This window comes from Arvicanthis niloticus, chromosome 8 (genome assembly GCF_011762505.2).
Source record: "Arvicanthis niloticus isolate mArvNil1 chromosome 8, mArvNil1.pat.X, whole genome shotgun sequence".
Classification (NCBI taxonomy): Eukaryota; Metazoa; Chordata; class Mammalia; order Rodentia; family Muridae; genus Arvicanthis; species Arvicanthis niloticus.
In genome coordinates this window covers 50,972,895-51,117,073 of record NC_047665.1, presented here as the reverse complement: position 1 = coordinate 51,117,073, position 144,179 = coordinate 50,972,895, and the positions used below count along the sequence as shown (strand labels likewise).

The 144,179-nt window shown below is 40.4% G+C and overlaps 3 protein-coding genes, 1 long non-coding RNA gene and 1 pseudogene across 10 annotated transcripts in view; 4 read left to right on the top strand and 1 right to left on the bottom strand.

Moving 5' to 3' along the window:
- Adarb2 (adenosine deaminase RNA specific B2 (inactive)) overlaps nt 1–5,659 on the top strand; it is a 531,305-nt gene extending 525,646 nt beyond the window's left edge. Inside the window, exon 10 of one of the 2 annotated variants that reach the window (XM_076939389.1) lies at nt 1–5,659. This exon is cut by the window's left edge and continues 276 nt beyond it. The gene's annotated coding sequence lies outside the window, so the exon portion shown is untranslated. The other variant, XM_076939390.1, reaches the window with a different exon arrangement.
- A 9,800-nt stretch (nt 5,660–15,459) lies between these two features.
- LOC117714355 (small nuclear ribonucleoprotein G pseudogene) lies at nt 15,460–15,690 on the top strand (annotated as a pseudogene).
- A 21,014-nt stretch (nt 15,691–36,704) lies between these two features.
- Wdr37 (WD repeat domain 37) lies at nt 36,705–100,150 on the bottom strand. Of its 6 annotated transcripts, none has more exons than XM_076939387.1 (15): nt 100,134–100,150; nt 99,839–99,919; nt 89,854–90,031; nt 85,336–85,432; nt 82,723–82,818; nt 82,184–82,248; nt 78,323–78,458; nt 76,583–76,654; nt 73,856–73,900; nt 72,012–72,088; nt 66,299–66,539; nt 64,798–64,939; nt 47,708–47,842; nt 47,165–47,279; nt 36,705–39,569 (listed from the first exon to the last, which is right to left on the bottom strand). In XM_076939387.1, exons 3-15 carry the CDS (start codon nt 89,989–89,991, stop codon nt 39,438–39,440), a joined length of 1,491 nt encoding a protein of 496 aa, XP_076795502.1. In that variant the 5' UTR covers nt 89,992–90,031; nt 99,839–99,919; nt 100,134–100,150; the 3' UTR covers nt 36,705–39,437. The 6 variants fall into 6 exon arrangements, with proteins under 6 accessions (XP_076795502.1, XP_076795500.1, XP_076795501.1 ...); XM_076939385.1 differs by having other exon boundaries at nt 100,010–100,138; XM_076939386.1 differs by lacking the exon at nt 100,134–100,150 and adding an exon at nt 100,018–100,090.
- Nucleotides 99,451–100,355, top strand: LOC143443347 (uncharacterized). Its single transcript, XR_013112250.1, has 2 exons — nt 99,451–99,652; nt 100,245–100,355. It is a non-coding gene; the product is annotated as an uncharacterized LOC143443347 (long non-coding RNA).
- A 9,678-nt stretch (nt 100,356–110,033) lies between these two features.
- On the top strand, nt 110,034–121,092 carry LOC117713504 (isopentenyl-diphosphate Delta-isomerase 1). The gene is made up of 5 exons (XM_034509708.2): nt 110,034–110,417; nt 111,181–111,353; nt 112,008–112,100; nt 112,450–112,580; nt 119,055–121,092. Exons 1-5 carry the CDS (start codon nt 110,281–110,283, stop codon nt 119,370–119,372), a joined length of 852 nt encoding a protein of 283 aa, XP_034365599.1. The 5' UTR covers nt 110,034–110,280; the 3' UTR covers nt 119,373–121,092.
- Nucleotides 121,093–144,179: the final 23,087 nt, after the last annotated feature.

Sequence of the window (144,179 nt, the reverse complement as noted above, 5' to 3'; positions counted from 1 at the left end):
CCTTCATTGTTTAGGAACACACAGCTCCATGTGTGGATGAGAGACTAGATTTGAGTTTGGGTCGTACTGCTTCTCCCTGGGTTGTTAGTTCACAGAACCCTGTTCACCATAGCTAGAGGTAGAAGCATTATCGTACCAGCCCCATCCCTTACAGGGTATCAAAACGAAATTATCTGTTCAGGCAAGAGGAGCCCAGAGGCAAGGCTGAAAACTGGTACTAACGTGTAGCTTCGTGCACCTTCCTTTGGGCTTTCCTCCCCTTCCAAGGGCATCTCTAGTGGTGTGATTGAGTCTCACCAGCACAAGTTTATGTGACACCTCAAGATAAGCCACAGGTGAACAGGAAAGCCATGGGCTCCCCAACTCCAAAGAGCCCAACAGGAATGCTATATTATTGTTCTCATTCATTCAGACCTTTCCAAGTTCTTTCAAGAAGGACTTGAGATAGACACTGTTGAAGAGAAGATAAAGTGAAAGCTATGCTTACAACACAAAAGGATAGCTACCCAAGACAGGCAAGAGTCATGATCTAAGAGCTAAGAAAGCAGTTCTTAAACTAGCCAATGATAGAATGTTGCAAATAAACTCAAGCCTATCCACTTGATGACAACCTCTCCATTGCTTTTCACAGATAATGACAGCCATGGAAATGAGAACTGTAGGGTGTTTACCACTACCTAAGAATCTCTCTACTAGGTCTGAGTAATTAAACTGAGTCTTAGATCAAATTCTAAATTTTAAGTGAATTTTTATTAGAAAGAAAGCATACACACACACCATTCAATGTAATCTTTAGGTTTGAGGAGCTACATGCTCTCTATCATTTTAGGTTTCTTGATCACCATGTTGCATGAATAAAATAATAATAACAACAAAAATAATGATGACTTATTATATAGCTGCCAAAATTAAAGGGACAGAATCATTCCACTTTTAGAACAGGCATCAGAGTTCATGGGTAGACAGATTTCTTTCATATTTAGCCTACATCATCATCCTTTAGAGGAAAAAAATACAGGCAAGAGGAGGCATGTTGCTAACCAATGTTTCTTGACCTAATTGTTTTTAAACACTTGAAGCACATTTGTAACATTCATCAAGCTAGTTAACATGTGTCTAATCTTTTCTACTTAAAAAAAAAAAACCCATCTGACATGCTAGAGAGATGGCTCGGCAGTTAAGAGCATTTGCTGCTTCTATAGAGGACTCTGGGTGAGTTCCCAGCTTCCGCATGACAACCATCCATAACTGCAGCCCCAGTGGTTCCAAACATCCATGCAGTACACCTATATAAATGTGGGTAAATCATCATAGACTTAAAGTTAAAGTAAATAAATCCTTTTAAATCCCATATGAGATGCATTATGGATTTCTGTTTCGGTTTTTGTTTGTTTGTTTGTTTGTTTGTTTGTTTGTTTTTAAAGTATAGGATATATTTCTAGAACATGGGATTCTTGATTAGAATTCCAGCTCATCAGTCCCAAATAAAATTCAACATCATGATGCTTTTATTTTATCTTATATTGCAGATATTGTAAGAATTGTAGCTATCTGATACAACAAAAAGAAGAGCGGAGATATTAATTCCTTGGATTTAATAAGAGATCACGTCACTAGAATCCTTTGAGAAAAGAATATGAGCACCATTGTAGGAATGTTTTCGAGATAAACTTTCAAAGACATGCAAATGTTTCTGCAAATAAGTGATTCATATCAGTGGTTCATAAATACTGAGGAAAGTGGAAAGTTAACTCAGAGTAAAGGCTAAGATCAAAAGGCCGACTTACAGTGCTCTCTGATAGCTTGATATATCATTAGAAGGAAGCTTAGAAACCCATGAAACCTTGAGAGCCAAATGTGGCTTAGCTGTAATCCCTCAACCGTTAGGCACAGTTGCTTCCTAGCTGAACTCTAGGACCTACCCTCAGATCATTTTATTCTGAGCTGTTGAATGGAGAACACACAGCACTTCAGAGCAGTGAGCTTCAGTGTTGTTGGCTATTTAAAAAAAAAAAATGGCATTAAATCTGGGATCTCAAACAAGATGGAAAGAGGCAGAATGGGGCACCTTTCAAATATCCTCTGTGAATACCACCACTTTGGCCTATGCAAGAGACAGAGAAAGCAGTGGCTACCCAGCACCATCGTGTGCTAGGTTTATGACTCATGGTGTCTAAAGTACTGTTTTTCCAGAAACAACCCAAACTTTCCTAAAGATGATTTTCTCCTTCTGAAAGGAGGATTCATTCCACCCCTGAGAACTAGCATAGAGATTTGCTTATTTATTTTAATTATTGTATATGTGTGTGATTGTGTGTGGGTATGTGCATGTGTGTGCAGGTGCCTGCAGGAAGCTGGAGAGGGTGCAGGAGGCTGAAGAGGGTGTCAGGACTGCTGGAGTGAGGGTCACAGGCAGTTGTGAGACACCCTGCATGGGTGCTGGGAAGCAAACATGGGTCCTCGGGAAGATGCTTTTAACCACTGAGTTAACTCTCCAGCCCTGAGAATCACTTGTTAGCTCAACAGGATAGTCCTACATAGGAGAGCTGGGGGACCCAGATTTGTTTATAGTGGTAAAAGAATTTTTTAATGCTACATGCGCAATTTTAAGAAACTACAGCTTTTCCAAAGAGACATTGTGGAAAATACTTTTCATTAATAATTGACTATCTTGCAAGATCCTTGTCAGAGTGAGTGTGAAATAAAGAAGGAGATGGGAGGAAGGAGGCAGAGGGGTGCCTGGATCTCTTCAATGAGAAGAGACTTACTGAAATTATCCAAAATGAACCCTGCCATGTGCTTAGAAGCAGAGGTCAGAAAAAGATAATCTTCAAGAAACAGGAAAACACAAAGAGGTATTAAGAAAGAAGAATGAAAGATCTGGGTACATTTATTATCTAAAGCAGAGAGGAAGCCACATCAGGATTGCACACCTACACCATATTGGGCCTTATATGTGCTGCCCCTGATCTGCAGAAACACAACCCACTCCAGAAGTAGCCAGTCTCCAAATCTGGTGTAGCATGTGGTGTACATGGAATAATACATGGGACATAGCATCTAGTATACGTGGAATAAACCCTGAAAGAGCCAGTAGCAAAGCTTATGGGTTTTTCTTACCTCTGTATCCAATACTGCTTTAGGCTGCCCCTCATTTTAACTACTGAGCTAGTGTCATGGGAGTGCCTCAGAGACAGCCCACCTGAAGTCTCTACAGGAGTGAAACATAAATAGGTGATATTTATCTATTAGTCACCCTGAAAACAAATGCAGCCAAACAAATCCAAAAGAATGTGGTTAGACTATAAAGAGGACATGCAGGCATTTTAGCCACCTAGGCTGTTTCTTATCTATCTGATTTATCTCCAAACCGTCCCCTCTTTGATCTTTACACCCTTTGTTTTTAAATTCTCTGTCTTCTGTATCTACATCCATTGAGCCTCACTCCTAAAGTCCAAATAGAAGTCAGCATTATCCTTATCTGTCTTCAAAACACATGTCGATTTCCTAGTGGGGAGATAAGCACATTAAGGTTTCCTGCCTGGTTCTCAGTCAAAACGCCGGTATCTGATCACTTGTGAGCCCTCCCATAGGAGCTAGTCCCATGGTAAAGGCCACAAGGACACATAAGCACAGCTCATTCACCTGCAGCAAAAGATTTCACAATAATGTGTAATATCGAGTTATTGAATTCAGGATTTCTTTGGATTGGGGGGTTGCCAAGGAGAAGATTTGCAAGTCTCTAACAGTTGTTTCCTTTTGATTTCTGTGCTCTTCTTGGAACCTGTATATATCTATCACGCTGTTATTGATTTTGTGATGTCTTGTCTCTCACAGATGTCAGGCTAAGTTGCTTTTCCAAAAGATGCATAGCTCATATTTTTTCCACATAATTTCCCTCTCACAAGACAGTTCTTATCAATAAATTTAAATGCTTTTTGTATAGTGTTTACCATATTTGATGAGCCATAAATAGTAAATACATAGTATACCAATGCCCAGAATAGAATAGTTAACAGTATTTTGATGAAATACTATTTTTAGACTATAAATTTGAAGATGAGTCTATAGTATCTTGTTTAAGAAAATTTAAAAAGACAATTGAAATTTAAATATAGTAGACATTTTTTTATTTAGGGAAACTTCTATGATCACTTTTAAGAAGCCATTCTAATAAAATGACCTAATTGGCCCAAAAGATAATAACTATCATTTTCTAATAGCAACCAGAGGAAATTTAGAAAAATGTCTTTCTTTTTATGTGCTACCATTTGACTGCTGTGACCACTGCTTCCCACCGAAGTCTCAGCATTCAGCAAAACCTGTTTCTCCATCACTCTTATCTAGGACCGTTTTCAGAACCTACAATCTCGTATAGGACTAAGAAATCCACTATGCTGAACATTTCTAAAACTATCCCAGCTCTGGATGTTTACAGCGTTCATGAAGAAGTGGCGAACTCAAAGTGCTGCCACAGGAAAGGCTATAGCACCAAAAACGAACCCTTAGCTGGGTGCGGGGTGGGGGAGTGATAGGGGGTAGGGGAACCCTAGAGGGCAGACTGTGGTATTCTATGGAGAGCTTTTAGCGGATTGAAACCCTGGGCGCTGTCCGTGGTTCTGACTAGTAGTTAATCACGGAAACGATTATTTCTGGGAACGCTAAGTAAGGTATCCGTGGCTCTTGTTAAACTTCTTCCTCAAAGTGTGAAGGTGATGAGTGATATGGGGAAATAAGGAAACAGACACAAAATAACATAGGTAGAGGCCACCAAAGAGAAGCCATAGAGAGCAGAGCATTGTTCCATACAGTTCCTCCCACTTCACGTCTGGGAAACCAGAAAATGACTTCGCTCATTCCCCTGGCAATTCTACTCCTTTAGATTCACTTCTCCCTTCCCATCACCACCTTCCTGTTCTCTGTGCTTCCCTCCTGCTAAAAGTCTGCTCTGTTTGTTCTGTTCCCCTGGCATACCTGAGAGAAGTGAAGCACCAGGGAGACTGATGCTCACGGTCGGGAAGCTCCCTGTGTGCTCACGTGACAGCGTGAGTTACAGGGATTTACAGCGATCCTTCTGGACTCCCAGAGCATGTCCATTTCATCTGACCTCTAACCAAAAGAATTGCAGATGGCCAGCCACATCGTAAGAAATTTAAACCAAACAATAGCACCCTTGCAGGGAAATGTACAGTATCAAAACCTGGAGAAAATACCATCTTATTTCCCAACTCGTCATTTTTTAAAAGGTTGGAGAGATGATACACCCTTTTAAAGATAAAATAAAAATTATCCAGATTCTAGTGCCTCTTTCACATGGGCACCTGATTTCTATCACCCAGAAGTCTGTGAATTAATTTAAAGAAATCTTTCCCAGCAGTGCCCAGCTAATTTTCAGCACTTTTTAAGTAAAATGAACGTTAAAAAAAAAGTCATTCTTAGTTGAAGGTATGTACATAAAAAAGCATGATTGAATGGCAATATTGTATCAATGGATGTATATTTGTAATATTTGTAAAATAAAAAATCCGAAACCTTACATGAATTTACACATGTTAATTTGCCTCTTCTAAGTTCTGTAAATTGCACTTTGGTGATACCTGATAAGTGAATGTTTCTCTTAAGTGAATAAAAATATCAAGTAAAGTTGTTCTTTCCTGGATTGTCTGGCCTTTTTCATCAAGCAATGTATTGGGGAACACCTGAAACACTGTGATATACGGGGCTTAGGTAAAGCCTCAGGCGGGCCCACCTTCCTCAGAGAAATAGAATATTTGTCTCTAAAACCTTTTTTCTCCAATAATAATCATGTCAGTTATCAGAATATCCCAGAGTAACAGTCTCTAGCCCAGATGTTGCCCTTTTATAATGTATGTAATCAAATTAGTAAAACTATCATGGACCTAGGAATAAAACTACCTGTCTTCAAGCCTTGAGTGACTTCATGTGTAACTTCGAACCTCGGTTTTCTCACTGTTGAGTGTTGGAGACAAGAGATATCTACAATTTCACAGGATTTCCCGGGGGATTCAAGGAAATCACAGTGTTACAATGCTTTAAAATGCTAACACATTGTAAAGATAAGGCAATGGCCGACAATTGTCCTGTTGAACACTGATCCTAACAGATACTGGGGCATATGATAAGCCTAAAGCTTCACCAGGGGATGGTTACAGCCTCAAGTCTAACTCTTCGTGGACTGAACACTCTAGAGTTCAGTCTAAAATTACCCCAATAGCATATATTACTTCTTTCCAGAGACATAAGCTTGGGCACAAGTATATTCATAAAGGGACATTTGCTAATGAAAGGTCTTTGGGTTTTTTTTTTTCTCCCATTACCATAGGAACAGACAAAAACTAAAAAAATATGTTGAACAGGGGTCCTCTATGCTAACATTTGATATACTGAGTAATATCTTTTGTTTCAACGTGTTCTTATCCTACAATGTATCTGAAACTCTACTACACATGCACTTCAATCCAGAATAAGAGCTTCTTCCTTTTTTTTTTTTCAGGCTATATTTAGTTTGCTTTAGCAAGAGTGTTGCTCAGGTCAGGTGAGAGTGTGTGATATGTCAGGCAGATGGGGGAAGTGTGTGATATGTCAGGCAGACTGTGAGAAAATCAGCTTCCTCCAGACTTGTGTGTGTGTGTGTGTGTGTGTGTGTGTGTGTGTGTGTGTGAATATGCATGTACATATTGGTTTTCGAATGAATATGGGCACAAAACACTCAGGTGCAAACACATGTGCATGGCTGATGGCAGATGTCGGTCGTCTTTGAACATGAAACACTTTGTTTATTGAAGCACTGAATCTGGAGCCCACCTATTTACCTCGTGTAGGTAGACAAATTGCCACAGAAATCTCTTGCTTCACCTCCTGAGGGCTGAAATTCCAAGTGAACCACCACACTTACCTGGCTTTTATCTGGGTGCTGGTGATCCAGACTCAAGTGTTCATACTTGCACAGCAAACACTTTATCCATGAAGTTATCTCCCCAGCCCCAAGAATCTCAGTTTTTTAAGTCTGATAGTTACCCCTCGTGGAGATAATAATAAGAGGATAAGATTGCTAGTAGGAAATAAAGGATACCATCTTAGGGCTAGGGATAGTTCCATAGTAGCGCTCTTGCCCAGCATGTATGGGGCCTTGGGCTTAATGTACAATACAAAAAAATCTGGGCTACAGGGAATCTGATGCCCCCTGCTGGCCTCTGAGGGCACAAAGGATGAATGTGGTGCATGTATGGGTAAAACCCTGTTCTCAGATAATAAAATAAAATAAAATAATAAACACTGGTTTAGTTGGTTTTTTTTTTTTTAAAAAAAAAAAAAAAAAGGCTAGGCATGATGGCTCATGCCTATAATCCAATACTAAAGAAGCTGAGGCAGGAGAATTGTCGTCAATTTTAGGGCAACCTAGGCGTAATCAATCACAGAGCTTAACACACCCACAGCTAAAAAAAAAAAAAAAAAAAAAAAAAAAAAAAAGTTTGAAAATGAAAATGTAGCCGAGAGGTGCTCGAGACAGCTCTCAGGTACATCTGAAGTCACCCTACTAGCATTACTAAGTTTCAAGACCTTGAGCATCAGCTGTTAACAGGAATTGCCTCTTGTGTGCAGGAGAGAACAGTCTCTGAGCTAATTTATATCATCTCCCAGAAGTGGCTTTCAGCACTGCTTTACCCATTGCTTGATGCCGCTCACAGCAGAACCCCCTCTTAGGGGGAGAAATGTTCTACCATGCTTGAAAATGAGTGGCCAGGGTCTTGGTAACCCCTTTAAACTTAATGGTTCTACGTACATGCCCACAGCATTCCTCAAGCGAGTCAGACCCGTGCCTGCCCTAGCCTGGAGCAGAGACATCTTTCTGGTGGCATTTTTCTTTCTTGTTGAGATTTTTTTTTTTTTTTTTTTGAGCACGGAACATGAAGTTTATGATATATTGTCTTAGTAAAAGGTTTCAGCTCTGCGTCTGTTCCCAAGGAAAGGAACTTAGAATCTACTCCAACTCTTAAAATGTGATCAGTACACATGAAGGGTGAAGGACAGAATGGCCACGGCTGTGGGTGTTAAGCTCCATGATTGATCACACCCTGGTCTACTTTGGAGCTATTAAATCAAGTTCCTTCAGTCGAGTTTCACATGATGACAGAAATACACTCTTTCCAGTGAGGTTCAGAAAGCCACCCTCCTTAAAGGGCCAGCTTCACAGAAAAGACACACGGAAGATGAAGTAACAAGGAGTGGGGTTGCAGTTCAGTTGGCAGGATCCTTGCCTAGCATGAATGAAACTCTAGGTCAGATCCCCAATACCATATAAACTGGTATGGCGGTGCATGCAAACCTGTAAGAACTTAAGAAGTAGAATCATTTGGAAGATCAGAAGTGCATTGTCACTCTTGGCTATAGACTGAATTTGAGGCCAGCCTTGGCCAGAGACCTTGTCTCAACAAGAAAGATAAAGTGTGACTAGAGCCCAAAGATGATCATGATGATGATACTGATACCAATAGCAGTGGCCAAGTTCTGAATGTGACTCAAAGCAGTCACACTCAGCACCCTGCTCTTTCATTAAAAATTGCTTGACTAAACCTAAAATTGAACTCAGAAAGAACTTCAGAGGTATGTTTGTGTGCTTGTGCACATGTTTTTATGTGCACATGCATGTATGTGTGCATGCATGTAGAAGTCAGAAATCAACCTTAAGTGTCATTTTATTTTCAGTAACTGTATACCTAGTTTCTGAGATAGAGTCTCCCTCTAATCTGGAACTCTCCAAGAAAGCTAGCCTGACTGGCCAGTGAGCCCGGTAATATATGTTTGTAATGTCCCAGGGCTAAGATTATAAGCATATGCTACAAATACCTGGCTTCTGTTGTTATTGGTGCTAGGGAATGAACTACCCCAGGCCCTAACACTGGTGTTTTTAAACACAGCCTGCTTACTTGCTCAGAACTCAGGTTAGCTTCACAATTTTGACAAATACCTGGCCCTCATTTTTTTAAAAAAAGGTTTCATGAACTCTTCAACAAGAACTAAGTTTGCTCCTGTGAGAAAGTGGGCTCAGGTGAAAGAGTGGAAATATGACATCCTTCCGAACCAGAAAATGGATTTCTAGTCCCAGCTGGGTCATTGGTCATCTCTCTGACTGTCAAGCTGCTTTTCTCTGTTAGGGAATACCGCTGCATTTAGCAGTTAGCTCAGGGGAGTGACTTGCCTTTATAAACAACAGCACTTAAACATATCATAATATTAATGACAAGAGCATATCAGTCCCCAAGAGGCAGGAAGTATTGGAGAACAGAACAGGGAATTTAACTCACAGAAGGTAATGAGCTCTCTTATAAAAATAACAGGGTGATGCAGTTTTTAGAGTCTAAGAGAATAAAAAAAAAAACATGTCAGAAAAAAATGATTGGTTAGGATATAGCTCAGTGGCAGAACAATTTCCTAGCATGCATAAGAAAAATGGACAATCATGTAAAATTAATTCTTAAAGACAAAAGTACAGAGACTTAAAGAGCACCTACTGATAACTAAGAGAAGGTGTGTTAGTGTTAAGGCAAAGATGCCATTAGACATTCTGACTTTGTGAAGCAAGGTGAGATTATGAGACCATGGAGACAGTAAATATAAGTGGTTCCTTAAGAGACTTCACTGGAACAAAAGCAAGGTAGAGCAGTGGAACAGAGGAGTCTGGTCAGAGGCGTGAGCATTCAACATTTAGAGTGCTCAGTGTCAAGTGGGCATGCTCAGAAAAAAAAATTTTTTTTGAATCTTCCAGAGACAATCAGGACCATCCAGAGACCAGTACAGGAAAGGGAAATCTAGACTGACCTTGGACATATGACCTTGTTCCCACTGCTACCCTAGACCAACTCATCTTAGGCACAAACCAGACATAGTTGGAAAATCTTACGGGAGGAAAATCTGGGCCAGTGTGGAAACCCTACCAAGACCCAGATTTGAGGCTTGTGGCTTTGTTCCAATTCTTTACTAAGATACCCTCAGTGCTTCGCATGCAGCTTGTACTTAATAACTGTGTGCAAATAAGCAAATGTATGTGCATTTCTACTGATGACGATGCAGTGGGCAGCATAGAAGCAAGACTTGAGCAAAGCCAGGTCAATCTTGTCAGGCAGTCAGTACAAATGCAAGGATCACTACCTTACCATCTTAACTTCTCTAAGTTGGAGAGCACTCCAAGACTCAACACTGAGCAAACCTAAAAGTGTTTCTACCATCTTCCCTTTTGAAACCACGGCCTTAAACTGGAAGTGCACAGAAATGCACTCCTACTGTGCATGTTCTATAATGTGCCTGACCCTGTCACATGTACCAAGTGGAGAGGAAGAGATGCACCTATGGGACACACCCGGGCTCCCAAGTGAAATCCTCACGCTTCCTTTGTTCAAGAAAGTCATTCTTTGGAAGCAGCTCCCATGTTTTACTTACTTGCTGGAGGTATTGAATCTTTCTCCTCTTTGGGGCTTCCTGGATGTCCTCATTTAGATTTTGTGCTCCTCACCATGCAAACCTACTGAATCTGGTTCCATTGCCTTCCCCATTGTCAGGGGAGACCATAATCTAAGACTGGCACAGAAAACAAGAGGTTGCCCTTCTTGCCTTCGGAGAGTATAATTCTTGCTTACAATCTCCCCATTGGATCAAGCTGAAGCTCAATTTACTCCCTGACAATCTTCTCACTACCTTTGTTTTGAACGCATGTCCTCTCAGGAAAGTCCACACGTCCAGTTTTATCTCCAGCGCTGTTTCCAGCATCAGCCAGATGGGGAATTCTCCCCCTGTATAGAAAAGTGTTCAGAAGCTTGGCATCCACAGTGAACTGTGGCTCTTTATAAGGAATCTTTTGCTGCATTTGAAAAGGGAAATATTTCTTCCTGCTCTTGACATTTGTTATTCATTTTGGTCCTCAGGATAGCAAGAGTCATGGATCGGTCACTTTTGTTGAGGTCCTGGCATATGTAAGCACGTCTGGTGAGTTATAGAGTTTCTGAGAATCTGTTTTCAAAATAGACCAATGAGAGTTCTTGGCCAATACTTATGCTAAACTCAAGTCTATGGGGTGGAGTGAATTCACTTCAGACATGAGATCAGCCACTCATGGTCTGTCCTAAGCCTTCATCATTGGGAAGTCATGAAACAGATGAAGAAAGCAAAAGGGGATGGGCTGTAATTGGTTTTTTGTTTGTTTGTTTGTTTGTTTGTTTTTCAGTTAAAATGAGTCTGCACAACATATGACTAAAAGGCAATGAGGCTTTATGCTCATGTGACTAAATATAGAATGGAGGAAAGACATGCCTTCACTTCTACATGAACTCAAGAGGATCTAGAGAGTATGGGGAGCCCAGATCTAAGGCACCTCCAAATGACAGGAGTGCCCGCACACACACTAATATGGCTCCTAAGGAGCCCTCAGACAATTTCTCAAGCAGGTAGCCTGGAATATTTTTGTAAATATTTAATTGACATGAAAACCTTGCCCCACCTTAGAATATGAGTTGCAGCTCCCAAATTAGCATGTATGACAAGAATCTAGAAACCAAGCTCACCTTCGCTGGAGGCCACTCTAGCCTCCTGCTCAGGAAATGTGCCCACTGCCATTCCTCAGCCTTCCTGGTCCCCATCCTCCTTGTCCTCACAGGCCCTGAGCTCAGCATTCTTCCTGGCTGGAGTTTCTCTTTGAAGGAAATCAGTCTAACTCCTTACTGCATAAATTTAACCCAGCTATTAAGCCTCTTTGCATAAATATCAAAGACTGATGTCTTGAAATTTTCTGTTCCCTGGGAAGAACTATTTGCATTTCAAAAGAACCAGTACTACCCTGAAAGATCACTTGTGAAGACAGGGGCTACTCTATGGATGGCATGGTCTATTATTAAATTCAGATCATCATGTCCATTCATCGGGGGGGGGGGGGGGGGCGTAAGAAAAGTCCCTAGACCGAGATCCACTCTGCAGCTTTCCCCTTAAGTGAGTTTTGTACGTAGTCAGGCTGCAGAACACTCTTCGTTGCTCTTCTTGCCCCATGTCAGATGTTTGTGTGAGTTGTTTTCTTACAGTGAGCAGAAGATAATTTCACAAAGGCTGCTGATATCAAAAAGACCTCTGTCCCCTGTGCTTTCAGCAAGCTTCCTTCCTTACTCTCTGAACCTCCAACTCTTCACTTGTTAATAGAATGATAACACATGCATTGAAGGAGCATCATAAAGACTGAGCAAAATGAGGTTCTAGAAGACAAAAGTAAGCATAAGTGACTAACAGTAATGGTGGAGTTAGTCAAGCAGATGCTTGCCCCCACTTCCTACTCTCCTGAATGATCCCCATTTTTCCACCATGACTGGAACATCATCTGGTTGTTGGCAAAGATGACTCAAGGTAGTCACCATAGTAACCCTTATCTCTCCCAAACTCTTTAAAAAGTAAATATTTATTGAGCCTTACTGTGAACAAATCACAAGACTAAGTCCTTGGGGAAAAAAAATAGCTATCCTGGTTAGCTTTAACTGTTAGCCTGACCTGGAGTTATCTGGGAAGAGAATATCAATTGAGGAATTACCTAGATCATGTTATCCTGTGGGCATGTTTGTAGTGGATTACCTTAATTGTTAGATGATGTAAGAGTGACCAAATTACTTTTGGCAGCACCATTCCCTAGGCAGGTAGTCCAGACTGCCTAAAAGAACAAATTTGGGGGGGGGGGGGGGGCTGAAGAAATAGCTTAGCGGTTAAGAGCACTAGCTGTTCTTCTAGAGAACCTGGCTTCAATTTCCCAGCACCTACATGGCAGTTCATAGCCACCTATAAATCAGTCCCAGAGGATAGGACACCCTCTGTGGCCTCCTCGGGCATCAGACACAGACATGGTACAGAGACATACTTGAAGGCACAACACCAATATACATAAATATTTTGTAATTTAAAAAAATCAGAAAATTTGCTAACCTGCCTGACGCCTGCCTGCAAGCAAGAATACACCGTCCATGATTCCTACCACACTCCTTTAGCTGTGGAGTGAGTTTCTTGGTCAGAAGTAATGCTGTGTGAAATAGCAAATAGGCGTGTCTTTGAGTTCCTGCCTTGACTTCCCTTAATGTTGGACCTGAAATCGTGAGCCAAATAAACCTTTCCCTCCCTCGTGTTGCTTCAGGCCATAATGTTTTATCAAAGCCAAAAAGAAAGTGAAGCTAAAGCAGGAACTTCCTGATATCTGGTATCAAGAAGTTGACAGATCTGTTGATTAAACAGAACTTGAAAGCATAAAGAAATTGAATAGTGAATACAGCATTGAAGTCACATGAAAAGCCGTAATAGCTCAGTGATAATGTGGAAAGTGTAGCAAATGGGAATAAAAGAAAATCATCAGAGCATTTCAGGCAAGAACAGATTGGAGCAGTGAGTGGCAGGTGATATTTGAGAAAAATAAGGAGATAAAGGTATGGGAAGGAAATCGAAGTCGGAGTCACGGAAACTGATGCAGGAGAAAATAAAAAGCAGTGGTTTTATTTTTAATTAGCATACGAAGTAATGGGTTTCATTTGTTATGGCAAGAAGAAAGAACTGAGAAGCGCGGGGTCTCAGCATGACTACATGAAGCATATACAATAGCACTCAAAACCCAAATTCTTGGCATCTGTGAGTTGTCATTGTGAATGAATGTTCTTGGAACAAAGCCGCACCTTCCACGGAACTGTCCACAAAGCTTAACTGATTAGAACTTCAGCGATCATGGAGACACTGCAATATTGCAAGTTCAACACTCTTAATAGCTATTCCTTGGCTACTTCTTGTCTAACCTAACAGCCTAGTCACTAAGAGGTAAAAAAAAAATCTCTTGGAATATATTAACAGCTTTCGCCAACAAAGGGCCAAGAGTATCTTGAGACAGCATCTGAGGCCAGAAACTACCCTGCTTTGCTTTAGCCTCCACCAATGCATTTGAGAGGTGTCTTGATTTATGACTCTTTGTTCTGTCACTCATTAGACTCTTAACACCCTGGAACACAGAACTTGAGGTAACCTAAAACTGTGTCCCCAGGCCATGGTCACTGATGAGAGAATAGCTTATCCTTTATTATAAATATAAATTATCCCTTTGAGGTGAGATATTGACAGTGCAGTTTGTTTTGTTGTTTTGTTATTGGTGTTGTCATTTAAGAGAGAATAATCAAGAAAATGTTTCACCAGCCTGTTAACTGGCCCATTATTATTAGACATCAAGAGAAAACTGTACATTGTGTCCAGGTTCATGTTATTCACACTTTGTCTAGACTGTGTGCCAAAACAGCATCCCTTAGTCCTTGGGATACATTAACATGTTGTCCAAAACTAAGAGCATTGCTAGAGGACCTATATGTACCAGAAAATTTTATGATAGCTGGGAAGTGGCGGCCTAGGCCTTTAATCCCATCACTCAGGAGGCAGAGACAGGCAGATCTTGTGTTCGAGGCCAGCCTGGTCCACAGAGTGAGTTCCAGGACACAGAGAAACCCTATCTTGAAAAACGAAAACAAACAAACATACAAAACTTGCTTATAGTTGGAATCTCGTAAAGAATCACAGAGGCGATTCTATATGGGTGGGGTTTGGTGTTCTTCACAATAGCAAAGAAGCTGAGCCAGTGCAGAAGGATGGGAGTGGAGCCGTAGTGTACATGTGAGGAAGAGAACAAGGATAAAGTGCACGTGACTCGGAGACGTGGGGCAGAAATTATGAGGAGCAAGAGAGTCCACGTGAGAGCAGGGGGATGATGCGGCAGAATCAGGAAGGAGGGTCAAACAAACAAACAGAGCACTGTGATGGCCCAGTCATCGATGGTAACATTAGTGGTAACTAATGAAGTTTAGTGACTATAAAGTTTAAAGTACAAGGTTCTGACACCACATAACCCATCCAGAGCAGACCGGTCTGCATTCGCTAAGAAATCCAAGCCAGTTCCAGCAGCAGCAGTGCCTGCTGATCTGCAGCTGGCTTGGAGAGGGTGCACTTCCCTCCATCCCAAGAAGCTTGTCTTTGTCACCAATGGATTTTTATTGGTCACTGGAGAAGAGGGCAAAGAAAACAGCTCTGAATACGAGTTCCTGTGTCACGGAGTCCACAGAGCTAATGGGCAAGGCTGCCGGTCCGAAGCGTCACTTTAAAGACACAGCCTCTCCCTTTGAGAAATGAGAGATTTCAGTATACTTGGGCAAAGAAAGGGTAAGGAAAATGTAGTTCATATAGACAGTGGACTTTTATTCACTCACCAAGACACTGGCAGGAACGCTCATAAATACTGAAGAGCATTACATTAAGTAAAACTATGTTAAGTAAAAAGTCAGGCTCACCGGAAGGCTATTGACTCGCCCAGGGGAAATCAGCGCCAAGCCTGCCTCTCGTGCATTTTTGAGGCCACTCACTCCTTCGCCTTTGTGGGGAGCCCGACGTGGAGTCGCCATGAGCAAAGCGCACCCTTCCAAACTGAAGAAGTTTATGGACAAGAAGTTATCATTGAAGTTAAACAGTGGCAGGCATGTCCAAGGAATACTGTGGGGCTTTGATCCCTTTATGAACCTTGTGATTGATGAGTGTGTGGAGATGGGAACCAGAGGGCAGCAGAAGAACATCAGCACGGTAGTCATCCGAGGAAACAGCATCACCCTGTTAGAAGCCTTGGAAAGAGTCTAGCCAGTGTTCAGCAGGGTGTCTACACCCCTCCCCAAAGACCTGTTTGGTTGTGATGTAGAATTAGGTCATGTGCATTTTCATAAGAAACTTTTTGCTAAATAAACTTTTGTGATACTCGGGAAAAAAAGTCAGGCTCAGGAAAACAAATATTACTGTTTTCTTTGGTGTGTGGAATCTAGATTTAAATGCGTGTGTGGGCAAACGTAAAAGCAGAGAGGGAGCTATGGTTGAGAATGGAGGTAAAGATGTTGTTGGAAATTAGATTTGGGGGAAATAAAGGGTAATAGAATACACAAAACATAGAATCAAGTGCATGAACACACCCGTGTACTGGAAGAGGTTGTGCTTTGTCACCGCACAGAAGCTTCAGGGCTTGGGATCCATGCACACCTCAACCCATGAACCTCTTATCTGGCTCTCCACTGTCATTGTCATAATAAGCCAGCAAGCTTAAACGCTTCCTTAAACCCTGTGGATCTTCCTACCAAATAAACCCAATATTTCCAGGTAGATAGTTTCACAACTAAATTAAATAGCACCCTGTGGGTGACCGCTGGAGAGATGGTATGGGGGAGGGGGGGTGGACATACACCTGACCATGATGCTGAGCTGTGAAAGTGTGAAGGAAACTGTTCTTCTTGACAGTGTGGTCTCATACTGTGTGCTTATACACACAGAGAGAAATATGCATGCATATTTCTTTGTTCTGGCCACCTAAATGCCCAGGAAATAATAGTCCCCCTCCCCTCTGCAGCAATGAGAATGACAAATCCCTGAATCTTGGTTCCTATACATCATTCAGCAGGAAAATGTCATTGCCTGGTGGTTCTGTGGAGACTTGGGTCATTCTTGGTCAGGGATGAGAAAAGTGCACTATGAGCCTCAAATATCTTGTACCAAAATGTAATGGTGTCAAAAGAAGAAAGCATACATGCACCGTAGTGAGGTAGAGTCCAGGAACAGAGAAGTCAACTTGAAAGATATCCTTCCAGTAGCCAAGCATAGAACAGCTTTAGATGCACAGAAAAGGGTGTGGTTCTGGGTCATAGCACTAAATAATACAAGTGCACATAGAAACTGGTTATTTAAGCAAAGTGTGAAGGGCTGGTGAGACTGTTCTTCCAGAGGACCTGAATTTGATTCTAGACCTGCCACATCAGGCAGGTCATAACCACCTATAACTCCAGGCCCTGGAGGATTGTACACCTCTGGCCTCTGCTGGTACCTGCACACACTTACATATACCCACACATAGACATAATCTTAACTTATAAGAATAAAAATTTTAAATTATTCAGAAAATACAAATGAATACCGTGAAAAGACTAATTTTCCTCATAAAGGATTCCCAATAAAATAAGGAGGTGCCCTTCTCCTTTAGAAAGTAGAGATTAACTCACCCACAATCCTAATTCTAAGGATGGGCTAGGTCGAAGAGTTGTTTCCAAAAACAGATGAGGGGAACCTAGTTATAGAGGTGGAACCTAGTTACCGTTTTTAAAATATTTATTTATATACTGTAGAAAAACGTATGCTTATTGAGGGATTAAGTCTGTTCTATCCTTCCACTATGTGGGTTCTGGGAAGGAATGTGGGTCAGCAGGTACGGTAACAAACATCTTTACCATCTGAGCATCTTCCGGGTCAAAAACCTAGTAACCTTACAGTGGAGAGACATAGAGTTAGAAACTCATCAACTAAGGCTGACTCTGCCACTGGCAAGTCACACTGATATATCATGAACATGAAGCATTCTTTCTTCAAATAAATCCCAACACCCTAGTCTAAATGTGATACAAACAATATAGAACCCCAAAGTAATTGGCTTTACCTCAAAAAACCACCATTCTTCAAACTATCAAGGTCAGAGAAATAGGACCAAGCTAGTGTCGGAGGCAACCTGGACACTTTTGGACACATAACAGTGAAGTGCAGTCTGGGGGTCTTGGATGGAACCCTGGGACAGAAAAATATAAGTGGAAAACTCTGAAAGGCAAAATGAAGCCTGAGGCGCTTAGTCTGCTCCTGCGCTGTTGGCAGTCTGTTGGTGTTGATGAGTCTTCTCTGGTTACTAAAAGATGTGGATACCACCAGAAGGGTATACACAGAATTCTCTCTGTGTGCTGTATTTCCAAGTCTTCCATAAGTCTAAAATTACTCCAGCATATATAACTTAAGGAAAAGGAAAACAAGCCCTCAGAAAATTTACCTATTAGAATCAATTTTTAAAAATTAATTGCTTTTCCTTTTGGGGGCACCATATAGAAATACTTTTCGATTTTTTTTAAAGATCATGTGGGTGGTTGTGTCGGGGGCGGGGGCGGGTAATCATATGAGCAAAATGTCTGAAGAGGCCAGAAGAGGGCTCCAGATCCTGTGGAGACAGAGACAGGAGATTGTGGTGAGCCACTTAAAATGAGTGCTGGGAACCCAGCCGGGATCCTCTACAGCCGTCTATATGTAGTTCCAGTTCCAGAGGGTCGAGCGCCCTCTTCTGGCTTCCATAGCCACTGATGGGCACAGTACACAGACATGCATGCCAATAAAAACAGCCATACGCAAAAAATAAAAATATATTTTTTTATTTTAATGTTTAAAAGCTATCTCATAAGGTATTGGAGTGATAAATACTTTTAAGATTAGTAGAAAACTACATAGTTCTTGGACTAGGGAAGGATTTTATAGATAAGATATAAAAAAAAATAAAACCTTGTAAAGGAAAAACTTGGTAAACGTGATAGATTAAAACTTTTAAATCCCTAGAATGGAAGATATGGACAACCTACACAGTTGTCAAAATATCAGTTAATTATTCAAGAAGAAAACTCCAACCTCAGCAAAAAATGAAACAGTTAGACACTATCCCTAGCAGGGAAGATAAGCCCAACCTCTGTGGTGACAGAAATGCAAATTACAAGCCACAAGTAAATCTAATTACACGATAACCAGGCTAATACACAATTTAAACATTTGAAAATGCCAGGCACTGATGAAACGTCAAATATGAGATCGTTTTCACATATGGCTGGTGGACTACAAGTGGGTGAACAATTCCACGTAATTCCTAGTACCAAATGAAAAGCAAGAGTTCCTACTGATAACATACATATAAAGATGGCAGTAGCGGTTTACCAAGCTCTCGTGGTTGGCCCCATATCCATGTACATATGGGAAGGCCAAATTAGACTTAAGGAAGGAGGAGGAGAAGGAGGGTGGGGAGAAGGAGAAAAAGGAGGAGGAGGGAGAAGGGAGGGGAGGGGAGGGGAGGGGAGGGGAGAGGAGGGGAGGGGAGGGGAGGGAGAAGGGAGGGGAGGGAGAAGGGAAAAGGAGGGGAGGAATGAGAAGGGGAAGGGAGGGAAGGAGAAGGGAAGGGGAGGAGGAGGGGAGGAGGGGAGAATTGAAAAAATAGAAAGGCGAGGGGAAGAAGGGGAAGGAGAAAAAGAAGGAAACAAAAAGGAGGGAGAGAGAAGTCGGCCTTTGCACTGCAGCATGAAGTACAGAAGCGGAAGTGAAGGATGATGTAGAAGAAGCTGGGGATGAGATGGGGCAGATGCAATTGCATTTCATTATATACATGCAAAAATTCTCACAGAAGGAAAAAAAAAGAAAAAAACTAAGGCCGGCAAGATGTCTCCATCATGACCCCAGAGCAACAGGACTTCTTTAGTGTTCCTGTCCATCCACCAGGGACCACGGGTTCATGGTTTGGCGATGCTGGTCCCTATACCCGGCACAGAATCCCTCCAGTGTGACATACAAAATCACCACGCACCACTCCACAGCTGACTCCGCACTGAGTCATTTTTCAAAATAAAGCAAAGTGTCAGGCAGGTTTCCGAAATTCCCTCGCAGGCCTGGCAAGCGATGGCCCCAGGGATTCCTGAAGGTGTGGGGAGGAGGCCAGAGTCGGGGATGTGGACAAGCAGAGCCAGGACGTTCTGAAGGTTGAAATTAATCACCAGATGGCCTCAGAAGCTCATTTTCCGCACACCACCAACAGGAGTGGAATTTCTCATGCAATCTCAGGAAGCAAAAACAGATGAACACTTGAAGTAGCTCGAGGGTTTAACAGCATTAAGCACCTCTGATACTGGAGGTCCTGTGCTTGCTTCCGGGAGGTAGAGACGAAGAACAAGGAAGGTTACCTTTGGGTAGCACGGTGTTCTGCTGCAGAGTCTCACTGTGTATCTCAGCTTTCCTGGAACTTTCTCCCTCCTCCACCTCCTCAGGCCTTGAATTGCAGACATGTGCCATGCAGCCCAACTGAAGACATGTTTAAAGCCCTATTTCCAGTGTCCTCTGGCTACTGTGGGGGAAGCCACGGAAGACCCAAAGTTGGAGGGTCTGCACATCTTAAGCTCCAGCTTCTTCCCATCTCTCTTTTTCCACTGAGGCCCACTGCGGCAGCCTTGTAAAGATGCAGCCTCTGTGCACCAAGTTCCCTATGGGATGTGTTCACGCTACTCACCCTTAAGAGATAAGAGAGGGAAATCAGCAAGATGACACTCAGGATCTCTGCATACGGCTTAGGAGTTGCTCACTTAGATGTCTGTATTGACAGATAACAGGTTTTTTTTTCCTCCAGAAGGCATCCCATATGGAGGCTCAGAAAATGGCGCTCTCCCCCTTGCAGTAAGAGAGTGCACATGCACACATGCATAAGCTAACACACACGCTTTGTTAAACTTTTCTCAGCCAGCTTTGGAGAGAACATCTTTCCTCCATTACCCTCCTTAGGACAGATAGCCATTACACATCACATCCTAAAAATAATCTTCTATTTATTAAGAGAAACCATCGCATGCAGTAGCAAGAGTGCTAGCCGGGCTCAGAAACAAAAAACATGCCACTTTTTTTTTTTTTTTTTTTTTTTTTTTTTTTTTTTTTTTTTTTATGATGAATTTGTTCTGTGCTTCTAAACACGATGTGAAAAAAGTTAATGAGTGAGGTCCAGGTAAGCCTGAGGGGCTTCTCTAAATCAGTGCATCAAAAGTCCTAGCACATTCCCAACAGCTTTAAGAGCGGTTGTTGATGGGCATATTTCAAAGCAAACAACGCCGCTGCTCTGACAAGCCAATTATATTACCTTACAGTGCCTACAGGCACATAAATTATACAATAACATATTGTGGCCTACTCCTAAGAAAGCAAGCGGGTGGCTCTCCGACAGACCTGGCAGCATGTCTGCCCTCTGGTGGCCTCTCAGGGAAATACTCTGTCCCAACTGCACCAAGCCCAGGGAGCTTATGGAAAGCAAATATGTGAGCTCAGAGCCTCAGTACAGCGATTTGCATGCAGAGATGATGTCAAGGGTGAACCTGACCTCAGAGTCCATATGTGTGTGGGTTTAGGTACCTTTTAAAATGTGTTTTAATTATTTTACTATTTCGTGCTTATAGATTTTTCTCCTGCGTGTGTACTTCATGTGTGCCTGGCATCCTCAGAAGTCAGAAAAGGGTGTTGGATCCTCTGGAACTGGAGTTGTGGATGTTTGCGAGTCATTGTGTGGGTTCTAGGAACTGAACCTAGGTCTTCTGGAAGAGCAACAATTGCTCTTAATTGTAGAGCCGACCCTCCCGCCCCAAACAATCAGAATCCTAGGCTTTTGTTCTAACTTGTTGAGGTCCACACTCTGCCTCAACACTTTTCCTCAACGCTTTGGGGCTAAGTGCTCTGGTCAAGAGAGAGAGTGGGGCTCTTGGGGCAAGAGACGCAAAGAATGGAGACAAGACAGGGTGTGATTCAGTCTCTGTTCTATTTTCTCAAGTCTCTCTTTTTGAAGGGAATTCTGAGGTATTTATATACACAAGCAGGAGAACACAGGTGAAAACATTTTACCACGTGCACCATACAGCTGAGGTCACTAAACAGCAAAACAAGTATGTGGGATAAACAAGATATTTATCAGAGTGTGCTTCAGCTGTTATAGGCTTTTGACAACCAAGTCTTTCATCAGGGTATATGGTTCCAGATGGCTGCAAAGTTGATCTAGCCGCTTTCTGCTTAAGTCAGCCCCCAACACTAACTGATGTTAGCCAGAAGTCAGAAAAAATGGTGAAGTCTCTCAGTCTCTCTCTTACAACCCTCATTGTGAGTTCTGCCAGACCATCTCCAAAAGTGGTAGACAATTTCAAATCTTCTGAAGTGGCCCAAACAAATCTACTGAGAGCTTGCCTTTCTGTATACCCAGCTGGTACTCATTCAACAGTTATCAGAAAAGCCTGCAAAGAACCCAGAGCTTGGGCCAGGAACCGTTAGAAATGCTGGTAGAGGCTGGAGAGGAAGTTCAATTGACAAAGTGCTGTAGCATAAGGACCTCAGCTCAGTGTCCAGAAGATGTAATGGTACACACTCACAATCCTAGTGCTGGTGAGGCAGACAGATCCCTGGGGCCCACTGGTCAGCCAATGCAGCCTACTTGTCAAGCTCTAAGCTAGCAAGAGTTCTTGTTTCAAAAATAAGGTGGATGACACCTGAGGAGTGACACACAGCATTGACCTCTGGCCTCCATACATGAGGTATACATTTCTCACACATACATACACATATACGCACACACACATACACGTGCATGCAGACATACACACATATACATATATGCATACATACATGCACACACATATACACATGCATATATGCATACATACATATACACACATACACACATGCATACAGACATACACACATGCATACAGACATATACACATACATAAATGCATACATACATGCATGCATACATACCCACACATACACATATACATACATGCATGCATACATACATGCACACATACACATTTACATAATGCATGCATACATACATGCACACATACACACACACATTAACATGTGCATGAGATTGTGAGAACAAAGTGTAATCTAACTCCTACTTTCACTGGAAATCTTCAAATATGGACCACAGCCAAGACTACTTTTTACTCCTGACATGTATGCATATTCACAAATCAAAGTAATTTCCCATTCCCCAAACAAGCAGGAAGAAAGCAAATAATACAAAATGCTGTGTCTTCCATGAGCATTTCTGGCTGAGTTTGACCTATATTTTATGGAGGTTGACCTTGAATGCCAGGAAGATGTTCCATAAAGCCTAAGGTTTTGTTCTCCCCATTGCACGAACGAAGCCACACACTGCTTTACCTATGGCAATATTATACTAGTTATTCGTATGATTTTAGGAAATATATCAAATTTATTTACTGGGATTCATGCTGTAATACTAACTAGTATTAGGCTCACCATGACTCTCAGAGAGGTGAGGTTGGCTCAGCATTACACTCTGCCTTCCCAAGTAGCAGACAGAGTCCCTTCACAACATTTCCCATCAGCATAAAGCTATGTGTTCCAAGTTAGGAGAAATTAGATTCGGACCGGTAGGGAACTTTTGATTCATCCACTGCCAGAGCCAATGGTCTGAAGCTTCTAAATAAGGTGAACATTCATTTGCTCATGGGGACAATTTTAGCTTTCCAATGAAGAAACTTGGAGGGCTTAAATCTCTGTGCATGTGCGTGTGCGTGTGCGTGAAACACGTGCACAAAATGCCGACAATATAGATATGGCGTGGCCTCAAAAGCTATAATTTGGAAAGTGAGTTTGTCGCAGTGGGGGAAAAATAACTGTCTTCCTTACAAGACCTGAAAGTTCTGGAAGAGAGAAACCCTCCTATGTGGCTCACTGTGGCACAGCATGGAGTAGCCCAACAGCTGAAGGCTCTTTGTAGATTGGAAAATTCCCCCTTTCTGTGTGAACGGATGAACGTGTTGAGGCCATGACCTGGCTGGTGGGTTTGTTCTACTAACAGTTATGAACATTACGAGGCTTTCCGTGTTTTTTAATATTTGTTCACTTACTTATCGCGTAGCGTATGTGCGTGGACTTGCATGTGACACAGCTGATATGCACGGCACAGGACACCTTTCAGGAATCGGTTCTCTCCGTCCACCATGTGGGTCCTGTTGACTGAACTTGGGCCATCAGGCTTGATGACAAGTGTCTGTCTGTACACACCAAACCATCCATCTCACCAGCCCAGCAGCGTTGCACTTTTGATCAAGCTCTCTAGGGGTTCTTCATGGAATGCAATCTTTGTTTACAAATGTTACTTTGGAAACTCAGGAAAGACCATCATAAACCTCTACATTATGTTTAAAGGGGTAGCAAGGAACAATGACAGACTACTGGAACATTTCCCTTTTATTTCTTTTTTCATTTCTTCTTATTTTAAAAAAGCGTCTTCATTCCATTCACGTATATAAAATGCATTTCTGCGGTTTCATCCCACTGTCCCTCTCACCCCTCCTCCTCCCTGGAGGAAGAGCTCTGGATCTTGGTGGAAGGTGAATAAGTCTCTCTGCCACGAGTGACACTGTAAAACGCTTGCGCTTCTACAAGAGACTGCCGCAGGTCATGCTGGGAGAACTGTCATTCTTGGGGATGGTGACTTCCCACTCTGTTGCCTTTAGGCTGGAGCTGTCCCAATCCAGAAGATTATCAGAATATGGTTGACGCTTTTTCCATTTAAATTCTCAGATTTAATAAACCTGCAACTGAGGGATCTGGCCGACTCATTCAGGTACCCAATAAACAATCAGTACTTGTAGAAGGCCTGGGAAAGTCCTAGATCTGTCTTGCAATAGCTACAAACCGCAGCGCCCCATCCCTTGAAGATGTTGCTGTTTTCACACAGCCAACTCCCACCCTCCAGTGAGGTCCCACATTAAATCAAGAATTCAGATGACACTATTTTTAAGACATTCACTTCTTCTTTTGCTTTATGAGATGTTTGGGCAGGAGGGTACAATGGTTACTCGTCATTGTCAACTTAACTAGATTGACTTACCTGAGAAAGGAGACTTGAGGCACATCTATGAGGTATTTCCATAGATGTTTAACTGAGGTGGACCATCCATGGACAGGGATCCTGAACTGAATAAATGGAGGGCGTGGATACTAAAGCAAGCTAAGCAAAAGAATCTGTCTTCTCCCCTCTCAAACAAACACCACCTAGGGGTGTCTTCCCCTAAGCTCAGCCACAAATGCACACGAAGTCCATACAGCTGTGTAAAACACACAAGTTCTACATCAGAACCTGACCAGGTTATTATCCACATGCTGCTGCTTTTGTAGGCATACAAAATCCAGGTGTCCAGGGGTCATGGAGGCTTCGTCATGGTATGAGAAAGCCACTGGGCCAGCGTTCTATGGCAGGGTTGGAGCAGGGTTGGAGGCTTTGCAGTCGGGCCCACAGAGATCAGGGAATAAAACTGTGAAAGTGAAGCAGCAGTTGCATTTAAAACCCCGGGCTTATGGAGAGTGTTTTCAGAGAAGTTCTATGAGATGTGCCTTAAATGTTGGTGGCCACATGCTGGGGCTCCAGATTAAATTTTTTAAAAGTTTAAAAAGAGAAGATGAGCTGAACACAAGCACTCATCTCTCCCTTATTCTTGAGTGAATGTGCAGTGAGGTCTCACCCGCCTGCTGCCACGGTGACAGCTGCCCTTACAGCCACACCCCAGACTGTGGGGTAAAATAATCCCTTTCTTCACGTTGCATTTCAAGTCAGGAATTTTCCTATAGCAATGAGAAAAGTCACTAATAAAAAAGAACTAAGGTCCATATTTAGTCAGTGTGGCTGTATGCCACACAGGGTACACCTCTCCTTCTAGTCATCATAAACAAAACAGAATACATCCTCTAAAAGGGTACGGTGTATCTTATTTTTAAAAATCAGGTCAATTTATGATTCCGAAAAAAACTACTTATTGAACTGTAATGGTTTGTACATGCTTGGTCCAAGGAGTGGCACTATTTGGAGGTGTGGCCTTGTGGGAGGAAGTGTGTCACTATGGGCATGGGCTTTAAGACCCTCATCCTAACCATGTGAGCTCCAGTCTTCTCCTAGCAGCCTTCAGATGAAGATGTAGAGCTCTCAGCTCCTCCAGCTCCATGCCTGCCCAGATGCTGCCATGTTCCCACCTTAATGATAATGGACTGAACCTTTGAACTTGTAAGCCACAATTAAATGTTGTCCTTATAAGAGCTGCCTTGGTCATGGTGTCTGTTCACAGCAATAAAACCCTAACTTACATGAACCAATTCAAATTCTAACCTTCTTTTGTTTTTCCTAAATCTCCTGAACTGGACATCAAAACTGTCATATGCGATGAATACGATTCAGTTCTTTGAAGTATCTGATGCTCTCAAGAAGACTCCCACTGCCCACTGCCTCTCATGAGGATGTCTTCTTACATGATGTATTTCAGCATTCTTCACTCACAGTCTCCATCAGCTAAGCTAATCCCCCACCTCCCCCTCCCTCCCTCCTCTCTGTTGTGACCTCTAGCCCTAAGGTTATATAGTAATATATGCTCATGTGTGTCCATTGTAGAGTGTGAATGTATATGCATCTGTCTTCAGCACTGTTCTATGGTTGTGAAGAGACACCGTGACCGCAGCAACTCTTATAAAGGAAAGCATTTAACTGGGGCTTGCTTTCAGTTTCAGAGGTTTAGTCCATTATCTCCATGGCAGGGAGCACACAGGTCGACATGGTGCTGGAGAAGCAGCTGAGAGCTCTAAATCTGGATCCACAGACAGCAGGAAGAGAAAGATACTAGGTCTAGCTTAGGCTTTTAAAACTTCAAAGCCCATGTCAGTGACACACTTCTTCCAACAACACCACACCTCCTAATCCTTCTCAAGTAGTGCCTCTCCCTGCTGACTCAGCATTCAAATGTATTCTCCTGTGGGGCCATTTGTATTCAAACCACCACATCTGCCTACATAAGGATGCCGTGAGCCTGTATAGGCATGTTTGTGCAGTGAGTACATGCTTATGTTGGTCTGAGCATGTGCATACTTGTGTAGTAGATATATGTGTGAATGTGTGCGAAAAAGAGGAGAGGAGAGGAGGAAAGGAAGAGGAGAAAGGAAGGGAGGGAGAGAAGAAAGGGAGGAGAAGAGGAGGGAGAGGGAGAGATTGAGAGAGGATATATATATGTGTATATATATGTATATATATATATACACATATGTATATATATATATATATATATATATATATATATAGAGAGAGAGAGAGAGAGAGAGAGAGAGAGAGAGAGAGAGAGATCCAAATAGAATTGAGGACCCAAGAGAGTCAAACAACAATGAAAGAGAACCTGAAGACAAAGCTGACCACTGCCTCTGGGCATCCTCTGCAGCACTGCTTACCAGCTCCAGACCCAGACCAAGCCTCCTGTGTCACAAGGGCTCTTGAGACCAGTTAAAATGTCCCTGCTGTCAGTTAGGATCAATGGCTTCAGAAGGGCAGAGATGGTAGAAAATATTCCCTTTTCCCTTATTTCTCTCTCTTCCGCAAAGAGGCTGCCAGAGCCCCTCTGTCTCACAATAGATTGGGGTGTGTTTTTTTTCCCTACCAGGCACTGATTTGCAGACAGGACTAATGTGCAGATTAAAACTGGACACTGCTGAGTAAAGCAATTTCCACCCCATGACATTTGAAAACACTGATAACTGCCATAGAAACCCACTCTGTGTGCATCAGCTTCCTTCAGCCGTGATTATGGTGGCCAAGAGGTTAAGACAGTGTTTGTGCCAAGCCAGGCAGAAATGTGGCTGGGATACTTAAGAGGAATTTGATGCTCTTTAAATTAGGGTCATATTGATGGTATTTATTTACTTATTTGTTGACTTATGTGGGAGTCCTAGGAGTTGAATTTGGGGTTTTATGCATGCTCAGCATGGACCCTACCACTAAGCTACACCCGCCCCCAGCCCCAAGAACGCAAAATACTTAATTGCAAAGGCTGCTTGATAGAAATGCAGACTTTTCACTGTAGAAATCTTTCTGTTTCTCTGTGGCCTTGAGATTTTTGAGAATGAAACTCTGTGGAAACACTTCTCCTGCCATAATATTTGTCATCAAGGGCATAAAAAAGCCTCCAACGCAAAGTCTACCAGATGTACGCAACCTGCTCACATCAAAAAATGACAATGTCATCAACAAAGTCTGTGCCGATGAACTGAGCCATTGAGTCACATCAAAAAGTACATTTACTCAAAAGGTCACAATGTTTTACGTAAGTTTATAATTTTGTCCTGAGCTGTGTTCATCATTATCTCGACCACATACAGACTACGGATGATGAGTTGACATGTCTGACAATGTAGAAGCTGTCTCTGGAGATACCATCTAGGACATGATTGGCACTGGCTTGATGGACATTCACAATCCTTCAAGAGCCAGGTGGTTAATGTCACTGAGCAAAGTAGCATAGAGTTGCTCAGGTGCCCTAGATCACACCTCAGCCATGCAGACAGATGCCTGTCTTTCAGCCCCAGCTAAATGAAAAGTGAAAATTCTGGCTGCATTTTGTCTGGTTGCAATATTTTCGGGGGGGGGGGGGAAATCAAGTTGTAATTTGCATAAATAATGCTTCTAATTTGGTAGTGCTTGCATCGGTCGTTTCTTTCTGCTAGCCCAGTTGTCTTCCTCCATGTGTTCCTGGCCTAGAAGATGGTACCACTCATATTCAGGATGCATCCTCTCCTCTTAACCAATCATCTCTGGAAATGCCTTCACAGATACAACCAGAGGTGCTTCATTGACTTTCCAGAAGCTTCTAGATTCAGTGAATCTGATAACCAACAACACAACCACAGTAGCCATTAAAGAATTTGAGCAATCTTAAGTGAACACTGGAGCCGCATGAGCCAGAAGAGACAGTGTGTAAAGCACACTGACGGGTTATATCAGTTACTTGTCTCGCTGCTGTGACAAAGTAAGTGCCTGACAAGAAGCCATTTAAGAAAGTAAGAGTCTATTCTGGCTTACAGTTCAAGAGGATAGGGAAAGAAAATGGAGCCAGGGTATAAAATCTCAAGGCTCACACCCAGAGATCCTCTTACCCTAGCAGGGCCCCACCCCTTCCACAGTGCCACCAGCTGGGAACTGAGTGTTCAAACCCACAAGCCTCTCAGGGGCCTTTCACATTCAAATCGCAGTATCAGCACCTTCTAAAAATTCTGCAATGAGCAAGTCATACAAAAGGCTCAATGTGTACTGCTCTTCCCAAAGGACCCAAGTATAGTTCATGCGTCTGCTTCCCAGCATCTCTCCTTACAAATAACTCTGTTTATGAATGGTGCTGCTTCCTTATTCACGGTTAACATGTCTAGAGATGGTTAAGTCTGTTTCTGACAAAATTGACATGGGAGCATCATAAAAAAAGCACATTGCTGATGATACTATGTGGCACATGATATCGGCAGGGAAAGAGAGATGTGAATGGGAATATGGGTTTGATAAGAGTTTTGCGCCCAGAATACAAAGACTATCCGGACATCCACAAGAATCCTATGCTATCCACAGCTACTGGTGGCGTCATGAGCATCGTTTGCATTCCTTCCTACAGAATCAGCCCTGTGCATATCCCGAACAGAGACAGATTTCAGCTCTTTTCGGGCTCTGATGTTTACAATTCTTTTAAATTCAGTTTTACATTTTAAAAATATACATCCATTCTTCAGAAAGTGACTATCTGATGATGTTTCATACAGACAAAATTTTTGAGAAAATACTATTTGGTTTAAGTAAACACAACCATAACGACTACCTTTGTCAACTTGGCACAATCTAGAATCACCTGGGAAATGTCTCTCAACAAGGGATTATCTGCATCATGTTGGCCTATGGGTAAATCTGTAAGAGGTTGGTTGTCATGAGTAAATTATTGGTGATGGCACAGCCCACTGTGGGCAGCACCATTCCTTAGGCAGAAGGTCTAGAGTTGTGCAAAAGTAGAGAACTCCAGCACAGCTGACCAAGGTAAATGAGCATGTATACGTTCATTTCTCTCTGCTCTCAATTGTGGACGTGATATGATTAGCTGTTTGAAGTTCCTGGATATAATCTAGAAATGAAACTCAGAAGTTACTTTCTATGAGGGTTTTTTTTTTTTTATCACAACAATGAAAGTAGATTACCCACCTTTGGGTAGTGTGTAGTGTGTGTATGTATGTGTGTGTGTGTATGTACTTTTATTCAAATGTTTTTGCTTTACAATAAAAGGAATAATAACACAAAATAAAAATCATATAATATCAGTATTAAAAGATTCTCATGAACATCAAGATTTTCATTATGTATCCCAAGCTGGCTTCAAATTCATAATCCTTCTGTCCTGGCTTTCTAAGTTGTTAACGTTACATGTGTGTGTCAAACCCTGCATGGTTTAATTCATCTATTACAAATACAAAAATGGTCCAATTTCTAACTAACCTTGCAAAACTAGTTCAATAGCACAAAAGGTAAAGGTTTTTATATGCCTACGATTTCTCTTCGCTTTCCACAAGGAGTAGTTGGTGTAATGTGGTGAGCTTTCCAGAATCTAGAGCTAGACTGAAGAAGAGTCCTTGGCTTATCCAACTGAGCACTGACCAGTGTGTCCACATGAAAAAAACAGAGACCATAAAAGACAGAGGAACTGTTACTTAAAGATTACATGGGGTTAAGACTAATGGTTATCCCCTCCAAACAGACCAGTGGGTACTGTGTAGTATCAGAAAGATCTTTCCTCTGTTGTATAAAGTACCTAAGTGTGGGAAAAGCATTATTCTGGTCCTACCTAACACATCTTAAAAACAAGATCCAAAAACTAACAAACTAAAACAACAACAATAACAACAACAACAAAAAAAAACCCAAAGCATTTTAAAATAACCAAATGACTGGCCCAAAATATTTGTAGAAATACTAAAATAACCAGCACATTAAAAGATAAAATTTACTATCTAACATACAATCAAATCTCACCAGCTATATAAGAAATAGGAAATTAGAATTAAAATGAAAAAATTCATAAAATCTGACCTGGAGTTTCCAGCTGCTAGACTTAGCAAACATACTAAACACTATTATAACTGTTCTCCATATGTTCCACACAGTAAAGTAAAGTAGAGAGAATAGAAGATGCTAACTGGAATACCAGAGAGGACAACTTCAGTCCAACTTAAAAGACATGGGATAGAGCTGATGTTAAATACAAGGTTACAAAACACAATACACAAGCATCAGGTTTATTACAGAGACTATAATCAAAAAGACAAAAGATGACAGTTAGTAAGGGTTATGGGAAAGGGAATACTGCACACAGTTGGAGGAAGATTACTTACTTAGCATATCCACTATAGGAGAAGTACGATGACTCTTCCCCCAAATAAAATAAAACTACCAAGTGATCCAAACACCCCACCACTGGGCTCTTATCCGCAGCATAGGAAAGAGATCTGCATCCCCATGTTTAAAGCAGCACTCCTCCCAACTGCCAGGAGATTAGGTCACACTGATGAATGCTTAAAGAGACTCTGGTGTATTCACACACAGACACACACAGAGAGAGATACACACACAAACACACAGACCCAGTGGCAGACACACAGACATGCATAGTCATACACAGACACATGAATCCTTATCAGCCACTGAAAGAGATAAAATCTTGTTGTCTGCATCAATGTGAGTAGAATCCAGCGAGAAACAACAAGTGCAGAAGGTGAATAGTACACAACTTCCCCCCACATGTGGGAAATAAAAAGATTCATCCTCTAGAAGTTGAGTAGTAGAATGGCAGTGGCTAGAAGCTGGGCAGTGAAGAGGGAAGGGAGGGATGAGGAAAGCCAGTTAATGGTACTTTTATAATTAAGTAGGTTATGTCAGTTCCGCTGCAGAGCATAGTGGCTGTAGTAATCAAAATCTATATATAACTAAAAACGTGAATTACCAGCAAGAAATGTTTATAAAGATATATTTACCCAATTTGAATATTATACAATGTACCCTTGTATCTAAACATCACATGGCACTTCATATATATGTGGGGATATATTAGGATACATACATATATATATAGGGATACATACATACACACACACACACACATATATATGTGTGTGTATCCAAACATCACATGGTACTCCATGTGTGTGTGTATTATATATAGTATCAGTTTTTTTAAGATTTTTTAACAATTTACTTTATGTATATGAGTACACTGTAGCTGTCTTCAGACACCCCAGAATTGGGCATCAGATACCATTACAGATGGTTGTGAGCCACCATGCAGTTGCTGGGAATTGAACTCAGGACCTCTGGAATAGCAGTCAGTGCTCTTAACCACTGAGCCATCTCTCCAGCCCTCAATTTAAACACATATATTTTATGTGTCAATTTAAAAATCCAAAATTGGCCCAGCAAGATGGTTCAATGGTTAAAAACGCTTGCTTCCAAGTCTGACATGAGTTCTAGCTCCAGAACCCACACAGGAGAAAAGATTCTCATTAAGTTGTCTTCTGACCTCCACATACATGCCACAGAATATACACATAAAATAAATAAGGAAGGAAGGAAGGAAGGAAGGAAGGAAGAAGAGAAGAGAAGAGAAGAGAAGAGAAGAGAAGAGAAGAGAAGAGAAGAGAAGAGAAGAGAAGAGAAAAGAAAGAAGGGATCGTTTTTCAGACAGGATCTCACTATGTAGCCTTGGCTGTCCTTGAATTTGCTATGTAGACCAGGCTGGTCTCAAAAACAGAGATCCTTCTGCCTCTGCCTTCCTAATGCTGGGACCAAAGGCATGTACCATGATATACCTGGGTAAATATAAAACTTTTTTAAAGTACAGAATAAAATATTTAAGAAAAAAACAAATTAAAAATTATAAAAAAATAAAACAAGGAGAAAGGGAACTAAAAGAAAATATAAGGAGTCCATTAATTACTGGGGCCACTGAAGAACAAGGAACAGGATCAGATGAAATATTTAAAGAAATAATAGGCAAATGGAACTTTGACGACACAGGCATTTAATCCTATATTACAGCCGCAATCCTAGTATGCAAGACTATGAGCTCAGACTGAGCCCTGGGCTACACAGCAAGACAGGAGGGAAGGGAGAGAAGAGGGAGGTGGAGTTAGAGATGAAGGAGGGAGAGAAAGGGGAGCAGGGAGCGTAATGACGAGTAAATACGTACAGTAAAACTCGTCAAGTTCAACACTTTAACTATGTTCAGTGTCATGTGTCAATTACAGCACAACACAGCTGTTGAAAAACAGAGGGGAAGTGAATCTAGCTCCATCTAACAAGAATTAGTTACGGGAGAAAAATATGTTTACCAACTGTACATTTTGTTGTTCTGCAGTGCTAGGGATGAAATCCAAGCACTACACCCCTGAGCTAAACCCCAGCCCTGCTGCAAGAACATTTTAGTATTATTGGAGAATCAACTTCAGAATCCGGAAACATGAGGAAAGCATGTGTGGGGGAGAAAATGGCTCAATTCTGCAGAACATCCCCCACCTATCCCTAAGATGCTGTTTTCCCAAAACACAAACTGAAAGAATAAATACACATTTCTGCTCAACACAATTCTTGAACTGCCTCCCAGATCTGAAATGATCCTCGGTCTCAGGATAAGAGTGACATAAGAAAACTACTTTGTTGTTTTATGCTCACACCTGGTAAATGAAAGCCTTATTACATTTCCTGCTTGGACACACGGAGTTGTAAAATGTATTTGAAAACAACCCAATTCTGACACAGTATATAGCATACTGCCTTTGTACAATTTTCTTAGTGACCATTTTTTCCAAGAACACAAAATTGGCTTCATAGCCTCTTATGGAATATGTACAAACTGAATGACTGAAGATGAGATGTTCATATACAAAGAAAGAACTAATATCTGAAGTGAATAAAATGTAGTTGGACGATAAATTCAAAAGAGGCTATCAAAAAGTATCAGCATTCTCTTTGCACACATTTGAAGTAGTATACATTTTCTTTTTAATTTTAAAAATTACTCTTAACTATATATTATTATGATAGACTTAAGGAATATTACATTTGTTATGAATTATGAAAAACTGAAACACCAAGATTTGTGTTCTTACCATCCTTAGGAACGGGAGCAGCGAGATAGCTCAGCAGGTAAAAGCACCTAAAGAGTGAGCCTTGTGACCAGAGTTCAGTTCCAACAGGCTACGTAAGCATAAAGAGAAAGCCTACTCCACAAAGGCGCCCTTTGACCTCCACATGTACGCCATAGCATGTGCACACATGCACATATACTCCTTAAAACTTGTCTTTACACTAAGCATGGAACTTGCAAAGCCTGAGCTTTCCCTATTTGGTCCTCTGCCTTCCTACCCCCAACCATGCCAGCCCAGAAAATGACGGACTAAATTGCATTTTGTTCCTATGTGATGACAGATAGATGTATAATTGTGATAGATGATAGATAGATAGATAGATAGATAGATAGATAGATAGATAGATAGATAGATAGATAGATTTTATTTGGTTTGTGCCTTCCAAAAATGATTTCATCGCATCTTTTTAAAGATTTATTTATTTTTATGTATATGAGTACACTGTCTTCAGACATACCAAAGAGGGCATCAGATCCCATTACAGATGGTTGTGAGCCACCATGTGGTTGCTGAGAATTGAACTCAGGACTTTTGGAAGAACAATCAGTGCTCTTAACCACTGAGCCATATCTCCAGACCCCTCATCTTCTGTCGTTAATGGGCTATATTTTCACTCGCCATAAGGGTCCAAAGACCAAAATTGGCAAGGTAGCCATATGTGGCTCCTTGAGTTTAGATGATAATAATATTTCACCGTGTAGATTTACCATCACTTACATATGCCTGCCCCATAGACACTCCACCTTGTAACTGCTGGATTGTGGAGATAAATATTGTAGCATATGATTTTCCAAAGTCACTGCAGTATTTCCTATCCCAGCCAACAATATGTAAAAGTTCTAGTAGTCTATATTCTTAGCAGATCCTTCAACCTAACGAATGGTCTCACGCCTGTTCCCCGTCTTCATTCTTACCAGCTGCCCAGTTTCTACTTCTCCTATTGGCATATCCAAGTTTGATTTAGCATCCTACATAATACTCGTACATATGCTGACTACTGATTTTTACCTCACTTTGTTTTTACTATGTCTCACAACGAATGAAGCCCATTATTTTACTTAAAAATGACCAAAAATCCCTTTACTTTTAATGTAATTTTCTTAATCCTTTATAGCATGGTTAATAAATTTCTATTGGCTGTTCTTTTTGACAAGTTCAGTCATAAGCACACACACTAGTGTCTTTCCTTTGACTACCTTTGGTTGTTACTGATGGACTAACCACTTTCTATCATTTTAATGTGCTGTGTGTGCGTGCTTGCGTGCGTGTGTGTGTGTTTGGCCAAGAAGGCCAGAAGAGTGTATTCCATCCACTGGAGCTGGAGTTACAGTGGAGAGCTGCCCAATGTGGGTGCTGGGAACAGAATTCTAATCTTCTAAAAGAGTGGCATACACTATTAACTACTGAGCCACACTGGAGCCCACAATGTGTTTCTATTGTTATTTCTAAGTGATTCTACTTGAGAAATTTACATTTACCAATTTAAAAATACTGCTATCACTAACTCAGTGTCCCAATTAGAGAAAGTTAATAAGCCAGTAACATTAATCAGACATAACGATCTGCTGGAGCTTTTTGCTTGTTTTAAAACCATTTCCTCCCTAACTTATTTCACACTCATTCTTCACATGTATCTTCTCACCGAGTATACACTTTGAAGTACTCCATGTTGTTTTTCACTTGGATTAAAAGCAGGATCACTAATAATTCCTGGAACTTTGCAGTTTACTTAAGAGAGAAACTGGCTCAACCAATTCTCAGTCCACAAATTCAAGGGAGAATCCTGATTGGCCATAGAAAAGAAGGGATTGCTCCTACTGTGTGCCTGTGGAGGAGGCGTGGGCACAGTGCCAACACTGCAGTGACAGTGCTAAGTGGTGGTGACAAAGTATCTGTGAGTTAAGAGGTCAAAATAATTTAGCAATGCTAACTTAATGTCTCACATGACTGAAATTCCCTAATGTATTGTTTTTAAAGGGAAAATCCTTACCATCAGTATCTTAAACATCTTAGAGACCCTGACAAACGTGTTCACAAAGCTAGAACAGGCAGTTCTTCAGATACATTCTGGATTATGGCTGAAGTAATGCTTCCTTTCTGCAAGAAGTACCTGTGTTAGCCGCACACCCCCCCCCCCCAAAAAAAAAAAAAAAACACCTCAACCCCATCTCCATGAAGAAGCAATATATGGGGAATGAAATCCACACTTGGGACCAAGGCCTATGAATGAGATGGTACCTCACCCCAGGCCACCCACCTCACCCTAGGCACGGCCACACTGTGGTCAGTACCTGCATCCTGCCAAGCTCCTCTCGCCACCTCTGCATGCAACAAACTACCTACAGGACATGGTCCTACAGCTCCCTATCTACTTATAACATGTAGGCTTTGGTTAAACATCACCTTGACAAAGGTTTCCAGGCTAAATGATGTGACAGAGCTACTGAATGCCTCTCTATCTAGGCCCACAAGTCATGAGTTCCTAAAATACTGTTCTCATTTCTTTCATACAGAATGCTCAGCATGCCAAAGATCCCTGCAATCTACTGTCATTTTGACCAAAGCTGCTTAACAAAAGCTATTTTCATGAAGCTAAATTCAGACCTTCATCTTCACTATTTTCAACTGTCATGACTTCATTTTTACTTCCCTTCTACAACATGGCCCATGCTCTCTGTGCATAATGGAAATGTTCCCAGTTTTGAAAGTTTTTTTTTTTTTTTTTTTAAATCCTAAGTTATTTGCAAAAACCAAAATCTATGGATCCTATGCTATGGGAGAGTCTGGTAGACTCTCACCAGTGCTAGTCTTTCCATTACAAAATAAAAGGATAAAAAATATAACTGGGTTTTAAGTACAAGATAAAAATATTTTCAAACAGGCATTATAAACAATTCACTCAATTTCTGGACAGCTATGATATTTCTGTAACTCAACAACGTTTCACAAAGTAACACATGAGGGAAGGAGTAAGATCACAAGACCCCCAATAACATAAATCTTGATAACAGTAATTATGGAACACAGGTGTTTTAATGACCTTCTTATTTCAATGAGGACACTGAACATTTACAAACAGTTACATCAATACAGTAAAGATAACTGATTCCACAGAACACTTAGAAATGCACTTTTCCCTCAAAAAAAAAAAACAAAAAATAAAACCTTTTTTCACAGATTTAAGTAACAAATGATTTACATAGTCTTCAGATTCCCAAATATGTACAAAGCTTTTTGACTCTACAGAAATTGGTTTGCTTCGGTTATGGTGGGGGGTGGGGATATTCTATCCAACAAATCTCTTGGGAAATTTTGCATTAATGCACATTTAGTAACCACGTTATTTCCCCTCCATTATTAAATGAAATTCTGGACACTCCAGCACATTAATAGTGTTCCCAATTCCAAACACTATTTCTAATATAAGATTGCGCGTGGCTGCCAGCATGACTTATCCTCAGCCACATGCACATACATTCATGAGCTCAAGCCCATGCCAATCGTAGACTCTTAAAGATAACACTGTGGTCACAGCAGCAATGGGTTGAGAACAGATGACAAACAGCAGCTACTGTAAGTCACATCCTGCTCCTGAGCACTCTTATCGAGCACCATTAGGGTCTTCTGCCCTCGTGGAAATGAGTGGGGAGCCTCACTTCTGTGTCGGAGGCTGGTCCCTCCAGTTAGCCAAAGAAAATAAGCAGCCATTGGCAGTGAAGGTCTCTAGTCTGTATACAAGTCGATGATCACCGATAAAGACTTTTTAAAGCTCCAAAGTTGTGTCTGGTAGGTCTTATGTTTGATTCTGCTGTTTGTATCTGCATACATTTTTTTCAATGTTTCTAACTATACCTAGACTTTCAGATTAAGATGCAAAGAACATAAGAACATGGCTTGCCACCGACATGAACAACTCTGTGAATAGAGTGGAATGGAGGGGATATGGAAACCCTGTGTGGCTGTAAAGTCAAGCAGGCCACCAGGAACATCATCACACAGTACTCCACCATCAAGCAAAATACATTCAAGACATCCAGAGCTGGCTCTTAACATTTTAATCAACTACAGTGACCAGCCTGACTCAGCACTCAAATACACCATGAAGAGACTCCTCATCAGAAATGGTCACACTTTAAAAATACAACCTCTTTTTTTTTTTTTTTTTAAGTTGAAAAAACAAAATTACTCAAAGACTCTCTCTAGACGAGTCAGATACCAAAGTTGTTCCCAAGATCAGCAACTTTGGTGCCCAACTCAAAGATGCCAATAACCAAGTTCTCACTCCTGGAAAATGCCACCCAAATGTTCTATGCACATTACATATCTTACACCAAACTTCCTACCACTTACTAGTTCAGGTGCCCTCCTATGCCCCCCAAAGAGAAAGCCAGGGACTGGGAGAGGGGTGGGAAGAGAGGTAACCCTAACAGTGTATTACCTCTTCTTCCTAAATGGTCACCCTCCAAAGGGCAGTATGGAAAGGATTAATGTACGAGGAGCAGTAACTGAGATGTCTCTTTATCAAAACTGTAACTCTAAGAAACACAAACTTACAAACATCAGATGAACAGTAATCTCTAGAAGGCGAGAACAAAAGGCTCACTTGTGCAGTAGAAGGACTGGCGCTGAGAGGTTCCAAGCTGTTCAAGACAAGCACTTCTGGTTGCCTATGAACTATCTGCCATGGCTGTCACCTTCCCAGGCTACCTAGAGAGCCTTTCACCTTCAAGGTACATAGGATATGGTTGTTTTTCTTGCCTTCTACCTTGAATTCAATATTCCAGCTTTAAATCAAGTGCTTTATCCATGCAGCAGTGAGACTCCAAAGGTTTCCCGATATTTATTTTGAGGTAGTGCTCATTTATTTGCATTCTTGGCTCTCAAACACCACCAAGGAAACGAACCCATTTAGAAATATGAAAACCAAAGATGTAGAAAATAAATAATATTTTGTCTTCAGGTAGCAGGGCCTTTGTATAAAGGTCAAGTCACATTCAATGGATAAATCATTTGAAACTTCTAAAAACTGTTTATAACCACAGCTATAAATTAAAGTGCTTTGAATTCTGTTTAATGTCTAAATCAGTGATTAGAATAATCGTATTTTAAAATTTGCTTGTATGAGACCTCAAGAGATTGAAATCATTTTCTATAAAATAGCAGAAACATTTTCTTCTCAAAAGAAATTCTGCACAAACATTGCAAATCCAGGTTACTCTTACAGAACTGGAACAGAAGTAAGAGTTGAAATGGAATTACACAACAGCACATTCTACAACTTCACATAAACCAAGTATGAAATCTCTGTCAGTCCTGCCTCTTGCTAGCCAATGCAAATGAGCTGTGCAGTCTTCCCAGGACAAGGTAGTTATGTAGTTCCTCCAGACAACGTAACAGACTGTTTATGCTCACAACAGATACACAGTTCACATTTGATTCTTACACTGTAATATAATGCCCTGCTGCTCATCTGTCAGGTCAACAACTCAAAGCATTCTGTATGCTACATGGGAGGTGAGCTTCAATTCTACTGACCAGAGGATGCCAATACACACAAGACAAAAATAAAAAAACACAATCACACATCTCTCTGTACATTTCATGCAAGCTGGGCACAATGTGAAAAGAACATATACAAGGCACCCTTCCCAGGGTCAAACTCTCACTATAATGGCTGATTAATATGCAGAAGAGCCTGCATGAATCAAAAGTCCATGGCAAACTTCGAGCTACGGAACATCAGTGACTTATTTTTCTTGTAACAATGCAGGAATATTGATGTTCCACCCAATGGCTTGCCTATCGAACCCACAGGTAAACAGGTTGCATGTGGGGTGGTCTTCACTCCACGCAGAGCAGCACACCATTCGTCTGTGACCCTAGGAAGGAACACACAGAATAAAATTAATGCATTATTCCCGAAGAGAAACTGAACACTTGCACCATGCTAGCGACATTTCTTAAATGAATAATGTAATAGCAAAAACTCAACATATATGTGACTCAAGGGAACCAAAAACTACTATGCATGGCAAGAGGCTTTCAGAACCAAGCTGGCAGAGCAACGTTTACCACTGCAACAGGTGAGTGAATGGGGGAGCTCATACCAAAAGTCATGACTAGTCTTATGAGAAAATGAGTAAGCTTGCAGTCATACACAAAGATGGTCACTTTGAAATTTTTAAATGAAGAAATGAAGCAAGAAGATATATTTTCAGATGCACTAAACCAAACTCACTTAAAGACCTCAAATATCATTTAGTAAATAGTTCCAATAATAATTAAAAAAAAAAAAATATATATATATATATACACACACATATATACATACACACAAGATGAAACAAGAAATGATAGTTTGTCTAGATTCTAGAATCCTCAGGTGATTTTTATCCTCTAGATAAATCCTCATGATATTTCTAGTGAAATATCAAAATGTTAAAGGAAATTACTACAAAATAGTTTACAAAACTTACAGTGGGATACATTGTGTAGGTACAGATATTTGAGCACTTAAATAATGACCAACATTTAAAATGTCTACACACTACACATCAGGAATTACCCATAAATTAATGTAATAGCTCTAATATGCTATGGTTATTATACAATAAAGCAAAGAATTGAGTGAAACTGACAGGTATTTATCTAGTAAAAGAACTACTCAGCAAGGGAAGGACAAGATGTTCTACTGTAAAAATATTCAATATAAATAATGTTTATATATACAGGGAACTCAACCATGCTGCAAAAACTATTAAAAAACAATCCCATGTGACAGGTCAACCCTGTGTGACAGGTCAACCCTGTGTGACAGGTCAACCCCGTGTGACAGGTCAACCCTGTGTGATAGGTCAACCCCGTGTGACAGGTCAACCCCGTGTGACAGGTCAACCCTGTGTGATAGGTCAACCCTGTGTGATAGGTCAACCCTGTGTGACAGATCAACCCTGTGTGACAGGTCAACCCTGTGTGATAAGTCAACCCTGTGTGACAGGTCAACCCTGTGTGACAGGTCAACCCCGTGTGACAGGTCAACCCCATGTGACAGGTCAACCCCGTGTGACAGGTCAACCCTGTGTGACAGGTCAACCCTGTGTGATAGGTCAACACTGTGTGATAGATCAACCCTGTGTGACAGGTCAACCCTGTGTGATAGGTCAACACTGTGTGATAGATCAACCCTGTGTGACAGATCAACCCTGTGTGACAGATCAACCCCGTGTGACAGGTCAACCCTGTGTGATAGGTCTATTGTGAAGGTGTCTTTTGTTGATTCTTTGCTAAGAGTTTGGTTTTTGTTTTTTAAAGAAAAGGAAGGAATCCTATCTACATCTAGTAGTTGGCAACAAAGCCAGGCCTTGGTACAGAGTGACTGAAAGGCAAGTGTAAGGTATTTCACAGAATACTGAAAACAGGTACTGGACAAACGTGTGAAAGAAAATGGCCATTTGGCTAAGAGCTACCGAGGGAGGAGCCGAGAGTCACATTTGTTTGATAAGACTCACTAAAGAAGAAATATTCACACATCATGTGGTCATGGCACCAAGTACCCAGAGAAGGGGATGAACCACTAACAGGGAGATGAGCTACTCAACACTACTGTGGATAGTCACAACAGGCATTCTTTCATTAAAAGCCTGGGGACTCTGGCCACACAGGATTCCATATCTGCAAACACAGATCAGAAATCACTGGTCCTCAAGACCTTTTGACCCGGTAGCTCTTAACAGTCCTCATAGCTGCATCCCTGAAACACTTGGGGGTGCTACCTACACTATCCCCAAAATCAAACAGTTTAAAGTTGCTGTCCTTTTCACTGGACATGTGGCATACACACCTGTAACCTAGCTACTTTAGGGGGCTCATGGAAGAGACTGATGCCAGCCCAGGCAACTTAATATGACACTGGCTGACAGTAAAATTGAAAGAGCTGGGAGTGTGACTCAGTGGTAGAGCAAATACTTAGCAGAAGTGAGAACTCCATGTTCACTCCCTGGAGTGAAAAAAACAAGCTTTCTATACAAGCTCTGTTTTGGTTTTGTCTTTAAAACTAGTCAGGTGAAAGCAGCTAAAAGAGGATGCCAGCACTGTCCAGGTGTAAGACTATGATACTAAAATTACACTTATTTGAAGAAGTATTACAGGTCTAAAATGAAGTTATATGTTATTCATTAATCTTAAACCTATTTCACATATTGCTATAAGAATAAACCCAGGCCCCCCAAAAATCTATAATTCCAGCAAACCTGAATGTTTTACAGATAATTCTACATGGAATTTTCTACATAGAACTAGGACCACAAAGATCAACTTAGAACTCCTTACTTTTTTAAGGGAAAAAAAAAAAACCTATCAGAATAATAAAGAATAATGAAGACACACTGTCTTCAGTCTCGTCACAAAAGCATTCTTTATACAGTAATAGTAATTTTAGGACACACATGAGTAGTCCACCATGCTGAATGTATGATTAAAACTTTGGTTTGAGGCTATTTCCCACATTCTCTTCTATTGGACTTAGTATATCTAGCTTTATGTTGTGGTCCTTGATCCAAGTGCCCTTGAGCTTTGTGCAGGGTGATAAATATGGATCAGTTTGCATTCTTCTACATGCCGACCGCCAGTTAGACCAGCACCATTTGTTGGAGATGCTTTCTTTTTTCCACTGTATGGTTTTGGCTTCTTTGTCAAAGATCCAAATGTTCATAGATGTGTGGTTTTATTTCTGGATCTTCAATTCAATTGCATTGATCTACCTGTCTGTCTCTGTACCAATACCATGTGGGGTTTTTTGTGCTTGAAGTCAGGGATGGTGATTCCCCCAGAGGTTCTTTTTATTGTTAAGAATTGTTTTCGATGTCCTGGATTTTTTGGTTTTCCACATGAAAGTTGAGAATTGGTCTTTCCAAGTCTGTTAAGACTTGTATTGGAATTCTAATGGGAATTGCATTGAATCTGTAGATTGCTTTTGGTAAGATGGCCATTTTCTTTTCTTTCTTTCTTTCTTTTTTTTTTTTTTTTCTTTTATGGAGTATTTTTTCTTTTATGGAATATTTTCTTTATTTACATTTCAAATGTTTTCTCCTATCCGGGTCTCCCCTTCAGAAACCCTCTATCCCATCCCTCCTCCCTTGCCTCTATGAGGGTGCTTCCCTACCCACCTACCTACCCACTCCCACCTTCCAGCCCTGGCATTTCCCTACACTGGGGCATCAAACAACCACAAGCCCAAGGGCTGCTTCTCCCACTAATATCTAACAAGGCCATCCTCTGCCACATATGCAGCCAGAGCCATGGGTCCCTCCATGTACACTCTTTGGTTGGTGGTCCAGTCCCCAGGAGCTCAGGGGGTTATAGAAGATGGACATTTTCACTATGTTAATCCTACTGATCCATGAGCACGGGAGATCTTTCCATCTTCTGATATCTTCTTCAATTTCTTTCTACAGGGACTGGAAGTTCTTGTCATACAGGTCTTTCACTTGCTTGGAGTTACACCAGGATATTTTACATTATTTCTGGCAATTGTGAAGGGTGTTGTTTCCCTAATTTCTTTCTCAGCCCATTTATTATGTGTATAAAGGAAGGCTACTGATTTGTTTAATTTAATTTTATATCCAGCCACTTTGCTGAAGTTGTTTATCAGCTGTAGGAGTTCTCTGGAAGAATTTTGGGGGTTCCTTATGTACACTATCATATACAAATCATCTACAAATAGTGATAGTTTAACTCCTCCTTTCCAATTTGTATCCCCTTAGTCTCCTTTTGTTGTCTTATTGCTCTAGCTAGAACTTCAAGTAAAGGAAGATGTACTTGAATAGATAAGGAGAGTGGGCAGCCTTGTCTTAACCCTGATTTTAGTGGGATTACAAAAGAGCAACCTACAGATTGGGAAAAGATCTTCACTAACCTTACCTCCAATAGAGGGCCAATATCTAAAATATATAGAGAACTCAATAAGTTAAGACTCCAAAAAACCAAATAAACCAATTAAAAAATAGGGTACAGAGCTAAACAGAGACTTCCCAGGAGAGGAATCTTGAAAGGCTGGGAAGCACTTAAAGAAATGTTCAACATCCTTAAGTCATCAGGGAAATACATTAAAATGACCCTGAGATTCCACCTCACACCAGTCAGAACAGCTAAGATCAAAAACTCAAGAGACAGCATACACTGTTGAGGATGTGGAGAAAGGGAACACTGCTCCATTGCCGGTGGGATTGCAAACTGGTACAACCACTCTGGTGGTTCCTCAGAAAACTGGAAATAGTTCTACCTGAAGACCTAGCCATATCACTCCTGGGCATATACCGAAAAGATATTCTACCATACCACAAAGTTATGTGGTCCATTATTTTCATAACAGCCTTATTGAATAATAATAGCCATAACCTAAAAATAACCCAGACATCCCTCAATCAAATAATGGATACAGAAAATGTGATTCATTTATACAATGGAATACTATTCAGCTATTAAAAACGAGGACATCATGAATTTTGTAGGCAAGTGGATGGAACTAGAAAATATCATCCAGAGTGAGGTAGCCCAGACCCAAAAGGACATGCATGGCATGGTATGTACTCATTGATAAGTGGGTATTAGCTAAAAAAGTTCAGAATACTCATCATACACCCCACAGACCCTAAGAAGTTAAACAAGAAGGAAGGTCCAAGTGAGGATGCTTAAATCCCACTTAGAAGGGGGGAACAAAATAATCATGGGAGACAGAAGAAGGGAGGAACCTGGGTGGAAGAGAGGAGGGGTAGGGGAAAGGGGGATAGGATCAGGTATGGGGGAAGACAGGACAGAAGCCCAGAGCCTGACCAGGAGAATGACTAGAAATATGTGGCTGCCAGGGGTAGAGGATAAGGGGTGTGGGGAACCCCTAGAAAACCCCAGAGATCTGGGTTGTAAAAGGCTCCTAGGACCTTACCCAAAATGTCTAGCAGTGAGGAAATAGAACCTGAAGAGACCACCTCCAGTAGTGAAACAGGGCCCCCAGTGGCAGGATGGGGCCACCCACCTACCTTCAAAATATTTGAACTGTTCCTGTCAAAAAGAAATCCAGAGACAAAAATAGAACAAAGACTGAAGAAATGGCTGGCCAGTGACAGCCCAACTTAGGGTCCATCCCATAGGCGGGCACCAAACCTCAACACTATTGCTGACGCCATGTTGCAGACAGGAGCCTACCATGGCTTGTCCTCTAAGAGGCCCTACCAGCACCTGATTGAGATAGATGCAGATACTTACAGTCAAACATTGGACTGAGGTCGGGAACCCCATGGACAAGTTAGGGGAAGGACTGAAGGAACTGAAGGGGATGGCAACCCCGTAAGAAGAACAACAATGTCAACTAACCCTGGTCCCTGGGAGTTGCCAGAGACTAAGCCACCAACCAAAGAGCATACCTGGGTTGGTCTGAGGCCCCAACAAATATGTAGTAGAGGACTGTTTTGTCTGGCCTCAGTGGGAGAGGATGTGCCTAATCCTTGAGAGACTTGAAGCCCCAGGAAAGGGGAATTCCAGAGGGGGATGAGAGAGGGAGAAATACCCTCTCAGAGGCAAAGGAGAGAGGTGATGGGGTGAAGAACTCTGGGAGAGGGGGACAAAATTTGGGATATAAATAATTAAAATAATTAAATCAAAAGAGCAAAATAAAAAACAGTAAAATCTTTAGTCAGCAGGCACTTGGTGACCTTGTAGGAATGTGAAATAATTTGACTCTGCTTTGATGAGCATCTCCCTATAGTGTGCACTCAAAGAACCAAAAGATCACATTAACCTAGGCAGCGCACTGCTTGAGTGGTAACAGAGTAGTTGAGACACCACTGCTGGAAGGACTGCCATGCTTGGGAACTCGTGTGCCACTCAGAGAGAAAGGGGTGCCGTGCTGGTAGCTAATACCCCACCATGGGTACTATGTACACACTGCCTCTCCAAACTCAGAGTTTGCAGGACACACTGGTACAGAGCTGGCTTGTGAACTGTACTCTAAAGTATTACATGATGAAGTGGGAGTCAACGTGGAGGAATCAAAAGACATGCAGCCAATAGGCAGCAACAGATGAATGCTGTGGAGTACACAAGCAGTGCTCAAAGGATGGGTGTGTGTGTGTATGTGTGTGTGTGTGTGTGTGTGTGTGCAAACTGACAAGTGAGCTGGAGGGACCAGGTAACAGATCCATTAACAGACCATACTGGCTGACTCATCAGACCTTACAGTGACATTCAGGGAAGATCCAAAGGGAAAAAAAGCAGAATGACTAGTGTCCTGGCTACTTTTATGTCAACTTGACATAAAGCTTGACAAGAGTCATCTGAAAGAAGGAAACCTCAATTGAGAAAAATGTCTCTATAAGATACAGCTAATTGTCCTAATCAGTGATTGATGTGGAGTAGTCCAACATGTTTTGGGTGGTTTCATCTCTGGGCTGGTTGTCCTAGGTTCTGTAAGAAACCTGAGCTGAACAAGTCCTGAGGAGCAAGCCAGGAGGCAGCACCCCTTTATGGCCTCTACATCAGCTCCTGCCCCTAGGTTCCTGTCCTGCTTGAATTCCTGTCCTGACTTCCTTCAATGATGAACAATGATATGGAAGTATAAGCCAAATAAATACTTTCCTCCCCAAGCTGGTTTGGTCTTGGCGTTTCATCACAACAATGGTGACCCCCAACTAAGATACTGTGCTTGGGATCTCAGTTAAACAAACAGCCGAAAGAAAAGAGGGTTCATGACGACCTCTGCCTCCACTAGTTACCACCTCACATACTACAAGCTGACGCCCCAGCCCCCCAACCCACATAGTATAAGCTGACGCCCCAACCCCCAACCCACATAGTATAAGCCGAGGCCCCAGCCCCCAACCCACATAGTATAAGCTGACGCCCCAGCCCCTAACCCACATAGTATAAGCCGAGGCCCCAGCCCCCAACCCACATAGTATAAGCCAAGGCCCCAGCCCCCAACCCACATAGTATAAGCTGACGCCCCAGCCCCCCAACCCACATAGTATAAGCTGACACCCCAGCCCCCCAACCCACATAGTATAAGCTGACACCCCAGCCCCTAGCCCACACAATATAAGCTGAGGCCCCAGGCCCCACTTCACAAGAACATCAAGAAGTCAGCCAAGGGCCTGCTTTAAGGCCCCAGGGCTAGGTGTTCTTTGGATACATTCTGATTCTGCTGAACTGGAGCCATGAATGCAGGCACTATGGGGTGATCTGAACAGAACAGCCGAAAGTACTTACCAAACTCCTGTATCTCACATCTGATGGTAACAAGGAACAATTCCCTAATTTATAAGGAAAACAGAGCTTTTATTTCTGGTGATACCCCACCATAGGAAGACGTTTCTCTGGTTGGCAGTAGAGGTAGGTATCCCAATATCTCATAAAACACATGCTAAAGTTAATTTTATGTCTTCTAAATGTTTGTTGTTGCTACTAAACACACTGTAACCCATACCTGCCGGCTGCTGCGGGGAAGCCGTGCTAGTCTCACTCCCGACATATCAAACAATCGCACTTGCCGGTTATCATGGGGGAGGGCTATGATTTTTTGGCCAACACATACATTGATCCTACAAAGAAGACATAAAAACAAATTTGTATAAAACTGACTGTGTAGTATTTTGAATTTACAGAAAATAATTCACATTCAAGACAAACTAAATGAGCAAACTACAGGGGAAGTCTGCCTATGACACTGGACAAGAGATTAAGGCACAGTTAACGGCCAGATCACAAATGACCCCACACACATGTACAATATAGTCACACAGTCCAACAGCAGACAGAACCTCTCAGTAAGTTAAAGAAGCCCTAAAACATCTGGCTACCAAAGGCCTTTTCTGACTCTTGTCTTACTACACTAACATACTAAGTTTAAGTAGTTACACATACTGAAATCATATAAGAGGATTAATAAAATATATTTCCCCAGGAGGTTGAACCCTCTTCCCAAAAGCTATATGATCCAACAAGACAATAAATTACAATCAACCCTTACCTATTAATGGCAGAGTCTGTACGAATTGTCGCAATTGGAGATCTCATATTTTTTAAATCCCAGACTTTTACTGTTCGGTCATCACTGCCTGAAACGACGTTGTCTCCCACAGTGAACACGGCAGAGGTCACAGTGCTACAGATAAAGGTTAGACACACCAGTAGTTAGAGTTCAGGATGTACCAAACACCCTCCCACAGCACATGCTACACAAAGTTTTGCATCCAGAGGGAGCAAAAGAGGGCAAGGAGTTGGAGATGTGCAAGCGTACAGTGTCTTCTACTCTGCAAGCCTGTGTCTATTTCTTAAACTCTCCTTGTAAGTATGTTAAATAAAGACCCTGCTTTATGTGCCAATAGAGATGCACTCTGTCCTATCATCCTCAGACAGTACAGCAAGACATTACTAGAAAAATATAGATTAAACAACCTGTCAAATGTCTATAAATTTCAGTCTGGTGGGATGAATTAAATAAAAATCTAGTCCAACTGTAACTTCCAATTCAATTAAAACACACAAGTTATGGAAAACACTGGGTAATTCACAAGTGGCAAAGTTCAACTGACATCTTTTCCAAATCAGATACACCCATGAGATAGCTCTGTCAGTAAAATGTTTGCCACATGAGCACTAGGTCCCAAGTTCAATCTCCAGATCCCATATAAAAAGCCAGGCATGGCAGCATGTAATCCTAGGGCTGAGGGGGTAGAGACTGGAGGAGGATTCCTGAAACTTGCTAGTCACCAAGTCTTCTGAAATCTGTGAACTCCAGATTCAGTGAAAGAATTGGTCTGAAAAATTAAGGTGAAGAGCAAATGAGTGATGAAGATACTAGATGTTGACCTGCAGCCTCAAAGCATGTCAACCACATACCATCATTACCACGACCTCCACCACCAGTCATTAGGAAAGTTGTCTCGGTTAGAAGTGGCCATTGCCTACTGGGTTAACGTGTGATGCAGCCCTTCCTTTCAAGCCAAAGTCACCAACCACTTGTTGAGAAAGGACTAAAATAATAAAATGGCACCTGAAGGAGAAACACCTCAACACAATCACCTCTCTTCACTGGAAAATTCTATAAGAAACTATGATACAAGCCTACTTCCCATGAACTAAAGACTGTTAGTCCATCCTTTAAAATGTGACCTGGCACATCATGTAGGAACACTTCCAGGAATGCTACAGGTTTGACTTCATGTAGGTGAGTCTCCATTGTACCATGCATCTCTGTAGTAGGACTTTGCAGGTCTTGCCTCCTGCCTGGTACAGTATAGGCTGTGCATGTTGGTTAATGTTTTAATATCTAATCTCACCAGGATTGGTACACAAAGCACAACACTGCCTGATTCACATGCCCAAATCAGCATATCCAAAGATGCCAATGCAGGAGCCTCTCAAGACTCCATCCTCACCTCTACAGCTGTCCCCACCAATACAAAAGCCCAGGGCCATTCCTTCTAGGTGAAGGCTCACCACTCATATGTTACCCTACAAGGTGACAATCAGGTAAGCTTGGTTATGATGTCTTTTTATCCCAAGTCATTAAATTACAGACAAAATTAATGATTAAAACAAAAGCTTTGTTTCTGTATCCTAAATTTACACATTAACTGCTTGGAACTCAGCAATTCCAATTTAAATGATACTTGGTACTGTCCCACAATCTGTACTAAGATGTGATCTTATGTTCTATTTAGGTTCTTGATAGGATCTAATCAGTTACTAGGTCCAGTCTATGAAAACTCTATTAACTTGAATAGGCACAGCTAAGTTTAATTAAGCCTGAGTTCTAATGCATTAATCAAGGATTTTAACCACCACCACCAGTGTAGCTACTAAGAACCAAAAGATTTTCAACAAGTCCTTACAACACTGAGGCCCCAGAGCACAACCAGGACCAATTCTGGGTTTGTAAAACAATTTTTACATTAATACATCTTGCCTTATGCAACACAGTCTTTGCCATGGCACAGGCATCAGCAACACGATTTTGCCCATGCCAATTACTCAACTAGAACTGGCACTGGGTGGGATTACTGGCTGACAGTGGGCACGCTGGAAACTGAGAAGTACAGCAACCTTACTCCCTCCACTCCTGATACCAGTGGGTACCCCCTCCCTACATGTGACAACCAATGACTTGAAAACCACCTGTGTTAGAAACACTGCACTACATCTGGATGGGGCATAAACGACACATAATACACAGAAATATATGATACCGGGAGAATAGACATATAGACAAACCTGCAAATCATGATTGACCTCTCTGTATTATTTGATGATTGTTTTTATTTTATATGCATTGGTGTTTTGTCTGTGTGTATGTCTGTGTGAGGGTGTTGGATCTCCTAGAACTAGTATTACAGACAGCTGTGAGCTGCTGGGAACTGAAACCAGATCCCCTAGAAGAGGGGAAGAGTTGAGCCATCTCTCCAACACACATATTCTTTATTTAAATAACACTATAGGTCCCGACTTTAAATGAGGTGTAGCAAAGGTTACAGGAACATTTAAAAACCTTTTTATACTGCCAGAGATTTGAAAAGCATGAGGTAAAAATATTGACTTCTGTTTGCAGTATATTCTAGAAGGTTTTGGCCAAGTTAAATTTCAGCTAGCATCTTGCTCAATTAATACAAAGGGGAAAAGCCTCAACAAAAGATCATCTGACCCTATGTAAATGAAATGCTAGAAGACATTAGGTACTTAATAAATCACAATCCTGACAGGTATTGTAGGATATCAAAAGAAAAACCTGGCAAAGAGGCAGTAGTTTTAAAGGCACCCTTGGACCATGGGTCCCACAGGGAGGCCAGTGAACTACAACCACTCACTGGAAAAGCTTCAGACTCTGCCAAACTCCAGCAAAACTCATTTATCTTGTCGTGGAGAGCAGCCAAGCATGTACTTCCAGCTGACAGTATGGTACCTTCTCACCACACACCACTGCCTGATCTGGAACACTCTGCTCCCTCCGTGGGTCTCAATCAACGGAAATACTGTAATGCTAGCACTCCTCATTAGGACTAACAGCTGTCTTCCCAGTCACACAGAGACACAAAACTGTTTTGCATAACAATCTGCTAAAATTTCACAGCTAAGAAAAAAATATATATGCTGTAGAAATGCTGGACCATGAAATGCTGATGCAGTGTGCTTTCCTGGCATCATCTCAAAAGCTGACTACCAGGTTGCCATTCACCCCCCACCTTTTATTTTTAAATTTAAGTTCCTACAAAAGAACAATTTTATATCTGCGGAGCAGTAGATCCGGTGTTTTACAGACAGTAAGCAGTCCCTATGTAGAAACACAATTGTACAGGACACCCCTATTAGAACACAAGCTTCTGTGTTCCAGCAACACACATAATCCATCTTTCAAAAGCATGTGGTTCCCCTGTTCACTTCAGCAGATCTGAGCTGTCCTCGTTCAGCTCATGTTTAGGCAGTCAGGTTGATGAGACTTGTGGTTATAGCTTCTGACACTATTAGGAGAACAATCTCATAGCAAATTCCCTAGTCCCCGATACATTTTTTGGGAGGTTTTTGTGGATGTAGAATATATGCATATAACAATTTAAAAAAAAAAAAAAGGCATGAATTTGAAGGAGGACAAAGAATGGTACCTAAGAAGATTTGGAGGCAAAAGAAGGGTAAATGATATATTTTAATTATATTATAATCTCAAAAAATATTTTTAAAAGAAATGTACACAGAGCTAGAGAGATGGATCGGCGGTTAAAAGAACTTGTTGCTCTTCCTGAGGACACAGGTTTGATTCACAGAACACAAATGGTAGCTCACAAACATCAGTTTAAGAACACAGATCTATTTAAAATTTTTACTAAAATGTTAAAATACTAAGTTTCATATAATAAACCAGGCAGTGATGGGTACACACCTTTAATCCTAGCACTCAGGAAGCAGAGGCAGGCAGATCTATGAGTTCAAGGCCAGCCTGGTCTACAAGAGCAAGTTCCAGGACAGCCAGAGTTACACAGAGAAACTGTCTCAAAAAACCAAAAGTCTTCATACAACAATGTAATTCTTGAAATATCAAATGTCAAGGCTTACTTGCTTTCTTGAAATCTTGTCTTTCTGACTTAAAAATATTATAAGTTTAGAATATTTTAATTATATCAATAATTTTAAAGAAATTGGCAACAAATATATTGTTTAAACTTAGTGAGAAGTGACCTCCCTCAGCCAAAACAAAAACAAAAAAACAAAAAAATTCATACTATAATGGCATTCTTGCAATATCAAGGGTCACTCTGATGTTTCTTGAAATTTGGTCTTTCTGACTTAAAAATATGTATAGAGTATTTTATTTTATTCTAAAGTAGTTTACAATATTTTTAATTGTATTGATAATTTTAAAGAAAGTGGCAATAAATGTATTGTTTGAACTTAGTGAGAAGTGACCTCCCTTAGTTTTTAATTATTTAACTTTCCATTTATTTTCTGGACCCAAAATAAGTCACAAGTGGCACCACACAGTAAAGTGGTCCAGGTAGGTAGGTACTTGTGCCCAGTCCTGGGTCAGCAGTGACTGTTCCAGGGCCTGAGAACGGCCTTCATCCCCAAAACAAGGAAGCTGACCAAAATGATTCCCAACTTGAGGATGTGGTTACTTCTACCTATCCAATGCTGAATTGTGTATGCTGAAAGCAGCTAGCTACATCTTGAGCCACAAGTAGAAATAAGCTCCAGACACCATGAGAAAACCTCTCAGAGGTGGTAGAGTACAATGTGTATATCTATATGTATGCACACTATGTATGTGTAGACCATTCACTACAACTTCCCACAGACAGAAATAGATGCTACCAACAAATTGGTAAGGAACAATCAAAAGCAAGGTACACTTATTTGATTCTGCCTCTCACTGAGAAGGCTAAAGGAATAACAAGATGGTGTCAAGAAGGACCCATGGGTTCTATGCTTAAGCAAGGAAGAAAGAATGAAAATAAAACAACACTTTTAAAGGGACATTTATAAAGTTCAGAATGAAATTAGGTGTGGCAGTTCATCCCATAATTCAAAAGATGGGACAGGAGGGTTACCAAACGTTTAAAGCTAGCCTGTGCTACATAATTAAGTACAGTACTGACTGTACTTAATTATGTACTAGCAGCCTAGGCTGCTAGGCTACACACAAATAAGACTTTGTTTCAAAAGGACAAGCCCATAAATAATCTTCAGAATGGGTTATTATCAGAACTCTCTAACATATAAGAATTCTTTAAAGACAGCAAGCCAAGAAAACAGTTGAGTACTTTGCTCCAGCATGTGGAGAATTCACCCTGTCTACTTATGGTTACTGGAAGACTGACACTTGAGAGGCAAACCATTATACAAACATCAAAACCCTCCATCCTTTACAATCATAATGGTACCACCATGGGTAAAGAGCCCTAGTGTGACCATACATTAGACTGCTGGCAGAAATTTCTAGAATTGTCCTCCAACCTAGAAAAGAAATGTGTCTCCATCCAGCACCCACCATCAGATGTGGCTGCCACAGGAACAGGGAAGGGAGCTGACTGGAGCTCTACAATGGGAAAGCTCTGCCCTACTCATATTCACCAAGCTGGGGCTAACACATACTCTTAAGCTAAGGCTCAGATATCACAATGAGTGACACTTATAGACCAATCAATTTGCTAAAGATAGCCACCCTGCCAACCTTTGCATTACATAGGCCTTCAAGGGGCCCACCAGTGCTGACTGGTAGGGAACAACAGTCACAGTTTCTTCCTAAAAAGTTCCAGAGTCCAGAATACATTCAGGTAGACTCAAAGTTAGCTACAGATTATAATCTTCATGACACCTCTGTAAACGTCCTCAATATCCTATAGCCTGTCTGACTTTATTTGTGTTCCCCTGGGGAAACCACAACCTAATTCAGCAACTCTGCACATTCCACACCTGCCTCTCCAAAGAGGATGCAATGGGCGTCATGCTCCTTGACCTGTACATGCTACACCTGCAGATGTTCCATGCTACCCAGCCTCAGATGCCTACTTCTTCCCTTCACCGAGACTTCCATACCCAACTTCCAGGAAACACCAAAAGCCACAGAGACCATTCAATCACCAGATTCTGACAGGAACATAGCCATCATAATGGCTCCCTCTGCTCAGCTCTATGGCATTTCCCATACTCCCCCATCTGAAAACAAACCTTTAGATTCCTCTCCACACCTCTCCAACAAACCTCTCAGAAACCAAAAGGAACAGGTAGTCACCACCGCCAGACAAGCTGTGAGACAAGGATACAGCCCTACTGCTAGCCCTTGACAGCCATGGCGGCAGCTGGTCTAGAGCTTCACTTTCCATCTCACTACCAGTAACTATCCATTTCATACTGAAGAAATTAACTTTGTCTCATTCTTTTAAAATGGCAATTCATGCTTCCACCATTCATCAAAGATAGGTGTTTTTCCTAGTGAGATTTCACAGCTGTGTAATATGTGACATGTTTCAAATAAGCTCCTTCTTGGAAAAGATGTATACGACACAAATACAGTACCTTACTTTTTAAAAGCCTTCTCCATAGTAAATGTTACTTGAAAAAAAAATACTAACACCCTACAAGATATGGCAGCTTCCCTTCAAAATTAGGCAAATGACACTTTTATTATGAACCCAATTAAACTACTTTTTTTGACACTGTTTATACTTACTACTCTGAATACATACAAAGTTTTACCTTAGGGCCCCAACACTGCAGACACAGTGACAGCCCTTTGGAACTATGAACTAAACAGAAGAAAAGTATATCATCTTGGTCATTTTACAAAGGGAAGCAGAACCACTGTTGAAATGTCAACCCACAGTGCTAGAACAGCAGTCTGCTTGGTGCTCTCTAGACTAAGAACAGTCAGTACTCATCTATCTCAGTGCTCTCTAGACTAAGCAACAGTACTCATCTATCTCAGTGCTCTCTAGACTAAGCAACAGTACTCATCTATCTCAGTGCTCTCTAGACTAAGCAACAGTACTCATCTATCTCAGTGCTCTCTAGACTAAGCAACAGTACTCATCTATCTCAGTGCTCTCTAGACTAAGCAACAGTACTCATCTATCTCAGTGCTCTCTAGACTAAGCAACAGTACTCATCTATCTCAGTGCTCTCTAGACTAAGCAACAGTACTCATCTATCTCAGTGCTCTCTAGACTAAGCAACAGTACTCATCTATCTCAGTGCTCTCTAGACTAAGCAACAGTACTCATCTATCTCAGTGCTCTCTAGACTAAGCAACAGTACTCATCTATCTCAGTGCTCTCTAGACTAAGCAACAGTACTCATCTATCTCAGTGCTCTCTAGACTAAGCAACAGTACTCATCTATCTCAGTGCTCTCTAGACTAAGCAACAGTACTCATCTATCTCAGTGCTCTCTAGACTAAGCAACAGTACTCATCTATCTCAGTGCTCTCTAGACTAAGCAACAGTACTCATCTCAGTGCTCTCTAGACTAAGCAATAGTACTAATCTATCTCAGTGTTCTCTAGACTAAGCAGCAATATAAAACTGTATGTTCTTGGCCCATTTTTTTTTTTTAATACAAATGGAAATACCTAACATCCATTCATTCAAGTCTTTGCTTTATAGGAATGTACCTTAAGCTATTACTCAGAATTGACATATGTTGATATGCCACCTGTGGTGGTTTGAATATACTTGGCCTGGGAAGTGGCACTATTAGGAGGTGTGGTTTTATCAGGGTGGGCTTTGAGGTCCTATGCTCAAGCTCCACACAGTACAAAAGAAAACCTCTTCCTGGTTTCCTGCAGAGGCAGTCTCTCCTGATTGCCTTCAGACCAAGATACAAAACTCTCAGCTCCTTCTCCAGCACCATGTTTGCCTGGACACTGTCATACTTCCTGCTATGACGACAGTGAACTAAACCACTGAATCTGTAAGCCAGCCTCAATTAAATGGTCGCCTTTGTAAGCATTGCCTTGGTCATGGTGTCTCTTCACAGCAATGGAAACCCTAACTAAGACACTGTTTTAAAAATGTTAGGAGCAGCCACGGAAATAGATCAGTGCCAGAATGATATGAGGGTCAGAGTTTGATCACCAATGTTTTTTCACTCTGGTAGATATGTATGTATATATGTATGTATGTATGTATGTATATATGTATGTATGGACGGACATACATACATACATTTATTTATTGCTTTTAATATACGTATAAGGAACAGTAAATGGAGAAAATGAATACTGGAAAAAATATCATTAGACATTGTTTTAGACACTGTTCCATCCACTGGCACCATGACCAAAGGCAAGCATTTAATTGAGGCTGGCTTATAATTCAGAGGTTTAGTCCAGTATCAGCATGGTGGGAGCATGGCAGCAGGTAGACATGGTGCTAGAGAAGCAGCAGATAATTCCTACATCCGGATCCACTGGGAGCAAGCAGTAAGGGAGACACTGGATCTAGTCTGCACTTTTGAAACCTCAAAGCCCACCTCCAGTGACACACTTACTCTACCGTGGCCACATCTACACCTCCTAATCCTTCACAAGCTGTGCCACTCCCTAATGACTAAGCATTCAAATGTGAACCTATGGTAGCCATTCCTATCCAAATCACCACAGACATTAACATGAAAAACCTCAACTGACTTCAGAAAATCGAAAACAGAAGACAAAGCAGACATACAAAATTCAAAATGCACCAGTCCATTTAATGTGGGAACAACATAACTCATACAGAATTCCTCAAGGTATTCGTATCTCCCTTGCTTTATTCGAACATGATGTAGTAGAGGAGTGAAAGTCATTTTCAAAGTTATAGTTCTTAAGGGATTAGTAGAAAAATCACTTCTGTGGATCAGCTGGCTCCCCAAAGATGGCAGTTAAATGCTGTGTTATTCTGATCCACTACTGAGTGTCAACACCCTGCAGCTCCTGTGCAAAGCAGAGAATTTAGGCAGTAGCTGACTCAAAAAGAAAGCGCCAGCAGTTGCATGTCTGATCAGGTGACTGGCTTGTTATCCATCAGTATTGACTTTAATGCCAATATCCCTACCATCTTTCCCCTAGAAGCTGGAACCTTAGACAGTTCCTTTCATTCCAACTCTGTGGGTTCTACACAATCCAAAGTGGCTCCCACCTACAGTTGGGCCAGGTGTGGTGGCACACACCTTTAATCCCAGCACTCAGGAAGAAGGAGGTGAATCTGAGTTTGAAGGCAGCCTGGTCTACAAAGCAAGGTCCAGGACAGGTAGAGCTAAACAGAGAAACCCTGTCTTTAAAAAAAAAAAAAATTAAAATTAAAAAATTAAAAAATTAAAAAGAAAAAAAAAGCAAACAAAACTCCCACCTCTCCTTGGACAAAACTCCTATCTGTCTCAATGAGTCAGAACATTTCTAGTTGTGGTAAAAACCCTGATGGCTGTTCCTTGCACCACTTCAATGATGGCTTGCAACAAAGCTATTGATTCATCCACTTAAAACACACTTATTTCCTTTTGATACTTGCTTTTATTAGTTTCTGAACAGCCCAGCCCATTGCTTTGGTTGGTTGGAGACAGAATTTCAACGGTGCCAAAGCTGGCCTCAAACTCAACATGCTCCTGCTGTAGTTTCCCAAGTACTAAGATTACAGCATGAGTACTTTAAAAAGAGCAAAGGACGTAAGTAAATCTCCTACTTTTGAAAACTATATTCTGAATTTAAAATGCATCGCTTGGATTAACATACTACCTACTCAAACTGTAACAGATAACAGAGTAAGCCCAAGTGAGGAGCCCTTACAGTTGCTGGCCCAGACAAGCCCAGACAAGCCCATTAACCCAGAAACACTGAAGAATGGTATCCACAACACTCCAAAACAACTGTAAATCCACAGTGCCCACCCCATACCTATACAGTAACTATGTGTCTAATGTACTGGTCATTTATTCATAGTTAATAAGTCAAAAAAAAAAAAAAAAACACCCACTCCACACTTGAGCACATAGCAGTGCAGGTAGGAGCTACTTCTGCCACTGTCCACTGTGTTTCTCTGTGAGCTTGTACAACCTGGCTAAGCCGATAATCACACTGAGAAAATGGACTAAGGATGTAATGCAGTTGGAAGAGTACTTGTCAGTAGTATATACAAAGCCCTAGGTTCCATCATCAGAAACACACTGGGCATAGTAGCAAACTTAAGATCTCAGTATTCAGATGGTGGAGACAACAGGATCAGAAGTTCAAGGCCATCCTCAGCTAGTTTACAACCAGCTTAGTCCCCAAGCCAAAATAAAAAATTAAAAATCAAGGAAAACCTAAAACTGGCATTCACACCTTCCCACCAGCCTATCAGCCCTTAGCTATCTTCAGCCTTGATATATTCACTTATTCATTTTTACTGCTTGAGAATTTCATACATACAAAGAAGGTGGTTTAATTAAAAGTCTGTTCACCATTCCCTCCCCTCTAATTCTTTGCCTAACTCTTATCACCATTTCCTCCCAATTTCATGTGTGTGTTTGCTTTTAGCCCAGAGTCTAGTTGGTGCTACAAGTATATGCACAGGCTAGGACCATCGACTGGCACATGGATAGTCTCTTAAGGGCTGAATCCCTAAAGAAAACTCAGGTGTGATTTTTGAGGCCACTGTAATCTTACAGATCATTTTATTTCTCAATCATTTCTAGTGTGTGTTCTTATGAACACACTTCTGGAGTTATGCTGTCCCTAGAAAGCATTGCTCACTGGTATCTATGATTCCCAACAACTTCCTCCTCACACAGGAGAATGAGTGTAAAGGCAGTCTCCAGTAACAAAGCAGATTTTAATACAAAGTACAAATTGGCTATTGTGGTGCTCACCTGTAATCCCAGCACCTGGGAGAGAATTAGAAGTTCAGGCTTATCTTCAGCTAAGCATTCAGTTCAACACTAGCCCAAGTTAAAAATAAAGATTTTATCATAGATTTAAGTGTAGTTATTAAGGGAGAGAGAGGCTCCATGAAACTTTGTCTCAAAAAAAAATTTAAACAAATAATTAAAATAAAAAGTAAGTATCATCCTCTAAAAATCTCCATCATGAGGCAGCTTGACAGCAGAAAGTCACTCACTTCTCCCTAGATTATAACCCAGTGATTCCCACATGCTAACTCTGACAAAGAACAAAATACAGTTCTAATTAAAATCGACTGCCATCTAGGTAAAAAAATGTCATTTTCCAAATATGCCTTCAAAAAAAAAAAAAACCTCTGTTGCTATAATACTAAGCTATTTCTACACTGTTGAGTCTATCTATCTAGAATTAAGTATTTAGTAGTAACTGCCTTCCACCCACCAGATACTTGCCAATAAAGACATACAAAATTTTCATAACCTCAAAGTAATCATTATGATTTTAAGACTTTTTTGTTTTGTTAGATGCATTTCAGTTTCCTTAGAAGAAATCACCACAACTCACATTGAAAATAAAGCCACAGTTGTGTAAAAGAAAATGCCAAAAAGAAACAAAAAACCTTATGTTCTCAAATATTCATCCATGCTGAGCTAATTTCAGACTGTTCTCAATGCCAAAGTTTATTCACACTTGTAAATAAATTGTCAGTTGGGTATAAACTAGTCATTGGCCACCCACAGAGGAAGTTTAATGACCAGTGACTGCCTCAACTGTCAATTCCTTCTCATAGTAACTGAAACAAAACAAAGGGAGGGGGAGGGGGAGAGGCATGGGGACAGGGAGGGGGACAGGGAGGAGGAGGTTCAGAACTAGAGGAAACCTGATAGTGGAGAGGAAAGAAAAAATGCCAAGCACATAAACAAGACAATGGTACCAAGAGGGTGAATCTAAGACTGGAGCTGGGGCCTCAGGTTATTGATAAGTCATCAGATAGTCAGCTATTTCAAAAAACAGTAAGTGGATTTAACCTAACAACCTCCATAATTGTAAGAGACCCCAGCACGTGCATGTTTCATGCACACTCCATATAGTTCAAGATCTGGATGGAGACCACCAGCTCAAGAGGAGGGTACTGGATGAAGAGGGGAAACACTGGCTTGGGAAATACATACTTGGGCTACTAAATTACACTACCAGGTAAAAACTGCATTATTATACAAAAGTACCAATTAAAAAGAAAAGCACTGAATTTTCATGCCAGCTCTTGATACTTTAGATAGAAATGGAAAACAATCATTTCAGCCACTAGCTGAAATTCCTATATCAAATTTTTCAAAGTAATCATCTATTTTTCCAAAAGCAAGTTTTGCATTCCTGCTACTTGTAAAACAATGCTATATAGAGCACCTAAAATTATTCTTTAGACAAACTGGTATACTTAGAGCTACTAAAGACTGATCCAATAACAGATACACCCTTACATTCAATAAATAATACAATGGTAAATTTCCTATTATAATGAAGAGATACAGGGTGAAAAATCAATGCAACACATCAAAAATATGTGATAAAAGGAAAACCCTTGAACACAGCTGACAGCAAGGAGCTCTGTCTGTACCCAGCAAACATAATGACAGTACAAACCTCAAGGGACCATTTGGCTATAGTTTTTTTATCTTACAGTGAAGCATTATATCTCAAACCCTAGTTTTTCAAAAAGGCACCCAGGCCACAGAAAAGTAGAGGGATAACAGGAAGAGAAAATGAAAAGAGAAAAAAAATCCTCTCTCAATTGCTTGAGAAATTGGCTCACAAAACTGAGCTAACAATCTTGATGCTTACTATATATACCTTGCCTTAAGAAAACCCAATATATAGAAATTCAGACTAACTGAACGGTTGTTAACTGTTCACATTAAAGGCACTGGTTCTTTAACTAAAGAATTTATGTTGAATTCCCATAAATAAGAACATACCTTAAAATACAATTTTTGCATATCATGTTAATATGAAATATGCAAGAAAGGTTTCTATAGAAATACTGTCTGTTCCTAAACAAAGATTCACTACACAACCTTCTTATAGTCAACTTTTTAGAGTTACACCAATAAGAAGAGCAAACATAAGAGATGAGAATCTAAGAGAGAGAGAGAAAGAGAGAGAGAGATGAGAATCTGACTTTTGAACTTAAAGACTCCAGAAAATCATCTGTTAGTCTAGAAGACTGCACTGTGAAAAGCCCCTTACCATGTACTCATTCAGAGAATCTTCCAAAACAGAACATCCAGGAATGTTACAGTCACTGCAGAAAGACCTGCAGAGCCTCTGTGAACCCATGGAGTGATGAAGTAAGAAAGCCAGGGCTTATTTTCTTAAGTCATGTTCAGAATAGCAAACTAAATGATTAAAGAGAACACACACTGCAGACCCTGGCCATTCTTCTGCTCTTAATGAGGAGTTAAATCGAGATTGCTTTTAGTAAAAACATGCCCTTTATGGATCACAGAGGCACATCTATATGCATTTACTACCTGCTATTTGGTTATATAAGCTCAAGCTTTCAAAATCCATGACAAAGGTATAAGGCAACAGTCACTATGAAGATTCCTCAGATAAAACCACGGAAAATGTCTCATTTCCTGTTTTTCTAAATGCGAAGTGTTTCTAAAAGCTTACTGCTTACTGATCATTACTACAAATATTTTGTGTTCAATAAGGATATCTACAGCTCCATCTGCTGACCAAGTCCAAAACCGACATGAGAAAGGCCAGAGGGTACTTTTTTAACTCAGCTACTTTTTTTTTTAATTTTTCTTTTAATTTTATTTTATATATGACTGTTTTTCCTGTGTTTATGTCTGTCCATGACTTGTGTGCCTTGTACTGAGGAGGCCGGAAGAGGGCTTTGGATCCCCTAGAACTGGAGTTATAGACTGCTGTAAGCTACTATTTAGGTACTAGAAATCAAACCTGCGTCCTCTATGGAGCAGCCAATGTTCTTGACCACTGAGCCAACTACACAAACCTTAGAAGCAAAAGAATCCAGCCAACTCTTGCCAATCCAGAAAGGCCTTAAAAATTGTAAATTTATCCTCTTTGATAAAGCAAGGAAATTAGTAGCAAAGAAAATCCATTTCGGTGTTTTTTAGATATGACCAATCAAGAAACAAAAGAGAAAAAAGTAAATAATCTGGGTTAGAGTAGACTGATTAGTACATTTTACTCTCATTAAAACTTTCACTTATCCTGTGGTTACCGCCAATCTAACTACTATCGTACATCGCAGAAAAGCAGGGTGGGAGACAAAGCTAACGTGAATTAGATCCATTTACTCTAAGCCTACTCTTGGTCTCTATTTTAAAAATCAGACACACTCAGCAAATGAGAGCAGATCTTTGAGTTTGAGTTCAGACTAATCTACAAAGTGAGTTCCAGGACAGCCAGAGCTATGTAAAGAAATCTTTGTCTCAAGGTGTGCACCTGGGGTTGGGGTTGGGAAACCAACAAACCTTTGAAATAACCCTTGGTCTTTATTAAAAATAAGGACTCCTCAAGAGAAGTGCTCCTGCCCCTTGCCGGCTGTAGCATTGGGTGAGTTAGCCAAAGGCAGGGCTGGAAAGCTTGGCCTGTTTATGTGGGTGCGGGAGACCAACTCAGCTACTGCCCAGGACCAGATCCAGGGCTTTGAGTTGTCCCGCCCCAACACCTACCTCATCTATAAACAACTGAATGATGTGAAGCAGTCAGTCCTGCAGATCCAAAGTTGTAGGCTCTCCATGACACAGGGCACCAACAGGATATTTGAGAGCAGTCCTAGTGTGGACCTGACATTAGTGTAGCAGAAGCCAGAGACCTCAAACCAGACCAATGACTCATTGCAATGAACATTTGCCAGTACAGGTGTGTGGACAAAAGAGTACACTTATGGGTCATACTACAGCTTCCATGACAAGATTTCGTTTTTATGTTTTGTTTTGGGTTCTTTTTTTTTTTTTTTTTTTTTTTTTTTTTTTTTTCTTTTGGGGAGGTTGCAAGAGTGGAGGGCTAATGGAGAGACAAGAGGGATTAGGTGCATGATGAGAAACTCACAAAGAATCAATAAAAGGTTATAAATAAATAAATAAATAAATAAAGGCTCCTTAGGCCAGGTGTGGTAGCATATGATTTTTCTTTTGGGGAGGTTGCAAGAGTGGAGGGCTAATGGAGAGACAAGAGGGATTAGGTGCATGATGAGAAACTCACAAAGAATCGATAAAAGGTTATAAATAAATAAATAAATAAATAAAGGCTCCTTAGGCCAGGTGTGGTAGCATATGCCTTTAACCAATGCAGAAGGATCCCTGAGTTCTAGATTAATCTAGTCTATATAGTGAGTTCCAGGACAACAACAGCTACATTGTAAGACCTTGCCTCAAAAAGGGTGCAATTGGAGGATTATGGGGGGGGTCACAACCAGTCATGTTCATGTTCCTTATATTCCTAAAACAACTGCTATTTCATGTAATAGCAAGACCTTAAAAGCTGTAATGTACCTTTATCAGTTACCAATAATACAAATGTATTCTCCTTTCATGAAACAAAACATGTTTCAAATAACCAGTCTTTAAATACCACCACGAGGCAAGCTGAAGACACCAGGAAAGACTGACCTAAATCACTCCCTTAGAATTAAACTTCACTGGAGCCAGGCAGCCTCCTGGCTTCTCATGGCTTACTTTCTCTGGAATGAAGATGATACCTGCCAAGACCTGGCAACCTCAAATCCAACCTGTGAATTCTGACTACATCTGGCCAGGCACACCAAGGACGTACCTTTATCTGGACACAATGCTCCAGCCTACACCAGTTCCACCCAACTTCTATTCCGTCCTTGCAAGCATGGTTAAGGACAAGCTGGCCAGACTCCCTGTGACCCCCATCTGCTCTACCCTACCCCAAGTATAACTTTCTTGCTCTCTGAAAACAAAACTCTCTTCTTGGCCCAACTCAAATCTATGATAGATTTTGCTTGCTCCAGTGCAGGTTAGCAGAACCAACTGAGTGAGGTGCCAGTGCTATTTCCCAGCCTAGACCATCATCCTACCATAGGAAAAGGACAGCAATGTCTAGAGACCAGGGGACAAGTAGAAGGTTCAGCAGCACTAAGAGTCAAAATTAAAATGACAATGAAGGACAATGACAATCAAAATGACAGGCACATCCAGAAATTTGGGTTTATTCTCAAAGGGTAAGGGCTGGCCAGCGAGGGTAAGAAGATGGGCAGAATGAGAGACCTGACCCTAGCACACACTCTTGCACTAAGTTGGCACAAATCATCAATGTTAGGCTCACTTGATAAAAAGTTGCTGGAAAAAAGAAAGCCTCATATCTCAGAGTGTCACTTTGATATGAATACAAACTGGAAGACATTACTTTCCAGGAAGAGACCTACCTTAGCTGTGTCATGAGGAACTAGATAAACAATCTCCCTGTTTATTGAAAGACCAAAGAACATACGTCTGTGGAAAAATTGTGCTGAGGTGGCCTTGTGCTTAACTTGTTTGACAGAAGTGAGAGGGACACAGACTAGACTGATGATCCATGTATGTATGTGTGTGTACACAGGTATATAAACCTCCTCTCAGTGTATCCATGTCTGTGCTGGGAGCCATGAGAGGGGCTGCAAAGTAATCATAAAGGGGGTGGGAAATAGAGTGCTGGGGTATGTGTAAGAGGAAAGCACAAGGAGGCAAACTGGGAGACGCAAGGGAGCCAGATGGGGAAAGGGGAACATCTGAGAAAGTATGACACATGAGTATGACAATGCCATTATTAAACCCAATATTTTGTTTGATAATCTAAATTAACCTAATTTGCTAATCAATTAATTTTAAAGACATATTACACTAATGTGTGAGTAAGCTGTGAAGAGCTTAAACTGGGCCCCTTAACAGATAACAAGGATTATGTTCCCGGTAACCATGCCTGGGGTGTCTTGAGTCTTCCCTGAGCCATCCACCCCCAGCCCCTGCCAAATTCAATCCCATTCAATTTCCTGAAAGACCATCAGAACCTTCTTTTCATCATCTTCTAGGCCTTTGGAAACACATACCAAAATGTTTAGAGACAGAGCGATCATTATGAAAAAGATAAATTTCAAACGGTTAGAAATTAAGATTAAAGTTTCAACCTACAAACTTTTCACAGGTAGTTAAGATCTCTAAAAAACTGTAACTCACTCCGTGTGTCCTTGGAAAACATTCACGGAGTGGATGGAAGGGTCCCTGAAATCCCAGAGACGGAAAGTTGTGTCACGGGAGGAGGTCACCACGAGCCGCTGGGTGGGGTGAGTGCAACAATGGGTTAACTCCTGGTCATGCCCTATAACCAAATACAACAAAACACAAGGTCATCCTCCTGCAGACGCACAGTGAGAGTGAAGCTTTTTTAAAACACAAGAATCAAAAACATCCATCATCTTTACAGGCACCACTAATGTCAGATGGAAAAGTAAACTTTAAGAAATTACATAAGTGGTGTGGGAGGCTATCTCCTGAGATGCCTGAAGTCCCTTCAGCTATCTACATGAAAGAGTAGGGAACTAGATACATCATAATTCAATTTCTGGTCTTAACAGCTAGACAGTCAGACAAATTAACAGCTAGACAGTCAGACAAATTAACAGGCTGACTGCAACAAGAATAACTGCTAATGGTGTAATTTTATGGGCCGTTAGAACATCCTGTCTTACATCTGGGCAAAACCTGTAAATATATCTGTCTATAACTAGAATATACACTAGACCAAAGAAAATACCACATATGTAACTAAGGTTCCTAAATCAGTCAACTTTGTGTTAATCAAAAGATAGGCTGTCCTCAGTGGCCTGGTCTAAACTGCTAGAACCATTCAAAAGGCCAAAGTCTACCCAGAAGCTAGAGAACCCAGGGCAGCACAGGCATGCTCCTGCTGGCCTGGAGCATCCTGCCATGGGAAGGGGCCTTTCCTAGGACTCCTGGAAGCCCAGAATAGAACCTAACTGACCACTACAAGTAGACACCACAGCTGAAGAGCAGCCACCACAGACATACAAAGCCTGACAAGGAAACACCGAGTTAATAGACTCCTGCCTGTTATTTAAGTTTATTTAAAAGGGGCGGAGGGAGGGGGTTGTCAAAGAGAAACAGAATACCAATAAAACAATCATTCTTCAAATATAGAAATAGTACATGTTACAATTAATCTCCTGAAAGATAAAATACAGCCCCAGTTACATGGGTACAAGAGCCTGAATAGGTTTTCTCAGGAACCAGTGAACATGGAAGAACTCCAAGTCCCAGAGACCCTGCCCAAGCTGCACCTTCACTTCAATCAAGTAGACACCCACAGCTGAGGAGCAGCCACCACTGACACAGAAAGCCTAACAAGAAAACATGGAGTTAATAGACTCCTGCCTGTCATTTAAGTTTATTTGGGGGGGGGGGGGAATTGTCAAAGAGAAACAGAATACCAATACAACAATCATACTTCAAATATAGAAATAGTACATGCTACAGTTAATCTCCTGAAGGTAAAATACATTTAACTATAAAAAGTTCTATTAATCAATCAGAAAGGATCTCCAAGAATGACAACCAAAGAGCCAAGAGCTAAAGAGAGTCCTGGCCTGGAAGTAATTTATAAGCTCAGACATAAAAACAGCCCAACTAGGAAGAATTTCAGATGTTCACAGCAAGATACCTGTCAGAGAATGAACAAGTTCAGATGTCTCCACATCATACAGGTTGGCAGTTCTGTCCCATGATGCTGTCACCACTTGTTTCCCACCAACCAGCCAGTCAGCAGCAATAACCACACCCTGATGGCTTTTGAGAGATGTCAGTGGGACTCGAACAGTAGGGCAGTCACTGGACACGTCTCCATCAATGTCAGGCTCATCTTTATCAGAGCACTCTACTTCATCTTCACCAGAAATCTGTTGCTAAGGGTAAAAATCAGAAAAAAGAATTTTGTAGGAATCTTTAGTTTTTTTCTGAAAAGGCTATACCATTTATCTTTCTAGATTTAGTCACCATTAGGGTCAATGAAACATAGTATCTGATATGTAACTAATGCTTAAGGAATGCTTTCTCAATGTTAAGTCTTAGCTATACAAGTCTTAGCTATAATATCCTGAAAAAAAAATGCTAAAGCCACTATAACATCAAAAGAATTAAAATTCATTTTCATTAATCAATAAAATAGCAAATAAAGCAATTTTCAACATTTTCCATTTTTACCGCTTATTAGAAATACAGTATGAAATTTTAAAAATACATTAAAAGTCAATAATATTTCACAATACAAAATGCATTTTGATTCTCAGGAGCCTATTTAAAATACTTAAAAGACTTCTAAATTATAACTTACAATTCCATTGTTCTAACAATGAGAGGTCACTTGATTTTCCTGTATCAATTAAATCTTTTGTTAAAAACCAGATAACATAAAAATATAACAGCAGTCTATAGTCCAGCTCTTCAAGAAAATGTTTATTCGTTCAATAAATATTGATTAAGCTGTCATGCTGTTTATCCAGCAGAGAAGACAGAGGATATCTGTCATACCTAAGATGATGCTTACTCTAAATGATAAAAAGCCAGCATAAATACAACTGGCAAAGTTCCTGCCCTTACAAGAGAAAGGTACTACACACACTCACAAAACATACACACAGTATAAGAACAAATGCCATGTATGTACATACTAGCCTGAGCATGGATCTCATGAACAAAATCCACAAGGAAGTATGTCATCCGTGTCACCTGCACTCACATGGCATGGAATGCACCACATACACAATCAGGTGGAGTGAGTGCAAGGGAGAAAATAAGAAAGGGAGTGGAGAGAGGAAGAGATAGACAGCTGAAGGTCTGCTGTCTTACACAGAATTACTGAAGAAGACTAACAACAACTGAGTCCAATTATGGAGAACAAAGGCCAAAGATATGCAGATAGTGAAGGAATATCCTTCCAGGCAGAAAAACAAAATAAAGCCTTTTTTCTCTGCTACAAAACTGGACTTGCTAGTATGTGAAGGGACACAAAGACAGAGTGGGGACAATGTAGCAGGTGGTGTGGAAACCCTGGTAGGCCATGGAAAGGACTCTGCTCTATTCTGCATGTGGTGGAAAAATCATCACTTCTCAGCAGAGACATGTCACCTGAATTAAACACAGGAAAACAAGAGGAGGCTGCTATGCACTGAACTGTGTCACCCACACACTCACATGCCAAAGCCCAACTCCAAGACCTCAGAATGTGACCCTAGTAGAAAAAAAAAGGCCCGTAAGAGGTAATTAAAATTAGGCTGAGTGTAGGACCCAGTCTACCCTGACTGATGTACTGCAGTAAAAATTTACTATAGAGACACATACAAGAAAAGATCATGCGAGGGCACAGTGACAAGGTAACCACCTGCTAGGCAAGGACAGAGGTCTTAGAATAAACCAACCCTTCTGCTACCTTGCTCTTAGACTTCTAGTCTACAGACTTCGGTAACACAAATTGATGCTGAAGCCACCAGTCCTAGGAAGAACCAGGGAAAACATAACTACAGGAAAGAGAAGTCTAGATGTGGGCAGTAGTGATGAAGATGAGAAGAAGACTAATATATCCTCTCAGGAAAGCTTCGGAATGTGCCAACAGATGACCACATGGAAAACACACACACACACACACACACACACACACACACACACACACACACAGACACACAGACAGACACACTCTGAAGACAATTTAATGGTCGTCTATACTCCAAACTCCTGAGTGAATGGTGGCAGCACAGCTGAGATGAACAATAGGATAAAGCAGCAGTTAGAACCCAATACTAGATACAGGACAGGACATCCAAGCAAGATTGATTAGATGACAACTCAAGTCTAGATTTAAGAGGAAAGCCAGTATGCAAATTAAGACCCACAGCAACAGCTGGTCCTTAACACCATAAATGCTGATGAGACCAACTAGGACTAGTATAGGAAAACAACAGTTGAGCAGCATACTCACCAGTGGATAGAGCATAAGAGAACCACCCAACAAGATTTAAGGGAAGGAAGAGGCAGGATTTGAATCTCCAAAACCAGCTTCAGTGTCTGCTGGATGAGCAACCATGAAGGCAACACAGATGACTGAAGACCAGCAGAGTTGTAGGGACACTAAGCTAGACAGAGTGAACTTAGGAGGGAAAAGACACTGCTGAAGATGTTAGTGTGGGAAGGAAAATCAGTGGGGTAATAGTTCTGGGTGACCTTTGCAAGGACAAATATGTGCTGGTATTAGAACTATTCTAAGGACATAGGGAGGCAAAAACCATCAAGAAGAGGAAGTAGAACTGATGGAACAGGAAAGCACCAGACTATGCTAACACCTGCTAGACTGCAGGGTGCGTCAGAGTACTCAGGGTAGTGTAACTCTTCAAGGAAGTTACACATGAGTGACATGTGAAAGAAGGGGAGTTTGGGGAAAACAGGTACAACCTAGCAAAGCTCTAAACACAGCCGTGTTGAGGAAGGGCTAGAGTGCAGAAGTGTATAAAGACTAAGCCTAAAAAGGCTTTCAGGGAGAAACCAGAACAGACCCTCCAGTCCAAGAATGTAATAACTCATGCACTTGAGGCTGAGGCAGGCCTACGGTAAACTCAAGGCCACCCAGAGTTAAACAGTGAGGCTGTTTCAAAAGCACACAACAGAAGGACAAGCGAAGCCCTACAAAGAGAAAACTCCATCTCAAAAGCAAAAGGGAGCTACTGACATAGCAGTATATCCATTATTCTAGAAAGACGACTCCTGGTAAATTATGAAAAGGGAGCCATAGTGGGCCGCCACTAGATGAAATTCAAGTGGCTAGAAAATGGAGAGCCTGAAAAACTGTGAAAAAGTTAGTTGACAAACCGGTTCCCTTCTACATGAGATGAGAGCTTCATTCCCTGGCTGTGCTGGTCAAGAGAATAATGACTCCCAGCATATAAACATATCAAGACAGGAAGGGCTGCTACAATCGCTGGAAATGACTGTTGGGAATGCTGCAGCAACACTGGCGCTCTGAGCTGTTTCCGGATACCTTCCAGCTCTGCTGTTGATGGAACTGTTCAGAAGACTCTGGCCCTTTGTCATGAGGCTTCTCAGATCCCACACCCGCACTGGAGGAGTCTTACATCCCTATACCTGTAATGCTGCACACTTCTGGATGGCTCTGTGGACAAGGATCTCTTTGGCTAGGTACCAAACATGGCTTCAACAAAGACTATTGAATGTGACATCTGACACACTGTCTTGTCTGTCTTGCACTATCAGGTAACTAGAGGCATCCATAGGAAAACTCAATGGGTATCTCTCTTGAATGGTACATAACAGTTTACCAATGCACAGAAAAAGACTGAACAGCTGAATCCATAAGATTTCATGGAGTAGCTAGAAACAGAGCTGGGAGATACAGAATGTATTACAAAGAATTCCAAACTTCATGACAACTGCTGGACTCCTGACCAATAGTGAGCACAATAGGCTTACACTAAGAAAACAAATTACAAATATATAAAGATATATTAAAGAAAAATAAATAAAAGTAAGAAATAAATACCTCAGATGGAGCTACCTCCTCAGCTCCTCAGACAAGCAACACACAGAGGAAAGGATCTGAGAGTTAAGATCATGTATATGGTTTGGGCCATGTGTAGTATTAAGCATCTTTTCCACTAGAGACCACATTAAAAGACTCAAAAAAGACTGAAACCTCATGTTTTAGAAAGTGAAATGATATAAATTAATTTTGGAGAGCAGAAGTCCATGATAAAGGTACCAGCAAGTATGCTTTCTGATGAAAGGTCTTTTTTCCTGCCTGGCAAACAGTTGCCTTTCACATAATCGAGAGAAAGAAAGCAAGGTCTCTGATGTCTTAAGAACACTAATACTATCAGACCAGGGCCCCACCCTATGGTCTCATTTAACCTGAACTACTTTCTTAAAGATATTGCCTCTAATTAAAGCTACATTAGCATATAAATTTTGGGGTGACACAAATACCCAATTGTGGTTTGAATAGGAATGGCACCCCATAGACTCATGTGTTTGAATGCTTGCCCTAGAGGGAGGGCACTATAAGGAGGTGTGGCCTTGCTGGAGGAAGTGTGTCACTGTGGAGGTGAGCTCTGAGGTCGTAGAAGCTGAAGCCAGTTCACTTCCTGCTGTCTATGGATGAAAATGTAGACCTCTCAGCTCCTTCTCCAGCACCATGTCTGCCTGCATGCTGCCACCATGCACCTCGCCATGATGATAATGATCCTAAGCCAGCCCCAATTAAATGTCTGCCTTTATAAGAGTTGCCATGGTCTTCACAGCAATAGAAAGAAACTCTAAGACACCATCCATAACATTATAACCCTGTGCCTCCAAATTACAGAGCTTTTTTACACTGAAAAATATATTTACTCTATCCCAAAACATCAACTCATTCAAGCATTAACACTAAAGTCTAAAGCACATTCTTAACAAAATACCGTTCAGATTGGGAGGTCAGCTTGAGAATCAAGGTACAATTCATGTCCAAGGAAAATTTATATCTAGCTATAGACCACAGGAAAAAAAACAAGTCATATTTATAAAAAAAAATATAACACCACAGAAGTTCAGGACAGGTAATTCTATTTCCAAAGAGAGCAAAAGAATGGAAGGACAACAGGTTCCAAACAAACCCCAAGTCCAGCAAAGCAAATTCCACTAGATCTAAGTCCCAACAGCAATGCTCTTGAGTTCTGTTCTTTACCTTTTAGATTTATTGAGGTAGCACCTTCATTAATGACTGATAGCTGGGCAGCCCTACCCCTGCTGTGGCACTGGGCAGTGGCATCCTGCCCCCTCCCCAAACCAAAGGGAGGCCAGACAGATGGCACAGGCTTATAATCCCAGCTCTAAGGAGGCTGGGGAAGAATGCAATCTCAAGACCAGCTTGGCTGAGCTACAAGGAAACCATGTGTCTTAAAAAGAAAAAAAAAGAGAAAGAGGAAGAGAAAAATAAAACAGAAAGGCAGGGAGGCTAAGAACCAGGAAGCTAGCCCTTTCAAAATGAGGAAGAGCCAACCTCAGGACTATGATAGACAGGAGTGACTATCTCTTTATCACTAATCACCTTCAGATCCTTGTTCCTCTGTCAAAAGGAAGACACATGTTTATAGCCAGGCGGTTCCATTTCCTGGTGCTTACAGAGCCCAGCACTCTGACAGTCTTCCCCCATCTGTCTGCTAAGGTGGCTGATTAAATTCACAGTTCACAGACACTAATCTTTTAAAACGTAGGTCAGTTAAGCCACATTTGACCACATCCGATACCATTAGCTTATTCTAAAATTTGAAAACATCCAGAGTCCCACATGAATAGAACAACAGAGAACTGTCAGAGTGACCAAGCATGCTTACACTAGTGTCAGCAACAGGCTGAGGTGTTGGCAGCTGTACCACGTATCTCCAGATATGAGCAGTCTGATCTCCAGAAGCTAGAGAGACAAATGGGGAAGATTATCCAAGGGCACACAGTGCATAAAATGTGCTCTTTTTTACATTTGCGGCCAAACACCAAGCATGCTTTTCTAACTTACTCATCATTTAGTAAAACAAATGTACTTTATTTAAATAGTGATTTCAGACTGTATAAGACTATTAATAAAATACATGTACAAAATTAGAATTATTATTGCTATTACTAAAGAAAATATTTCCCTTTCATTTGAGAAAAATTCTGAAGATTAAAAAATATAGAGATTTTAATCTATGTAATAATATTCTATTGCATTACACTTATGACCATAACAGAGTTTGAGATGTTTCAGGGAAAGTGAATGAATACTTTCATCCATTCATTATTATTAAGACTTTACAATAAGCATTATTTATTGTATGTTCCTTTTAGTACCACATATTTATGTTGCTATCCTATTCCTGAAGCAGAAGTTTGTAAGAAAATGCGTTGACTAAGAATGAAAGAGGAAGGACAGCCATACAGGGACCCCCTTCTTTTCCAGGATGGTTATTCTCGCCCCTCACCAACATAGTCTGCTTTCTATCTTCTCTTCACTGCTGCAAGACTTACCTAAAGACGTTACCATGAGCTGAAAGTAAATTTGTAATGGCTGAAATCAACGGATCGCACTTGCACTCTGTAAGAATTGCAGTCTAATTTTCTTGTCTCCTTTAGCTTTCTCAAAGTTCCTATTAGCTCCTTTTGTAGATATCACTTGGTTTCACCTCTCCTTTCTAAGCCTTTGGTTGATATCTAAACTCATCCAACTGCCACTGGTCTGTCTTCTTTCTCTACCAATCATACAATAAACCTTCAGGGTCTTCTCCACTTTCACTCCTCAGATCTGTAGTAAGGTAAATCTTGATATGATCACCTAGGACTGGGAAAATGATTTAGAGAACTTTCCCACTATATCCTCTCACATGTGAAAAGCCTCTGAACAAAACGAGTAATCACTGCACACCACACATGAAGGACTCATGTTGGGCTCCTTCTTTAATGTTTTTACTACACAAAACACCCACCCTGTCACCTCAGCTTGACTCTACAAGTCAGCAGAATATGACCCAGGGGAAAAGTGCAGGTACATCCCTGTTTATAAATGAACAGCCATGTCCCTCCATCGGCTACAGAGGCATACTTTCGTGCTACAAAACAGGACAGAGCAGAGACAGGTGTCATATAGTCTGTCAAAGATAAATATTCCTAACTGGTCTTTTTCAGAAGTATGCCAACCTCTGGCCCATCAAGGCCAACACATACTCTCCAAGATTATCATCTGTATCCCAAAACACAACTCCATAGCTGCATGACAAGTAGCACAAAAGGCTAGTTTCCAAAGCAGCAAATGAAGCTGTTTTCATTTGGTTGGTTGGTTGGTTGGTTGGTTGGTTGGTTTGGTTGTTTTTTGAGACAGGGTTTCTCTGTGTAGCCCTGGCCGTCCTGGAACTCACTCTGTAGACCTGGCTGACCTCAAACTCAGAGATCTACCTGTACCTGCCTCTGCCTCCCAAGCACTGATATTAAAGGAGTACACGCCCCATGCTGGAGCCAGTATAAAATGGGATGCACACAAGCAGCTGAAGCTTAGGTAAATGACCTAGAAAGGAATAAAGGAATTCATAAAATATCTAACTTCCATAAGTACCATGAATAACTCTGATAGTACTAACAAAAGAATATAAAATTTATAGCTGTTTTAAGATTATTAATTTAATTCAAGAAAGAAGAAAAGTCAACATACCAGTAAGAGCCAACTGCTCTGAGGGATGGAATTTTATAGAATTTACTGCAAAATAAAAATATTACAAAAACAGGTTTAAGATAACAAATACATGATACTGATGTTTATTAACTATTGTATGTACTACAAAGTTAATTATAAATTTAAAAAATTATGATAGTTCATTAGAACCTCTGATTGGATTAACCTATGAATTAATGTATAAGTTAAAACAGAGGTATAATAAAGAAAAACTAAAATATGAATTAACTTGCAAAATTACAGGATATATAAAAAAATTTACCAATCTACTTTTATACACAGGTTAAATAATTTAGAGTTAAAATAAATCAGGATAAACAAAGAAAACAAGGGTATTTGACAAGAAGTAAAAGCAAACTGTAGTGTACAGACTTCCCCAGCTTACAGAACCCTGATGTAGTCTACAACAAATGAGACCAGAGGAGAGAACTTGAACCAGACACAAGAATGAACAGGGGTTTGATTCTGTCCTCTCATGTTCTTATCATCACCTTCAGGATACACAAAGGTGAGTATTGGCAATGTTTCCTGAGGAAGTTTTCATGTTCTTAATAAAAAAGCATAAGCCAACAGACTCCAGAGCCCCAGCAGCCTTCTGCCTGCCTTCCTTCCTTGTATTCAGATGGAGTATCTTAATGGATGAATAGACCGTCAGCAAGTTAACAAACATGCACCCAGCTCAATGGGACTGGTCAGGTACTAAAAAGATGCTAAGCCCATCTCCCTACTTAGGCCTTTCCTAAGGCAAACCTTAGGTTTTAGAACAGACTGAAACCACCATTCATCTAACCAGGGAGCTAAGAAGAACCAACCTTCATGACTCTCCTTCACAAAGAAAATGCTTATCTCTTAGACAGAATGTTGTAAAAATTTTGCCATACCTCAAAAAATTATGTCAGTGCAATTTTATTAGCTATGCCTTTAAAATGATGGTTTACTAAGAAACTACGTTAAAAAGAGAGAGACAGAGTTCTATTTACTTTCACTACTGAAATATAAATAATGTAGTAGAGCTGGTAAAATGCTGTCATAAGTACTAAATGTAAGCTATAATGCTAAAAGGCAAATTTATTTTAAACGTAAATCGGGGGCGGGGGAAGGTTAGAGAGATAGCTAAGTGGTTAAGAGTTCCTATTCTTATAGAAAACACAGGTTCAGCTCCCAACATCCACGCAGCTGCTTGCAAGTTGCAAGAGATTCAATACCCTCTTCTGACCTACTTGGCACCAGGCACACATATGGTGCATATATATTCGGACAAAAACAATACGCATAAAATAAAAATAAATATACATTTTTAAAAGACATGGAGAATGTAATACATGTTCTACAAAATTTTATCATATTTTTGAGTCCCCAGTAATATTTTAGGCACTGTATTTATAAACTAAGAAAGAAAAGACTAGTAAGAAAGAAACAGAAGAGACAGGTAGCAGCAAGAACAGCTAAAGAAGAACAAGAGTTGGGGTCTACGAGTTAGAGCCCTCACCACAGAGCAGACCACCAAGATGATCAGGAAGGTGCTGGATTAAATTAGGATTCACTCATGGGTATCGCTCTGCACAAGTTAAAGGTGATGTTGAATCTAAAATGTGAGCCTAAGCTCAACTCCAATCGGAGTAGAGATATTCTCAAGAAAGACACTTGTGTCCCTCTCTTTGGCTACCAAACTATAACCTTTTCTCCACTGGGAGAATTACCGTGTTTTAACAACATGCTGAAGTCCAACTGAAGCAAAGGCTTCTATTCTACACATATAAATTAACCTAGGGATTTAAAATAAAAACAAAAACCTCAGAACTGGAATGAGTGGGGAGCTTACATACCACCAAAAGACTCTTTCAGAAGTGAGATCTTTAAACTCCCTTTTCTTCAGCTAAGAAAGGAAAAAGTTTCTGTAAGAAAATGGAGGTAACCTGGCTAAGTGGTTAAGAGAACCTATTCTTATAGAGAACCCATGTTCAGCTCCCAGCGTCCACATAGCTGGGAAGCGCAAGTTCCTTCCTAGGACTGTCTCATCACTAAATTCATAGTATGTTCTAGCTTTCCTCTTGTTGATTTCTATGAATTATTAAGATCATCAAAGGCACAGTGGAGAAGAAATCTCACACACACACACACTTAAGTTCATGGACCTAAGTGCTCAATATCAAACCTGTCTATCAAAGCTAAGGAACAGCGGTAGCTGACAGAGGAGGTAAGTGAATAGGGAAGCAGCCTTGCACAAAGACTGGATAAAGACATTCTAGGAGGAAGAAATTTACATACATTTAGGAGAAAAGTACAAAAGTAAAATTTGGTCAGAACTATTAGTATAACTGAAGAGGCAGGAGAGAGATACTTTAAAATATTATAAACTACAGAGCCAAAACAATCAGTGGGAGCATCCTTTATTTTGCTTCACCAAAGTATTACAGATTAATCTCTAACACATGGTTTATAATAAATAATTATAAAGCTACACAATATAGACTAATACATAGCAGCATTTAAGCACCAATCTTTTTCCCTTTATTATTCATATAAAGTAAAAAAGTTTACTCTAGTCTCTAACTACATTAGACTGTACCGCGACCAACAAAATATTAAAATTTTATATCAAGTGTAAAACTTTCTACCAATACAGTCAGTACTATGAATAATTTAAAAGAAGAGCAAGGTGAAATGCAGCTTCTGATTACTGTGCTCACTGAGGTTAATGCTTACCTGAGCCCACATGGCCGGCATATTTGACAAGGCATTTGCCAGTCTCTATGCTCCACAACAAAGCTGTGTGATCTACAAGAAGAAGTCATAGCTTAGCAATCACTAATTTTATAGTCCCTTTAAAAATACAGTTAATGCTCTAAAAATGCTAAGTCACATCACCCCTAACAGTTAATTGTATTCTTATTTTTATTTTATTTTATTTTATTTTATGTAGATGGGCATTTTGTCTGCATGTATGCCTTTGTATGCAGTACCCTTGAAGGACAGAAGAGGGCACTGGATCCATTGCGATTGGATTTACAAGACAGTTGTGAGCTTCTGAGTGGGTGCTGGGTCTCTGGAAAAATGGTCAGTGCTCTTAACCACTGAGTCATCCCTCCAGCCCCCAAATAGTTCCTGCAACTTTGATTCTACTACTTTATACAATTCACCTGACCTGAGCAAAGTTTCCATTATTAGAGAGGCACAAGGCTGTGGCTTGTCTAAAGCCATAGAACTGGAAATGGACAAAAGGACTTGGTTTCCTACCAGACCATCACACAGGGGCCATCATGTGTGCAACTGGCACACAGAAGCCATTCATACCACAGCTCCATTATCTTATCCAAGTATCAGAACTTTCCAGAACATCTTAGAATTCTCAAAATCAATTAGTCTCCAAATTCAGTTCAATTATGTGAAATAATGGCTGGTCCTTTGGGCTTTATCCTCTCACAAGCACTAAGGGAGGAAGGTAAATTCTGAGAAAAAATAGTTGTCACTTATCCAAATGAAATTTCAGAAATATTATAAAAGCCATCCCCTCTTTTTTTAACTAATACCTTCAAATCATCCAAGATGTTTATAAAGTATGAGAACAATTTCAGCCAGGAAGATAACTCTCAAACACGATTTCTTATGCTCTTTTACTTATAAGAGTCAGACTCTAGTGAAAAAGTAACTTCTCGCAAGCTAAGAGCACCACTTTCCACAGCCAGCCATCATTTTTAATTCTAGCAATTTTATCTGAGGAGATATACATTAGACTAGTCTGAGGTTTGATAAACTATGGTGCTGGTGGTGTGACCCCTGAAGACCAAACTCCTCTGACAACAAATCAGGGTAGAGGATATGCATTTTTTTGGTTGCTAGCATAACACTTTCATTGGTGGAAGAAAAATGACAAACCTGCCCCCAAATCAGAAGCACCTCTAGCTCAAAGAACAAAGAATCAAAAAAAAAAAAAACCTAATGTTTAAAAAATATCCCACCATGTTGTTCCTACCATCCAAATACTGATACCTTCACATAGTACATACTTAGCTAAAGCCAAGTATCCCCTTCCTCAAAAACCAGGAGTCCAGCCTTGGTCGTGACATCACCCATAAGACTACTACAAAGGAAGACTACAGGTCTCAGAAAAAAAGGGTGTTCCCAAGTCAAAACAAAAGCTTTTCCTTTTCCTTTCCATTTTCCTTCTTTGCTCTTCATCTCGGTTTCTATTTGAGAGACCATGTGACAAGATTTCATATCACAGACCATGGTGGCCTAGAACTTGAAGTCCTCCTGCCTCCACCCTGAGTGCTAGGACTTTGGCATATCCTGCCACAAGTGGATCCAAAAGCTTTCGCTTTAATAACTCTTCCAGCACACTGCTGTTTCCAGAACGGCTCTGCTACTGCCAACTGAAAGTCACTTCCATCAGTTATCAATCAAAGTCATATTTTAATAAGCCAGCTGCAACGGTGTCTGGCTCACCGGCAGATGCTGTCCCAAGAACAATAGGCTGTGTCCTTGCAACACTGACATCCCAGATGCCATCCCTGTGGCCAATGTACTCCTTCACAAGCTGGCAGATGGCCCTTGATGTGGTAGTCTTAAAGCTGGAGACAATCTAAATTGAAAAGAAAAGAAGCACTTTTAAACACATACTAAATTAAATTAAATTTCTCTAAGTTAAAAAAGGCAAACAGCAAAAAGATGCCTTGAAAAAATGTGTAAGTCACTTAACAGAATATTTTAAACACCACCAGAATATAATATAAGCATGAACAGAACTGACTGGTCTCACTCAGCTTGGTATTAGAGGCTTCAGAAACATTTCCTCACTCCACTAGTGGACAGAAGTCAAGTAGGTAGCTAGTGTCTTACTGCAGAAGAAAGGCACAGATGGGCCTTGGAAGACATTCAGCCCCAAATCTCAATCACCAAGCAAAATTCCCCCTCTTTAAAACATACACAAAGAGAAAGACACACACACACACACACAGAGAGAGAGAGACAGAGAGAGAGAGAGAGAGAGAGAGAGAGAGAGAGAGAGAGAGAGAGTCAAAGAGGGAGAGTCAAAGAGGGAGAGTCATAGAGACAAAGAGACAAAGACCAGACAGACAGACAGACAGACAGAGACAAAGACATGGAAAAGTTAAGGGAGAAAACAATACCCCAACTTACTAACACTAAAGAGTGTGCTCACAAAAGCACTTTCATATTTTCCTGAATTTGATCATTTTACACCAACCACATATCAAAACAAAAAAGCCCATGATGTAAGAGGAATCAAAAGACCACACTTGTAACAGATGAGGAGGTTTGTTAAACATCGTTTATTGAGCACTTGCTTGAAGCCACGTGCCACACTAGATGGAGACAGCTGAGAGATACAAAGGCCTTTTAGAAGCTCATATTCTAATGGAAACAGACATGAGGTGATACAGACAAGGAACACACAGTAAGATACTGTCCCATTTAATGACACATAACAAACAACTCTCATTTCCCTTATGATAAATATATTCTTATATTCCCTTAGGAAGAATAAAAAGTGAGAAAGAAACTAAATGCAAAATTTTCCTTAAACTTTGTAGTCATAAAGCTGTTCTCAGATAAATGAAAAAGTTTCAACTGTTAAGTAAATCAGAAAAAATATAAAGAATAACGAACCTATAAAAGCAAGCAAAAAAAAAAAACCAAAATGAGAATTTAATGAATTCATACAGCTTGCTTTTAACAATAATTTTGCAGAGCCCAGGACATGTATATAAATTTACTCTTACATAAATATATGCATATACAATCTGTTACATCAATTAGGAATGTGCTTTCAGATTATCCCCAACACAGTAAAGACAAAAATAGAAAGCTCAGTGAAGAGACTGACATTTTACAAGTAATATAAATCAATTCTATTTACTTGGTTTAAACTTTACAGAAAACAGGACTCGCTCAAATCTCAAACCCATCACTGTCCTCTTACCTTTCTGAAAGCTAGTCTCCCTCCTAAAATCAACAAAAGTATCCCTCTACAACATATATGAGCTTCTGCTCACAGAAAACACCACTGAGATGCCAAACAGTATTACATTTTAGACCACATAAAAGTTGCCACCCTTCTAAGTTATAGTAAATAACATTTTCCAAGTCTCTCAACATTTTCTAATATAAAGAATGCTAGTATATAAATCTAGTGAGCCACATTTCTTAGCCATCCCACTCACAGGGAAGAATGAAGAGCACTACCATGGAAACACAACTTCATACGTCAGATACAGGATAACAGGATGCTCATAAATGCTGTGGCATACCATCCCTCATGCTACTGCCATATGTTCATTTTGCTTTTTAAAAAAAGAAAGAAAGAACAAGAAAAAGCACTGACTTAAGCAGGGCATGATGGAGCACGCCTTTAATCCTAACAGTCATGAGGCAGAGGCAGGAGAGTCTCTGAGTTCTAGGACAACCTTGTCTACATAGGGAGTTCTAGGACAGTCAAAACTACATAGAGGCCCTGTCTCAATAAAAAACAGACAAACAAACACTGACTTGGTCAAGATTACAAAGAGACCCAACAGAACTGAATTACTAGAAAGAACATTTGGACAGAACAACAGCAGAATAAACAATGGTATGACGTTTTCCCATAATCCTAAATCATTTTAAGTAGAACACAGCCTAAGGCACTTTAAAAACAAATCAGAAAGACCCTTTTCCACTACCAAAAAAAAAAAAAAAAAAAAATACTTTCTAAAGAATATTTGCAAACATTTCCACTGATTTCTTTAATGTAGTTTTCAGAGTAAAGTGTCTCCCCCACCCCACCCCATAAGCATTAACAATCAGTCATGAGCTGCCCAGGGAAGGGAACCTCTGTGGGTTGACTTCATACACTTCTGTGCTCCCACTGTCTCACCAAACATGCTACTTGCCTTTCATGGCTCTGAGTCACAAGGAGGGCAAGTAATGAATCTAGATTGTAGCATGTTCTTGTTGCATTCGTGCTTAGCTTTAAAACCAAGAATCCATGCTGTGGTACAAATCAGAATATATCGTTACCAAATTATCTCTTCAATTTGGATGTCTTGCGTTTCATTATTTTTTAAGATGAGTACATACAGTGTACAAATTGCTGTAAAGTTCATAGAATTTGCTTCTGACATATTCTAATCCTATAATGTCTGCCATTAAATATTGTAGAACTCTAATATATTTTAAAGCAAAATACTATTATTGTGCATGCCCTTACCTTTGTCCAAACCTTGTTTTTTATTGCTCATGGTAAAAGACTGTTATATATAAGCATATCTTCCTCTACTTCAGAAATAACCAGAAAGTTTTAAATCATAAGACCACACATTGTATACACAGAATTGTAAGCATCAGAATAATCTATTTAATTCAAGATAATATAACAAAAACTGAAGAACATAATTTTGCACTTCATTTTGAAGAAAAACTGAAATTACAAATTTCAAAAGTTAAGATGAACTAGACATTACAACAAACAAAAATTTGATGAAACAGCAATTTACATTTCGGATGTTATCAAAGAACACAGTAGCAAAATGTCAACAATACTCATGCTCTCTCCTAAATAAAAATTACCAAGAATTTTTAAATAAGGAGAGCAGGCGGAAAGGCTAGACTTGCCCTCTTAACTGAAGTTTACCTCAGTGGTCCTGTCAAATAAATGACTGTCCATCCAAGACAATGAATTGTACAAATGAAAAGCTGGTAATAGCTATGTAGTCACAGTACAAATTTCAATTTTTCCTCTCACATTTAACCAGAGGAGTACACATTTGCCAAAGTTAGGTAATCAAACTACTCCAAATCAGATATGTACACTATTACCTCAAACTACTATTGCAATAGCTTTCCACACAGTTAACGCCTCACCACTTGGTCAGTCTAAGTGCTTTAAAGGAAACCAACCTCCCTGACCACCCTACATGCCTCACAACCACACCCTCACTGCTGTCTCGTACTTAGAAAATAGAAAAATAATAATGAAAACATAACTTCAGCCAGATAGAACTTTCACCCCACGTGTTTACCTACTATCTGTCTTTGAATCCATATATTTTTTAGCAAGCCAATTAGCATTGCAAAATATGTTCTTCTAATGACGAAAAACTACTAATGCACAACACAGTGATCTCACTGAAGTTAGAATCTAAGTTAGTATTTAAACATCTATATACGACAGCCATTTGGCAAGAGTTGTTTCTAGAAACCAGACATTTTCCTATTACACATTTCTAACTGGAAAATATGCAAGTTAAAGTACACATCTGCACACCGCAAGCACCACATGACTGGCTCCAGAGCCAGTGCCTTGCATACCTTGCTGGTGGAAGCCTTGTAGGTGGTCTTAAGCTTCTGAGAAAGCTGACTAGTACTGTGACTGGCTGTGGAGACAGAGAATCGACAGTCAAACACCCTCAAACTCAAGAAGCACAGCACTGCAACATGCAGCTGTGTCTCAGGAAGAAAGGGAAACACCAAGACACGGGGACAACAGCAGCACTAACGGGACCCAGGCTTTCTCATCTGACCTAGACTTGAATTATGTATTCCAAGTTTGGCTGATAGCAGAAAGCAAAAGAGTCAGTGTCCCTCATGGATCCCAGTTTCCCTGGTAAGTAACCTACATGCAATACTTTATAAATGCCTTACCTTGCCGGGCAGTGGTGGCACACGCCTTTAACCCCAGCACTTGGGAGGCAAAGGCAGGCGGATTTCTGAGTTTGAGGCCAACCTGGTCTACAGAATGAGTTCCAGGACAGGCAGGGCTACACAGAGAAACCCTGTCTCACAGAAACAAAACATAACAATAAATAAATAAATAAATAAATAAATAAATAAATAAATAAATGTCTTACCTTTTGTTTTGAGCTGGCCCTTACTCAATTCTGCCCCATCAATCGCTTGTCCTTCACCAGCTAAACGTTCATTAAGAGTATCAATTTCTCTGCGCACTAGAAATAAAAACATTTTTAATGTAAAAATGTATTCAATCACTTGTAAACTAAAATACATATGAATGTTGAATTGGGATTGTCAAAACAAAGATGTGAAAAATTTTCTAAAAAGCAAGGTGATAGTTTATACTTTCCAAACACTCAAGCCATTATTCCACGTGGGGATGCAGCTCAGTGGAGTGCTCACCCAGCAGGCATGAAGACCTGGGTTTTATCCACACACTATACAGACTGGCTGTGGATGCCTACAATCTCAGCACTTAGAAGATAGACACAAGAAGATCAGAGGTTCAGGGTCATTCTCAGCTACATTTCAAATTCAAGGCCACTCTGGGCTACATGAGATCCAATTTTAAAAATAAATAAATAAATGAAAATTCACTCTTGTGACCCTGTGAAGATGTTACTCTCAGGGTCTTAACCACACCACTTGCACACATCCAAATTCTTTCAGCACAGCTTTCTTTTTACTAGTTTGTACTTAAAAACATTCTGATACTGCCTAAAATTCAGTAATATATTCATAGCTTACTTGTGGATAGTGCAACTGAGGAAAAAAACATAGTAACAATATGTAACTACTGGTACATGACCACAGAAAAATCTCCACATAAGGATTATGTGTAACAAAAATTTTAACATTCCAGAATGAAAAATTAATAGAAAATTCAGGATTGGGAGTGTCAGGGGAGAAAAACATAAAAATGGACCATTAAAAAGAATACAGTATCTGAAAATACATAAAACTATGTTCCTGCTTGCTACCAGAGGACCAAGGGAATACCCTCAGGCATCCTCACTATGAAACTGAGAAAAGACTTGCCCAGTGAAGTAACTGGTCTAAAAGCACCAAGTCCCAACCTGGTACAACTAGGATCTGACTTACACACATGTCCACTAAGCTCTAGGGCCTACATGCTTGTCAGAACACCATGAAGCCTCCTGGGACTGTACGATACTTGTGACCAAAGTCTAAAACAAGTCAAGGTCAGGAATAGGCTAAGGACAAAGGCTCTATCCAGCATCCAGACTAAGCAACAAGGACTTTATTTTATGGGCACCAAGAAGCTACAAAACTTACTAAATGCTAGACAACATAAAGTCAAAATATCTCCCAACATTAGTAATTTGTAAAGATTTATTTTTAACTTGGGGAGGGGGTAATGCTTTTTTAAGACTGCAATTACTTCATGACTGATCCAACCATAGAAATTAAAAGGTGTAAACCAGCCTACAATTTAACTGCTGCTTATTAGTATCCATGCAATTCTTATTAGAGTAGAGAAAGAACCAAGTTCCGTGGTAGTTCATTTAAATGGTATGCATGTTATAAACATCCCCCATAAAAACTACCCAATAATAGAACACCAAAAGAGATAAAAGACATTAATTTCCCAATGGTGAAGCATTAATACATCTGGTCTCATCTAAAACTGGAAGACTACTCATGCTTAAAAAAATAATAACCAGAACTCAAAGCAGAAAAAAAAAAATGCAGAAAATGTTTTCCTTTAAATAGTATGATGGGTCAAAGGGTTATATAGATTTCTTTTTTTTTTAAAGCACATATAGGAATTTATAAAAAAAACAAACAAACAAAAAAAACTAAAGTGAAGCTATTTCAAAATTCTTTTTGATTTACCTCTAATACATCAACATGTTTTTGGAAATTTTCAAGAGAAGATATATTAAAGTTCATATAATTTATGGTACACTTGGTATATAAAAATTAAATGTGTTCATTTTGTATAAAACTGTAATTTTGATTGTTGATCTGATAACCCCCTCAAAGATTCTCAGGGCCCAGCCCTATGATGCCTGTTAACATGTTACCTTCTAAGTTCAGGGGTTCTGCAGGTAGGGAGGTTATCCTGGAATATCTAGGGGCTCAATCAAATCACATATCCTTAGGACTAGAACAGACAGAAAGGCAAGTCAGAGAGGAAACAAAAGGAACTATCACATCACCAAAGGAGATGGGCACATGAGCCAAAGGCAGTGACAAAGGAGCCTGTCCTAAAACCACAATTAACACATTCTGTCACCATATAAAATAAGCAGGAAACGATTGTCCCTGGAGGTTCCAGAAAGGAACACAACTCTGCCAAAATTCAATATCATCCTGGGAAGAATCATACTAGGCCCACAGAACTAAGGTTTTTTTTCTATTATTTTACGTGTATGGGTGTTCTGTATATATGCCCATATACTACATGAATGTCTGGTGCCCTCTGGGGTCAGAAGAGGACATCAGATCTCCTGAAACCGAAATTACAAACAGTTGTGAGCAATCCTGTGGGTGCTGAGAACTAAACCCTGGACTTTTGGAAGAGCAGTCTATGTTCCTAACAGGTAAACCACTGCTCCAGCCCCAATAATATGATTAAGTCAGCATGTTTAACAACAAATAGAAAGTGAATAGAGTGATAAATCTCAATCCACAAATACTGTTCTCAAAGACTTCTATGGATAGGTAATAATTTTTTAAAATACATTAAGATAGAAGATACTCACATTCTAAGTTTTCGATGTAAAGATTTTCAAATTCTCTTTCTATCTGGCCAAACAATTCCAGCAGTGTACTGCGAACTGAGGATGGCAGTTTAGAATCCTGTACAAAAAAAATATTTTTTGTTTAGAATAAATGAATAAATCACTTTAATACCAAGCAACAATATATTTTTTCAAAGTGAATTATCGTTTATCTTAAACTCTTACAACATCATATATTTTATTTCTTATACATATGAAGGTTTCAAGAGTTTAAACTTTAACTAGGGATGTAGCTCAATGAGAGCATGTATTGAATATGGGTTCAATTCCCAAGACTCAAAACGATGTAAGATTCAAGTTGCTACAAAGGAAACAATTATCAAAATGTATTCCTAGAGGAATAAAAGATTTAAGAGCACAAAATAACATAACTTTTCCTTTTACACATGTGAACATAGTTCTCTGAAGAAGCCGTATATGCTCTACAGATCTTAAAGACTGACTGGAAACATCTTAATTGTGAAAATGGGATGTTTCAGACTGAGAACCTGTATAATCTGGAGTTACCTTCTGTTCTTTTTCACAGCTATTTACTATCAACTCTGTGCCTACCTAACATCCTGACTGCTAGATAATCCTTTTAGAGTGCACTGTTACACTGCACACACCTCAAGCATTCACCAAACCTACAGCCAAGATTGTCAGTCAGAACACCCGAAGCCTACAGTAAGGACTCCCCTGCTTTGCTGTAGCCTGCTATAAACCTTTCCCATTGCAGGAAAAACCTACCAGATGTCCAAAGGATACATGTGGGTTAGTGCACTGATGTATGACATTCTTCTGTTATTTATGTGACTACAAAAGGCCTTGTACCCTCTTCCATAACAGAATGTGTTATACAGGTGAACATAATCTGTGTTCTTGGGCCTTGGTCACACACACTAGACTCAGAGGAAACCTTTTCCTGTTGAAGGAAAAGCTCTGTTTTGCAATGACACAGAGGGAACATGAGTTTACTTTATTCAAAAATTTCCAAGTTCGTAGAGAAGCAAGGCCATTCCCAAATGTGAAGCTATGCTACAAATAGCCTTTGGATTCTACCACAGGCTATTAAAAAGACAAATCAACAAACAAAAACAGCAGGTACTTCAATTGACTATTTCAATGGACTATATTCACTAAGAGAGAGATGCACCTAATCAGATCCACTGTGCTTCAACCAAAACAAACTAGAGACTTCCTATAACACTGTAACTAAGACATTATAAAGATGTGGGGGTGGGGGAGGAATCTTGCCCACCATAGGAACAAATGTCTAGTAGTTTAGTCAACATATAAAGTAGGTACCCATTCGGGCCACACTCTTTATGCCTTTGCACATCTCCCCTCCCACTTCCAGTCTCAAAAGCAAAATGAAGGCAACAGGAAGCAGCAACATCTCCAGCAAACTTCCAAGTTTAAAATATGAACACTTCGAAGGCGCCAAGTAAGTTCACAAAATAATTTACTTTTCCAAACACTAAATAAATAGAAGACTAATTGATAAGAAGCCTATCTATTCTACTATACTCTCCACAAGGGCACTATCTACATATAATAGTTAGTATGTATGCCCCACCTCTCCCCAGCACAAAAAGTTTATTTCAAAAATAAAAATCTCAAATACTTCAATATTAATACTCCAATATTTAAGTAACATCAGTATAATCTTCACATGATTTTTCAAGTTTATATACAACACCAATTACTGAGACCTGATAAGCTGCAAACTTAAAAAATAGTCATACACACAATATTTATTAAATTCCACCTCACCAGGCGATGGTGGCGCACGCCTTTAGTCCCAGCACTTGGGAGGCAGAGGCAGGCGGATTTCTGAGTTTGAGGCCAGCCTGGTCTACAGAGTGAGTTCCAGGACAGCCAGGGCTATACAGAGAAACCCTGTCTCGAAAAACCAAAAAAAAAAAAAAAAAAAAAAATTCCCCCTCAAGTTCACTTCTTAGAACTAGATATAAATTCAAGAAAAAGTAAACATCTCCACAATTTGAATTTTTCAATAATCATGTATTCTCACATAAATTTCATAAACCACTTAAAATATATACATGCTAGCTTAAACAATGATTCTGGTAGAGATGGCAATTTTTAACATTCCTCTAAAAAATTTCAAATTTACAACTTAAAGACTGACCTACTATAGTTAGTACCATGGAGATTAAGCTTCACCTTCTTTTTGATACTGTTCCCTAATAACGGAAAGAGCACTGCTCTACTGTGACTAGATGACTACTCCTGTAATCAAGACTACTGACATTCAGCCCATCTCTACTCTCCCACAGCAGTCCACTTAGACCCACCATGCCAGCTGCAGCGCCAAACACTATCACTCCCTTCCCTCCTGTAAAAGGGAGGGTAGAACCAGCCACTCACAGATCATGCTGGTTGGTTCCAGTTCAAATAACTATACTCAGTAAACAATAAGCACTATCTAGCGTACAGGTCTGTATTGCTCAGATGAAAAGAATTGTGAATTACCTTGTAATGGTTACTGTGAGCTACAAGTATCACCTTATACTACATCACAATGGAAGACAACACTAAAAACAAATTCACTTCATATGGGAAATAACTCTAGAATGTGCCAGCAAACAAAGTAGAATTTTCACTGGTAGAAATATAAGTAAATCAAAAAACTTTTAAGAACCGTTTTAGATTGTTTATCTATACTGTCCAATTAGTAGCCAACAGCCACATATGACTATTTAAATTTCAATGTAATTTGTGTTTAATCTACATTTTAAATCCTAAGTCACACCAACCATGTTTAACTGACTACATGTTATATCCACCTTGTGGCACCTTTATTAAAAGTGACACTTCCACCAACAAAGCAATCCTACCAGGCACTTGTAGTTTTACTCTCTCAAATGGATTAACTGTGCCCCAAACCTGAATGCCCTTGAATGCAAGTTTATTAGAAGTCAAGATCTTTACTGAAGTGACTAGTAAAATGCAGTCATAATGGTGACCCTAATTGATTATGACTGCTGTTGTTTTTATAAGAGTTAAGGAAAACATGCAAAGAGGAAACACCATGAGGATGGAAGGGGTGGCAGTCACAACTACAAGTGAGGCCTTGGGGGCCCTTGATCTTGGATTTCATCCTCTAGAATTATGAAAAAAAATTATGTTGTCTATGCTACCTAGTTTATAGTACTTTGTTACAACCTAGCAAAGGTAAATACTGTCAAAGTATTTTTATGTTTTTTATATCCATCACTAGCTAAAATATAACTTTTTATATAAAGTAGACAGGGCAGAGTTGAGCTTCTATATTCAAAGTTTTACAACTGTAGAGTTAACCAACTGTAGGTGAGAAACATTTAGGCAAAAGCAAGATAACACACAGCATGCCTATAACCCCGAGGCATGAGCAACTGTGACAAAAGGATTCCAAGCCCAAGTTCAAAGTCAGACTGGCCTATGTATAAGAAGACCCTCTCTCAAAACAACAGAAAAAAATTGTGTGTGTGTGTACATGTGTGCGTGCGCATGCGCATGCGCGCACATACTGTGGGGAAAAAAAAGAAGCTGCACTGAACATGTAGCAACCTTTCATCATTATTTCCTAAAGACAGTGTAACAATTACTTGCCCAGCTGAATCAACTCTACCAGAGGCCATAATCCTTTTGGTTTTTTAGGTGAGCACTACGGCCAACAGTACTAAATTACTGAACAGGGTTTATACACGAGAAGTCACATGCAGGAAGCTCTTACGCAGCTCTAGTAAGATCTGACATTCATAAAGGCCAAGTTCTCATAGTCCAGCCTTTCTATCCTACAGCTCTATGGCTGATACAAGCTAACTGTGAAAAAATGCTTACAAAAGTATAAGTGCATTCTTATATAGGTATCACTATGTGATTATTTTAATAAAGCCTACCTACTTTATCTAGATTTCACAACAATAGTCTTTATAAACCCTACCATTTTTGACATCTATAAAGGCACTAGAAAAGTATGAACAAAACTTAACATTATTAGCCATATATTAGTACAGTCATCAAAGGACAGTATATTCACTATATATAGCAGAGACAAGGACAAGGCAAGTCACTTCAGAAGCAGGAAGAGTATCAAAATTTTAATTCTCCCTTTTCTTGAGAGCACTAAAAACAAAAAACCTTGCTTGGGAATCTGGACAACTAACCTGTACAAAGAGTAAAATGAGTCCTTATTGTGACTGTCATACCCATGTCTTTTTGCTATAAATACATTACCCTTAGCCGGGCACGATAGCACATGCTTTTAATTACAGTACTTGGGAGGCAGGGCAGGTGGATCTCTACGAGTTCCAGACCAGCCTGGACTACATACCAAGCTTCAGGACAGACAAGACTACACAGAGAGATCCTGTGTTCTGTTTGGCAGTATAAGCCTTTCTTTGGCTTTCAAGACCTACATACATTAGCTTATTTCAATCACACTACTAGCATGACAGTCATCTTTACAGTGGGCACTAACCAATGCTGACTTACTTGTCCTTCTAACATTTCTCTTGGCAGTCCAGTCCTCTCTTGTTCTGAGCTGTTAGTTCTTCGTATAGAAAGGCTATGAGATTTGCGCTTTTGTTTTGCTTGGCGAGCAGTTGAACAACTTCCGCTTTCTGTGGGCATTACTTCTAGAAGGTAGTGTCCTGGTCACTCCTGCAATAAGCTAAACAACAGCAGGGAAAACAAGTACTTCATTTCTGATACGGCAAATTGAAATAATGAGCAGACAAAGTAAGGACTTCTTACTAAGGTTAGAGCTCACTAAACAACACAGAACTCAAGTGTTAAGATCAGTTACAGTGCCGGGCGGTGGTGGCGCACGTCTTTAGTCCCAGCACTTGGGAGGCAGAGGCAGGCGGATTTCTGAGTTCGAGGCCAGCCTGATCTACAGAGTGAGTTCCAGGACAGCCAGGGCTATACAGAGAAACCTTGTCTCGAAAAAAAAATAATAAAATAAAATAAAAATCAGTTACAGTGATTCTTGTTGTTTGAGTTTCTCTCAAAACTGCTTAGCTATTCTTGTTCCTTAATCTAACCTTCTAATTTTCAAAAGTCAGTGAGACTTTTTTCAATCTCTAAAACTGCTGCTTTATGGGTTAGAGAGATCACTTAGTGGTTAAGAGCCTAAGAGCTCAATTCCCCACCCCCATGAGCTAGCTCACAACCTTCTGTAACTGCAGTTCCCGACGATCTGATCTGAGGCCATCCTCTGACCTCCGCCATCACCAGGCACACATATTATACAGACAGACAGACAGAAAAGCAAACCACTCACACAAGGAAAACCTTTTGTTAATTCTTGCTGTAACTTTAAAAATAAGTTTTGCTAAATCTGTTCATCAATTTAGGGCTTCAAACCGATGAAACATTTAATGAAATATTCATCAGTCTCCAGTTTACTGCTAAATGAACAATCCAATTCACTACAGTATCTTTTTTAAAGTTTTTAAGCATTTTAAACACTATTTTCCTTTGTTTTCATATGTTAACTGCTAATATACAAATATAAAAGATGACTGTGTATTGAGCTTCTATATTGCATTCTTACTGAATTTCTTTATACATTTTAGAAAAAAAATTCTGTAGATTATTTTGTCTTGTTTTTTAATGTAAATTACTCCTGAAAGAACAAGGGCATTTCTTTCTTTTTAATTTGCAAGTTTTATTTCCTTATACTTTTGGCTAGACATTTTACAATTTCAAGGTAAGAATGCCTTCACCCCTGAGACTAAAGCTAGCTATGGGTTTTCTATAGTTATATACTCAGTTGAGATTTCTTTCTCATGTATTTTCTATGAGCTTATTTCACAAGTAAGTCCTGAATTGTCCTCTTTTTTCTGTACCAATTAATATGAGGTCATAGATTTTCTTTATTGACCTACACAGGGTTTAATTACATTGATTATTTTCAAATACAGATCAATACTGATACCCATGGAAATTCATTCTTCTTCTACCTCTACTTTCTTGTAGATTACCTAAACATGTTTAGACTTTTACACTGGGAACAGAGATGGCTTGGCGGGTAAAATTTACATAAGGCTGACAACTCAAGCTCATTCCCTTCAACTCATATTAAAAAAAAAAAAAAAAGACAAGAAGCAGAATGCTGTGACCCTGTGGCCCAAATCTGTAATATATACCAAAGAGCTATAGAGCTGGATCATACAATACTATTTATAAAACATAGTAAACTTTTTGAAGAACCTCCCACTGATTTAGGTTCTGGTTTATATTACTGTTTCCCACCAACAGTATACAGAATTCCCCTTTTCTCTACATCCTAAACAACATTTGGTTGGTTGGTTGTTGGTGGTTTTTTTTTTTGCTTTTTTGTTTTTTGGGTTTTTTTTCCCTTTGAAGATAGGTGTACTGGTTGATACAACTTGACACAAATCTAAACATATCTGGAAAGAAGGACTCTTAATTGAGAGTAAGCCTCCACAGACTGATGTAGTAGGGCCCAGCCCACTGGGAAGGTACCACCCGTGGGTTGTATAAGAAAGCAAAGCAGGCTAAGCAATCTAAGGGGAATAAGCCAGTAAACAGCACTCCTCCAAAGTCTGCACTTTAGCTCCTATCTCCAGAGTCTTACCTTGAGCTCTCGCTTTGGAATAGACTGTAAGTCAAATATACCCTTTTCTTCCAGAGTTACTTTTGGTCATGATGTTTATCACAGCAATAGAAGACCAACTAGGAGCCAGGCAGTGGTAGCATACACCTTTAATACCAGCACTTGGGAGGCAGAGACAGGGGGATCTCCCAATTGGAGGCCAGCCTAGTCTACAGATCAAATTACAGGACAGCCAGAGCTACACAAACAGTTTCAAAAAACCAAAAAAGAAGAAAAATGAATAAGAAATTAGAAGAAAGAAGAAAGCCAACTAAGACAATAGACATTCTAACTGGGTGAAACAAAATCTCAATATAGTATAAAGACGTTGAGCCGTTTGTAGTTCTTCATTTGAAAAGTATTTGTTTAGGGCTAGAAAGAAGGCTCAGCAAGTGAGAGCTCTAACTGTTCTTCCAGAGGACCAGGGTTCAATTCCCAGCAACTGGGCAGCTCACAACTGCCTGTAACTCCAGTTCCAGGAGAACTGGCACTCTCACACAGATATACATGTACGCAAAACACCAATGCACAGAAAATGTTAAAAAGATAGAGTAAAAATTATCTTTAAAAAAAAAAGTATTTGTTCAATTCATTTTCCCATGTACTGACTTTACTGATTAGGTTTTTGTTTTTTTTTTTTTTTGATATCTAATTTTTAAAAATTCTCTATATTCTGAATATTCTCTTCTGTTAGATGAATAGGTATCCAAAACACATCCTGCCATTCTAGATGGTGTCTCTTCTCTCTGCTGTTTCTTTTGCTGTGAAGCACTCTTTAATTACTGAAACCCCATCTGTCAATCCTTGCTACTATTTCTGAAATAACTGAAGAGTCCTGATCGGAAAGCTCTTAACTATGACTGTATCTTGAACTGTTTTCCTCTAGCAGTTTCAAATTTCCCATCTTCCATGAAGATCTCTAATTCATTTGAGTAGATTTTGACAGGATAGAAGGTTCTAGTTTCAATCTTCTACATGTGGATACATAGTTTTCCCAACATAAATATATGTTTTTTCAACACCTGTCAAAAATCAGAAGTCTGTAGTTGCATGATTTTATATCTAGATCTTAAAAGTTTTAAGATGGTAAATTTTAAATTCCTATCAATAGTTCTAATCAGTGCCATATGTGCTAGCATTTTTTTAAATTTCTCTCCCTCCCCTCCTCCTCCCCTCCCCCCTCCCCTGTCCCTCAATTGAGTTTGAAATGTTCATGGTTCTTCATACACCAACTGATTTTTCATTGAACCCCTGACCTTTTGGACGTGATGCTATCAGTCTTGGGATCTGTTACAGCAGGCCTTTCCTAGAACTGCTTTGACAAACAGGAGCATTGCTTACTGCTGCCAGATAAATATGGAGGCAGAAGTTGAATCAAGGCTCCCTCTTCACGTACCACCACATGAGGTGGACTCCTAGCACAACAGTTCAGCCTCCTCTTGGCTCTCACTCAGATTGCCCGGCTGAGGATGCTCATTACTGTTCCCCACGATTTCCTTACCAATACAGAGGGATAGCCCACTTGGATTTTATGAGTGTTTTGCCTATGAGCAACAGGTATGCCTAGTGCCCACAAGGGCCAAAAGAGGACATCTGATTCCTGGGAGCTGGATTATATAGATGGTTATGAGCTGCCATGTAGCTGCTAGAAATCAAACCATGGTCCTCTGGAAGAGCAATGCGTGCTCTGAACTGCTGAGCCATCACTATTTGCCAAGGACATAGATCTAATTGATTTCTTTCTTTCTTTCTTCAGATATGTACTGTTCTTTGCTTGAGCCCTTTGCTGACCCTAGGTTGCAGACTTCTATAGCATCAAAGTAGGAACATGTAATGGAAAAGGAAACTAAATTGTACCTCACGCTTCAGATCCCAGGAACTTACCTAGTCAGGCTATTTTCCTCTGTCCATCTTTCAGTCTTCTATTCGTTTTATGGATAATGTCCAGTGCTCCTAACTGGACTTCATTTTTTCTCTAAGGGAAATTATTTGTTAGTTTTCCCCAACCCCTTCCCCCCCGCCCCCACAAACACAGTGTTTTTATTTCCAGAGTTCTAACCTCATGATTGGTGGGAAAGTAGGAAAGATCTTTTATTATTCCAGGGGCCTCTATGTTGGCATGTTATTAGTGAACACACAGGCATGCAGCATGCTGGGTTTGGTAAACTAACGACAATATTTAGTCTCTCTCTAGTAGGGTAACATGTGTCAACTGACTTTTGCTTCCATAAGAATCCTGGATTTAGGATTTTTCACCTACAATTCCTATCTATGAAGGTTTGAAAACATCTGACAGAACAGTAGACAGGAAAGAAAATGCAATTTCCACCATGTAGTCAAACATCCAATTAAAGTTCTTCATTTATTCTTCAAGAAAACTGGCTGACTCTGTTTCTTTAAATGCTGCTGCAGTAGCTTTAGATCCAGTCAGAATATGAAGATCCCACTCGTTATCTGAGAGCCTATTCTTCATCTATTCCACTGTATGTGTACAGTTTATTTCCAATTACTGCCTCATATTTTCTGTAACTGGGATATGATGTCAGCTGTCACCCCAAGGATCACAGGCATCTAGCTGTCTTGAAAAAAAAAAAGAGTCACTGTTGGACCCCAATAACTTGTCAGGTGCTTTTTTCCATATGATATTTACTAGCATCTTTTCTTCTAACAGCCACTGATGTTAAGGTTAATAGCCTGAAAAGCAGGCTATACCTAGGAAAGCTGGCCCCCGGGTTAAACAAAATGGTAATGTGGAAGCCAAGACCAGCACTGGACCTTCCAGACATGTCTACACCACCAACTTCACACTCAGTCTCTGTACCTGTAGCTCCTACACTAGGAATACCAGCTCCTCTCGGTAGCTGTAATCTTCGTCAGTCTTTCTCTGTGACAATTTCCTCATCTTTACTTTTGCTTCTATATTGTAATCTGTACTGGTCCTATGCCTGCTGACTTAACTGAATTAAATACAGAGGACATTAATGAAACACACATTTGATCGTATCTGTGAGAGAAAATTAAGAGAGTGGGGAGGAAGACACATATCTTAGCTCTGTACCTCTTGGGCTGGGATCCAGGACTGAATGAAAGGGAAGGAGAAAACTTAGCAGAGCACCAACTCTGTATGCTTCCTGACTGGTGCCATGGTCTGGAGCACTCCTGACAACATGCCTTGACGGGCTGCACTCCTCTCAGCTGTGAACCAAAACAAACCTCCCCTGCTTAAGTTGCTTTGTATTAGAAAGTTGGCCTCAGTGATAAGAAAAGTAACAACTCCAGGTCTTATTATCATTTCCTTCCATTTGTGATACATCAAAAAATGAAAGTATATGAAGGCTTCTGTGCTGGTTTGAATATGCTTGGTCCAGGGAGTGGCAGTATTAGGAAGTGTGGCCTGTTGGAGTGAACATGGCCTTGTTAGAGGAAGTGTGTCACTGTTGGGGTGGGCTTTGAGGCCCTCCTCCTAGGTGCCTAGAGACAATCTTCTCCTGTTTGACTTCAGAACGAGATGCAGAACTCTCAGCTCCCCTAGCACCAGGCCTGCCTAGATGCTGCTATGCTCCCCAAGTTGATGATAATGGACTGAACCTCTGAACTTGTAAGCCAGCCCCAATTAAATGTCCTTTATAAGAGTTGCCTTGCTGGTCTACAGAGTGAGTTCCAGGACAGCCCTGGCTATACAGAGAAACCCTGTCTCGAAAAAAAAAACAAAAACAAAAACAAAAACAAAAACAAAAAAAAAAAAAAAAAAAAAAGAGTTGCCTTGGTCATGGTGTCACTTCACAGCAATGGAAACCCTAACTAAAACAGCTTCCAAACCATGTACTGGTATTAACAAAAAAAGTAATTAGAGAGGAAGTGGCAGGAGGATCAAAACTCAAATCCAGCCTTGGCTGAAAAGAAAGTTCAGGGCCATCCTGGGTTACCTGAAACCCTGTCCCCCCCAAAAAATTAAAAGATGACTCAGAGGTTAAGAGCCCATGCTGCTCGTCAAAGGATCCAAGTTCAGTGCAGGAGCAGTCAGGCAACTCACTACCACCAGCAACTCCAACTCTAGCATCATCCCGACCTTCCTACTATTGCAACCCTTTAGTACAGTTCTTCATGTTGTCGTGACCCCCAACCATAAAATTACTTGTGTTGCTACTTCATAACTGTAAGTTTGCTACTGTTATGAATCATAATGTTAATAGCTTTGTTTTCCAATGGTCTTAGGCAACCCCTGTGAAAGTCACAACCCACAAATTAAGAATCTCTGCTCTAGAGAATCTGACTTCCTCTTCTGGCTTCTGTGGCCACTCCACTCACATGGCACTCATGCAGACCCAATTAATTAAATGTTTGAATTACTAAAAAATTCAGAGGTTTGAGGTTTGTTATCCTAGCAAGAAGGCACACAAGGTAGTAATCACTTGTAAAAGAAATACTGAAATGGTATACACAGAACCCAAGTTAACAAGTGAAAATAGAAAGAATGAAGAGTAAAGGAAAGAAAGCCGACTGTGGGAAGACCTGAGGTTGAAAAACTACCACAAACTGTTGCTTATGAGATTGAAATTAATCAACAAATACAGAGGCACCGATCTCACACAAAACCACTGTGAGGGAGAATTTTCAAATTCAGTTCATAGTCTGACGGTATTTTACAAACTAGCAGTATTAAAATGGTAACTGAAAAGAGAAAGAAAACTCTTTCACTCTGAAAATAAGATAAGTCTACCTGGGCATAATGGTGCATGCCTTTAATCCCAGCACTGGGGGGGAAGAAGGGGTCGGGTAGAAGCAAGTGGAGCTCTGAGTTCAAGGCCAGTCTAATCTGGTCTACATAGACAATCCCAGGACAGGACAGCCAAGGCTACAGAGAGAAAAAGAAAATAGGTCTGGGGTGGGATGTAGCTCAAAGGGAAGGAGACTGGTTGTTAAGCATGGCTGAGACCTTGGGTTTCATCACCAGCACCACACCAAAAAAAAAAAAAAAAAAAAAAATGTTATAAAGTTACTTTTACTATGCACTACTTCATCTATATATGTTTTTAAGAAGAAACAAATCTGAAGCTCCAAAACATAATTACTTTCTTTTAAAACACATCAATTCACCCAACCCAATAAGACAGATCAGTACGTTAAATGTAAAGCTACGATACAGTTTCTTCCTGCACAACTGACTGACTGGCCTGTCAAACTCATCTGCCCTTATTACATGCTGCCATAGGCACATGCTCCTCTGTTGCTTGTAAGCAAGGCAGAGCAATATATGTCCAGCTTTAGTGCAACATATTTAACAAATGAATAAAATCTCTCACATAGTTAATATACTGAATTCACCACCTTGGCAAATGATTTAACATTAAACAGCAGCAGTGAACACTTAGCTTTCTTTCTCTTTTCAAAAGGCTCTTTTTAGTATGTATGTTCAATAGCAAGGTGTTACTAACTACAACAACAGATTCTTAGTAAGTCCATACAACCAAAAAGGGAGCCTGCTGAAGTAGTTTTTACAAGCAATACAACAAACTCTTAATTTATGCTTTTACTTGAAATAATATAAAACATTACTCTCCATTTCATACCTTGGAGGAAGAATTTTAATTTTCTTTCAACAAGAAAAAAAACTGGTTTATTTCTAAATAAATACCCAGTTTATTTCAAAAATGTTAGTTATACATAAAAGAATGGTTATATAATTTACAGATGGTAGTATAAACTATAGAATGTCAAACATCCAGAAGTTCAATAAAGGTATTATTATTAGCATTTTAAGTGTTTATTGTAATAGTACTTTTAAAATTAACTTCTAGAAGGCTGAAACAACAACGTAATATCTAACCAGTAACAGGAGAAAGTGCTCTAAAAGCAACCTTGGAAATCTGTCACCAGAATTAAGTTACTTAAAACGTTCTGTCACTGATGAGATGAAGGCACAGGATACACACTTATCGAGTCTAAAGATGACACTGAACTGACAGACATCAGTAATTAAATAAGCTACTACTAAGAATTTTTTTATCCTAATAACAAAAAGAAAGAAAGAAAGAAAGAAAGAAAGAAAGAAATTCAAATCTAGAAAGCACATCTTTCCTAACAAAACTCTTAGTATCACTGCTGGAGGAAATACCCAACCCTAAGGGTTTTAAGCTCAAATCAAGGGCAAAGTAAGTTAACAAACCAACATACCTATACAAAAAGGAGTATGAACACAGAGTAAGAAAACCAAAGGAAACATACTTAGGTCTTATGTCCAGAAATTTCTGCAAGAAACTTTGATACACACAACCTTCCAACTGCAAAAACTGTAGCTGTCATAAACATCAAGGTCACACTGTTATTACATGTGGCCACTGGCCACTGCCCTGCTGTCTCCTACGGGCAACACTAATAGAGGGCCTCTATTTATTTTGGTCAGGTCATATTTATATATACTCTGCTCAAGTATGGGGTCTAGATGTCAAAGAGAACTTACAAACACTTGAATGTGATCAGCAAAATAACCAAAACAGCAAGGAAGGTGGCATAATAGAAGATTTATTAGAAAAAGGAGAAGTATCCTGGAGGCTTATTATCACCAGCTGTATTGCTTAGAGGTAAAAGCGTTTCAGTAATGCTTTAATGACATACTTTGTAGGCCAAAATAATCCATGTAAAGAAGACCCATCTGAACTTCAAGGAAACTGCCTAGCAATCTACATCCGGGAAAGAGAGTGGTGTAGAGCTAACGGTCCTAGTCTTCAAGCACAAGAAACGTCGAAGAGTTCAAGTTAGACAATAAAACCTCTAAGAACCTGATCAAACGTTCGGTTATGTCTGCTCATTAACTGGGATGGCATATTTACGCAACTTTTTGGTAAAACTGGCCCATAAGATGCCTTAAAACTTCGGAGATTGGAAGTGTAGGGGGAGAAAAAGAGAAGTCTTCAGAAAGAGAAACAAAGGCGTGGCGGGATTTTACGACTTCAGCATCTGCTTACCCCTCACTCTCCGCCCCCTACCCTTCCTCCTTCCCAGAGGCCATACCCCGTCTTTGCGGGATCGAAGGCCACCATCTTCGAAAACCCGGGCTTCCCCCAGGACCCAGGCAGCCAGGTAGACGCCACCTGAGTACACAGGGAGCCAGAGAGAGTGCGCAGGGTTAGAACTGTATCCTTCGTCTACCTCGAAGCCTCGTCCCCACCGCCACCCCGACACCTTACATCCCCCGAGCACCCGAGAAAGACGCCAAGACAGACAGCTGAGAAGATGGCGTCACCTGTCACAGCAGCAGCACTCGCGTCCGCCTGGAACCAGCCTAGGTCACACTCAATTCGTAGATTTCCCCCCGACGAGGCTCCCAGGACAGATCCAGAGCAGCAAAGAAAATCGGCCTATTCCCTCACTGACAAGACCCGGCGACCCGAACTGGCGCGCCCGCACTTCCGGTAACTGCGGAAGTCCCGCCCTCAAATATGTTCCTTAAAAAAACAGACCGGAAGCTCCGCCCCACGCCCAACGGCTGCGGAAGTTCTTTCCTGGTCTCCTTCGCAAGGTCCCACAGGCTTGTTCCGCGCGGATAGTCTCCTGTTTTGGTTTTCGGTTTTGACACGGGTTCCTGAAGACCTCGACTATGGCCTAGCTGTGCGCTGAGCCAAGACCCAGCGAGTGACTGCAGAACGAGTATGGCGACCCCTGGTGGCGCAAGTAGGCTCAGCGCTTTCCCTGTTAGCTTTCCCAAAATGCTCACAGGCACTACTAGACCACTAGACCCCAAATTCTGCACCACACACTAACGGTACTCGCGATCCATACACGATTTGCTCCCCGAGACCCAGTAGCGTCGGTAACACGAGAAAAGCACACGCAGCCTCCGGGACCGTGGGTACTTACCACTGCAGGGGCTCCTGTGAGGGGTCCACAGTCAGGCAGGTTTTAAGTCCATCTGTCCTAAAAGCTCGCACAAGCCGAGAACTGGAAAGGAAAATAATCTATTAAAATGCAAAGTCAAGTGTACTATTTAACGTAATCAGTTTCAGAATATCTCAAATCCAACTGCTTTACAGGCTGACTTGCTAGGAATGGCTTCCCGGGCAGGACTCAGTGGGAGTCTTGCTGGCTGGCTGCAGGAATGCCTGGTGGAGATAGAACTATTAATATTTCAGCTTATCTGCAGAAGATGACTCACCCAGTTTCCTTCTGAAATATCTGATCACCATTGGCTAGGAAGGGAAAACAGAATCAGCTGTTCACTGCAAAAGGTGGGACTTGAGCTGCTTTTTTCCTCCCTTTAATCTAGGTTGGGAAGACCTACATAACAGACTGGAACCGTTATGTAAACAGCCTTGTCTTTCCGAGCAACTTTAACTGGATGTTTAAACTCATCTAAAGTAAAAGCATTCCTTCTATATGGGTCAACATTCTTCCTCTTCCTATAAGATAAAACTAAAGGTTCAGATTCCAAGAAGCAGTAATGCAATATGCTTGCTGGAGAAGAAACAAATTTATCGTATTTGGAGACTCAAATAACCAATATATTCTGTACAAGAAAATGTGGGGTTACTTATGTATTAAACATAATATTTAAAGCTTATCACTAGTAACAATTCTATAAATATGAACTGAGGAAAAAGATTTGGCTTCTCAGAGAAATTCCTGTCAAACTTGGAGGCTGTGATATTTATTTAAGAAAATTTTAACTGTAACAATGAATGCATAAGACGTTCTGCTGTTAGTGATAGCCAGCAGAATAGACAGTGATAGCACTGTAAACCACAATTCCATATCCAAGTGACATCCTACTAAGTTTGCAACAGAGCAGCCACATTTGGATGTCACTTAAGATACTTTTCATGGAAGTAAATTTTATCTTTGATATATTTAGAGTTCCACAAAAAAAAAAAAAAAAAAAAAAAAAAAGGTGTGGTGGTTTGAATAAAATGGCCCCCATAGGCCCATAGGGAGTGGCATTATTAGGAGATGTGGACTTGCTGGAGTAGGTGGGATGTTGTTGGAGGAAGTGTGTGCCTGGGAGCAGAAGTCTCAGAAGTTCAAGTCTGGCAAGTGAGTCTCAGACTCCTGCTGCCTTCTAATCAAGAAGTAGAACTCTCAGCTCCTTCTGCACTACCATGTCTGCCTGCATGCTGCCATGCTTCCCACCAAGACCATAATGGACTGAACCTCTGAACTGTAACCAGCTCCAGTATCAGCTATGGATAATTACTTCTGGGAAGCAGAGTCTGAGGACCTGAACTTAATTTCACCTTCTGAGCAAATAGAGACTGAATACAAACTGGCTATAGTTATGTTAAAAGGAGCAGGCCTCAACATCTATAATTGCAGTTTTATAGGCTCCAATGTCTTCTTCTGATCTCAGGTATAAGGCACACATATGGTGTACATGTATGCAAAATATTCATACACATAAAATAAAATTTAAAAAGTTTAAAGAAAAAAATCAGCAGGGCAGTGGTGATGCATGACTTTATCTCAGCTCTTGGGAAGCAGAGATGGATCTCTGGGTTCAAGACCAGCCTGGTCTATATAGTGAGTTCTAGGACAGCCAGGCCTATACAGAAACCCTGTCTTGCAGGGGGTAAGGGAGGGAGCCTAAAGTCACAGAATAAAAGGCAGAATAAAACTCTTTGCATAATATTAGGAGTTTAGAACGTACTGTATGAATCTGAGTTACATAAAGGAGCATTACTCATGCATAGTGTACTTGTACCTTCCAAATCCTACATTTCACCATCTCAGGATTATATACAAAGACATCATTGTGAAGATATCACACCCCCCAGATCTCATGGCAATACCTAACTAACAGAATCTTCACAAAGTACAGTGTTGAAATGCAAATATTATGATATTGTGTTAGTCTTCCGTTGCTATGATCAAGATGCCTGATTTTTTTTTTTTTTTTTTTTTTTAAAAAGGGACGATTTCTTCTGATACATGGTTTCGGGGGAATTAGTTCATAGTCACTTGTGCAGGATATCATGGTGGTAGGAACATTTGGCAGAAGAAATTCTTCACCTAAAGCAAAGAACAAGGCAAGGAAAGGCCAGGAATAATATATTCTTAAAGCTTATCTCTGGTCTTAGACCCCACCTATAGAGTTTCCTGACTCTTCCAAAGTAGCACTCCCATCTAAGGAACATGCACCCCAAATGTGACTATGTAGAGATCATTTTGTATTCAAACCATAACATTCTGCCCTTGGCCTCCAAAGACTCATAGTCATTTCATAATGCTAAGTGTATTTAGTCTATTCCCAAGAGTCCCCAAACTCGGTAACAATTCCAAAGTATACTCCAAAGACTAAGTTCAAGATCTATAATTTTTAAAGTGTGTGTGTGTGTGTGTGTGTGTGTGTGTGTGTGTGTGTGTGTGTGTACAAACACATGAATACAGTTGTCTAAGGAGTCCAGAAGATAGTGTGGATCTCCTAGAGGCACTACAGGCATCTGGACTTAGTTCTAAAAATCAAGCTTAAGTCCACTACAAAAGCAGTTCTTATTGTTAACAGCTGACCTAACTGTTGACAACCATCTCAAACACTTAAATTCAAGTATCTTCTGAAACCCAAAACCAACTTAGCTATGAGCCCATATAAAAACAAGTCACATCTTCCAACATTCAAAGGTAAAAAACAAATATTGCTGTTATACAAGGATGAATAGGAGGAGTCCAAGGTATAATTCCTAAGTTTCATCTCTTTGTATACTTCACATAGAGAGGTAGTTGTATGCCCCTGAATTGCATAAAGAGGGCTATGCATGCAGAGAAGACTTCTATCATACATTCAGAGTCATGCATTTGGATTGGACCAAAACAAGACTAAAATTCAGCATGGAAAGCATTAAAATGTGTAGCTCTCTGGAAGGCTTGTGAAAGAGTTGGGGGAAGGATTGAAGAATCCAGAGGGGATAGGAACTCTACAAGAAGACCAACAAAGTCAACTAACCTGGACCTTTGGTGGCTCCCAGAGACTGAACCACCAACCAAATACAAAGGCTGGACCTAGCCCATGGCCCCAGACATAGGTACCAGATGTGCAGCTTGGACTTCATGTGGATCCCCCAACTGTGAGAGCTTACCCTGACTGTTACCTGCATGCTGATCCTGTTTCCCTAACTGGGCTGCCTTATGTACATAGTCCTACTGTGATTTGAGGTGCCAGGATGGGTTGATACCCAGGAGGGACCTCCCCCTTCTCAGAGGTAAAGGGGAGAGAGGCATGGGAGGAGGGGTCATTTGAGGAGGAGACTGGAAGGAGGGGAGGCTACGATTGGGATGAAAAGTGAACAAATAAATTAATGGAAAAGAGCATGTGGCTCTATATCTGGTATACAGAGTGGGACTCTGACAGCCTTTTGTAGCCTACATACCTCTCTTTGGGGCTTATCATGTGGCTTTCTTTAGCAAATATTCCATATTTCTAGCATTCTAGGGTCTCTATTGCAGCTTAAGGCTCACATTCACAGCTTCCTGTATCATCTCTCAGAGGCTGTCTACAGGGCATCCTGACCTAATAAACATCTGTCCTCTGAGTCCTTCCTGTGAAATCTTGGCAGAATCCTCCATGACTACATTGTTCTTGCATCCTGCCTGTAAGCCTGAAAGACTAGCACCAAGTGCACAGTGCCAAGTTCAACCACCAAGATCCAGACCTTTGGGGTCATAACAGTACTGGCCTCAGATTCTACGTGGCTGGCCTCAAAAAAGTATTTCTTGAGGTGGCCCTATACCTCATGGCTGTGCAGTAATCTTAAAGAAAATGTCAAAATGGGTTTACAGTTTTACACCTGAGTCCATGATGGGTAGAGTTGGCCAATTTCCGAAATGTCCCAAAGATATCTTTTCTACTGTCCCAGTGCATATTGCAAGATATCTTTTCATTTTGTCTGTTGTTTTGTGTTTGCTTGAAATAGGATCTCATGCAGCCCAGAGTAGCTTCAGACTCACTATGTAGCCAAAAATTTTGAAACCCCATCTCAAACAAATACAACTGCTGGGATTACAGATGCATGCCAGCACACTTAAGTTTCTTTTCTAAAAAGTAAATTTATAATTGGCCTACAAAATAATGTTTTCATTGTCACACACACACACATATTATATATCCTTATTAAATCCCTGTATTGCCCTCTGTGCTCCTCCCATCTCCTCACTGGTCTCCTTCTCTCCCCGAATTCTCTCCCCTGTTGTTTTCGTGCTACCTATATTCCATTATTCACTGGATTGCTGCCACTGCCTCGATTTACACTTCTTTCTCCCCATCATAGTTCCTCTTCTACTGTATACCCTTCAACAAAGTGTGTAAACGTGTAGATAAATGTAAATACACACTCCACATAGGAAGTATGGTACTTTTTGTCTTTCTGAGTTTGGCTTATTTTGATTAACATAAAGATCTAAGGCTCAGTCTGTTTTCCTGCAAACAAATCTTAACAACCATACCCTACTCTTCCACAGCCAGGAATTTGCTGCTCTTCTGGCCAGACTGCCTGCTTCTTCAGTCTTCCTCCTCTGCTTTGGCTTCCAGTTCCCACTGTAAATATGAGTTAAAATCGTCCAGTATTGTCCACCCCAAAGTATGAACACTAAACTGTCTTGAATTTTCTCTGCTGAATTAATTAGTTCATTACCTTTAAACTTCATACCTCTGAAAGTCTCAGGATATGGGCAGAAAGTAGGCAAATTCTTAGCTAGAACATAACATGAATGGCCTCTGGGGTGATACCCAATAGAGTATCTGAAATTTCTCTAACCACTAGAGGCCTCCAGAGCAATGTCTCCTGTCTGCATTTCTACTGCATTCTGGTCTACAGAGTTCATACAGAGTAACATAACATTCTAGGCTTTCTCTAGACTACTTCAAACTCTTACAAATTCCTCCTGCAAAACAATACCAAGGACTTAAGAACCACACTGTTACTGGGTATAGTGGCCCAAACTGTAATTCCAGACCTTGTGAGCTGAAACAGACTGATCACCAGATTAGACAAGCCTGGGCTATGCATAGTTCCAGGCTAATCTAAACTACACAGTGGGAGCCAGAATAAATAAACAAATAAATAAAAATATTCAACATTGTCAGGTAGTCACAGCAGTGATTCTGCTTCCTCTACTTACTATCTTTTATGTCTCTGTCACCAAGTACCTGACAGAAATAACTTTAACATGAAAGGATTTGTTTTGGCTCATGGTTTTCAAGGCTTCTGTCCTTGCTTTTGTAGGCTCCTGAGTTTGTGGCAAAAGTATGAGGCAGTGAGGAGGGGGCCAGGGTAAGCTTTAGTTCAGGTATGCCCTCAGTGGCCTACCTGCTCTAGTAGGCCACCTTCTCACCTTTCACCACTTGCTAATACCACAGTAATTCCACTGTTAGAAATCTATCACACATTAGGTCACAGGCCAACCTCAGATGGCAATCCTTAGGCACTGTCCACCTTTCACTAGAGAGAAGGTCTCTCACTAACCTGGAGATCATCAGGTAACCTAGGCCAGTTAGCCAGAGAGCCCCCAGAGATGTATGTATGTTTGCCTTGAGAACTCTGGGTTTACCAGCATATCCTACCATCCCCAATTGGTTTTGTTTGTTGATTGTTTTTGAGACTGGGTTTCACTATGTAGCCTTGGCTGGTAGAACTCATAACTCAAAAGTCCATTTGTCTCTGCCTCCTGACTGCTGGGATTAAGGCATGTATCACCAGATCTAGTCCATGCCCATCTTTTTTAAGTGGGTTCTGGGAATAAAATTCAAGTTCTCATGCTTGTACTTCACCACCTAAGCCATCTCCCAACCTTCAAATGCTGTATTTTAAATATTTCAAGAATATTCTCACACACATGTTTCATTGACCCCCCTCCTAAAGGATTCCAAATATTCAAAGAATATAAAGTGAGATCATAAGAAGAATCAATGAAGCCGGGCGTAGTGGCACACGCCTTTAATCCCAGCACTTGGGAGGCAGAGGCAGGTGGATTTCTGAGTTCAAGGCCAGCCTGGTCTACAGAGTGAGTTCCAGGACAGCCAGGGCTATACAGAGAAACCCTGTCTCAAAAAACCAAAAAAAAAAAAAAAAAAAAAAAAAAAAATCAATGAGCCTGCAGCTCAGCTGTGTACCACACTCCTTGGGAACCTGAGATGGGAAGACCACAAGTCCAGTGACTGTCTGGACTAGAGAGTGAGCTGAAGGCAAGCCTGGGCAGCTTAGTGAGAAGCTATCTCAAAGTTTTTCAAGTGAAAGGGGTGAGGGTGGAGCCCAGTGGTATACTGCTCACCTCACGTGTGAGGCCCCAGGCTCAGTTTTCAACAATGGTTATAATAAGACCTCTGGAGTGCCTAGGATTTTACTGTGACAATCATTGACTAGTTTTCAAACTGAGTGTGTTAATGAGCTTTCCATTGCAGTGATCAAACACCTGAGTAAAAAATACTGACTTTGGTTCATCATTTCAGAAATGTTAGTCCATGGTCACTAGGCTGTACTGACCTTGAGCCTGTGCAAACAGGAAGGTAGTCATCATGACAGAGGGCAGGACAGAGCAAAACTGACCACCTTACTGAAGCCAGAAGGGCACAGGCAGAAACAAATCATAATCTTCAAGAATGTACGCCCAGTAAGTTAGTTCCTCCAATTAGACCCTGGCCTAGAACTGTCCATTAGCTCCTAGCCAGTCCATGATTTGCCAGCACAGTGGGACTAACCCATTGATAAAATCACAATGCTCATGATAACATGACCCCGGGTTCAACCTCTGACTCCTGCTGTATTGCTGCACTGGGGAACAAGCCTTCAACACATGGCCTTTGTGGGTAATTTTCTATCCAAACCATAAACATGAAGAAAAAAGAATTTCCATAAATGTGTATCTCTTTTTTAAGATTTTTAAAACTTGGTTTATTGATTGAATTATTCTGCCACTTTGTTTCTTGCTTCATCACCCATAAATGCACTATAAACTATAAAACTGCTTACAAAACTAGTCATAATGTAATATGCAATAGTTGAAGAAAACCCCTGAAATAATGTCTAAGGTTCAATGCCTGTACACTGCAATCATATGTAATTAGGAAAAAAGGTAAGGTTTATTTCTAAATCCCTATATTGTTCATCTCTGCTTATCCTTTGAACCTTATATTCACATTCTTAATGCTGTTGACTGGACCAGAATGGGATTCTGACACAAAAGCAGAAATACAGATCTAAAGCAAGCAATATATAACAAAGGCCAATTCAAAAAGAGTATAAGACTCTCCAAATAAGTCCTCTAAAAAGTTCAATTAAAAATAGAGAGCATCTAACAATTGGGATTAAAGTTGAAAGGATCTGAAAAGCCAAGGAATTCCCCAGGAGACTATAACCATGAAGAATTGGAAAACTCAAAGACCCCAGTAATCCATTCTGAAGTTATGAAATGTTGCTGAGTTCCCCTGAAGTATGAGAGTCTAGAACTACCTTCCTTCTAACCTTCAATGAAAACACAGCTAAAGTGCCTATTTCTGGGCTACTAAGTTTTACTTCCCTTCTATCTTTATAATGTTTCCCCTTTTTCTAGCATTCTTTTGATCAAATAAAAACAAACATAGTAGGGTAAAATATTTCAAGCCAAACATGGTGGTGCATGCCTGAAATCACAGCACTTAGGAAGCCTAGGCAGGAAAGTTGGAAGTACAAGAGAAGCCTAGGGCTATATCACATCTCAAATACTTTCGTTAGCAATAGAGACACACACTACTAGTTTAAAGCCAGCCTGAGGTTACATGATATTTCAATCACTGTCCTTGCCATAAGGAAACACCATTAGTTCAAGACTAATCCAGATTACTTATATCTTTTTTATTTTAGCCTAAGGTGCATAGCACTAGATAATTGTCTTTAAAAACTCCAGTCACAGGCCTTTGGTTTGGTCATTTGAGAAAATGCTCCCACTCTTTTGTGTGTTTATTTTTTAATTTTAAAATTTTTATGTGAATAAGTGTTTGCCTGTGTGTGTGTGTGTGTGTGTGTGTGTGTGCACCACATCTGTGCCTGGTGTTAGTGAAGGGAAGGGAAGGTCTCAGATCCCCAGAACTAGAGTTACAAATGGTTATGATCTGCAATGTGGGTGCTGGGAACTGAATTCAGGTCCTCTGCAAGAGCAGCAAGTTCTTCATGGCTAAGCCTTTTCTCTAATGTGACCCTCTCCCCATCTTGATAGGAAAAGCTGAGGCTTCTGATGACCAAAAAAAAAAAAAAAAAAAAAAAAAAACTGCTGTAAACTGTTTCAAACATAATAACATAATAGCTACAGGAGCCATTCTATAGAAGCAATACTTTAACAGAGAGCACCTGTGTGTAGCTTCCTCACAATGCCCACAGAGTATACACATTGACTGGTGCTAGCATGAAGATAGTCCAGCTGGTTGGTTCCTGGTTGGTTGGCTGGTTGGTTGCTAGTTCTTTGTTCAAAGAATTCTGAGCACCAGAGAGGGGATATCTGTTAATTAGACAATCAACCCCCACTTCCCATTTCAGCTCATATGAAGGAAAAATAATACTAAAAGGAATATTTATAATAAAGGATTATTATTCCCATTATCTATGACTTAATAGTATTTAGCAGTGTTTCAAAAATGTTTCACTCCTTAGACCAGCGCCTTGCCTAGGAAAAGGTACCTAATGTGTCTCAAGATTATCGGTGATATTAATATGATTGCTTGATAATGAATAATGAAATGTGTCAACATTTGGAGCACTTGCTTAATTCAGTACCTCAGTATTTTCCAAATGACCAATGTATAATTACAAAATCATACATAGGAAATATGCACTTGAGTTCCACAGGCATTGGGCAGAGAAGAGGGTTCAGGTAAAGGGTGAAAGCATGAAAACCTGAGATCAGATCCCCAGCACCCATGAAAAATGCCAGACATGTCAGTATGTATCTGTAACCCCAAACTGGGGACCAGAGGCATGAGGATTTGCTGGCTATATAATCTAGCTAATTCAAGGAGCTCCAAATTTAGTGAGATACCCTCTCTCAAAATATAAGGAGATGGAGGACCTGGTGAGGTAGCTCGGTGGGTAAGGACGCCTGCCCCAACCCTGAAGACCTGAGCTTGCTGGAAGGAGAACTGATTCTCTTGTTGGCCTCTAACCTCAACTCGCCTCTGAGCATTGTGCTATGTCCACATCCCCTCACAAACAAAACATTAATGTCAATATTGTGAAAATAAAATGTTAATAAAAAACAACAGAGAAAAACATTATGTACCTGAACACACACGCACATAATGCATACACTACACATATAATTGCAAAAATAATGTTACTGGTGTAATAGATTAAATGAACTTTTTCACAATTACATCAGTTATTATATTTATTCATTTATTTGGTTGTTTGAGACATGAACTTTTCCCCCAATTGCATAACATCTAGTAATTAATTCGTTTTTCCAGTAATTAATTAATTTGCTTCTCTGTGTAGCCCTGGCTGTCATGGAACTCACTTTGTAAACCAGGCTGGCCTCAAACTCAAGAGATCTGCCTGCCTCTGCCTCCTGAGTGCTAGGTTTTAAGACGTGTGCCACCAAATTTACAAAACTTCACATATAAGTGAAAGATTCCTAGCCTATAACCTTGAGTCACTGAATTTATTAAGAATGGACTGTCACATGATGGTCTAATGACTCAAATTAATCCAGTCCAAACGCTGTTTCCCCAATCGGCCACTACATTTAACTTTGCTGAACAAAACTATTCCGCATTGCAAAGCGCCTTAAGAATTATCGCTGCTGCACATTTACAGAATCTTCTTACTAGGAAACACAATGGAATAGCATGTTAAGGAGGCAGGAGTAAAGCTTCCAAACTAACACATTAACAATGATTTCTTGATTTTTCTTAAATCCCATCAAGACCAACTAACAGGAATTCCAGTAAGAAAACTGTAGTTGTCAGAGCACGCGTCTCAAGGCGTCTGACATCATTACGCACACACACCCAAGCAGAGTCAGGGGCCCGCCCTAGCCTTGCCTCCAGCTGATTGGCGTGCCCAGGCATGGTCGGAGGTGCCATTGGCTGGCGACCGACCAGGTCGAACCCGCCTCAAGAAGCCTTCCCAGTAAGGAAGCTTCCCCACCACGAAGCAGCTAGACGTGAGGACCGTCTCAACTCTCCACCGGGAGTCACCAACACCCTCGCTCGGATCCTAGGGTCGCAATCACTCCTTGGAAACCTCCAGCGAGTCTTCCAGAGCCACGCGCAGGAAAGGTGGTGCCACTGCGCGCCAACCTGGCGCGGCCGTGACGTCAGGCTTGCGCTAGATTGGCAACTGGCTAGAGGCATGTGGCGCGGACGGACACTGGCGCGAGCGATTGGATGTGCTGTTAGGGGGCGGGGTCTGGGGGCGGGGCATGCTGCGGAGAGGGTTGAAGTACTGGGCTCAGCACAGCTTCTCAGCACCTCCAGCTGGAATCTCAGGTAAGCCTCCCTTCTATTTGGGGAAGGATGGTGACAGGGGACCAGGAGGGGTGGAGTGGCTGTATGAGGCTGAGGTGACACCGTTTCCCAGCTTGACTTGCCATGGTGGCCTTTGATGTTCGGGACTGGGTGCCTGGTCCTGGAAAGCGTTGGGTGGTCCCAGTAATGGAGCTTCGGATCCTCAGGGTTGTCCATGGAAACGCCCTGAGGAGCGATCCAGCAGTCCGAGAAATGCTGGGTTCCATAGCCCTTGGGGAGTTGAGTTATAAAAAAGAGACTTGAGAAAATCTGGTCTTCGCTCCAGTGTGGAGCACTTCACTTCCAAAAATGAATAAATAGGTCTACTCCTAAGCTTTATTCTAGTTTTAAGAGAGATTTGCAGATGTTGTGGTTGGTATATATCCACGTGGGTTTTATAAAGAGATGGAAACACGTCTGCGTGTTCCTAGATCTTTTTCTTGAGTTCGGTGATGTACATTTGTATTTTCCGCGTCTTTAAATGGGTGAGAAATGTCACTTTATCCTGTGATCATGAAGTTCATTCTTTATATCCTAGCATTATGAGTTAAAGACGTTATTTCAGAAAGTTTAGTAATTCTGCACGTTTGGAATCTATCTTAGAGAGGATATTAAGTTAGTTTATGAATGTTGTAGATAAATCCTGTGAGTTGAAGTCCACTTTCACTGTAACAGTGCTCGTGTTAGAATGTCTGTACTACATTTATTTAGAAAACTGTAATTCAATGACTTTTCTCTATGTTAGTGTTCTAGGTCAGATCAAACATTCTGTCACAATGCCTGAAATAAATACCAACCATCTTGATGAAAAGCAGGTCCAGCTTCTAGCAGAGATGTGTATTCTTATTGATGAAAATGACAATAAAATTGGGGCTGACACCAAGAAAAATTGTCACCTGAATGAAAACATTGACAAAGGTACTGTCTTAAAGCATTCTTTGTTATAAAGTGATTTGTATAGACAGTTAGCTGAGAAAAATATTGAGATGAAAGGAATGCTTTCTCTTTTGGGGTTTGAGAGGGCCTCACTATGTATAGCTCTGGCTGGCTGTTGTCACAGAAACCCACCCCCCAAGTACTGAGAAATTCATTTCTGAATGCTGTCTTACCTTTCATTCCAGTTAAATGGTGTACCAATTAGATCCTCCTTTCTTCCTCTCCTGTAATATTTCTCTCCACTAAGCTGCTTCAGAATTATTTTGGGATCAAAAAGGAGGAATAGACTATTATCACAGTTCTCAAGTCTGTCTTTCTGAAGATTAGAGAGAGGAGTAGGTATTGACCCCCCACACACACACACACACACAAAGCAGGATACCAAATGGTCTGGGTTAAAGAAAGAACATTTAATATGCATCAAAGCTGCCGTTCCTTTCCTTGGTGACTGAGTTTCTAGAACTCAGTCTGGTACTGGTTTTCTAGAACTGTTCTCCATAACAGCCACAGAGAACTTCTGTTAGAAGACTGGAAAACAGCAGAACTAAGCAAGTGTAAATCATATCCTCAACTGCAGGAGGGAAAACTGGACAAATAGCTGGCAAATCTGACCAATCATATTTGTTTTGCTTTTAGGATTAATACATCGAGCTTTTAGTGTCTTCTTGTTTAATACTGAAAATAAGCTACTGCTACAGCAGAGATCAGATGCTAAGATTACCTTTCCAGGTTAGTATACTTAGTGAATAAGGTAGATTTTGCTGGGAGCTGTATTTATCCTGACTGAACTTCTTGGAGTCAAGGTCCAGAAAGAACAGCCAGGCACATGACTTCATTGATATTTCATATTAAATAATCAAAATCCAATGAGTATAATCTTAATATCTGAATTATCTATATATTTTGATCTTGATTAAGAAAGCATTAAAACTTACCCATAAATGTCTTTTAGAAAATACTCGTGGGAACCTGTTATAATTAACTTAAAATTCTATTTATCTGATTACTTATAAACCTTTTTCCTTGGTCTTTCACGGATTTGGGAAAATTCTTCTTTGTTCATATTAATATTTCCCAGGTTGTTTCACCAATAGTTGCTGTAGTCATCCATTAAGTAACCCAGGTGAGCTGGAAGAAAACAACGCCATGGGTGTGAAACGAGCGGCACAGAGACGCTTAAAAGCCGAGTTGGGAATACCCTTGGAAGAGGTAATCGGTCTTACTGTTATTAGACAGCCTATAGCCTCAGTCTAAGCATGTTAAAACACTGGTTAATTACCAGAAAGAAATTTTCAGCAATGCTTCTTAATGGAAGACTGCTCTTCTATTAAGTTCCAGACCAGTAACTTTGCTTTGAGATAGAATTTAACTATGTAGCCCAAGCTTGCCTTAAATTCTTGATCCTCCTGCCTCAGCTTCCCAGCTGCTGGAATTACAGTAGTGCATGGCCTGTGTTTTCTAACTCCCTGGTTTATGGAATTAGCCCTTCAGTAAGGAATGGTATGCGCGTTTTTATTGTTTTGGTGTTTTAAGACAGTGCCTTGCTGCCCAGCTCTTACCATCTTCCAACTAACAATATGTGTTGGCACACACTCCAAACGCAGCTAAATTTTTATTTCACTCTTTTTTAAGAAATTTCTTTCTAGATTTGTTTATTTTATTTTGTATGTATGAGCGTTTTGCCAACATTTATGTGCACTATATGTATGCCTGGTGCCCAAGGATGCCAGAAAAGAAGGTGTTACACCCCCTACATGGGTGCTGGGAACCAGATCTGGATCTTCTGGTAGGTGCTATTGAGCCATCTTTTCCGTCTCCTTTTTTAAAAAAAAAATTAATAATAACAACCTATTTTTACTTTATATCTGTTTTTCCTGCATGTGTCTCATGTGTGCCATCTACATGCAGTACCAGAAGAAGTCAAAAGAGGGAGTTGAATCCCTTGGAACTAGAGTTAAGGCCAGGTATTAACTGCCACGTGAGTGCTAAGACTCAAACCGTAGTCCTGTGGAAGAACAAACGGCACTTTGAACTCTTGAACTACCTTTCTGGCCACCCTCTTTATTTCATTTTACACTTTACTTTATTTATTTATTTTTGAGATTCCATGGATCTCTGCGACACGCTACCTCGCCGATAAGGAGCAGGTCACATTCAAGATTCTTCTGACAGCGTCTTTTATTGTTACAGCTCTTTTAGTTAGAAGGATGCAAGATGGAGAACAAAGGAAGGACAGGAAGGACAAAGGAAGGACCCCAAGCCCCAGAATGTACTGACTTATATACTATCAAAGAGACATGATCTGTCCTCATTGGCTTACAGACCGGGGTCTCATTTACGTACCCACTGATAGTACTATCAGAGGGAAAATTCGCACCTATGCGTGCGCACAGCTGCAGACACCAAGGCCAAGAAGAGCCAGGAACAGGAAGCCAGCGACATCTTCTAATGGCGAGCGTATAGCTACTTCAGCAAACGCAGCATGGCTCCTAACATCTCCCCCTTCTTTATAAATAGCATAAAGTGACTAGAGACCTTTTGTGCCTTAGTCCCGTGCAATGGGAACCCGAGCCCTGGGAGGCATCAAAAGGCTGTCCCGTCCACAGCTTGGTGCAATGGGATCCTGTGCCCACAAGCATGCATAAACAGAACAGCGTCTCAGCACTTTAGCATATTTAACCAAGCTTGAGGGGATGCCCCAGTCTCTATGGCCAAAAATGCCTGAGCAATAATTACTTTATCACGTTGTTGTTGAGTTTTCATTTTACAGAGCAACCAGAGTAAGATCAATGTCCCTCCAAGTAGCATACAGCCAAACAAACCTACCCCCACCCACTCCTTAAAGAAGGAAAATGCAGAAAAGAGCCAAGAGGTAAAGTCTTTAAAACTGATTATATCAAGACTTGTATTCTTGAGGTCTAATATCTTCAACTGTAATTCTTCTTGAAGAAACTCCAACTCCTGGGTCCAATTCCCCTTCAGATATTCTGAAATAATAGAACTGTTAACGAGGGAAGAATTATCAAAAAGTAAGGGGGTTATACATAGGGAACGTGTGGTAGCCACACAAGAAAGTTGTACGACATCTCCAAGCGCTTGTAATTATTGTTGTAATAAGTCAATGAGCTGATTGACCAGTAAGACCCCTGAGGCCAATGAGCATCAGTTCTCTTCACTGTCTCAAGTGAATCGGATGCCTTTTCAGTAATATGACTAATAACTGAGGGTGTTTGCACTTGATTGGCCATGGCAATACCTGCAGTCACTGCAGCTGCAGCAGAAACAGTAATGGCAGTGATTATAGCTGCTGTAATGCCAAAATCTCTTTTTTGTCTCAATAATTGTACGATAGGAAAATCTTTGGGGTCAGCTTCAACAGGTACTGGTACAAATGTGGGAATATTCACCACAATTGCTGTCCGGTTTTTTCCATTCCAACATTCTGTTAAGTAACATGTAATATTAGGACTATGGCAATTAATTATTGAGCTGTTTTTAAACAACTCTTCATCACATATAAGGAAAAAATATGGTGCTTGAACACACACTAGCGATGGCTCAAGCGTATAATTAGAATATTGTTGATTAATCTTCAAATTAGATAAACTGATCTTTGTTTTATTACTTTGCGTGGTCTCCAATCGTGTACCACTGACATTATTAAATGTATGGAAGCTTCCTTGTAGATTAGCAAAGGCTGATATACTAGTAGATGCCTCATTTATAATTAGAGATTATCATTTATAATTATCATCATTTATAATTATCATTTATAATTATCCATTAATAATTATTATCATTTATAATTATTATTATTTATAATTATCTATTTGAAAAATGGCCACTCACTCCCAGGACCAGAGTGAGTGTTATTTGTTTTAAATCTTTTTAACTTTTGATTAAAATAGAAACCCTCCGATAGTTTAAATTTCTGTAATTCTGGTGGTTGACATGCTGTAAATATCGGAGGAAAATCTAATAATGGATAGCACCATGGTATCTGTCTTTTAGCGGTCACATTAAGAGGAGAATTATCAGGTAATGGTATAGTTATATTGCTAGTGAGCATAATGGTAGTGATATTAGAAGATGTATTATCACCACCAGTTCCACTTCCACTAGTTGCTCCAGTACTTATTTGTGACAGGGCATTCATTAATATCCCTGTGGGAATTTTATTAGCTACAAGTGGATCTTCCCAATATCTCAATTTTATTTTTGTAATTTTAATACATGGCCCTTTCCCAGAGCTAATAGTCTCATTTTGGAAAGTAAAACATAATGCCGTATTTAATTTTATTGTGGTGGCATTATATGGTTCTGTTTCAAACTTAGGCGTTTTGATGCATGGTGCTTCCATGGCACAACTTGTGGATAAGAATAAAGGAAGTTTAGTCGAATTAGCATGTACAGGCATTGGAACGGGCCATGTTCTCACTATTGCCCACAGAGGTAGGCTGCTCCTTATGGGAGTCCAAAAAATTAATATCAGAAACATTGATGTCCACAGCCTCTGGATCCGGATTTTCTTTTTCTCCATCCTTCACTATTCTTGTCAATCTTGTTGGTACCCAGATCGGATTTTCTTGCTCCTGTGGGAAAACACAAATAGCTCCCCTGGCCAGTTAGCATATCTCCTAGCCTGTTTCTGTTTTGTCTTCCACACAAGCAGCTGCGGCACCGATGGCAAACTGCCAGGTGCATAAGGAGGATCCGGACGATATCTTTCTTTCTCATAACGAGCTGCCTCCTCATTAATTCTGTTTGTTTGTCCAAATCCAACCCATCCTGGGACGAAGTATCGTCCTCGTTTTCTCCCTCCTCAGAGGACGTCTCCTCTGAGGCGGAGTCATTCAGTGTTAATTTTCTAAACCCAGACAAGGCTGGATATATTTTTTTATATTTCTCTGACTGAGCTATTTTCTCAGCTCCATTATCTTTTTTCTTTTTTTCCCCCTCCTTCTTTTTCTGACCTGGAGGGCTTAAAGGCTGTTTATCATTGCCTTTTCTTTTGCTAGCATCCCCTTCCTTCTCTGCTTCTGATAGGCTATCCTGACCTTGGCATTTCTCATCTGCTATGCATGCCTGAATCATCTTAAAAATAGGTAACGTGCCTGCTCTCAATCTTCCCTCTTCCTTTTCTCGGGCTACCTCTTTAAAAAACTTCAAAAGAACCCCATCTGAAATAGTCAAGCCACTTTCCTGCAGCAGCGCCTGCACTGCCACAAGAGCTGGCTTAAACTGTTGATTGCCCATAATTCTTTATCTACAGAACTGGGCGAACCTGCACAGTTATCTACCTGTGATTTACGGTTCACTTTGAAAAGGAGGACATGTAGACTCCCGTTCCTTAATATGCCAATTAAGGCAAAAGCAAAACACGAGAACAACCACCGCCCAGGCAGGGATAGCGAAAGCAAGGCCAAGCATAGGATCCACCATATCTTACAGAAAAGTGTCTAGACTTACTGCACCGTCAGTTCTGAATCTTGTTTCTGCGAGCTAAGCAGGGTCCTTCAAGGTAGACGATCCTCGGGGTGTCGGCTTCACTCCCGGGTTTCGGCACCAAAATGCGACACGCTACCTCGCCGATAAGGAGCAGGTCACATTCAAGATTCTTCTGACAGCGTCTTTTATTGTTACAGCTCTTTTAGTTAGAAGGATGCAAGATGGAGAACAAAGGAAGGACAGGAAGGACAAAGGAAGGACCCCAAGCCCCAGAATGTACTGACTTATATACTATCAAAGAGACATGATCTGTCCTCATTGGCTTACAGACCGGGGTCTCATTTACATACCCACTGATAGTACTATCAGAGGGAAAATTCGCACCTATGCGTGCGCACAGCTGCAGACACCAAGGCCAAGAAGAGCCAGGAACAGGAAGCCAGCGCCATCTTCTAATGGCGAGCGTATAGCTACTTCAGCAAACGCAGCATGGCTCCTAACAGATCTCATGTGGCTCAGGCTGACCTTAAGCCGTAACTGAAGATGACCTTGATCTGATTATCTACCTGCCTTTATTTTCCTAGTGCTGAGAATACAAGTATACACCATAGGTTTGGGGATGGAACCCAGGGCTTCATCTCTGCTTGGCAAGCCCTCAGTGAGCTAAATCCCAGCACTCAGGAGGCAGGGGTAGATGGCTCAGAGTTTCAGGTCAGTTGTATCTACATAGAGAATTCTAAGGTAGCCAGGGCTACATGGTAAAACTTCGCCTCAAAAATAGGTTAGAGCCGGGCAGTGGTGGCGTATGCCTTTAATCCCAGCACTTGGGAGCAGAGGCAGGCAGATTTCTGAGTTCAAGACCAGCCTGGTCTACAAAGTGAGTTCCAGGACAGCCAGGGCAACACAGAGAAACCCTATCTCGAAAAACCAAAAAAAAAAAGGTTAGATAGGTAGGTAGGTAGATAGACAGACAGACAGACAGACAGATAGAAAGATAGAAAGAAAGAAAGAAAGAAAATGTTTTTAGAAGGAACTGAACAATTCCAAATTCCAGGGAAATAATTCATTCAGGTGTGTGGCTCATGTTCCTAAGGATGTCCACAAGAAAACATTCATCTCTGATTTGATCAATTGTGACAGCCAACTTTGTAGACTTGAACAAAACTATGACTGTGATTTTAAGAAACAAATTTTAGGGCTAGCTAGCCCTGAACTTATAGAGATCTGCCTGCTTCAGCTTCCAGCCAGCATGCTAGAACTAAAGGATTATACCATGGTGCCTGACTAAACTGCCCTCCTTGAAAATTAAGACAGAGTGTCTTGTATGCTGTTGAATGGTAAATGTTTTTCTGTAATAGCAACTTTAAAATACATATGCTACATTCTAGTTTGAATAACTACTTTTTAAAATTTTGAAAACAAATTAACTTATGTTTGGTCTCAGGAATAAAAAATTGAGACATTCAAGACAGTAATAATTTTTCATATATTTAAAAGCTCTGATTGTAATATGCTGCTGTTATTCAAGATAAAGGGCTGGGAAGATGGCTCAGCTAGGAGCACTGGCTGCTTTTCCAAGGGGCCCATGTTTAATACTCAACACCAACATGGCAGCTTACACTCCTCTGCAACTCCAGTTCTAGGAGATCAGTTGCCCCCTTCTAGTCTTCCAAGGCACCAGGCACACACCTTGTGCACAGATGCACATGCAAGCAACACACTCGTACGCAAAGAATACATTTAAAAAATAAGATTCTTGAGGTGTGTTAATTTTAGGTTATCTTTTTCACTAGTCAGTTTTTCCTTCTCTTTGGTTTGGTTTTGGTTTGGTTTGGTTGTTTGTTTGTTTGTTTGTTTTGGTTTTTCGAGACAGGGTTTCTCTGTGTAGCTCTGGCTGTCCTGGAACTCACTTTGTAGACCAGGCTGGCCTCAAACTCAGAAATCCGTCTGCCTCTGCCTCCCAAGTGCTGGGATTAAAGGCGTGCGCCACCACTGCCCGGCCTCTTTGGTTTTGTTGTGTTTTTTGTTTGTTTGTTTGTTTGTTTGTTTGTTGAGGCATACCTCTTTGTTTGTTGAGACATACCTCACTGTACATCTCTGGCTAGCTTGGAACTCACTGTACCTTAAACTCAGAGAACCACCTAACTCTGCCTAAGTACTGGGATTAAAGACATGCACCCTTCTGCCTGACCTCATCAATAGTATTATTAACTGATTTTTCTTTTCATGTTTTAGGTTGATCTAAATGAAATGGATTATCTAACAAGAATTTACTACAAGGCCCAATCTGATGGTATCTGGGGTGAACATGAAATTGATTACATTTTGTTTCTGAGGAAGGATGTAACCTTGAATCCGGATCCCAACGAGATCAAAAGCTATTGCTATGTATCAAAGGAAGAGGTCAAAGAAATTTTGAAGAAGGCAGCCAATGGTGAAATTAAGTTAACTCCGTGGTTTAAGATTATTGCAGATGCTTTCCTCTTTAAATGGTGGGATAACTTAAACCATTTGAGTCCATTTGTTGACCATGAGAAAATACATAGACTATGAATGTGTAAATGATTTGAAAATTTTTCTACCTAGCAAAAATAGTTTGGTTTGGTTTTAAATTGGACTCCCTTGTATGATACATAGGTATTTTACAACCAGAATTTGTTTTGAGAAAAGAAAAAAAAAGGAAAACTCAACTAACTTAGTTTTATATTATTTATCCCATATATATGCACTGATGTTTATAAAAGACATTTAAGAGCAGTTATTGTGAAATTATGCCATAAGTAAAACTTAATGTAGCCTGTCCAAATACCTGGCTATGACAAGATTGAAGAAATAACGAGGACTCATTTTTTACATTTTGACTAACACTTTCAGAACACTTTGCTAATTGCCAAGTGTTTTTTATATCATTGGATTTTTATCATACATCAGAAAATTGAGCAGAAGACCCCGCTTAGCTGCTTTGAAACAGCACTAAGAGATTAAATGGGCAGGGCTCAGGATACAGCTCAGTGGTACCATGATTGCCTTGTAGGCATGATGCCATGGATTATTGGGGTCCTAATCCTAAAGATAATTGTAACAACAATAATAACAGATAGAGCAGGTTCAAAGGAGAGTAAGTGGCTCCCTCGGTCTTCATACAGGATGATTAATCTCAAGAATCCTTGTATAACCAATGCTCTGGACGCTCAAGTCTATAGAAGATGATACTGTATTTGCATATAACTTACGCACATCTTTCCCCACACTTCGCCTCATCTCCAGGGAGGTTGTAGCACTAAACACAGTGTAAATGCTAATGTAAATGATTGTTGTACTATGCTTTATGATAAGGAGAAGTCTGCATGTACATTACAGATCAAATATTAATACACAGTTGCTTTGAGCCCTTGGATGTTTCACTCACAGATTTGAAAGGCCAGTTCTGCATACTAACTTTTGTCATCCTCAGTTGATTTTGTGCTTTAACCATCCTGAAATAATTATTTTACTACTTAATAGTAACTTACTTTTGGTAGTAATGGTAACTGATTAGCTATTCAAGCAAAATTTGTTTACAATCATAGTGAAAAAGATGGTTAGTCATAAGGTGGAAGGGGTTGAGGAAACCTTTGACACTACCATCGATGGGCCTAGAGCATCTTGTTGTAGGGGGCTGGCCTGTGTTAGATGTTGAGTAGCATTAGGACCCCTTTGTTAAGACAACCAAGAAAAGAAAAAAACTGGAAGAGTGGGGAGGGTTTCTTTCTCTGTGTAGCCCTGGCTATTCTAGAACTCAATCTGTAAACCAGGCTAGCCTCAGAACTCAAAAATCTACCTTCCTCTGTCTCCCAAGTGCTGGGATTAAAGTGTGTACCACATGGCCAGCAACAACCAGAATTTTAATGGGTGATACCAAGGGTCCCATGACGGGCTCACTGTTCTATTATCAGGGCTTATTTAGAGGTGGAGGCAGGAGGAAGTAGCGCTGAGGAAACATTCAGTGACTAGATTGATATCCTGGAATAGGCATATATTAAGATTTTGAGGTTATGGAATAGGCAAATATTGATACTGTGTTTTGATTCATGTTCTTTTTAAAACTTGCCACAGGTGTATCAAATTTGAGCTCTTCAGACAGCTTTATTCTTAAGTGCTGCATAATGGATAATTTTTTTCTTATAAAAATTTTATAAACCTAATTTCTTGCTAACTTAGAACAGTTGATTTATCATTGGAGATATGACTGTGTAGCAAGTATTTATTGAAAATTAAAGATAAATTATTTTAATATTGTCTGGCTTGTTAATATCTGGATATAATGGTTAATCTGTGTATTGTATCTTAGACATGATAAATGCTATATACCTTTAACATATTTAAAATACTTCTAGTTTTATTTTCTAGGAATTGGTTGACTGCACATGGTTAGTTCCCAGTAGCTTTATATAGCTAGTGGCTATTACAATGAATAGTAGTCTTAAGCTATAACCTGGGACTCTATAAGTGCAAGCGTCAGGTATTACTATATTGCTAGAATGTTGTGAGGACATGATTTGTACAAATAGCTGGACCCAGTAAACTCCTTAGTACTGTCATCTTTTAAAATAAGGGATTGTATCCTCTCCCAACACATAGCTACCTCTGACCTTAGGACTGTAATGTCGATGTGTTAGTTAGTTTGGAAGGATAGTTAAGGTGTTTAGTTGGCTATTGTATTCCTTCCCCTACTGGACAGGGTGGGAACAACAGCTTTCCCTGATTATGGAAGAAACACATTAGCAGAACACACCTAAAATGAATCCTGGTGAAAGGTGACTTTATCCCTTGGATATGCTGGTGTAGTGGTGGGATTCCTTCTGTTGGATCAGTCTCATCTGCTGGACCCTTACCAGGGTACAAGGGATAGAAATCTTATGGGATGACAAATCTTGAATACCTTGCAAAGGTAAACTGTATTTTTTAAGGTCTTTGCTTTTATTTTTTTAGCCTTAAGGATGTACTTTTTACAAGGTGAATTTGAGCACATACTTGTATATCCTGAGAAACAGCTTTCTGCCTTAAATTTTTATGTTCATGTATGTGGTATTGTTAAGGTTCAGGAATTGCCAGAGGATGATATCCCAGACTCAAATAGCATACAAAAGCAAAGGGCGTTTATTCAGCTGAATTTCCTGTATGCTGGAGTCTCCCCATTTGGGGATGGAGACTTCTAGTGAACTCTCAGGCCCAGCTCTTATTGTCAGGGGATTCCAGGGAGGGCTATGTGCCCTTTTCCTTTAGCCCAGTCTCTAGAATCTGACTGATTCTATAGTTGGTTAGACTCTGGAGACGTCCCAGGGGGTTGCTTACTCATTCTAGTTACCTGTTCTTACTTCAGGCCAAAAGGAAAGGCGTCCTCAGATTGGCTAGCTGACCGCAGGTTCTTGGATCTGGGTTCTCATTTCTGGGAAACAGAAACTTAGGCCTAGCCTCCCAAACTGCCAGTTTGCAGCCTGTCTTGGAGTCAGCCCGAGTCTGGCTAATTCAGTCTCCTCAGTATATATGCACATGTGTGTCTGGATGCCATACATGTGAAGACTAGAGGAAGATGTTAGGAGTCTTACTCAGTTCCTCTTCGCCTCAGTTTTTGAGGAAGGTTCTCTCTGAAACCTGAAGGTAGGCTAGCTGGCTAGTGAGCTCTTCTGATCTACCTATCCTTGTTCCTGATGCTGGGGTTACTGGGACAAGGGAATCATGCCCAGCTTTTTACATGGGTGCAGGGGATTTGAACTCTGCTCCTCTTCACAGCAAGAGCGTATGCCCCCTGAGCCATCTCCTCCATCTTCACATCCTTTATGCTAGGTTTCTTGTCTACATGAAACCTAGATTTAGATTCCCCAAATGTAAATTTTAGCATAGAACTCTGTTATGTTCATAAAATTGGATGAATGAACAATCTCGAGCATTCAGACAAATATTCCATTGCTAGAAAGAAATGAGCTGTGGAGGAGCTGGAGACATGATCCAGTCCATAAAGTGCTCGCTGATGATCATGAGGTCTTGGGTTTGGATCCCAGGCATCTGTGTAATAGCTGGGTACATAAGCATGTATCTTGAACCCAGTGCTGACTGAGGGCAAGCAAAGGTGGATTTCTGGAGCTGATTGGCCAGCCAGCCTAACCAAATTAATGAACTCCAGGTTCAGTGAGAGAGCCTGCCTTAAAGAACAAAGTAGAGAAACTGGGCGTGGTAACTCATGCCAACTCCAGTACCAGATGGCAAAGGCAGAACTCTGAGAATTCCAGGCCACATAAGTCTACAAATGAGAGCCTATGTGAAAAAAAAGCAAAATAAATCCAATATTTTAGAGATCAACCTTACCATATAATGGCAGGATACAAAACTGTACCACCCTGATTGGTATGTGTTACAATGGAGGAAAAGGTTATACTCAAATCCTGCCTGATGAGAGATTTACCTGGAAGATTGACTTGATGTGCCTGTCTTAATCTTGACTCAGATGTAAACTCTGACCTTCATTATGCAAACCCACCTGCATTTTTCTTGAACCAGGAATTCAGTGACATAGTCATAGTCTCTGAGAAACTAGATCTCTCCTAGGTTCTCAAATTAACCCCCTTTTCTATGTAGTACTGTCCTAGAACATGCTGTGTAGACCAGGCTGGCCTTCCTCTGTCCCCTAAGGGTTGGGATCAAAGGCGTGTGCCACAATACCCAGCAGTCACACTACCTTTAAGTAGGTGATGTATTGTGAGTCCTTCTGTCTGTATCTGTGTCTCTCTGCGCATGTACACCTGTCTATGTGCACAAGTCAGAGGTTGCTGTCAGATGGCTTTCATCTATCACAACCCACCCTACTCACTGAAACAAGGCTTCTCACTGAATCCAGAGCTTAGCATTTGGCTAGACTGGCTGGCCAGTGAGTTCTGCCCCAGGTTGAACTCCACGACATACCCCTAGTGCTAGGGTTACAGACATGCACCACCACTCCTGGCTTTTACCTGGGTGCTGGGGATCCAGAGTCAGGTCCTCATGCTTACATAACAGGCACTTTACCATCTGAGCTATCTCCCTGGTCCCAACTCTTACATGGAGCTCCTACTAGCCTATGGCATCCCAACTGAACATCTACAATGAGTAAATCCTTCCTGATGCTTCTTATGATGAATTGCTATCAAGCAATGAAAAAGAACAAGTATGGTACACACAATAGTGTGACAGACCACTCTAGTGTAGAAGCCAGAAACAGAAAAGCATATATAAGTACTTGATTACAGTGACTTGAAGTTCAAAATCAGGACATTAAAGATGGAGGCCAGAATAAGTTTATATGTCAGAATAACCGAAGCTTAAGACTTGTTCACTATATATGCTAGCTCAATAAATGAAAGAATATAGAATTAATGTCAAGTAGGGGCAATAGTGGCCAATCACCAGCAGTAGACTTCTGAGCACTGCTGCCTACTGCTTCCTGATACGAGATTTGGTCAGTTGAGGGAGCCACATGTCACCCATGTGGAAGAGACAGCAACTGTGGGTATCAGTGCCTACAGCCAGTGTGTCTTGCCCAGCAACTGATCATGGTGTTAGCCTGCACATATCTCATGAAAAACAGTATATCTCACCCTCAGAAGAGACAGTTCATTTGGCCAGGTAATATATGGTGTATACACAGAGTCCCTGCTGTGTTCTGTTTATGAACAAAGGAGTACACAGAGACTGAGGTAGAGAATGGCGTCCACTTAAAGAACAGGTATAGGACTAGCTGGAGGGACTCTTTACCTCTTGGCTTCAAGGGTTAAACTACTGCATCTAGAATACACATTTTTACATTTTTTTCTTCCACCTGGAATATGCATTCTCTTAGTCTGCACCTGGTTGAGTTTGACTTAAGACTTAAGTCTTAGCTTCAATGTCATTGTGAACAATCCTTCTAGACTGACAAATTGAAGTTCTCAAAGCAATGTGAGTGGATCTACCTCCACAAACTAAAGCACAGTGTGACTGTTGGACAAATAAATGAATGAGTGAATGAAAATTCAAATACCTAAAGGTGTCTTGAAGCATCCCCTCTTGAATACAGCCACCATAACTTTCGTGTCAAAGGCTGTTTGTGTATTACATCAGATAGACATTCCGAGAGTTCTAATTTGGCTTTTGTGGTTATGATAAGGCACCTTTGACCAAAAGGAAAGGGTTTATTTCATTTTTACAGCCCACAGTCCATCACTGAGGGAAGCCAAGACAGGAGCTTGAAGCAGAAACTATGGAGGAATCCTTCTTGCTGGACAGCTCCCTAGCTTATGTTCAGCTACCTGTTCTATAAAACCCAGGCCCACCTGCATAGGAATGGTGCTGCCCACAGTGGGCTGAGCCCTTCTACACCAGGCAACAAGATAGAATCTCTCCAGCCTAGAACAAACTTGAGAAATTGAGTAGCTCTAAAAACCACTGGACCAAATTCCAGAGATGACATTCTATGCTGACTTTTTCATGGTGCATTGCCTAATTGAAGGAAAAGAACAGAAAGGCTGAAAAATAGAGTATGGTTTTCACATATAAGAATCAGGGAAGTGAAGACCAGAAGTCTTGCTAAGAGTGCTAGTTTGGGTTAAAATCCCAGGATTAGATCCTAGAGGAAAAAGAGTATTCTGATTCTCATAGGAAGTTGGGCTAAGCCTGGAACTACCTCAAAAAAAAAAAATCATCTCTGAAAAAGAACAAGACTCCAAGTTCCTTTCCCATAGTGTCTATTGCTCAAACCAATGCTCATTAAAAATAATTAGATAGGATGACAAGATAATGAGACTTATACCACGTAAATAAAAGGCCATTAGTTAACTCTCAGACCACTGGTCTTAACTACCCACACATCAGAATATAAATCAAGGACATCAAAGACATGACTGAGAGTTGTGGTTTGAATAAAAAATGGACCCTATAGGCTCATAGGGAGTGGTAATATTAGGAGGTGCGACCTTGGCATACATGTGGCTTTGTTGGGGGAAGTGTACCACAAGTGAGTGGGGATGAGATCTCAAGCTCAAGCCAGGCCTACTAGTGGCATTCTCTTCCTGCTGCTTGTGGATCCAGAGGTAGAACTCTCAGCTACCTCTCCAGTGCTGTGTCTGCCTGCATGCCACCATGCTTCCCTCCGTGATGATGAACTCTGAACTGTAAACCAGCCCCAATTAAATATTTTTCTTTATAAAAGTTGTTGTGGTCATGGTATCTCTTCACAGCAATAGAAACTTATGAATTTTGAAAGAGATTGCACATTGTTTTAAAAGGCCCTAGCAGTCAGATTTCAGAGGATTAATCCAAAGACCCTTAAGTCCAGGCAGAAATCACTATAGTGGCTTTCAAACTCATAGCTTCTTATTAAAGATTTATTCCAAACTGTACCCGGAACCTGTTCATACTATCAGCTCAGACTGATAGTATGGGAGGAAAGGAAGGAGGGAAGCCGGGTGTTTTGAATATAAACAGTTTACTGAGGAGAACAGTGCTTGAAACACGGCCTGAGCCACACCTTCTTTGCTTTGGGCCATTGTTGAGCAAGCTCTTTCTCTGTCTGTTTTCATGGATAACAACACACTGTCATTTCCTCACGATATTATGCCCAGCCCATAAAGTTACCTTCAGAAGAGAGAACAGTTTACAAGCCTATCTCATCAAGCCTGAAAGCTACTTTTCTTTCGGAATCTTGAGATGTTTATGCTTCTGGCCAACAGTATCTTTGGAGTTTATGGCATTTAAAACATGACCATGACATAAGGACATACTAAGGTATGCATGTATTTTTGGAAACATCCCTTGGAGGAACTTCAGTGAAATTTATACTACCCATTGCTTGGGGCAGTCAAGTTTAACCAGCAAGTCCATGGAATCTATTTCAAATTCTAACCGTTGGCCTTACCATCCATGAGCTGTGGATCTTTTCCCCCCCATTTAGTTAGTTTGCTAGTTAGTGTGTCTATGTGTTAACTCATATGGATATCAGAGGGCAATTGGTAATTGTCCTTTGGAAATATACTTTTTCCTATCATTCATGTTCTGAGAGCCAAGCTCAGGTCATCAGGCTTAGTGGCAAGTGCTTTGATGAGTAAAGATCTCATCATCCCAGAATACAAATTTTAATGTTAGCTTCTCTGATTCAGAGGAGCTATCTCATCATGGGAGTTTGGCAGTTATACTGACATCCAGCTATTAATCTAGCTAGTAATAAGGCAAAACAGAGTTCTAAGTATACAGAGATAAGTGCATATGTTCACTAAAATCAATTGAATTGCTTATGTCTTTAATTATTCAGCATCCTAAGTTAGACAGGACATGTTGAGTTTTACAAATATATGTGCATGCATGTGTATGTGCATTTTAGACAGAGTTTCATATATCCCAGGCTGGCCCTGTGATAGCTGAGGATTGTAAGAAACAGTCTGTGACAGTCCATCTTCAATACGAAGTGTGCTTCAAGTTCATCAAAGCTGTGGACAAGCAGGAGGCTCTAGGCCCCTCTTTACTGCAGCTGCAGCTGGTACATGACTCTCTCAGAACCCGGAGACTTGGAAAGTTCCAGGTCATCTGCTGACTGGTTGAGCCCACCATCAGAAAAGAGGACAATCCCAAAGGCTCAAATTATTAACTAGATAAGTCTTTGTGTCCTAAATCAATGAAACGTGAGATTTGGGAAGGGGGCAAGTCCTGGCTTATGGGAGAAAAGAACAAGAATGTTCCATGATAGAGGACCATATAAACCACTGTTTTGCATCAAATCATCACACCAGCCATTGTGCCTTTTCTCTCTGCTGGCAGCCCTTTTTGTAGAACTGTAGGTTAAAAACTGCTCCATTTTTCCCAGTCTCTTGAATTTGTTATGATCATATGTCCAGCAAGAATGGCTCTGACTTTCTGATCCTCTTGCCTTTCTCCCCAGTGCTAGGATAACAAACGTGGACCACCAAACCCAGTAAAACCTTGTTTCTTATTTACCTCTTGCCACTCTTTAGCAGCCCTTCAGCCTTTACAACAGTTTGATATCTACAAAGTTCACACTGGAGAACTGATGGCCAAATTACATAAAATCAAAAAAAAAAAAAAAAAAAAAAAAAAAAAACCTGCAAAACTATCTCAAGGTTTTAACTAAGTTTGTGATTTATTTGCATTGGTGTTTTTCCAGCATATATTTCTGTGTGAGGGTGAGAGATTCCCTGAAACTGGAATTACAAACAGTTGTGAGGTGCCATGTGGGTGTTGGAAATTGAACTCAGGACCTCTGGAAGAATACAATGCTCTTAACTCCTGAGCCATCTCTCCAGTTCCAAGAAGCATCTATCTTGTGCTAAATGTAAATGCTGAATATTTTCCTTTTGGAAATAGTTCAACCATTCTGCTTCACGTTCAAACTGTGTCTGCTAAACCACACTGCCATCAAATCTTTCTGATCCAACCGCAAAAAGCCAAAGGTGGTTTTCTCATGAAAAGCATTCAAGGCTGGGCAGGGGAGTGAACGCAAAGTCGGGGTCATCCACTGCAAACTACCTGTTTTTTAAACTTTTAAAGTTTTTAAAGTTTTAAAGTTTTTAAACTTTGAAAGATGACGCATAGGGACTGGGAGATGATTCTGCAGGTAAAAGCCATACAAATATGACAATCTGACTTCAGTCCTTGGATGTAGTGGTGCACAGCTGTAATCTCAGCATTCCCAGGGTGACAAAGGCAGGAGACTTGGCAGGAAGCTAGTGTGTAAGAAGAAAGACCCTGTCTCAAAACAAGGTAGAAGGACAACTCAGCTCTTCACTTTTTCTTCTTTTGTGTTACAAAGAAAGGACAAGTTTATCCTTCAGGTCACTTTGTAAATAGGAAAATATGTTCTATAGATAAGGAAACCTGATATAGAAAATTTAGACTTAAAAATTTTTCTATTTTATTTTGTGTGTATGAGTGCTTTGCCTGCATGTATGTATGTATGTATGTATGTATGTATGTACATAGGCTTGGGTTTGTCAAAATCTATTTTAATATGGGCTCTTAAATGCTTCAACTTCGCTTCTAGCCTGCCACCCACTAGAGGTACTGGAAAGAAAGGTTAATAGGAAATGGGGGTTGTGGGCCTGTATAGAAATGGTTCTTTGGGGCTATTCTAATCTTCATTGTCAGCAGTACAGCCCTCTATCAAAACACCAAACAAGAATCAGCAAGGACAGCTCTAACCAGAAGAAACTTCAAGACCTCACCAATCCATCGAAGTCCACGGAAGCAGCAAGAGGCCTCCAGAATATCATGAAAAGTTCTTTGATGAGTTTCTCTCTACAAAGTCATGACAAGCAAAGATCAACAACAAGATGTAAGGCGAACCAGTGCCAGAGCCTCCTCCCACTGTCTGTGGGGTCATATTTCTATTCTTTCTAAACACCATGCATCCTTTCATGTGTCTGCTTCAGCAAAACATCCTCTCATCTGTGTCTGCTTCAACAAAACATTCTTTCACATGTCTACTTCAACATTCTTCCATGTGTCTACTTCAGTGAAACATCTTCTCACCTGTGTCTGCCCCAGCAAAATATCATATAACTGAGTTTCAAAAAAAAAAAAAAACAGAAATCACCACTTCGTATGTATGTATGTATGTATGTATGTATGTATGTATGTATACTATATAGAACTTCAGAGGTGAGAAGAGGGCATTAGACACCCTGGAGTTGGGTTGCAGGTGGTTGAAGACCACCACATATGAGTGCTGGGAACCGAAGTAAAAAGGCTTCTCCAAGAGCAGCAAGTGCTCTTAGTCTGCTGAGTAATCTCTCCAGATCTAAAATTTCCTTCAAAATTCTTAGGTTTCTATTGCTGTGAAGAGATACCATGACCACAACAACTCTTATAAAGAGAAATATTTAATGGGGACTGGCTTACAGTTCAGAAGTTTAGTCCATTATCATCACGGAGGGAAGCATAGGGAGGCATGCAAGCAGACATGGTGCTAGAGAGGTAGCTGAGAGTTCTACCTCTGGATCCATAGGCAGTAGGAAGAGAGTGCCATTAGTAGGCCTGACTTGAGCTTGAGATCTCAAAGGCCCCCTGCTAGGGATACACTTCCCCTAGCAAAGACACATCTACTCCAACAAGGTCACATCTCCTAGCCATTATAGTATATAGTATTTTCCTAGTATGTCCAAGGTCTTGAGTTTGACATCTGCATAAAAAAGAAAGACAGGGAGAGATGGGCCAGGAGTGGAAAGGAAGTGAGGGAGAAGGTGAGGAAGAGAAAGAGCTATTGTTCTTAGTACAATATCACTCAACTGGCATCATACTAATGGGAACTGTACCACAGTTGGGTACAACTGAGACCCTCTGAGAATTTCTATATGCAATAATCTATGTAACAAATACAATATAATAGATATGTGTCTTAGGGTGATCAAACTATTGCTGTGATGAAATACCAAAGAAACGTGGGGAGGAAAGGGTTTATTTAGCTTATCCTTCAACAATACATTTCATCATCAAAGGAAGTCAGGACACGAAGCCAAGCAGGGCAGGGACTGATACAGAGGCGTGGAGAGATGCTGCATACTGGCTTGATCCTCATGGCTTTCTCAACCTGCTTTCTTATAGAACCCAGGACAACCAGCCCAGGGATGGCACCACCCATAATGGTCTGGGTTTTCCCACAATGATTACTAATTTTAAAAATGCCCAACAGGCTTGCCTACAGCCTGATTTTATGGAGGCATTTTCTCAGTTGAGGCTCCCTCCTCTCTGATGTAGCTTGTATCAAGTTGGCATACAATTAGCCAGTACAACACAATTGCGTTATTAAGTGATACCAGTTAAAAGCAGATTCTTCAGTGGACCCAAGATAACTAGCCTACCTTGTGCAGCCAACATTCTGTCATTCAGTAAGTATGTAAATAATTATTTAACAAAACTTTTGTTAACCAAAAGTTGATGAGCCCTTGCTCCAAGTCCTTAGGCCTACATTGTTTTCTTCCTTTGTTTAATTCACTGAAATACTAACTCTGCTGCCAAGTAAAGCCTGGTTTTGTACACATTGTTGAGTGTGATTTACATCAATACTAGGCTCTTTTAGTTCCTCCTCCAATGTTTGTGCAACTTTTTTCATACTCAATAATTATCTTTATTTTGATTTCTATGTGGATAAAGTGTGCTTCTAATCATAGCTACATAGTAGAAAGTTACCTTTCAATCACGGAGAGTAAAATCACCAGAAAGAAACATTAGAGCAAGTTGTACCTCAAGGTAATAAATATGCGCGACAGTGCACACACACATCTTAAAAAATAGTTTCAAGGAAAACTTGACCTAGAATTTTTATAGAAGTCACAGGAATGGGGAAGGACTATCTTGAATCCACAGGGACATTCTCAACAAGTCATACTAACCTAACTTCTTCCTGAGGTGGGGAGCTGGGACTGTAGATTTAGAAAGGGGACAGTGTAAGGGCTAAAGAAAGGGTTCAGTTCGTAAAGTGTTGGTCCTGCAAGAACGAGAATCCCCTGTACCCAGGTAACCAGCCAAGTGCAGCAGTGAGCACCTGTAACCCTGGTAACAGTGCTGGGAGTAGGGGAGGGGAGGAGAGAGTATTGGGCACACTTTGGCTGGCCTCCCTAACCAAGTCACTGAGCTTCAGGTCCAGAGACAGATCTTGTCTCAATAAATAAAGCAGAGAGGTGAACAGTTGAAGGCAACAATGTTACCATCTGGTCTCCAAACACATGAACATGTGCATACATCCACACAAATATGTACACATGGGGAGAGAGAGAGAGACAGAGACAAACAGAGAGAGACAGAGAGAGACGGAGACAGAGAGAATAAAATGGAAGACTAGACTAGTCTCTCCACTCTAGACATCTGACTGACTGGTTCTGGAACAAGAAAGTGCATGTTCAGGGGCCAAAATAAATTGATTATTGATGTCTTCTATGTACACAGGGTGTTTTTTTTCCTCATTTTTCATCTGAATATATTGTGAAATATAACTATTACAATAACAGACAGGATGAAAACAAATGTCTGTTTGCCTCAGATAAGACACCAATGACAGACCAAAGTATGATTCCAGCAGAAACCAGGTTGGTGACTCCTTGTGTTCATTCCTTTATGGAGCATGGGGCAAGGGTAGCTTACAAGAATTTGGATGCCAACCGGGCGGTGGTGGCGGACGCCTTTAATCCCAGCACTTGGGAGGCAGAGGCAGGTGGATTTCTGAGTTTGAGGCCAGCCTGGTCTACAGAGTGAGTTCCAGGACAGCCAGGGCTACACAGAGAAACCCTTTCTCGAAAAACAAACAAACAAACAAACAAAAAAAACAAAAACAACAACAAAAAAAAATTTGGGTGCCTTCAAAATGGCAGAGTCCATTCCTCGTCCTCGTGGAAGCTGCACCATGGAGTGCTCCTTCAATTAAACCTCTACTTCTTAAATGCTCTGACATTTTCCAAGATCGTTTGAAGATGGTGGAAGTGAGAAAGACAGACAGGACAAGTGGCTTCAATCTCAAGTAAAGATCCTTTGAGTTTACCCTGCCCACCTACTAAATAGTATCATTAGCCCCATGACTATCACCATAGATCTGACTACTGTCTATCATTCTATCATTCTGCTCCATAAGGATTAGTTGCCATGGCTACCAGGCCAAGGTTATCTCCCCTTTTCTTCACCTCTTACATTCTCTCTATCCTCTCTTCTCTAGTGTTCCTTGAACCTTGGAAGGGGCGATGCATTCATAATCCCTCTTTGACTATTGGACAGTGACCCCAACCTTCATCTGTTCTTGAGATTTTTAGACAGTGATGAATCTATCAGTAACCACCACTCACAAAAATTTTCTTCTGCAACAAATGTGGAACAGCAGCAGTGGTCTATAGGTATCAACACAAATTTTTAGAGAGAGAGCAATTTGACAGGTACTCTACTCAACCAGACGGTAGCAGTTGCTTCCATACTGGGGCCGACGACTTCCCAAATCACAAGTTCATCCTGGGTTACAGTATCAGATATGAATTTCCTTTGTGGAACAATTCTTAAATCCAACCAGGAATTTGTTGTTGTGCTCATAACCATTGTACCTGTATCACTATTGCACTAGGTGGCAAATCTTACGTGACATGTCACACCTACATAGAACAGTTGTCAGAAGTGCTCCCTCAGCATCTTGGATAGTACCTTCCAATGACAATAAAAGTCACCCTTCAAAAAGGGAGCTTTTAACTCAGCCTCGAGTTGATTTCCTCACATACTACAGTCTCTTAAGCAATATAGTGTTAGTATCTAGTTCTGGCATGCAACCAATAGCACTGGTGATACTCTTAGTCATTTTAGTGGCCTCTGGGTCTTCCTGAACAACAATTCACAAGGAATTATCCCACCCCTTGCACAGGAATTTACACTTGATACCCTTTTGGATTGGGGGTAGGAGGGCTAAGCCCCTTTCATGCAGGCAGGAAACCACTTTAGAATTCTGATTTTTTTTCCAAGTGTTTTTCCAAATTTATTAGACACTCTCAGAGGCTAGTATATATTTTTTTCACAGAGAAAGGGCAGGATCTCTAAAGGCCCATGACTGTCCATCCAAAACAGCACCAAGAATCAGCCATGAAAGTGATACTAAAGTAAAATGTTTGCAAGGACCAGTACAGGATGAAAAGATTCCATCACTTGCTTCCTAAAACAACTACGTTGAGTACAGTGCAAGGACAAGAAGGCACTACTTAATTTAGATTGCTGTCATCCATGGTTGTTCTCCATGATCACACAGGTCTCTTCATCCTGAGGTGTTGCCATGGACCTTCTAAGCACCCTCCCATCCCCATGGAACTAGGAGGGCCTGGCTCAACTAAATATTGACACATTTGCATTTATATGACATGAACAAATCTCTTTGCCTTTTGGACTCTACCTGACAAACACATACTGAGGAGCCTCATATGTTAAAGATTTTACAAGGTCAAATGACTGATCCTCATGATTATAGAGAGTTACAACATATTAGGCTAGAGCCAATTACTCTGGGCTAATTTCAGTTCCTTTGGAAGCCATTCTCCTATGTCAGCCATCTTCTATGTCTAATACAATAGCTCTGTTACTATCCAATTCTCTTAGAAAAACACTAGCCTTCCGAAGTTTGAAAGCCAGAGAATGTCACCAGAAAGCACTTGAGCCATTTAGCAGAGATTTCCTTTGTTTGTACCTACCTAGTGTCCTCCACCAATGTGTTTGGCAAATATCTTGAAAATCAATGAATTTGGAATCAGACAACTAAATATAGACGTCAAGGAAACACCCTAAAGAGGAATGATGTCATGTCATCAGAACACCATGCCTGACCGAGGACAGCAGTGACACCTGTAGCATCTCTTAGGATGGCCACATTCTGACAGAGGATGTGCACACAGGGATGTGCGTCCATTCCATGTGAAACAAAGCCTAACCTTCTTTTTGCTTTTCTCATGTGTGTGTGTGTGTGTGTGTGTGTGTGTGTGTGTGTGTGTTGCACGTGGGTGTGCATGGGTGTGTTCTCATGCTTGTATGATTTCACGTGCCCACATTCGGCAGTTGGAGGTTGATACACAGAATCTCCCTTGATCATCCTTCTGCCTTACTTTACCTTTTTTTGTTTGTTTGTTTTAAAGAGTCAGTTAACATTTTATTTATTTTTGACTAGAAAAACCTTACAGCGATGCCATTAAAGACCATCTTATTCTTTAAGGCAGAGTCTCCCAGCCAAACCCAGAGCTCACTGATAGGACCAGTCTTGCTAGCCAGCTCATTGGGATCTCCCATGTCTCCACCTTCTGAGGCTGTGATTACAGGCAGTCCCCCACATCCCCAACACACATACACTAACCTGACATGTTCATGGATTCTGAGGAATCTGGAATCCGATCTCATTGTTTAAGCAGCTCTAAGGGTAAACATATCGTTACCAAACCACGCAGCAACTGTGTCCTGGGGTGTTTATTCTAATGAGTTGAAAACATCCAAACACAAGCCTGTACTTGGATATTTATTAGCAGTTTCATTCGCAATTGCCAAAACCTGGACATGAAGAATGAGTCATCATCCAGGAGGCTAAGTAACCAATTAGTTACTTATTTGTACAAATAAATACAAATAAGTATATTGGGTTATATGTAGCCAATGGAGTCCTAGTCAATGCTAAAAAGAAAGAAGCCATCAAACCACAGGAAGAATTGGATTTAGCTTAAAGTGAAAGAAAAAAAAATCCAGAAGGATAAATAGCATACAGTCCTAACTACATGTCATTCTGGAAAAGAGGTCACTCAGGACATTAGGAAAACAAACAAAAGACAGGAGTCTGGAGGGGCACGTAAAGAGAGAGATCCAGGAGGAGTTGGTGGGGGGATGAGGTGAACGTGATAGAAATACACTATATGCACATATGATAACCTCAAATAATAAATTTAACCTATTAAAAATGGAGAAAGTTAAGGGGCTGGAGAGAAAGCTCAGTGGCTAAGAGCACTGGCTGCTCTTATAGATCTGGATCTGTTCCCAGCACTCACAAGGCAGCTCACAGTCATCTATAACTCCAGTTCCAAGGGATCTGATACCCTCTTCTGGCCCCTGGGGTACCAGGAATGTATGTAGTGTACATTAAAATGAAGAAAAAAACCCACCTATACACATAGAATAAAATAAATTTATTTTCTTAAATGGAGTCAAAAGATCAAAGTGATGGACTGGAAATTAGGGAGGATGTCAGAGTAGAGAGGATGGCTTGAGATTGTAATCCTCTGGTTGTTCAGAGAAACTCTGACTCATTAATCGGGTTCATCCATGATTAACAGTGAATTTCTATGTGTGGAACTACAATGGCAATCATGTGTCATTATACACCACTCTAAAGTCAGAATGTGCACCAAGAATTACCATTCATGTAAACTGTTGACCTTATACGACAGTACAATGTCATTGTAGGTTCACTGATAACAATAAATGTACTGTACTAAAGCAAGGTGGTAATAACAGGTCGGGAGTGGCATGCATATGTGGAGAATACGTGAAAGTGTGCCTTCTCCTCATTTTTCTATAAATGAAAACTTCTCTAAAGTAATTTGGTAGCTTTAAAAAAAAAATACCAAAAATCAAAAACAAGAAAAAGATCTGTATTGCCCTCACATCGATAGAATCATATCTTTAAAAATAATGATGGAATTAATAAATCATTAATTCATACAGAGAGAGGGCATGAATGAGTAAACTCAGACGTAATGTAAATCCATCCGTGTATATCTCTTTAAGGGATGAGCAATTAAAATCTTCCCACAGAGAAAGGATAGGGCAGGATGGGCTCCCTAGTGAGTTCTACCAAACATTTGAAAAGAAAATAGGACGGAGATGCAGTTCAGTGACCGAGCACATGCTTAGTATATGTGACGCTTTGGCTTTTATCTCCAGCATAGCATCATGGCCGAAACAAATAATTAATAGGAAATAATATCAATCCTTCCCAAGATTGGTATTACAGGCTCTCCCAATAAGTAGAGAAAAAAGAGAGAAAGAATACTTTAGAATTCATTTCATGAGTACAACACTACCCTAAAATTAAAAATAGATAAAAATATCATGAGAAGATTATATTTGTAGTGAATATAGATATGAGAATCTTTATTTAAGAAAACAGAACCCAGACACACATATAAAAAAGATAAGCACCATGACTACGTGCAATTTGCTTGAAGAAGCTAGGCTCACTAGACATCTGGAAGATTAATATAATACAGGACACTAACAGAGCAAAGAAGAAAAGGCCTATTTCATGTATACATTAGAAAAGCCCTTGGCAAAATCAAATATAAATCCATGATATAGAAAAAAATCTAAATTTAAAAAGCATAAAAGAACTTTCTTTAAGTGGAGAAATGACAACTACAAAACAAAAAACAAACAAAAGAATCCTGACACCCAGCACTGTGTGTGCTTTGCCCCTGGTGCAGAACTCATTCACACACCTTGAACAACAGATTGAGAGCTTTCTCCAAGGGCAGTTATTCTTTTTAAAGCAAGATTGAATTGTTCAGATTTTTTAAAACATTCTCTGTCTCTGTCTTCTCTCTCTCTCTCTCTCTCTCTCTCTCTCTCTCTCTCTCTCTCTCTGTGTGTGTATGTGTGTGTGTGTGTGCATGTGTGTATGCATGCTCATACATGTATCATGATCAGAAGATAGGCTTAGGTGTTGCTCCTTGCTTTCCACTTTGCCAAGTCCTGATGTTTGCTGCTGTGTCCACCTGAAGGGACTAAGCTCACGGCCAGGCTAACTCCATAACAGGGTACAGACTAACAGTTTGAGAGACTAGGTCTCAGTTTCTGTTTCCCACAAATGAGCCAATGAGAACCTGAATCGTCTGGCCTGAAGTAAGAATAGGTAGCTAGAATGAGTAAGAGACGCCCTCCCCTCCCCGACCAGGGAGGTCTTCAGTGTCTAACCAATTGTAGAATTACTCAGACCCCTAGAGATAGAGCTAACCAATCAAGGTAAAAGGGCACATACCCCTCCCTGGAATTCTCCTGACAATAAAAGCTGGGCCTGAGAGTCCACTTGGAATCTCCATTCCCAAATGGGGAGACCCCTACATGAAAGTTATCCAGTCAAATAAACACTCTTTGCCTTTCCATACTATTTGAGCCTGGGGTATCATTCTCTGGCAATTTTTGGACCTTAACAACCAGGCTCCCTAACCTTGAGCTTCATAAGATTATTCAGTCTCCACCGTATCTTCTGTCGCCCTATCCACATTGGGATTATAGACACAACTTCTCAGGCCAGCTTGCACATGGTTCTAAAGATTCCAACTCAGAACCTCAGACTCTAGAGCAGCACTTCTCAACCTGTGGATCACATCCCCTTTGGGGGCCATCTTAGGATTTTACTGCTGTGAACCAAGACACCATGACCAAGGCAACTCTTATAAGGACATCATTTAATTGGGACTGGCTCACAGGTTCAGAGGTTCAGTTCATTATCAACAAGGCAGGAACATGGCAGCATCCAGGCAGGCATGGTGCAGGAGGAGCTGAGAGTTCTACATCATCATCTGAAGGTTGCTAGAAGAATGCTGGCTTCCAGGCAGCTAGGATGAGTGTTTTATAGCCCAAACCTACAGTGACATACCTACTCCAACAGAGCCACACCTTCTCATAGTGCCATTGCCACTTTCTGGGCTGAGAATGTACAAGGCATCACAGGGATCAAACAATCATTTCACAGGGGTCACATATCAGATATCCTACATATAATATATTTTATTCCTAGCAGCAAAATTAGAGTAATGAAGTAACAATGAAATAATTTATGGTGGGGGGTGGAGATCACCAACTGCATTAGGAAGGTTGAGAACCACTGCCCTAGAAGAAGTGCTTCATCTACTGAACCACTTCCCAGCCCCATTTATCTGAATTCAATATTAATTCATTATTTATTCTTTTGTGACAATGTCTCTCAATGTAGCCCTGGCAGTCATGAAACGCACTCTGTAGACCAGGCTGGTGTCAAACTTACAAAAGTCCACCTGCCTCTGCATCCTGAGTGCTAGAATTAAAAGTATAAGCCATCACACCCAGCAAGCCCAAGCTGGGCTACTGTTTTTCAAAAATACATGATTGTTTTGTTTTGTTTTTGTGTGTATGTGTCTCCTTCACATATGCACTTCTCTGTCTAATCCTTTTAACTCAGTCCATTGCATTTCTTAATCTTTGTTTTGAATATTTTATTAACATTTTATATGTCAGGATGTTTTGCCTACATGGATGTCTATGCACCACATGCATCCAGTGCCCATGGAGGCCAGAAAAGGGCATCATATCCTCTGGAACTGGAGTTACAGATAATTGTAAGCCACAATGTGGGGGCTGGGAACTGAACTCAGGTCTTCAGGAAGAGCAACCAGAGTTTTAACCATTAAAATACCACTCTCTCATAGATTGCTTGCTTTCTTAATCTTGTAGCCATGTCTTTGTTTATATCCCTTTGATAGCTCATGCCCTTTCTGCTGCTTCTAGTTTGTCTCCATATGATATAACCAACTTTCCCCAGTCATCTTTTGATTTTCCTTTGTCTTCTTCCTACAGCTTCCATGGGCATCATCATGATTATCAACTGACACTCTGAAAACCTTTAATACCGGGAATCTTGTTTAGTGGTAGAGCCTTAGAGAGACTCTGGGTTCCCTGTCAGCAATGGAAAAAAAAAAAAAAAAAAGAGTTGTGCAAACTCTTATAAGAAAATCCTTTGTGTTCTTCAACCACGATCTCCTCCCCATCTCTTTCTTCTTCCTTTTGTATCTCTGTCTATCTCTTCTTCCTTCTCTCCTCTCATTCTTTCTCTTTCATGACATGCATTTTTGTGTTCTATGTATCAGGCCCCGGATTCCTCAAGAAACCCAGTGACAACATTCCCTCTGTTATCCCCTGGAACACATTATAAAGGAATACAGAATAACGAGTGAATTTCTCTGTAACACTTTCTGTGCTTAAGTTGACAGAGCTGGTACTATGGGTTGTGAGCCACCATATATGAACCTGGGTTCTCTCCAAAAGAAATAAACTCCCTTAACTGCTGAGCAATCTCTCCATCCCCCAAATAATATTTTTAAATGTTCTTTATCTTTTCATTTTTTAAAATGAAGGGCAATAAATTTAATAACATTACTTAAAGACATTAGGTTCTTCATTTTGTCCTTTAAAAAAGAGATTTATTTATTTTTATTTTATTGTATCTACGAGTGCCTACATGTATGAATGGACACTGTATGCATGACATGCCCATGGAGGCCAGAAGAGGATATCTGATATCCTGAACTGGACTTAGATAGTTGAGAGAAGCCATTGGGGGTGCTAGGAAACTGAATCTGAGTCCTCTACAAAAGCAATAAGTGTGCCCATCTCTCCAGCACCTTCTTTTGTCTTGTTTTTGACAGTGCCTCACTATGTAGGTTATGTTAGTCTTGAATTCCTGATCTTCCTGACTCTTCTTCTAGGGTGTTGAAATCACAGATGTACCACCAAACCAGGCTTTTCAGTGATGAGAATGCCCAGCGAATTATACATGCTATAATATGAAACTCTCTGTTGTTACTTACTAAATTATCTCACAGTATCATTTTCCTACTGTTTTGAAGTATAGATATAAGTTTAATGTTGTTTGTAGCACCTATAAAATATTATCTATAGTTTCAACTTTTGTCAGTGGTCTATTACCTGGTCCCAAACAGGGATAATAATGATATTTCATGAACACTTGAAAATACTTCTCTTTGTAGGCTGTTGAGTTTTATTTACAACAATAACAAAAAAATTCTAACTTCTGTTCTGCTCTCATTGTTTCCATTTTATGTTTTTAGTTTAAGAACATAAGGGCAATCTTTTAGAAACCGAGTGATAAAACCCACTCACCAGCTAGACAAATTATAAATACATTACTTTTAAGTGAGGGTTAACTTTATGTGGGAACTTACAGCACTATAGCATTATGCTCTGGTAGGAATCTAATATTCTTTCTTTGTGTATCTATGAAATGGTTAACCTGTCAACTTGAATAAATTCAAAATCACGTATGAGACACACTGCTGGACAGCTCATGGGCTGGAGTTCCAGACTGAATTAAAAGGGAAAAAAGAAAGAAAGCAAGCTGAATTCATCTTTGTCCTTTTGTTATCTGACTGTGATGTGACCATCTACCTCACTTTCCTGTCTACACAGTTAAAGCCTTCCTCACCACCTGCCTTCCTTGCCCTCATGGCCTGCCTCCTTAAACCATGAGCTAAATGAACATTCTTTCTTTAATTTTCTTTTGTCAGGCATTTTCTCATAGAAACAAGAGAAGTAACTACTACAGTTTGTGAGTGAGTGTCTGGAAGAGATTAGCGCTAGGTTTGTAGATTAGGTAGGAGAGGTTGCCCTGACCCTGGGTGGGCATCGTCCATTCTTCAGAAGGCTTGCATAGAATAAAAGGGAGAAGGAGAATCCCATGTCTCCACTGCACTGAGACTTTGGTTGACTGCTCTTGACAGAAGAGATCTTCATTCAGCAGGTTTATTTATATTTAAATCATATATTTATGCTCTTCTGTGGTCTTGTACTATATACTTTTTTGTAAAATAAGAACATCTTATAACTTGATAGGTCTGTAATATCTTAGGAAGATAAAATTTTGTAATTTGGTTTTCTCTTTTTCTTTGTGCGTGACTTTCTTGACATGGATACTAATTAGTGGTTTAGTTTTGTCTTGAAACATATGCTATTATTTTTGTACCTAGAAAGAATTTTTCTAACAGAATATCACCTACTCTGTTCATGCATGTATTTTTCTAGTTCTTTTATGCTTCCATTTTCTTATAATTTAACTGTAAATTCATAAGGATGGATATATCTAATTGTAGGTAAGACAATAACTACTGTTTTCAAAAAAGTGGATCAGTTATCACATCAAATCTCAAACAGCTAATCTTCTTCTATTTGAGATGCTACCTAAACCTACACCCAAAATTGTATGCCTCAGAATGGAATTTACCCCCTTAAGAAGGTGTATCTGTGTTAAAGTAATTTTCTACAATCATCTGATTCACAGAGCAACTCACCTAGTAATAGAAAATAGTTTGCCGTGTCCCACGGCACTAGAGATCGATTAGTGCCACCTGGAACATTCCTTTAGGGGTTGCATAAAAGAACAAGGACAAACAAAGGTAAATAAAATTATATGCACTAGATACATTTCTAGAGAAATGTATTTATCATGTTATGACCTAAAGTACTTTCAATTTTTCCTATCAACCCAAATTTGTTAGATTTATTTGCCATTGACTCTGAAGGCCTACTCTTGCAGTCATAAGATTGTGACAGTTGTCCAGACTTTTGGTCCCTCTGTTTCCATCTGTCAAGATTTGTAGAAACTTTCCAAGTGTAGAAGAAACAGAATTCCTTTCAAAATGCTTATGACATTCAAACTTAGACATACACTTGTAAAAAAAAAAAAAATGTGTTTGAGCGATTTAGAAGACCCATTTAATGAATACCATCGAAGGTAAAGTTTATGGTTAGTTTTGATTCAACAATTGTCCAACACATTACATATGGAAAGACTTCAAGTATGTGACTGTTTGTCCCCAGAATGGCTATGACACAGCACAATGTGCAGATGAATTCTTTATATGTGTTTCTAGGTTGGGTATAGGGCAGGTACCAAAACAAAGAGCCCCCATACCAACATTTTCTCACAAACTCATTGAACAGCTAAGAATTTGAGAATCTAAAATGTGGTTATATATTTAGTATAGTACAATGACCTTTTATTTCTAATGTTTCTCATCTGATTTTTGTTTGTAAGGAGTATGTGGATCTTAGCTGACGGATGGATTCAGATACATGGGGCAGAACAGAGGATAAACATGTGTTTTAAAGATCTTCAAATGTCAAAATTCAACACAAAGCATGTCTTTTTTGTTTGTTTGTTTTCAACAAGCACCACACAGAACAAAGCTTTTGGGTTTCACTTGCTTCCTTTTTCTCATTGCCAGAGAAAATAGATAGCCTCAATTCCATAATTACATATCAGGATACCATGATATTAACTTAAAATGAAGACATAAAACTTGATTAAAATCATTTTGTATGCTAGTCCTTTTATTACATTTTGTTGAAGTGATGATATAATAGCAATAAAAGTTATTTAAAGTAAAAAAAAAAAAGAATGAGGAGAGAACAGATAGCACAAAAAAAGGGTACAAGATAAAGACAGACACAGAGAGACTGGGGAGTGGCTTCCTGTTAAAAACACTAAGACCTGGAGACCTCCTAACTGTGGTCCCTTCACACCTAAAGGTAGCAGTGATTCACAGTTCAGTCTGGCATCAGCACCACAATTTCCAATACTCAGGAGTGATTAGTATAAGCCCTTTCTCTCCAGAAACTCTTTCCCTGAAGAAGTCGCCTATGTAACTGTTAAATTCTTCCCCTGGATTTTTGCCCCATCCCATATTCAGAGATCTAGTTAAGCAGCCTCTTCGATGAGATGATGATGTCTGTACTGAAATAACAAGAGGATGAGGATGGGCAGCAGAAGTGAATTGCAAAGTCTTTGATGAGACTGTTTGCCTTTTAATTAACATACATTAGCTGTATGCAATAATGGGTCTCATTATGACATTTTCAATACACCTGCATAAGGAATTGACTGCATCTACCTTCCCTCTCCACATTTCTTTAAAACGAGCAAAGTCCTGGCATAGATACCCGGGCCAGTCATAACAGTACTTAGGATGCCTTTGCAGAAAGATAATAAGTTAAACTGAGCCTAACCTGGGCTACATAGAAAAACTATCTTGGACTCACAAACAAAAGGGGAAAGATGATTAAAAAAAAAGATGATGGAAAGATTTGGTCAAAACAATTGTTACTGGCAATATGTTATTAGGAAATCCATTTGACACTGTTATGGTTTGTATATGTTCAGCCCAGGGAGTGGCACTATTAGGAGTTATGGCCCTGGTGGAGTAGGTGAGGCCTTGTTGGAATAGGTGTGTCACTGTGGATGTGGGCTTTAAGACCCTCATCCTAGCTGTATGGAAGCGAGTATTCTGCTAGCAGCCTTCAGGTGAAGATGTAGAACTCTCAACTCCTCCAGCACCATGCCTGCCTGGATGCCACCATGTTCCCACCTTGATGATACTGGACTGAACCTCTGAACCTGTAAGCCATCCCCAATTAAATCTTGTCCTTTATAAGACTTGCCTTGGTCATGGTGTCTGTTCACAGCAGTAAAACCCTAAGACAAACAAGAAGGGGGATATCCACACCAGCCTTTCTATGGGTGAACATGACTTTCTGGAAAGGCTATAGAATGTCTCCAGGTCTGTTCCAACATCCAGGCCTTCATTTTGAAATATGTCACAAACAGCATTACATGTACTTTTCCTCAGCATTTATTCATTTGGTGGATATTTATTTTTGGATTGTCTTTGAAAAAGACTCAAGGGATCATGAGGGCTATGTCCTCACTCAGAAAGTCATCAAGATATTCTGTACAAAAATATACAGTTGGAAATATATATCCCCCTCCAGTACCTAACAAAGATGCTGCATCAGTAGATAGTATTTTTGTCATTGAGGGATGAAGCCATATGATGACCTGTGAGATGTCTGATAACAAATAGCAAAACATTAGATGATAACATTCTTTACACAAAGATGAAATTGATTGTGAGTATCGATTTCAGGCCAGATCACAGCTAGCAGACATGTCTGATATCACTGCCAGCTTCGGCATTTAGATCAGATGCTGATAGTTGACAATGAAAAGGATAATGTCATTGGTACAGACACCAAGAGGAACTGTCA

Excerpts from the sequence above, each read along its gene's own strand:
- LOC117713504 (XM_034509708.2), top strand. The coding sequence starts at position 110,281 with ATGTGGCGCGGACGGACACTGGCGCGAGCGATTGGATGTGCTGTTAGG. Across the intron at positions 111,354-112,007 it reads GAATGAAAACATTGACAAAG|GATTAATACATCGAGCTTTT; the intron begins GTACTGTCTTAA and ends TTTTGCTTTTAG. Across the intron at positions 112,581-119,054 it reads TGGGAATACCCTTGGAAGAG|GTTGATCTAAATGAAATGGA; the intron begins GTAATCGGTCTT and ends TTCATGTTTTAG.
- Wdr37 (XM_076939387.1), bottom strand. The coding sequence starts at position 89,991 with ATGCCCACAGAAAGCGGAAGTTGTTCAACTGCTCGCCAAGCAAAACAA. Across the intron at positions 78,459-82,183 it reads ACAAGGCTTCCACCAGCAAG|ATTGTCTCCAGCTTTAAGAC; the intron begins GTATGCAAGGCA and ends TTTTCAATTTAG. Across the intron at positions 76,655-78,322 it reads TCTTGGGACAGCATCTGCCG|ATCACACAGCTTTGTTGTGG; the intron begins GTGAGCCAGACA and ends TTCTTCTTGTAG.